The sequence below is a fragment of the Ornithorhynchus anatinus genome, chromosome 7 (assembly GCF_004115215.2).
Source record: "Ornithorhynchus anatinus isolate Pmale09 chromosome 7, mOrnAna1.pri.v4, whole genome shotgun sequence".
Lineage (NCBI taxonomy): Eukaryota > Metazoa > Chordata > Mammalia > Monotremata > Ornithorhynchidae > Ornithorhynchus > Ornithorhynchus anatinus.
In genome coordinates, this window is record NC_041734.1 from 52045171 (window position 1) to 52167066 (window position 121896).

Below are 121896 nucleotides of genomic sequence, written 5' to 3' on the forward strand. Positions count from 1 at the left end.
ATAGAAACAAGGGGATGTCCGCCTCATTAAGAAAATAAATAGGGTAATAAATAATTTATACAAATGAGGACAGTGCGGAGGGGGGGGAGCAGAGGGAAAGGGGGGCTCGGTGTGGGAAGGCCTCCCGGAGGAGGTGAGCTCTCAGTGGGGCTCGGAAGAGGGGACGAGAGTCAGTTTGGCGGAGGTGAGGAGGGAGGGCGTTCCGGGCCAGCGGGAGGACGCGGGCCCGGGTGACTTGCCCCAGGTCATACGGGAGCCAAATGGAGGAGCCAGGATTGGAACTCAAATCATCTGACACCCAGGCCTGTGCTCTTTACACTAGGCCCCAGTGCTTCCCGGGAGCAGGGGTCGTGTCTCCCGACCGGCCTGCACTCTCCCTAGTTCTTACAAGAGTGCTCTGTACAAAGTGACGTCTCCGTAGATACCACTGATTGATTGGGAGACGTCAAACTACATAGGGGAAGGAGCAGAGTTATAAGGCTGTGAACATCAGTGCTGTGGAGTTGGGGATGGGGTATCAAAGTGCCCGACTCCGCCTCTTGTCCGCTGTGTGACCTCAGGCAAGCCACTTGACTTCTCTGTGCCTCAGTTACCTCATCTGTAAAATGGGGATCAAGACTGTGAGCCCCACATGATGTCGGTATTTGTTAAGCGCTTACTACGTGCAGAACACTGTTCTAAGCGCTGGGGGAGATACAGGGTCATCAGGTCGTTCCACGTGAGGCTCACAGTTAATCCCCATTTTACAGATGAGGGAAGTGAGGCACAGAGAAGTTAAGTGACTCGCCCGCAGTCACACAGCTGACAAGTGGCAGACACGGGAGTCGATGAGACGACCCGATTACTTGTATCTACCCCGACGCTTAGAACAGTGCTTGGCACATAGTGTTTACCAAATACCATAATAATAGTTATTATTACAGTATAACAGAATTAGGAGAAACAATCCCTGTCCATAATGAGTTTACCAAGATTGAAGCCCCAATCCCTGCATCAGTGACTCGATCGCCGCACCCATGCCTCCGTTTCTGGGGCCCGGGAGCCCCCGGGGGGGCATCTGACGTTCAGGACGGCCTCTCCCTTCCCCCTGAGAACAGGAATCAAAGCTTCACCCCACCACAACAGTGGAGAGCAGACCGAGAGCCACCTGTTCAGTTTTAAGAGTTGGAAAATCTGTGGCACGTTAGCCAGAAAAATTGTGTCCTCAAGCAAACAGCACGTCTTAGGGAAAAGAGCCCGGTCCTGGGAGTCGGGAGGCCCGGGTTTTAATCCCAACTTGGCCTGCTCTGTGAATTTGGGCAAGTCACTTCACTTCTCTCTGCCTCAGTTTCCTCATCTGTAAAATGCAGACTGAATTCCTGTTCTCCCTACCCCTTAGATTGTGTGCCCTGTGTGTCAGAGACTGTGTCCAATCTGATTAATTTTTATTAACCCCAGTGCTCAGTAGAGTAATCATTACTAATTGGGGGAAGCAGCGGGGCTCAGTGGAAAGAGCCTGGGCTTCGGAGTCAGGGGTCGTGGGTTCGACTCCAGGCTCTGCCACTTGTCAGCTGTGTGACTGTGGGCAAGTCGCTTAACTTCTCTGTGCCTCAGTTACCTCATCTGTAAAATGAGGATTAACTGTGAGCCTCACGTGGGACCACCTGATTACCCTGGATCTACCCCAGCGCTTAGATCAGTGCTCTGCACATACTAAGCGCTTAACGAATACCAACATTATTATTATGGTACTTGTTAAGCACTTACGACGTGCCAAGCACTGTTCTAAGCATTTGAGGTAGGTTCAAGTGAGGTTGGACAAAGTCCCCATCCGGGACAGGTTCACACTCTTAATCCCCACTTTACAGATAAGGTAACTGAGAAGTGACGTGACTTGCCCAAGGTCACACAGCAGACGCGGCGGAGCTGGGATTAGAACCCATGACCTTCTGACTCCCAGGCCTGAGCTCTATCCTCAAAGTCACGCCGCTTCTCCTAAACACTTAATACCAATTATTATTGTTGTTGTTAAATTAGCAAGGCGGCACCCCCAAATTTGCCTCCTTGGATTGTTTAAACTTCCACGTTTTTATCGTTGCTACATTTCTATTGTTGAATTTCTAACTTTCCACCCTAGTTTGCATTATATTATTTTGTCTGCCTCCCCAATTTGAACCCTAGTGCTCATCTCATAATGCAAATGCTTAGTAAAAGTTAATAATCGCTAATCCCACGTTTGTTTAAATTCTGATCTGGAATCAGGGTTGAAATAAGGGAGCGGTCTCACATTGGCACTCACAAATCCTCTAACTGACTCTGCCGTCGATTCACTCACTCTAAGACCTTGGGCCAAATCCCACGGCTTCAAAATGCCACCTGTGTGCAGGTGACTCCCAAATTTATCTCAATCAATGCTATTTACTGAGCACTTGGTGTGTGCAAAGCATTGTACTAAACATTGGAGAAAGTAGAATAGAGTCGGCAGACACATTCCCGCCCAAAGCGAGTTTACACCTTAACCCTAATCTTAATCTTCGGCAATCGTGTATTTCCTGCTTTCAGAACATCTCTACGAGGGTGACCTGCCATGGCCTTCTAAATTATTTATTTATACTACTACTACTAATGATAATAATGATATTTAAGTGCTTACTATGTGCCAAGCGCTGTTCTAAGTTAATGTCTGTCTCCCTCTCTGGACTGTAAGCTCACTGTGGGGAGGGAGAGTGTCTACCAACTCTGCTGTATCGCACTCTCCCAAGTGCTTAGTACAGTGCTCTGCACTGAGTGCTCGATAACTACCGTTGATGTCGTCCTCAAATATAACACGTCCAAAATTTTCCCTTCCAAATCCACTCCTCCACCTAACTTTCCAGGGACAGTTGACCCCACCATCATCCCCCTCTCGAACCCATAACTTTGACATTATTCCTGGATTCAGTGAATGAATGAATGGTATTTACTGAACATCTACTTTGTACAGAGCGTTGTACTAAGCGCCTGGGAGAGCACGACAGAGTAGGTGGGCATGCTCCCTGTCCGTGAGTGGCGTATAATTTTAATTCTTTCCACCTGTCAGTCCGTGGCCGAAGCGGTTTCTTGCTGACTTCCCCGTCGCCATTCTCTCCTCTCTCCCGTCCAGACCTTTTCATCCCCTTGATTCTATTTATTGCCATTGTTCTTGTCTGTCCGTCTCCCCCCGATTAGATTGTACGCCCATCGAAGGGCAGGGACTGTCTCTGTTACCCATTTGTACATTCCAAGCGCTTAGTACACTGCTCTGCACATAGTAACCGCTCAATATAATACTAGTGAATGAATTGAATGAATACCGCTGCCCAGATCACTAAATGGGGATTAACTGTGAGCCTCAAGTGGGACAACCTGATGACCCTGTATCTACCCCAGCTCTTAGAACAGTGCTCTGCACATAGTCAGCGTTTAACGAATACCAACATTATTATCACTATTTTAAAAAGATCGTTCTGGGCCTATCTCCCTGCGCCTCAAAATCTTCCAGTGGCTAAATCCTCTCAACATAAAGTAATCATACTGTTGGTATTTGTTAAGCGCTATGTGCAGAGCACTGTTCTAAGCGCTGGGGTAGATACAGTCAGGGGTCATGGGTTCGAATCCCAGCTCTGCCACTTGTCAGCTGTGTGACTGTGGGCAAGTCACTTAACTTCTCTGTGCTTCAGTTACCTCATGTGTAAAATGGGGATTAAGTGTGAGCCTCACGTGGGACAACCTGATTACCTGTATCTCCCCCAGCGCTTAGAACAGTGCTCTGCACATAGTAAGCGCTTAACAAATACCAACAGGGGAATCAGGTTGACCTACGTGAGGCTCACAGTCTTCATCCCCATTGTACAGATGAGGTAACTGAGGCTCAGAGAAGTGACTCGACCACAGTCACACAGCTGACAAGCGGCGGAGCCGGAATTCGAACCCACGACCTCTCACTCCCAAGCCCGTGCTCTTTCCACTGAGCCACGCTGCTGCTCCAGTAGAAAGTCCTGGCCGTGGCCACTCTGATACTTACCCAAGCCCCACATCATTTATCTAAATATTCTTATATCCTGCTATTTCCTGCGAACGTATTTCATTTTAATGTCCGTCTCCCCCCGTAGACCGTAAGCTCCCGCTGCTGTATTAGACCATACCTTCCCAAATGCTTAGTACGAGTGCTCAATAAATACCATTATTCGACTGGTTTTAAGACACTCAAATGGCTCTCTCATATTTATCCTCCCTCCCTCCTCTTCCACTACACCCCAGCCCGCACACGTCATTCCTAACCAACCCACTCACCATGTTTTTGTTCGTTCCTTCTGCCAACCTCTTGCTCATACCTCTTCTCTTGCCTGGAACGTCCGCCCATTTCCTGTTAGACCACTATTTTCATCTTCAAAGCCCTTCTGTAATCGCATCCCCCTCAGAAGATTTTTCCTGAGTAGTCTCTCATCCCCACATCCCCTATCGCCCTTCTCCGCTGCAACTGTCTCTTCATCACCTGTCACCTAAACACTCGGAGACTCACCCTTGAAATCCTTAAACCCCATTTTTTCCCTCATCTGTAATTAATTCATTCATTCAATAGTATTCATTGAGCGCTTACTATGCGCAGAGCACTGGACTAAGCGCTTGGAATGTACCATTAGGCAACGGATAGAGACCATCCCTGCCCAATGACGGGCTCAAGGTCTAAACGGGGGAGACGGCAAAGCAAAACAGAACAAAACAAAAACAAGACATCATCAAGATAAATAGAATCAAGGGGATGTACACCTCATTAAGAAAATAAACAGGGTAATAAATAATATATACAAATGAGCACAGTGCTGAGGGGAGGGGAAGGAGGAGGAGCAGAGGGTGGGGAGGAGGGAGGGATTAGTGCCTGTCTCCTAGTTTGTAAACTACTTGAGGGTAGAAATCACACTTATGTGATTCCTGCTTCTACTGTACTCTTCTCAAACACTTATCTTAGTACTCTGCACAGAGAATAGTAATAATAATGTTGGTGTTAAGCGCTTACTATGTGCAGAGCACTGTTCTAAGCGCTGGGGTGGATACAAGGTAATCAGGTTATCCCATGTGAGGTTCACAGTCCTCATCCCCATTTTACAGATGGGGTAACTGAGGCCCAGAGAAGTGAAGTGACTTGCCCACAGTCACCCAGCTGACAAGCGGCAGAGCCGGGATTCGAACCCACGACCTCTGACTCCCAAGAGAGAAGGGAGGAGAGGTAGGAAGGGGCAAGGTGACGGACAGCCTCGAAGCCTAGAGTGAGAAGGTTTTGTTTTGCGCGGAGGTTGATGGGCAACCACTGGAGGTTTGGGTTCACCGCCTTAGTCCCCAGATTATAGTTAAGGTAACTGAGGCCCAGAGAAGTTGCGACTTGCCCAGAGTCACCAAGCAGACCGGTGGCAGAGCCGGGATTACAACCCAGGACCTTCTGACTCCCAGGCCCGTGCTCTATCCTTGGGCAAGACCTCAACCCTCTCCCTTTCATGCCCCGGCATTCAGAGGTAAGTATGTTAACACTGAAGCCTTTGAGGGGTGAAAGATCTTCAGGGAAGAGTTCTCCTTTCCACCTATCGCCCCTCAAAAGGAGCAGTACGGTGATCGGAATACCCTGTGCAACGCTTACAGATAGGGTAGGGTTGTGATTTTTCCAACCGGCCAGTACAGTATCCACCTATCACCCCTCAAAAGGAGCAGTACGGTGATCGGAATACCCTGTGCAGCGTTTACAGATAGGGTAGGGTTGTGATTTTTCCAACCGGCCGCTACAGTATCGTGGCATTTTGGCCATTGGAATTGTTCAGCTATGCTATCTTATAGATTTCCCCACTTAACACTTTGTTGAAGCTTCTGCATGCCTGCAGCTTCCCTGCTGCTTCTTTTTAATAATAATGTTGGTATTTGTAAGCGCTTACTATGTGCAGAGCACTGTTCTAAGCGCTGGGGTAGACATAGGGGAATCAGGTTGTCCCACATGGGGCTCGCAGTCTTAATCCCCATTTTCCAGATGAGGTAACTGAGGACCAGAGAAGTTAAGTGACTTGTCCACAGTCACACAGCTGACAAGTGGCAGAGCTGGGATTCGAACTCATGACCTCTGACTCTAAAGCCCGTGCTCTTTCCACTGAGCCAAGCTGCTTCTCTGCTTCTTTTTGGCATCTGAACCCCTCGTGGGCCAGAATAATACTAGTAATAATAATAATGATGGTATTCGTTAAGCGCTTACTATGCGCCAGGCACCGTACTAAGCGCTGGGGTGGATACAAGCAGATCAGTTGGACACAGCCCCCGTCCCACATGGGGCTCACAGTCTCAATCATCATTTTACAGCTGAGGGAACTGAGGCCCAGAGAAGCAAAGTGACTTGCCCAAGGTCACACAGCAGACAGGTGGTGGAGCTGGGAATAGAACTCATGACCTTCTGACTCCCAGGCCCGGGGTCTATTGATTCAAACACGGGATTGGCATTCTTCCCCGTGGGTTAGTTTGGTGCTCTGGTCATCGTAAGCACTTACTTACTGGTATTTAAGCGCTTATTATGGGCAAAGCACTGTTCTAAGCGCTGGGGTACATATAGGGTAATCGGGTTGTCCCACTTGGGGCTCACAGTCTTCATCCCCATTTTACAGATGAGGTAACTGAGGCACAGAGAAGTTAAGTGACTTGCCCACAGTTACACAGCTAAGTGGCAGAGCCGGGATTCGAACCCGTGACCTCTGACTCCCAAGCCCAAGCTCTTTCCACTGAGCCACGCTGCTTCTCTGACTAGTATCTTCAATTGTTCATTGTTAGGCACCTATGTATGGTACAAGTGACTTCATTAGGTCTAGTTCTTTACCTGGAGGTAGGCGACGGTATCTGTTAACGATGGTACCTGTTAAGTGCTTACTTTGTGCCAGGCCACTGTACTAAGCGCTGGGCTGGATACGAGCAGAGATTGACTCATAAGCAAGAACAAATGGACCAAACATCGGAAAGGTCCACCCCAGAAAACAGTTGAGGGCAGGGAACGTCTCTACCGACTCTGCTTAAATGAACTCTTCCAAGCGCTCAGTACAGTTTTCCTTCACGTTATAAGCTGTCAATAAATATAACTGATTGATAGTCGCTACCCCGGAGGGCAGGGGGTTTAGAATAGAAGAAATCTTTACAAGCTTTCCAGTTTTAGGAGATTTTGAAGCAAAGAGAATACAGATTATTTGATAGAAATAAATCACTTGAATACGCTGAGATACTTCAGGGGTCTAAACAATGAATCTGAGCTTCAGGACCCTTATCTTGGTTTTGTCACTAAATTTATTATAACAGTGCCGATCTTCGAATCCTCTCCCCCAACCTATCAGTCATAATGATAATACTGACATTTAATGGGGACAGCTTGAAACATCTAAATTGGTAATGTAAGAGCTAATTATCGTTCGAGGGAAGTGAAAATGTGGAGCTGGCAGGTATAAAACAATCCATTTTTTTATTGCAAAGGACAAATGAAGCAGGTGGCTATTTAAAGTGAAGCAACCTGTCTCAAATTAAGGTGACGAGAGTAAACAGCGTTGACAGCCAAAGAGAAGTTTGGTTCAGAAACCAGCTTTGACGACAGCCTACAAAATGGATACGAATAGCTCGGTGACCACAGAATTTACATATCTTAATTCCAAAAGATCCAAATCTGAATTGCTTGGTCAGGGAACATCTCAAAGGATCTGGTTCTTAAGCAAATTTGTCTCCCCCCGCCACCCACAAAAAAAAAAAATAAATAAAAGAAAATCAGATTTTCTAGGCTTGCGTAGCTTGGCATGAAGACCTTTTCCATTTGCAATGCAGCACTCCCAAGAGAAAATACTGGTTGGAGGAGAAAATCTGGATCTTTTGATGTACAGCTGAAAGCACAGCTGTACTTCAAGACAGGTTGGGAAATCAAATGCTCCTGAACTAGGGCACAGCTAGTATAACAGGCGTTATTCCGGTTTGGAAATGGAAGTGAACCGGACAATACGGAGATGGGTTATGCTGGTTTGGAAATGGAAGCGAACCGGACAATATGGAGAGGGCACAGAAGACGGGGAGGATGGGTAGGAATGGAAGTCAGACCGCAAAGAATGAAAATCTAAAAAGGATGGTGAAATAATGAGAAATGTAGTAACGGTGAAATTTAAATGAAAACATCTCGAAGGACAAAGAATCAATAAAACAAGGAACATTATAACTCGAAATCGTTTAAATTCGCCCGATACAAAAAGCCATCGAAAATGTACAGTAAGTGGATCGTCAATCTACGGTTTATTTAGCCATCATACTGAGACACGCTGCCTGGAGTTCTTACTGGTTTTACCACATGGCTACTATCCTGATTGCTCCCGGCCCAGATGTACCTGCCCGCCTCAGCCATCTCTGCTGACCATGACCAGAGCCATCAGGGACTTTATCACCGCATGGCTCCCTGCCATGTTCACTTCTCCCTGCACTCAGAACGAAAAATATGGGTGATAGTGCAGTCCCTCCTATGCACCAAAAGCCGCTGACACCACCCTGAAGATCAATTCCCAGACTTGCCCTTTTAAGATTTTTTTTTTTTTAACGTATATAAGTGCTTACTATGTGTCAGACACTGTACTAAGTTGTATTCAGCCCCTGGTCCAAACAGGACCCACAGTCTTAACCCCCATTTTACAGATGAGATAACTGAGGGGATGAGAAATTGACTTCTGCCCAAAGGTCACACAGCAGGCAAGTGGAGCAGCCTGGATTAGAACCCAGATCCTCCGACTCCCAGGCCTGGGCTCTTTCCACTAGGCCACGCTGCTTCTCGAGGCCCAGCCTGGGAAGACTGCTTCCCATGTTAGTGATAAAATAGCTCCACGTGAACAATTCAGGCCCTCTTGTTCCTGTGGTAGGAGGAAAAGACCAGCAAGACCATCCTGGTTGGGTCTGTTTCTTGAAAATTATTCAAGAATCAAGAATGACCAAGACAGTCCAGTCAGCAGGGAAGGTAAATATGAGATTCACTCTTCTGGTATTTATTTCTGCCGTACCAAGCTTGTCAATCATCCGGTCGGGAGTAATCCTCCTGGGCCTTCTGCTGCATACTCTTTACTAAAATCGCCAAACAGATGACTTGCCCAGGCTTGATTCGAACCAGTTTCAGGTCCCTTTCTTCATTACTAATCCCATCGTCGGGGTTCTCCGTGACACGCTTTTTAATGGCAGAAAGTCAAATTATACTAGCTTGCAGAGGAAAAACCAAGACGCTTTAGCGATATTCGCTATAGAGCTACTATAGCCCACAACCCTCAAGTTCAAAATAAACATGTATTTTGCCTTCCAGATTTCAAGTCACTTGGACCTTTGAAATTTGGGCCACAAACGTTAAGTTTTAACCATCAGAGCCACAAGAGATGCCTTGTTCCGCAAATGCAATATGACAGTGAAAATTCCAACCATCAAAAATCTGGGGTCTTTCACCCACAGAATACTAGATTGCATGGGTCGACTGGCATACCTCCTGCCTCAGTGCACCAGAGTTAGAGAAGGAGGCAGGGAAGCGGGAAGCAGGCCGTAAGTAGAGCACGGCATAACACCCTTCCCTGACCACATTGTGGAGGGGTGAAGTAGCCTTTCGTGCCTCTCGGGTCAAGTTCTGCCACAACAGGCAGATATGTGGCTCAGGTGTCCCAACATACCAGCTGCGCTCACAGTGGGTCTGCCAGAAACACAAGAGTTGAGTGGTAAAGACACAGCCTAGGCCTGAACTCACGCATGCGGCGTGTGTAAGACCTCGTACGTGTGAACACGCGTGTGAGTTGTGTGGAGACGTAGCCAAAAACAACCATCAGAAATCTAGAAAGCGATTCGTTCTCGTACTGGCCAGATCTCGAGCCTTCTAGATTTTGAGAGGCTATTGTCTCGGTAATTTAATTTTCCGGATAACAGCCTCAAATACCAATTACCTCAGTTTTAAAACACAAGCAGAACAGAAGTACTGAATGTAACATTTTAATAAGAAGGGATCCAGATTTATTTGAAGTCACTGAGAATCTAAAACTGAAATAAGGCCTTAGGCTTTGTCGAGCCATTAGAACTGTGGACTTACAACCCGGAGACCACATTAAATGTGCATAACATAGGCTAGATCATTTAACGAGTCAGTCTTACTCAAATTCAAAATCAACTGATATGTTCCCTGCAATCATAGAAGTCTCTATAATCTATTGCATATTCTGCATTTCACTATTGATATAATTAAGGAATTCAAAGAGACAAATCCCACTAGATACAAATAAACCGTAGGAGTAAAACACATTACAGAAATCAATTTCAAGAGCAGAAAGAAAGAAAAAAAAGAGTACAGTGTATCTACCTTTGGAAAACCCTGGATTCAATTGGTAACTCTTCACGTAGAAACATTAAACCCTCAAATTCTCAATAAACTAGTCCAATGCCAGTCTAGCTATTTGGATATTCTGGTTGAAAGAGTTACATTTATCGTGGCACTGAGAAGTAGGGTGTCATACAAAATTGAGGGTCTGGAAAATATTTTGTGGTATTTCATTAGACACTTTAGAGAAGAGCTGCATATTTTGTAGGGTCCATTTTATGTCATTGAACTCCACTCTTCTTTATAGTATATTCATTTTCACCTGTCACCTCTCAAAATAATCAATTTTTCAGGCCTCTTAAATAGATTTAAAATCTAGACACAAAACTCTTTGCTCTGCTCTTGGAAAGGTCTGGACAACTGAGTTTTCTGAGGTGATTGAAGCCCAAAGTTAATTAACTAGCATTTTTTTTTACCAATGTAATTAAGCTTTTGCTTCAGTGGAAGGCAGTCTAGTTTCCTAACACTTATCAAAATCTATCAATGATTCCCTGTTGGAGGAGACAGACGTAAAGCTCTCGTATTCTGCTAGAAGATTAAATGTGCTTTTTAAGTGTCTTTTGTCCTCCGGTGCCATCTGATTCATTCATTCACTCAATCGTATTTACTGAGCGCTTACTGTGTGCAGAGCACTTGCCACTTCTGGGTCCTCACCATCTTCCTAATTTGCCCCTTCTCTTCCCGAGGGGCACAAAGGGGGATTATGGGCATGGATGGAATACACAACAGCAGACTGGGAAATAAAGGAGCAGAAATGACAACTGCAGGAACTGCGTAGAACCCTGAAATGGGGTTAGATATGGAGCAGTATCTGAATCGACACGACAAGAAGGATAGTTGTGATGCCTCTAAAATTTTTTGGCCAGAATCCATGCAACTTGGAATTCTTTCTAAGATAACTTGCATGTTGTTATATGCCTCCAATACACATAACTTGCACCCAAAGTGTACTAACAGTGCTTCATATTTTGATGACATACAAACTTTAGAAAAACACTGGCAGATAGGATGGGAAAAAGGTGCCACCATTTCTGATTTGCTTTTCCCTTAACTGTGAACTCCAAGAAATGCAAGGATAGCTCATTTTACTGCCACGGTGAAAGATAACTGACTTATAAAGCCCTCCAGAACGGTAGTATCAAAATATTTTAAGTGTAGACTGATCTTGGGCATTTTCTTCTACAAATGAGTTTCCATCCCCATCTGATTATGGTTGGAGAACATGACTCTGGTGAAGTAAAACTCAGTCGCCTTTATACACACTATATTTAACTGAAACGAGAGTGCTAAACTGTAAATGGAAAAAAAACAAAACCCTGAAAAATTGAGGGATGTTAAATGCGTAACTTCTTACTGAAATTCAAATTACATAAAATGTCAACCTAAAAATTTTCAGCTCTCTCTAGAATACAAAAATCGACCGAAGGCATTTCAAATCTGGAGGTAGTTGGGGTAGACATCTCCCCAAACAGAGACGCGCATACTGTTTTTGTCCTCTGTAGTTGTATTTCAGCATGAAACGTGCAAAATGTAAGCATACAACGGGACTCGACAAAATGGTTTTAAGTATGTACTGTGCATGCAAACAAAAATACACCCAATAAAAGAAGGAAAATTATTAGCCAAGACGCACGGGAAAACTATTCGTGGAATTTTTAATCTCAATTAAAATTCAACCGCTAAACTTTACTATAAATAATAGGAACAGAACTTATCTTCTGAGACATACATTCTAATAAATGTATCATCTGTACTTAATACTCAATGAAATGTCAGTTACTTGAACTTGTTAGTTACAATCGAGTTTTCCACCCAGACATGAATCGATAGTGGTTTGTACCTATTACGTGTTTGAAACATCGCCCGATGAAGGGCAAAAAACAAAGACAAAAAAACAAACAGGAAAATGCTTCAAAGTTAAAGGAAAGATAACCTTTGTACTTAAAAGGGAAGCTGGGGGGAAAAAAAAGAACATCTGTGACTATTCCACGTAGAGGACATCTGAGGAAAACTTCAGCTTAAAGCACATCCTTGAAAAAAAAATGAAAATTTTCAAACTATATAGGTGGTATGTGTCCAGGAATCACTAATTCTGAAACACCATCACATTTATGTAAACAGATTGCTGGCTGTAAAAATGGAAGATTTCATTAAGATTAAAGTCATCTTATTTATTGCATTTTTAGATGGCATTGAAAAAGAGTAAATTAATAATGCACAATGGCTTGCTTCACTTTCTCCCTCTCAAATGATGTATTTAAGGTGGAAAAATTCTATGACTGCTAAAAAAAACCCCAAAGACATTCATGAACTAATTATAGACTGGTGTGCTTTTTAGAGAGGCAGAATTAAGTATAGGGAACTGCCAACCTTGTGCTCTGACACACTTGAATGAGTGGGTATGTGTACACTAAATCCATTTATTTTGAATTTGTCTACAGTAAATGAAATAAAAACAATGCCCTGTACAATTCACTACCAGCAGTGAGTACAACAGCAAAATTATTATACAATTTATACACACTAAAATCTTTTCCTTTTTCCTAGAAATCATCCAGAAGAAAGCTAATCAGTATCGCCCTTAATTTGGAGGAACTCAAATTACATCAGGAAAGAAACCAAATTGCTGAAGTATAATTGAGTTCCAAATCATATGCCTAGAATATCAGTGGCACCTGGAAGAGGGAAGCATGCGAAAATTGGCTTTTTGAAAGTTTGAACATTTATCTAATTGGAAAATTAAATATGGCTAAGAAGTTTCTGAAGCAGAGCAATATAATTGTGAATCCTGTCTTTTTAAGCCTTTTTTTTTTAAAAAAAAAAAAAGGAAAAAAGAAGTTATACAATGCGCAAAGTGCTAAGCAACACTACAGAAACACATTTACATCAACACTGAAGACCTGGGGAAATGAAATTCCAACAATTTTTATTTTTTAATGAGCTGTATTTTCTAAATTTGTTTTTATTTTTTCCTGTTTTCATACAGTATTGAAAACAAACGCGGCACATTCACATTTTCCCGAGGAACTGTAAAGATGACCTTTACAGGAGTAACGTTGAAAAGCCTGAAGCTCAATCAAGTGATGTTGAAAACTCTCAAGGGAGTAAAAGGCTTGATCTGAATGGTCTAGAACACGTACTGTAATTTAATAGAAGAGATGGTCGTCTTAATATTTAATGATTTAAAAGAACTTCCCAGTTCATGCGAAGATTATAGTCCAAGAATAAATCAATTTGCTGAACGCATTTTATGCTACGTAAGTGTATACTTTACGATCCTCAGGTGTTCGTGCCAAATATTCTCTCTCAATAAGTCCTTCAATACGTTTTTTAATAACAACTGGACTTGGTAAGAATCGGGCCTTCAGCTGTTGAGTTACCTAGAATGGTAAGAAAAGACATTTTACATTGCATTATGAGGGAATAAAAGTTTACCCCACCTTTCCTTCCCGGCTCACAAAGTTAACAGTAACACCTTAGATCGCCTCTCAACCCAAGGCAGTTCCAAGCTAAGATGGAGGTGGATAACAATAATAATAATAATAATGATGTTGGTATTCGTTAAGCACTTGCTAAGTGCAGAGCACTGTTCTGAGCTCTGGGGTAGATACAGGGCGATCAGGTTGTGCCACGTGGGGCTCACAGTTTTAATCTCCATTTTCCAGATGAGGTAACTGAGGCACAGAGAAGTGAAGTGACTTGCCCAACAGTCACACAGCTGACAAGTGGCGGAGCCGGGATTAAACCCATGACCTCTGTACTCCCAAGCCCGGGGTCTTTCCACTGAGCCATGCCGCTTCTCTCAATGCCCTTGCCAAAACTTCCCATGTCACAGTTTGGGAGGTCTTGGCAGTAGCCCAGCGCTTAGAACAGTGCTTCGCACATAGTAAGAACTTAACATATGCCATCATCATTATTATTAGTAGTAGTACATTCTTAGTTACAGGTTCCTCTCTTGGCAAGTCATCCATATTAAAAGTCTTCATTTGGTCACCTTCACGATCGGGGATGAAGCCCTCCCTCTCGGCAGATGTTCCGTTTTAGAGGAGAGTGGCGTGCGCTACTCTTTGGACATGTGTTTATTCAAGTTTAGACCTCCTGCATTCAGGAACCAAATGCTTTATCTTTTAAGTTAATTTTTTAAAATATCTCTTGAGCGCTTACTGTGTGTTGAACACTGTCCTAAGCGCTGGGGTAGATTCAAATTAATTCGCTTGGACACTGTCCCCATCCCACATGGGGCTCTCAATCTAAATAGGAGGGAGAACAGGAAAACTGAGGCACAGAGAATTTAACTGACTTGCCTAAGGTAACACAGCAAGCAAATGTCAGAGCCAGAATTAGAACCTAGGTTCTCTGACGCCCAACCCGCGCTCTTTCCACTACGCCATGCTCCTTCTCCAGGGCTTTTCTCTTACCTCTGCTACTAACACATTGTGCTGCATCTTCTTTCTAGATTTCATTATCCTCACTATTGCAGCCTCGATCTCATGTTTTCTGTCATCATCTACTTTCTGCCTTGTTTCTTTTCTTTCTGGGTCCGATTCCCCTTGTTTGGCAGCAACTGAAAGAAAAAAAATATTGTTCAATACCTACAGTTGGATCAGAAAAGGATTTATAAATTAAGCTTTAACCAGAGAATGTCCATTTTCATTTGCCTATTCTCAACAAATGGGAATTCTAGTTTACAGGTGAACAGTTCATACTTTAGACGGTTGCCACATGCAGCTTAATATATCACAGTTGCCTTTCCAATGGGTTTTCTGAAAAACTAAGGAAAATATCATTAAATTAAATACTGGGTCCTCAAACGATACAATTTTTCTCGAGCACTTAGTACAATGTTCTGCACACAGTAGGTGCTCAATAAAAACAACCGATTGATTGAGCTTCAACTGGAGCACCTACTGAAGGTTACACACTATAACATTTTGTTACTGAGAAACAAGACTCAGGTGCCTTGCCTTTAAAACTACAGTCTAATGGCAGACAATGTAAGGGGGGGGGGGGGGGGGAACAGGGGAAAAAGACAATATTATTTATAGATAGTGAAAGGTTGAGGAAGAACAAGAGTAAGCAGGAAGCACTAAAAATACATCGAGTCAAAGCAGCTGAAAAAAAGATCAATGTAAAAAAATAAATACAAATAAAAACATACATATGTATCCAAGTGCTGAGGATATGATTAAAGTACAGAAATGTCAATAGTGGGCACTGATCTGATGCAACTGGGGCACTGTCAAGTAAAACCAGGGAAGCCTTCCTAGGGTAAGTGGGATTTTCTGAACCCAATATTTACTCGTTCAAATACGTTTTCTCTAAAAGAGGAATAATCCTTACCTTTCCAACCCTTTTTTTGTTTAGAAGCATCTCCTCTACATTTTTAGTTCTATAATTCAAAAACTATGAAAAATTAAGAAACATTTCCTACTGATTCTGATCAAGAGGGAGTAATTTCATAGGATAAGGATGTCACTGTACTGCTACATGGGATCTGCGGTAAACCTTTAATCCAACAGTAATATACCAAATGCTCGTGGACACAAAATTTTGGTTTAGTTTATACTAGTCCTCAAACTGAGTTAGTATCAGCATGAACAATGACCCCTCTGTGTTTAAGAAATACGTTAGCCAAAATACATAAGCCCCACCATAATTATCTGAATAATTTTAGATCTGCTTTACGGGAAGGAGTGAAAATCAAACATGTGCACCCACTGAAATAGAGATTACTTAAAACTTGCTTTAACAATTTTGTCACTGAACTTAAATGTGATGATGGCGTCAAAGAAAAAATAATTTTATGAACAGAGAAAATGTAAGATAGTCATGTCGCAGTACATTGCCTAATTTTGAGGACCTCGTAGTTCAAATTATATCAAGCAGGCCATAGTAAATGCTGGCTTAGTTTTTCAGTCAAAACTACCTTCTCAGACAGAGCAGTTTACTTGATGTCTTTTCTCAATATCTTTCTGTCTCCCATTGCTTTATTTCCTAATTATATGTTAGATGAATAGGACAGCTCCTTTCACCACTCTATTCTTTTACTCATCAGAAGTACATTTTTTGAGTTTTGATAATAGCTACTGTTAACAAAGGAGTTTTCACCAATCTGCCTAATGGAGTAATTTGAAAACAGAAGTGACACTAAAATTGCATTTGGAAAGAAATGGGAAAAAAATAAACTAAGGGAAGAAGATAAGTGTTTAACTTTATTTCAGGATTTAAGTTGGCAACTTAACTATTATTTCTATCATTGATTACTTTGCATCTATTTGTCCTTAAGCCTGATGTATATATACAGCATTAGATCATTGTTTTTTTTACTAAAAATGCAACAGATGAGAAATTTTAAGAGGAAAAAAATGGGTAAATATAATTCCAGTTACCTGTTTGAATCTTGACTCTGTGCAGTTTGGATGTGAACTGATCATTAACCGTAAATATATGACCATTTTCTATTTCCTTGGACTTAGGCTCTTTAGTGAGAACCCGCTGTGTTGGTTTACCACACGCGAGAGACTGTAAGGCTCTAACAAGCTCTCTTTCAGGAATATCGGTCTCTTGTTGAATTTCCTGAAAAATCCATCATATTAATATTAGATTTTTTGGAAAAGTTTAAGTTAGAGGTTATAGTCGTAGAGAAAGAAAAAACTCTCATTTTCTAAATTTACTACGGAGGACCAGATGGAAAAGCTTGAATCTAACATTAAACAAGATTAAAAAAACAAAAAACAACGCACATCGACTATGGAGTGAAATACAAATACCTACTAACTGGATAATTATGAAATGCAGAACAGAAATGCTTGAGTGAATCAGTGGGTACCTAACACATCCACAGGGAAAACCGAGGAGAGGCATCTTTGAAAACTATCCCCATTCCTCAACTTTCTGCACTTTTACCTGAATTCGCTTGAAGCATTAAGAAGAGATTTCTTTCTTCCAACTAGTTTTCCGGCTCCTACTTGCGGCTGTACTTTGTAACTAATGTCCATTACAAAACCGGGTAGATGCTAAGGAGTTCAGCTTCTTGCTACTCTACACAAATCCTAAACTCTTACGCGCCCCCCCCCCCCAAAATCAGCCTCGGGCTGATCCTCTTTCATCCTTTCAGCATTATTCAACAAAAGTCAGGTTTATACAACTGACCAGCCTTGATGGTATCACTTTCTAAAAAGCTGAGAATTTGTGCTAAAACTTAGTTTGTCCTGGATTTGCGTGATACTTATTAGGAAAGCATTATTCTGAGCAGTAGCAGAAGGCCAGCTCTCCAGCGAACTGTGCATTTCTTTTTATCACTTCAAAACTTCTTCCTTCGGATAGTTAAAGTTGCGGGTAAATCAACCTAGCTAAAGAGGCAGTTTTGACAAATGGAGGATTTTGAACCAGAGCAAAAACAAAGGTATGAGTTTGGTACTGTTTTCCCAGCCATTTTCTAGGAGCGTTGATGAAGCAGCATAGCCTAGTGGATAGAGCACAGGCCGGGGAGTTGGCAGGACCTGGGTTCTAATCCTGGTTCTGCCACTTGCCTGTTGTGTGAGCTTGGGCAAATCACTTAAAATCATCTTTGCTTCGGTTACCTTATTTGTAAACCGGGGATTAAGACAGTGAGCCTCTGATTAGCTCTATCTGCTCCAGCACTTAGTTCAGTTTCTGACACATAGAAAGCACTTAAATACTGGGGGGGGGGGGGGGGGGGCAAAAAAAAAACAGCCAAAAAAAGTCAAAAAAAAAAAGGCATGTCATTTGGTTGCACCTTTTCTTAATTAAGAATCATAATGGCTTTTGCTAAGACACCTAAGCAAATAAGATCTTTAGAGAACTGAAAAATACAATTATCAATGAGATCACTTCAATTTATTTTGTTCACAGCGTTGTACGAACATTACTGGATGGCCTATGAGACCATGGTGGCTACACTTTCAACCAGTCCCTAATGAATCTATATGGAAGCTGCAACATTTCTCCACTGAACATTCTTTTTAAAAAGTTTACTTTTACTTCAACCCAATTTAAATTTTAAAATTAATTTCAGTTTGTGAATTCATTAAAATCAGGACACCATTCTCTGTTGACCATAATATATTACTAAGAATTTGTCAGAATGAATACCGAATTATGTCCCACACCCTTTTCTAAAGCTGAGACTTGAACTCGCAATATATAATAAATAGGCATAATGGATAATGCACCTGGAATCATTTTATGACTGGTCATCAGATTCTCAATATTTTCCTGTTTAGTTATTATTATTATTGATAACAATAATGCTATTTTTAAGCACTTACTATGCATCAGGTACCAGCAAATCAGGCTGGACACAGTCCCTGTCCCACATAGGGCTCACAGTCTTAATCACCATTTTACAGATGAGGTAACTGAGGCACAGAGAAGTGAAGTGACTTGCCCAAGGCCACACAGAAGACAAGTAAAGGAGCTGGGATTAGAACCCATGACCTTCTGGTTCCGAGGCCCATGCTCTATCCACTACACCATGCTGCTTCTCTATTCATTTCAGGCCAAAAAGAAGGAAGCAAAAAAACTATTAAGGAAATAGGCAGCAACATGTGATTGAAGGTAAAACCTGTGTATTTCAAATCACTAGTAAGGGATAAGCAATTAATCATATGTCTTATTTTTGTCAAAACAGAGAGTTAAAAATATAGAACCAGCTGGAACTCAAGTATGAATGCTAATTTTAACAAAATTACCACCGTGAGTCTTAGACAATGGAGCCCCATATGAGATAGGGACTGCGTTCAGACTTGAGTATCTTCTACCTAACCCAGTACTTAGAAAGGTGCCCTGGCACACAGTAAACACTTAAATACCACTGAAAAAGAGTAATCACAATTATTAAACAAGAAGGGGCAACATACCTCATATAACCAAAGGGCCGTTTTCTCAAGTTTAGGACACGTATGTATGGAAATACATATACGCACACTCAACCCCGTTTAGAAGCAGGTTTAAATACAACTGCAGGTGATATCCATCTTATTTTAAAATAAACCCTCCTTTGTAGATGTTTATATCTAAGTGATTTCCACGTAGACCGGAAGATACTGAACATTAACTGCCAGCATTCCCTTCATTAATAATGTAAGTGGTTGGAGTAACAGCCCCGCTATACAATGAACTAAAATTTTCCTCTAATTTACCAAGCCTAGCAATTAGAAGCTTGCACAATACAAACAAGACCAAGCCCTTCTGTTTTGACATTTCATCAACCAATCTGGAATGAGACCATAAGACTATTTACAGTAGACATAGAGATTAGGTGGCTTGAAGTGCCACAAAATGACTCTATCCCTGAATTTTTGGCATAAAATCGGCCGGCCCTTCTTAACGCATTTTGTAACTGGTATATTCTCATGTGCTCCAGACCCAATTTTGCACCAAGATTTTTAGGTTCAAGAATTTTTAGACTGGAAAGAAGAGTTAAATACTTCTAGGAAAGAGTCAAATGTAAACCAGAATGGAAAAGTTGCAGTCGGCTGCTCGTTATTTCAAGGCAACTAACTTGCGAATTGGAACAAATTAACTGCCCATCAGCACAGCTCTGTGAAGTAAAGCTGAATCGGTTCAAGCATTAGTACCGCTTTTAAAAGCTGTAGAAATTGGAGGAAAAATGAGTATCTAGACTGTACACTCATCTCTAGACTGTAAGCTCGTCGGGGCCAGGGGACGTGTCTACCAACGCTTACGTTGTACTCCGTACAGTGCTCTGCACGCAGTAAGCACTCCATAAAACGACCGATTGATTCACTGATATCTAAGTAATGACTCAGCAAGAGACACTCATTCCACTTTTTTGAATTTTTAGATACAGGCAATTTCCGATTTTTGGGGTCCAGTGGGCTCCTGAGAATCAGATGACACCTCTCACCATGAAGGTTTGAGGGTTTTCGACCCTGGCAGACCCCTGGTTCTGTCTGCTTGGGTGGCCCACCCGAGCCAAGAGATTTTCAAGGCTCTGATGCGTGCATGGTTTTTGCACTGGAGTCTGGAGGTGTATCGCCTTCGCCAAACCACCGGTCAGGTCTATTGAGGAGGGGCACCAGAGTCGAGGGGTCTGCCTTCAGTCCTCTTTGCGCAGCTCTTGCAGTTAATGCAGCAGTTTTGATCTCGGCATAATGTAGGACACTTAGCTAAATCTGTGGCTTTCCTAGTATTTTGGGTTGGGTGTAAAGAGAAAAACCTATCAAGTCTGTAACAAAGGAAAAAGATGGCATGCTTTCATTTAAACATGAATAATTGAAACCCATACCTCAAATGTATATTTTTCTCTGTTATTGAAGAGCATGAGTATAGTCATCTGGAAAGTGGAGACCTGCAGGATGTGTTTCCTTGTATTAGAACCGGTAACTTGGGCTCCCCCAACACCAACTTCTGATCCGTCTTCCTGTTAAAAAAGAAAAAAAAAAGTAACATTTGTATCCTACTGCATTTTTGAACATCTACAGTTTTTCTTTCAAACTTTTAAGATTCACAACTTACGGCCCTATCCTCAGTACTTTCTACATTGATTTAGGGAGGGTTCTTTAGTTTATTCTTCATTTTAAGACCGAGTCTGATCTTTAGTTTATCCTTTCGAGTCCTCTCAGCTATTGGTACGATTCATCATTTTGCCCTCGGTTTCTGAACAGCTGTAAACGCTTTATCAGCGGGATGAACCCTGAACCCAAGCTTCTGGGGCTCCAGGACTTGCCTAGAAATGCCAGTTGGCTAGACTCCGAAGACATATTTAACTTAGATTTTCTTCGATACAACCCTCACCGGCCTGTGGACGAAAAGCTCGCACGTGGCTTTTGATGTTCAGTGACAGAAGTTTTTGGTGCATTTATACCTTTAGGTCAACCCACACGATGGACAGGATGGTTGGAAGAAACATGCTGAGCAGAAGTCCTAGATGTTCTAAAGTTTCCTCTTGCGATACCTAAAGAGGCTTTGATTCCGCCTAAGGCAACCAGTTGCCTGAGAAGCACTCCTCTCCATCCCTCTGTAAGCCTCTCTCGTCTGAGAAGCAGCCAGGAGCTTTAGCTGAAGCATTTTTTCCTTCAAATAGACTGTTTAAATCTCAAACTTCTGCACTGAACAAATCGCAAACACCTCTTCGTCATGCCCAAGAATAACTGTGCCATTTAGTGAGTGTTTACTACGTGCCAGGCACTATACTAAGCGTGGGGTGGATACAAGCAACCCAGTAATGCCCACTTGCTGTTTCAAGCTGGAGATTGTGAATGGAGGTCCCTCTTACAACAGGGAGGCTGGAATGTTACCGCAAAGCTCTCTGCAGATGGCTTTGTCCTCCGGGAGCCTATCATGTAATTGTCTTGGTGGCTTAGCGGTCATTTTGCAAATAGAGTGGTTGGTTAGTGCGAGCTTGGAGCCCATCGGATGACGGTGATCCACCCACACTTATGCTCTAACATTTGTTTTACCTTCGAGGTCCTTTGGCAATACTATGCTAGCGTATATCAGATGCCACTCTTTTTAGATCGTGGGTAGCTGTTTCCCTTCTGTGTGTATGGCATAAGTTGATGTCCCCTCAGCACTGTGCTCATTTGTATATATCTTTATTACCCTATTTACCCTATTTATTTTGTTAATGAGGTGTACATCCCCTTGATTCTGTTTATCGTGATTATGTTGTCTTGTTTTTGTCTGTCTCCCCTGAATACACTGTAAGCCCGTCGATGGGCAGGAATTGTCTCTATCTGTGCCGAATTGTACATTCCAAGCATTTAGTACAGTGCTCTGCACATAGTAAGCGCTCAATAAATACTATTAAATACTATTTAATGTGGTCAATCACAAGGTGATTGGCACAGTCGCTGAGTAAAATTACCACTGTTCTGATCTGCTAATCCCGTGAAGTCCAACAGCTTCCTTTCAAACTTAAATGATAGAATGCAACCACTGAACAACAATTCAACCAAAATGTTGGCACACTGGGAAAATAAAATGGAAACATACTGCCTTAAGATAATTCGCTAATATTACTCTCACTGCTCAAGTACACCCAGTTTTTGGCAACCTTTCGAAATGTTCTTTTTCTTAATTTTGTGGTTAAGATTTTTATACTGCTCTCAGCTCAAGAAAAAGAACAATCCTGTTTTGAGCTCCTAAACCATAAAATAACCAATACAAAATTAATTTTAGCCTTGCAATCTAGGATAAAAAACTAATTATTTTGATAATAAAGACATCATATTCAAGTACTTCCAATTTTTCTAGGTGTTGTAATTTTAGTTAATTACATTATTCTGGACATGCCTAAAAAAATCCCAAGGAGGATTACTGGCAAAGAATATGAGATTTTAAAGAAGATGTTGGATAAGGGAATGGGAAGAGAGACAAACAGTTTATCCCTCTGTTAGCACAATACCTGTCAGAGAAATATTTAAAAAATGGAAATAATCTGCAAATTTTAAACATTTCTACAAAGATTAGCCTTAAAAATTCAGTGTCACAAATTTAACATACACTTTCTAGGTATACTATAATTTTAAGTTATCCATGACAGTATTTAGTATGAACAACTGTTTAACTTCCTCATATTTACCTTTTTTACTGGTCCATAAAAAGTGGCATTGAGATCTGCAGAACCCATGTGATGTTGGAGTGTCAGCTGTCGACCACTGTGTTTGGCTAAATAAAATCTAGAAAAAGATAAAAGTTGCTTATATATATGTAAATATATCCAGTATTCATGTTTTAATTAAATCTACCCTTCTAGTAAATCTCAAATGGTGGATTTGGCTACAGTTTGATAGTGGGTAAAAAACCATAGATTATCTCATCAAAATACTGTAGATTTTCTCATCTTCCCCTGCCCAAATATCCTTAGAGCATTATAGAATCTTTATTAAAAGGTAATGTATTAAATGTATCCAACGGACATTGCTCAGAGCTGAATGTAAGAGCTGTGAGTTACATTTGGGGAAGAGAAATAGAAAGTGAACTGGATAATTAAAAAAAAAAAGTAAAAACAGTGAAATCTTGGTAAACTTGTTTCTTTCAAGTAAATCCTGAATTCGGTTTACTGTTTACCTCCTAAATATCTCAAAAGCGTGTCTTGGTGCTGGTGGGATGTTGCACTTTGGTGTAGCTGACTGCGTGGGCCAATATCCTGTTGTGAGGACTCGCACTGTAAGATCTACACCACCTAATGACACCTGCAAAATGAAATCAGGAAGAAAAAGCCCAAAATTTTACACAGGATGTAGTCTATGTTCTATGGAGTGTAATTTTATTATATTTTCGAACGAGAATTAACTTAAATTTTTAATACAGTCCCCAGTTGTGTCCCTCCTTTTGATGGGAAAAGCAACTATCTTTGAATAATTGAAACAGGAAGTACATGAGATATATGAAATAGTCAGAACACGGCAAACTTAACATTCATTCCTGCTGGGGTGAGAAGGCCAAAACGTACCACCACAAGGATACTTCATTTTAGAAAAGGAATTATGACAGAGTGAAAATCATAATAAAAATTCAAAGGACAAGAAAAAAAAAAGCAAACACAAAAGTTGGAGGCACATCCAATATCAATACATCACAAAATATATATTCTACAGAGTAAAGAAACTGACATTGACTAATGGCCAAGTGACAAGGTAAAAGAGGTCAGTAAAGGACAAAATTGTCTTAAAAATGAACAAACAACAAAAAAAACCCTGCTTAAATAGCAAAGCCTAAATAAAGACAGCCAATTACCTTGCCAACCCAAAAGTAGTCGGGTCACAAAAGACCCCAGACGTAAAAAGATGTAAATCAAAGCCACTCTAAGAGAGGGTTAATGGAACACCTGTATTTAGTAGTAAATGTACTTATTATGTGCTTACTGTGTGCAGAGCACTGTACTAAGCACTGGGAGAGAAGACACAAGTAGGAATTAGACATGGTCCCTGTTCTTTGGGGGCGGGCCCTCACAATCTAAGCGAAGATAATCAATAGACTTAATATACATAGATTTTTCAAAGGCCACGACAACATTCTAACCCAGGGTCCTTTTTAAACAATAGGTAAGAATTACCAAAGGTGACAATGTTCTGTTGGGGTTATAATAGACACAAATCAGGAATCAAGAATTAGGAATAATTAGTCACTTTTCTGAATGAGTTCTCTAGGGATCAGTTCTAGAATTTTTAAAATTTAAAATTCTCATTACTGATCTGGAGGTAATGTAGTAAAATCCACAGATCCACTTTGTGCAGAGGTACACTTATAAGATTCTGGGGAATTGGTCTAAAGTTGTTTTGGCCTGATATCCAGCGGTACTGTAGGAAGACTGCAGAGATATGGAACAAGGGATGAAAACAAACTGGGGCTTTAGTTGGCTTTAAGAATAAAATAGCAGACTTTCCCTATAAAGCAGTAGCAAGGATGCTTTTTCCCCCCTACTTCTTCCCTCTTATCCATCTGCCCCCACCCAAGCTTTCAGTACTCTCAACCCACTTAACTCTTTCTTCCAGTCACTAGCTTCAATTGTTCTCACGACGCCCACATTTCGCCCTTCCCCCTTAAATCCCCAATTAAAAGAAAATGGATAAAGAAAAAAAAAATGAAAAAAACTGCCTGCTGTTAATTTTGGCTCATCCATTATTTCTGAAGGGAGAGACTCCCCCTATCTTTATCTATTTTCTCTCTCCTCACCTTCCTTACTCTGTGACTTTCACTTCATAACCCTGATCCTCCTATCTTCTCACTCTGCCTGACTGATTTCTCTTCTTCCTCAAAAGACCAATAGGGAACTATACTATGACAACCTCCAGATTTTGTGATGAAAAAACCTGTTCTTGCTCTTAGAGAAGACAACTCAGCTCAACTTTCCTCTTCATTTTTCCCATAAGAATGGTTCAATAAATACGACAGGTTACTTCTAAATTCCTACATACGGTCCCTTTGAAACTTACGGAAGATTAACCAAGACTAAAGACTGTGGGGATTCCTGCTTGTGCTGCTGGGGAACAAAACCTACTTGGGGCTACTAAAAAAAAAAAAAAAAGCTTAGTTTATCTGAAAGGCAGACATTATTACTTTGGTCCAAACTGTACAAGAACAGTTTCAGGGGATTTCTAGTCACTCAAATATGGCTTGGGGCTGCGGGAGAATCATCGGTAGTTCCTGCAGCCCCAGTAAAGTTCAGGAGAAAGCATCTTGCTTCCTTCCTAAGATCTGCAGTTTGGTGTTCTCCAAGCAAGCACCTGCACGGCCATGGGATAGCTAAACATGCTACTTCCTTTTCTGGGCAATATTTTGGAGAACAATGCTCTAAATACTGTAAAACTGAGGACTCTAAGAGAAAATCTGACAAGCACATTTAGATTTCGTTCCTTCAACGTTGAAAAGTAAGAGTCTGAAAACCCTAAAGCTGCAAGGTGCCCAAACTTCTTCCTACTTCTAGATGGAGAACATGGATTAAGCTTTTGAAAAACACAACACTATTCCTGCTTACCATGAGATAAGTAGGTGTTAGGAAACAACTGCTTTTCTCATCCAGGTATTTGTACTCCCCACTTTAACTGCCACTGAGATTGAGTAAGGATAAATCCATAAAACTCACAGTGAATAAAGCACCATCCCAAAATATGATGTCCTTCAGTCAAGATTAGGTAAGCGGAAAGGATAGAGAGATCTTTCAGTGAGCTAGAAATCACTGAGAAAACGGATGGGTCTCTATGCTTTAGATGGGGTGATCTTTCAAAATGGGCCACATAAATTTCTGAAAATACTTCTTCCTTTTCTATGCTGCTACTGAGGTTCTGAATCTTAAAATATGACAAAAACAGCATTCGTTAAGCACATATTTTGTGCCAAGCACTCTGCTGAGTGCTGTGGCAGATATAACACAATCGGTTCAGACCCAGTTCCTCCCAACAAGGGGCTTAGAAAAAGCAATCAAGGCCTGCAATGCCCCAAATCTGCAAGGTTCTCATCACAGTAACTGCCAAGAGATACAAAGGCTGGGAAATACCCCAGGCAAAATGATGAAGTCATAAAATATGGAAGTTTCAGTTGGCTCAGCCTCCACGCCTGCTTGCCTGCCTGCCTGCCACGGTATCGTAGCACTCAGGGTTATGAGTAATTCTATCAGCATTGGTTTCATCTGGAGAATAGCGTCGCCTAAAGATCATGGCTATTTCATAAAGACTAGAAACAAAGGAGCACAAGGGAAGGAAATGAAATTTATTACACCATTGTGTTTAGGGATCAACCACTTTAAATAACACTTCTGAGGAACAGGAGAGAAAAGGTAAGATTTTTGGAGGTCAGAAAACTTCTACAGAACTGCTGCCCTCTTAAAATGTAGCTCCTCTAAGCACCTTTTAGCGATAGGCATGGGGAACTTCTGGTGTCAGTGGTCAGAAGTTCCCGGCTCCAGGTGAGTCTCTCTCAGACAGTCAAAATGGGTGCTCAGGAGTGAGTCGAAATGGGAGTGTTCTCTCCTCTGCCACTCTTGAAATCAACCAATTAATGGTATTTATTGAGCGCTGTGCGCACAACTCTGTAGTAAGGTTGTTGCATTTTCCACAAAGAATTGAGATCATTAAGTTTGGCCTTAATGTTATTCTGCTTGAACACTGCTTTTGATTAAGGTGGCCCTTCAGAGCTAAAGGCACAACAGCAGCTTCCATGGGGGTCAGAGCCCTACCCACGCCAAAAGGCAAAATCCTAGGGCTTGGACCAACACATCAGGAGCAAGTGAAGGCTAATACTTGGCTCAGTGTCTTTCTTTAGGCAAAGTCAAATTCCTGGGGGAAGAGATGGGGAGTGTTTAAGAAAATTTACATATCTGATGCAATGCCCACACAACTCCACAGCAGCACAACTGGGGTTTTTGGAGTGGCCATGTACGCTCTGCATTTCTAAGATTTGATAGGTGACAACACAGTGGTCGAAGAGAAAGCAATTTCTGAGACAGCACCTGACAACAGCATTTTCCCTGGTGTTCTGGCAAAAAATTTTTCCCCCGAGGACCAATTGGCCCTAGACCCACATGGATCCCAAATCCCAAATTAAGAACGTGGAATTTGTTGCACAGGCCGGCCAGCCCCTCTGAAGGTAAGCCCCATGTTCCTGCAGAACCATGGGCTCGGGGTAGAGGGCAAGTTCCTTTCGAAAACACCCCACTTTGCAGCCCAGGCAGGACTGTGGGAAAGATGGACTTCTTCAAGTCACGGCCGCAAGGATCCAGGCAGGAAGTACCATCTGAAGTGCCGGAGCAACTGCCTGCTCCAGATCCTACTGGCGAATAGTTTGGTGGTGTTGAGATGCACTTCACCCAAATGCTGCTTTTGGGAGAAAGAGCCTATAGTCTTCTGAGGAAGACATGAGAAAGAGGGAAAAGAGGTGTGGGAAAACAATGATACTAGCCAATGCTCTCCTTCCTGAGCGTATTCCTGCTCCTAAAGAGCAGGAGTGCGTATTGTACCCTCCCTAGTGCTTAGTACTGTGCTTTGCACACAGTAAGTGCTCAAAGAATACAACTGACTGATTGAAGAGACTTTGCTACCTTGGTGAGGGACAGCTTGAGGTCCCTTGAGTTTAGGTTAATCTTGTCTGAGGAGCTGGTCTATTGAGGGCCAAAGCCTTTTTGGGCAGAGGAACTGTAACGTTTTAGGGAGGTTGCGGGGGGAATCACAACGGCAGGCAACAACTACAACAAACAGCCTGAGGGGAAGGTAGATGGAAAGAATTGGGAAAGGTGGGTGAATGAAACAAATGACAAAAACAAAAACGGGTCCAAGGAAGTGTAGCTGCGTGTGAATATAAAGTACTTGCAAGATCTGTTCCTCAACCATACTCCAGCTAGCTCAGCTAATGGGAATCTACAGTAAATTTTAATTCAGAATTACATCTCTAACTCATGCAGATTTGAAAATAATTTGCATTTTCTATTTCCTTTACAAGAAGAGTCCTGGTTAGAATTTTTTAGCAAGATCACACTGATCATTCAGCATTAGCTGTTTCCTTCAAGAAAATATGGCAATAGAAAGCCTTTCCATGGATGAACTAAGTAATGGACAAATCATTTTTTTTGGGGGTGGGGGCGGAGGGAGATACCTAGTAAAGGGATCTAAACACTAGATCGGGGGTGAGGGGAGGAGACAAAATACAGCACCCAAATTGAACCTGCCCTGTCAACTGATTCCCTCTTGCCTCCATGGTGTCCAGCAAAAATGAAGCCAGCCCTGGCACCTGTTTGTTCAGAGTAAGGAGGGTTATGGAATGAAGGAATTATGGACCACATCCAATGAGGAATGAAGTTGTTAGCAGGCTTGGATTAAATTAGGAGCTGCAACTAATGAAGGGCCAACTGTTCCCACCTCTCAAAACTGATCCTTTTCCTTCAGTTCTTGTGACAGCTGGGAGAAGCTTGATCAGCAATATAAAGGCTTCCTGCTTGGTGGCACTTATGCACGTACCCATAATTTATATAATTATATTAACGTTTGCCTCCCCCTCTAGCTCGTAAGCTAGTGTGGGCAGGGATCAAGTCCACTGACTCTGTATACTGCATTCTCCCAAATCTTTGGTACAGCGCTCTGAACATAGTAAGTGTTCAACAAATCTGATTGATAGTTCTCTGGCACCTCTCCTATTTAAAAATGAAGTATAAAATATTTTGTTTGGAGCCCCAGAAGCCAATCCAGCCCAGTCTGGCCAGATCCCACTCTGATCCAGATGTTTGGCTCCTGGAAGTCCAAGGAATAACTGTGAATCTACAAAACTGCCATTCACATGACATTCACGCTACAACATGGAAGCCTGAACCACTTCAGTTCAGCCCAGGCTCATTTCTGGTCCCCTGCAGAATGGGGAGACAATCGAGGCACTGGAAATACTTGCAAACCTAACCAAACTTAAGCAGCTTTTATCAGTCCAGTCCCATGGGTGGGTTCCTTCATGCTTACAGATGGGTAAAGTGGTTTGTTTTTGTGTGCGTGACCTAGTGAAATGAGCACAGACCTGGGAGTCATAGGACTTGGTCTCTGAGCCATTATTCTGCTGTGTGATTTTGGGCAAGTCACTTAGCGACTCGGTGTCTCACTTTCCTCATCGGTAAAACGGGGATTAAAAATACCTGTTCTCCCCTCCTTAATACCTTCGGAGACCCATGTGAGAAGGGGTTGTGACTGATATAATGACCTTCAAGTCTACCCCGAAGCTTAGTACAGTGTATGGCACATAGTAAGTGCTTTAACAGGCATCACGATTATTTTGATTATTATTCCTGTTGAAAAAGATTTTTTTTTAAAGCACACCAAAAATGGTTAACTTCCGTCATTTCCTTGTATAAATATATTTTCCAAGAAAGAGGTGTCATTTTAGATTATGAAGTGAATGCAAATAAATGTAGCTTACTCCTGTTGACTGTAGATGTTGCCTGAATTCATCCATAGTTGTGTTTGAGATGCTCATATCCCTGAACATTCCTTCCAGTTTCGATGTGAACTGACATCCACATTCAGTCTGGAGTAAAAAAACAACAACCACAAAACTATAAAACACAAAATAATCCAAATAACTCTTAAAACACTTTGAAGAACAGACTCATGAACCCAGGTAGACCATCTCAGTGTTGAGAAATTTTTTTAGGACTAACACAGAATGGGATACATTTTAGGTGTCTTTTCCTTCACATTTTTAGGTCACAGCAGAAAAAAACTCATCCGCATGAGTAGGGAGAGCAATTATTATCATGAAATGGTACAGGGCCAGGAGTCGGGAGACCTGAATTCTAGTACCAGCTCTTCCAATGGCCTGTTGGGTGAACTTGCGCAAATCGCTCAACTGGAAAATGGGGGAAAGGATAGCTTCTCCTCCTCCTCTTCCCAGCCACACATGCTAACCTCCACAATTTTGAATAGTTCCTGTTATAAAACTCAGTTCCTAATCTTCACTTCCAGGCCTTCAGATGACGAGTGTACAGTCAGTTCTCCAAAACATGGAGGTTTACTTTGAAGAATTCCAGGTTAAGGAACACACAATCTAGCACGCGTGTCTTAATCAATGCCACACATAAGCACACACTCTTTTTTCCAACAATACACTGTGTACTACTCAAATATATGCTTGTTTTTGGAAGAACATTCCCTAATTCCCCAATAGCGTTCGATCCAAACACATAATGAACTCACACATTACAGGAGAAGTGACTGTACTCTCTTGCATTATACAAGGTCCTTAACACTTCAAGCTGATAAATAATTTCCTCCCTTCAGTAGCGCCACATAACCCATCTTCACTATAACGCCGAAACAGAAATATTCTTTCAAAACCCAACCATATCCACAGAAAATATTTTCAGTGCCACAGAAAATCTCAGTTAGGAAGATGGTGCTGCTCCATAAACACTGATGAACATTTTTAGTGCATTAAGGCAACCTGAAAGGGGTTGTCTACATTTCAGAAGGGAATGAGATGGCCAGCTCCCTGCTGTGCAAAACCACACGTCAAGGCAGGCAGTGCATGGAAGAAAATACGCTCCGTCTTCTCTGCCTTGGAAGATGACCCCCAGCCTTTCTAGCTCCGGCAGAGACAGCAGCAGCAGCTGAGTCTTCTATTTTTATCTGCTCCCGTTCCTCTGCTTCTTCCTGGGCTTCCGCCCTGGGCTTTCGCCTCTGTTGGGAGCCCGGGTAAGAGCAGAGCCGGGGCGGCAGCAGCAGGACCGAATAAAACTCGTTGTCCCAGCCACTGCCTCGAAAACCATCACGGGCCCTAGGCTCCAAAGAGGGCAGCTGTTTCTATTTTGACGCACTTCTTCTCTCAGTGTGAGGGCATCACCATAATGGTCTCTGGCTGGCCCTACTCCACTGCTTCAATCTGATCCTCTTCTCTCTGTCCTGTCCCTCCCCTATTTCCATTTCCCTAACACACCCAATACTGCTGGTTTTTATTCTCACATTTTAAACTTTCAGAATCACTTTTAAACTTTTGTTTAATAACACAGAACATTTTGTGCAAAATGCAAACCACTTTTACATTTCAGATATTAGCCTGAACCCTGGAGGCTTTTGTCTTCACAAACAAAACGAAGGGATTTTCTTTTACTAGGAACAACCTAAAACCACTTTACTTTTGAACTAAAGGCTGCACTTTAAGAATAAGAAAGCATTTAACTACACCTCCTTCCCACTAAGGTATTTCAAGTTAGCAAAACGTAAAACTAAAATGCCATCTTTTACTACTTAATTTCATTTGAATGCCAGCCTAGTACCTTGGAATACTAATACAAACGGCAATAATTTTAATGTAACAAATAAAATCCCTTTAAGTTGTGAGATCTTAATTTTGTTGTCTACCTTACCTTTAATTTAGATATCATATTTTTCTCAGAGTCATCAGAAACACTTTTGTTGGTAAGAAGTCTTCTAGCCAGATGTTGTTTATAATAACGTTCAAATACATCTTTCTCTTGCATAAACCTAAATAGGACCATTGCTTTATCCAATATTGTCTCTACTTCTTGTTCTGTTAACTGCAAAATTAAGTGAAAGATAATTTAAAAAAATTAGATCGCTAAGAATAGCTCATTTATAAAATCAACATAACTAGGATCAGTAGTAACATTAATGTATAAATGCCTAGAAAATAGTTTGGTGATGCACACCTCCAGTTCTCCCACCGCACAGTCCCAGAAACAGAGGATAGTGTAGCAAAGTGGAAAAAGCCCAAGTCAGGAGGAGGAAGAGGAAGACCTGGGTTCTAGTCTAAAGCAAAGGCCAATCAGCCTTTCCATGCCTTAGTTTCCTCATCGGCAACAAGGAAAGTACTTACCTTTACCTCACAGGGATGTTGTAAGGACCAAAAAAAGGCTAATAATGTGAATGGACTCTGTGAATAAAATCCAGGTATTTTATAGGGGAAGAGAAAAGCCCCTTGAGACCAATCTAGATTGACACTGCTTTCCCACTTTTCATGAAATTCTCCATGAACACTCAGTAGAACTTAGACTGAAAGCGGCTTAGGGGGAAGAACGGGGAAGGTTTCCCGTTCTCATTCTTGAATTTTTTTTTGCCAGTCTTTAGTACAGTACTTTGAGTACTGCAGCTGCTTAATAAATACCATTACCAGAGAGAATCTATTATAGTCCATCTCCCAGACTGTACGCTCGTTGTGGGCAAGCAGAGTGTCTGTTTATTGTTGTACTGTACCGTCCCAGGGCCTTAGGTCTGCACTCAATAAATGCTCAATAAATACGATTGAATGAATGAATGAAATAAAAGCTCATTTCCTTTTCAATAAATCTCTTTTGTCTATTTGTGAATTTGTACTGGAGCAGGTGGCAGTCAAGAATACAACACACATTTTTTGAAATAAGTAACCAGGTTGATAGAAATCTAAAATATACTCATCAACGCATTCCTTCCCCCAATAAAACTGACATTTAGATATTTTCCTTCTCGCTACGGAAAATCTAGTTCTCTCTGTTTGGGTTCCTGGCAAATTTAAACTGCTACATTATGGGCCACAAATTATTCTGTGCATCTCCCCTGCATCCAAAGACTTTCTCTACCATCTTGGCATATTTCTGTTATTATGCTCTTAAAAGTATGACATCTCCTTTTTGTTCGGCAGAGTGTGACCAGTCATACTACACAACCACAAAGGACTAGAAAAAAGGGCTGAAAGCTGTGACTCTAGGAATGTAACTAAACAGGGAGAAAGAGAATCAACAGTTAAGCAATCAAGTGGTATCTACTTGGCACTTACTGTGTGCAGAGCACTGTACTAAGTGCTTGGAAAGTACATTTAGGCAACAGATAGAGACAATCTCGGTGGACACATTCTCTGCTCACAGTGAGCAGCCCAAGAGGGGCCAGCTGCACCCGTGTCACTGCAGCTCAGGTGACGGCAGGGGACAGCGATGATCCTCCGGCCCGACCCGAGAGCCTACCGGAGACGGCCGCAACCTCGACTCCCCGGCCTTTAAGCAGGTGAATGACTGACTATGTCACCCAAGTCGGCAGGTGATCTAGTTTTTCGTCACAGAGATCAGGGGATGGAGACTCAACCCTCCTTCACATTCTGCACCATACCGATTCATAAAATTGATTACAACATGTACTTACTATGGGTGCTTGACAGACAACAGAAAATTGGTTTCTCAACATCAACAATATTCTTTAAAGTGCTCGCTGTGAGCCGAGCACTGTACTAAATGCTCAGGGAACACGGGGGCAAGAAAAACAATCTTTGCCTAAAGGAGGCTGCAATCTACTCATGTTAGTTTGATTTTAACTTTGAGAGACTTAACTGGATGTCTCAAGTGCATTTATGTACTTACTCCTTTGACTCCCTTTTTCAGCTTATCGTCAATAAATAATGAGAGGTATTCTGGGGACCTGGAGTTGAGGTTGAGAAAATACTCAAAGTCACCCGCAATTGTCTGTTTGAAGAGCCGGTCATTGTTGAATGATTCCTGAAGAAAGCGATCAAATCTACTCTTCAGATCCAATAACCCCTAATCAATAAAAAAAGAAAATTTAATGATCACATAATTTAAATGTTTGCCCACATATCTACAACAGCTCTGAAAAACACTTCTTTTTATTCTTGTACGTTAATTTCTGAGAGAGACGTTCTAATGCCATTCAGGAGTTCCAGCTTTTAACTTTCAGGTGAAGAGGGCAAACTTGCAAGGGAGTGAGGGTAGGGGAAAAATGAGACCTTCGGGCTCAAGCAGATACATATACACACATACACACCCCTAGCCCCCCCAGACATGGACACGCACACACACATATACACGAGACCGGAAAGGTGAATGGAGTGGGGAGGCCGAAAGGGGGACGTAGACACACACACGTAAGGGAAGGGGGACACACATGGAAAGTGGTCAGCCCAGGCAGGGAGCCTGGTCCCCCATCCGATGTCAGGACCGGAAATGCTACTGATTTTTCAAAGTCAGAGCCAGTGGGGCCTCGAACATCTTTTACCCAATCAAGGCCGGGAGCCCACCGCTCAATCCCCAGACAAGACTGGGGTCGGGAAGAGAGTCAGGGCCAAGAGTCTATCCTTGCACATAGTAAGCGCTTAACCAGTACCATAATAATTATTATCATTATTATCCTGACTCCAGCTTCGGGCATCGATGACTTTCTAGTGAGCCGGGTGGGGCGACTACATCCAACTGTCGGGGTGAAGGCTTTGCCTTATCCCCATTCCATATGGGTGGAACCTTTAGTATTACTACTCCTTTCCACCACTCCAATTTTACAAAAATTCAAACAGAAAACCAAATCAGAAGCAGTAGCGAAGAAAGTATTTTCTTTTGTTTTCTTTTATATCATGTTAAATTGAGCAGGAACCCAACAGCTGCAAGTGATGTGAAGATGAAATACTTTAAAAATAAACCTCTAAAGATATATTTGCTTTCACAAGGCACTTAATGACCTATTTTTCCATAGCATAGAGCACATTAGAACATCAAAAATGTACGCGATTGGTTTACCCACACTCTCTAACGACTTCTTTACAATTAGACCACAATGAGAGGAGGCCAAGAAAGTGCTTTTTCCTCTCAAACTTGCTCCTTGGGTTACACACAAGTAAAAAGAAACACTCCGGTGAAGAATGTAAACGCTTACTTACCTGGATATAATCGACAGGATTTTTCCCCTCTCCTTCCTCAGAAACGAGGGCTTTACCTTGTTCCCTCAGGTAGGAGCTCATACACTCACACATTGTTTTCAAACCGTTTGGCACCCGGCTAAATAACTTGTACATGCAAGCAAGGTCTAAAATCAGAAAGCATAAAAAAAAAAATAACTACATCAAGTCTTATGATAAACAAAAGGTGTGCAATCAAACTTTACTAAATAGACATTCGTGACTGACCCTGTAGTGGTTCAATTATGTTCTCTTTTAAGCATTACTTTCGGGAACACGCTTGCAAAACTAGAAAAAAAAATTAAAAAGGCAGCGTGGCTCAGTGGAAAGAGCCTGGGCTTGGGAGGCAGAGGTCGTGGGTTCTAATCCCAACCCCGCTGCTTGCCAGCTGTGTGACTTTGGGCAAGTCACTGCACTTCTCCGTGCCTCAGTCACCTCACCTGTAAAATGGGGATTAAAACTGTAAGCCCCCCGTGGGGCAACCTGATCACTCTGTATCCCCCAGCGCTTAAAACAGTGCTTTGCACATAGTAAGTGCTTAACAAATACCACCATTTATTTATCTTTATTTTTACTGCCCCCTCCAAACCTCAGAACAATCACAATCTCTCTCTTCCTCAAAATTATACATTTTTAAAACATTACTGAGAGAAAAAGAAAGAAAAGCTTTAAGTATGCTTTACTTTATATGGTTCTTTAAAAAAATATCTAAGAACAAACAGCCTTTAAAAAAAAAAAAACCAGAAAGCCAAAACCCACAGTCTCAAATGTATCAAAATGGTGCCATGGAAAACTATGGAAAAGAAGTGTTCTTAGTTTTTAACTTAAACCAAACTCTGGACTACTGAACAATCTCACTTAAGGCAGGATGACAGGCCCCCACCCCATTTCTCCTTCTCCTTCCTCATCTCCATCCCTCTTACCAGCTGAAGCTCTAACAGCCCCCCACACTGAATACTCCCCCTACCAAAGTTCCATGGGTCTTTGCTGAAGGGGCAGGCTGGCTGGTACATATAGAACGGGGCAAGAGACAAAAGATGGTAGGGGCAAACCCACGGTGGACTGTCTCTCTAGAAGCTGTCACATCAATCAGGCCCACATGACGCCTCCGATTTAACCTATACTTGCCCTATTTATTTATATATTTTTTTAAAGAGGGTGGCCCCATGGGGCTGGACACTGGCAGGAGGGAGTGAAGACAAAAGGACGGGGATGGGAGACACTGCTAGGGGCAAAACTTGAACTGGGATAAGATGTGTTCACAAATAATTCCATATGCTAAGTCTGAGAGAGATCAACTACGCTTTTTCTTCGATTGAAATGATGTACAAAATCTCCCCTCTCTGCTAGGAAAATATTCTCGCTGTTTAAGCTCCGATATATCTTTAAAACAAAATAGCCTAGCTGTACTTCTGCAGCCTGCGTACACTTATATATTGCATTCTAACCTGTGAGCTCGCTACGGGCATAGAATGTGTCTGTCAACTCTATTTTACTGTACTCTCCCCAAGTGCTTAGTACAGTGTGCTGCACAAAGCTCGTTGTGGGCGGGTAATCTGTCTGCTTATTGTTTTATTGTACTCTCCCAAGTGACAAGTACACAGTAAGCACTTACTAAATACAACTGAATGAAAATGATTTACATACCCTCCCAACCCCCAGATACATGTGATAATCTGTGTACACCTCTACAGGTTTTTAAAAAATTATTATTTTTTAAAGGTATTTGTTAAGCCTTTACTATGTGCCAGGCATTGTACAAAGAGTTAGGGGTAGATGCAAGCTAATCAGGTTGGACACAGTCCCTGTCCCACATGCGGCTCACTGTCTTAATCGCCATTTTCCAGATGAGGTAAATGAGGCATAGACGAGTTAAGTGACTTGCCCAAGGCCACACAGCAGACTGACAGTCTGATTAGAATCCAGGTCCTTTTGACCCCCAGGCCGCGTTCTAGCCACTAGACCACACTGCTTCTACAGCACAGTAATAATAATAATGATAATGTTGGTATTAGGACAGTTGGCCCTCTTCTTCCTCTCTTTGGTTCCGTGCTGATGACAGGGCCTGGCTGGGCAAGGGAGATGGGTGAGTACGACTTTCTCGTCGTTCACGACACTAGAGAATCACTGCTCTCCCTCTATGAGCCTGAGAACCTGAGACCCTTCATGTATGAGCAAGTGAGCCAGACCGTTCTGGCTAGCTGTACCTAAAGTTTGGATGAATCACGCTTGGACCCAAGTCTACTATTCCAGACAGTTTTTCTACTTCTAAAATACCATATTGAAAAGAGACGACACAGTCTCCTCTTGATTATCTGACTATGAACGTGTCTACCAACTCTGTGGTATATACGGCTCTTTCCCAAGTGTTTAGTATCGTGCTCAATAAAGACCACAAACAGTGCTCAATAAATACCACTGAGTAACTGACTACGCAGCAATTTTTCTGATCAGATTACTATTAAATGACTATCTAATTACACTATTTTTTACTTTATAACAAGAACAAGAACATTATTAGTGAAGTGCTTATTATGTGCTAAGCATTAAGAGTCAGATGATGCACTCAGATTGGTCACAGGTGCTGTCCCCGACAGGGCTCACAGTTTAAGTGGGAGGGAGAGCAGGTATTTTATTCCCATTTTACAGGTGAGGAAAGTGATGCACACCAAACTTAAATGAGTTGCCCAAGGTCACACAGCAGGGAATTGTTGGGGACTCCTGACTCCCTGTTCCATGGGCTTTCCCTAGGCCACAATGATTAAATCAACAAACTTGCAGGAGAAACAGATAACAGCACTTTGAAACTAAAATGGTATACATAAACCAAATTTGACCCCATCCATGCTTTTCATTTATCTAAGTTTAGTTTTTCGTGAGGGATGGTCATCTGGACCAGCTAAATTGGATAACAGAGAGGTTTCTGTACATCAAAATCGTAACTTTGAAAATCGAGAGTACATACATGTTGCATCTATTTAGAAAATTGTTCACCTATTTTAAAATGGAAAATTGACCTGGCTGATAATTTTACAACATTAAAAATGTAAGCCCTAGACAATTTTATCTACAAAACTATTCACTGGGCAAATGATTAATTTGACCATATTTTTCCCTTGAGGCACTCAGCAACTAACTTTCCAAACTTAACAGGTACTTCATGTCCTACATCTATTTATATAGAGGAGTTAAATTAAATTTGTTATATTAAATTTTTCCAGCAAACCAGTAGCACATTAAATTTGCTCAGGTGTTCTCTGTTGTATTTTGTTTTTATTCCTCAAACCAAAGTATGAAAGAGCACATATCTTGAATACCACTTTTTAGAAAAATTAAAATGAGAACACTCTTAAATGGGCATTTTTAGTACCCAAAAGGGGCTGATTTTATATTAACAATCTAAGCAAGTTTACTTGAAACATTTTGGAAATTGAGACCATTTCGTTACACCTCAACACTGCTAGATGGGTAACTGATGATACAGCTGCAAGTGCTGAAGGAGGAAAAATCCAGTTGCTTTTGTACTCTTATGCTCTGAGTCCTGAACCTCTCTAATTGTGTCAGAGTCTTTTAGTTCTTGCAACAGTGCCTTAGTTTTTCAGACACCAATATGTACCTCTCTAGCCTCAGCTTCTCTCCTGCTATTCAGTGTCACTTCTACTTTTGCCTTGAGGCAGGACTGAGAATATGGATTTGGGAGGAGCAGGCTTCATAGAGCGAAAGGACTGGAAAGCCTATTTGCTCTATAGACTGGAAAGCCTCCATTTTGGGTCTTTTCAACCTTAACTGGAAATTTATAGGGCTTCTATGGACTTCTGTATACAGCCACCCGTATTTTATTTTACTCTCTGTCTCCCCGTCTAGACTGTACACCTACAAACTCTGTTGTATTCTTTCAAGTGCTTAATATAGTGATCTACACACTATTTAATGGCAGTGTTTGACGCTTACTATGTGGCATTCACTATACTAAGCACTGAGGTAGATTCATTCAACGCTTACTATGTGGCATTCACTGTACTAAGTGCTGGGGTAGATACAAGCTAATCAGCGTGGCTCAGTGGAAAGAGCACGGGCTTTGGAGTCAGGGCTCATGAGTTCGAATCCCAGCTCTGCCACTTGTCGGCTGTGTGACTGTGGACAAGTCACTTAACTTCTCTGTGCCTCAGTTCCCTCATCTGTAAAATGGGGATTAAGACTGTGAGCCCCACGTGGGACAACCTGATTCCCCTATGTCTACCCCAGCGCTTAGGACAGTGCTCGGCACATAGTAAGCGCTTAACAAATACCAACATTATTAGGTTGGACACAGTCCATGTCCCACGTGGGGTTCATGGTCTTAATCCCTGTTTTTCAGATGAGGTAACTGAGGTTACGCATTAGTATTTTCCCAATAATGTGGTAGAGTTGCTTTGTACTCTTTAGACAGTCAAAGCTCATGAATTGATTTGCTAAAGTCAATACTGCAAAACCTTTTTTTATAAAGAAATGAAAACTTGCTATCTCTCCCATTCCCTGGCTCAGGACATCCACAGTTGCAATTTACTAGTTGGGACAGTGCTGCCATTTAATCTCTTTAATCTTTTAATGCCTTCAGTGCCAAATAATCCTAAGGAAACAGAAGCCCTAAGGAAAGCTCTTTCCCCGCTATAGGATAAATTACTCCAGGAGAATTGGTCAAGATCACGCACACATCTAATTTATATCATTTCGTATACCACATCTGCAAAACTAAATTGACTAAATTTAAAATTAGTTTACCTCCTATAAATCTCTCTTTAGACAAACTTTTTTTTTTTTTTTTTTACAGTTGCTGAAACTGGTTACGGATGAAAGTTCACCATCTGCTTTAAAGAATTTAATCAGCTCTCTCCCTATCTACCCTCACTTAACTTCCACTACAATTCAGCCTGGGTACTTTACTCCTCTAACACCTGTGCCTCAATTTCATCTCTCTCGCGACTGTCCTCTTCTCACAACCTTTCTCCTGCCTGCAACTTCCTACCCCTTCATTTCTGGCAGATCACATCCTCTAAAATTAAATCTCTTCTAGGAAGCTTTTCCCGACTACTCTTCTCATCTCCCCACCCTATTCTCTCTCCCTTCTGCATCACTTCTGCACTTAAATTTCCCTGTTAAGACTCATCTCACTCCAAGGGCATTTATGTATGTATCCATATTACCAGCCCCTCCCTGCACCTGACTGCATAATCCTTCATGGCAGGAACTGTCTAGTTACTCTATTGTACTCCCTCAAATGCTTAATACAGTGCTCTGCATGCAGTAATGTTCAATAACTATCACTGATAGATTGATTTGTCCATAAAAAGGGACATGAGGGAAAATACGGCATCGAACCCCAAAATATCCAAGTTACACATGAAATTTATGTTCTCTCAATGTATCTACCCCAGCTCATGCTTACATTATAGCTTAAGTGATGATCCTCTCCGCACGGTCAAATATGGTACCAGCTTTTGTGGAAGACTAACACTACCTGAAAGCCCAGGGAGGAAAAGTTCCTGCCTCAGGAGGGATTACAAACTGCGCTGCAATTTCCTTTCCTAGCCTACATTTCCCGATTTCTTAACTATTAAATATGCTTCACATTTTCAAAACATCTTATCGTGGGGGCCGCTGTTCCCTTTTTGGAAACACTTATCTTTACAACAAGTTTTTTCACCAATATTACACAGTAAAAGTCATTTCAGAGTGAATGGTTTTAATTCTGTCCACAAAAACGTACCTTCTGTCTTTCCATTTTTCAACATATGTACTAGCCCAGAATTCTCCATTTCTACTATGGTCTTCATATGCTTGGAAATGAGCTCTCTCTCAACCACCTTCACAATTGGCTCTTCTGTTGATTTGTCAAGGCAGTGCATCACCCGTTCTATTTCTTCATTAATTCTAGCTTCTACTTTCTTTATATATACTGAAGCACTGTTTTCAGCTAAAAACTTCTGACTTTCCATCTGTAATTAAGAAATAAGCATTGTTTAATCTTTCTACCAAATAAGAGAAAAATCTGGCATTTTGCCGTGCTCTTAATTTTGATTTTTACGATAGGGATTTTAAAGGAACATATTCCTTAAGAATAGGTCATTAATTGATTAGCACAGGTTCAGAATAGAAGAATGGCAACAGAACATCCACTTCTATACTATCCCACTGTACCTGTTCCACTACTATCCTATATGACTTTGCCACCTGTTGAATCAGAAAAATTAAAAATAAAGCAAAAACCTAAAACACCGGGTAAGTATTACACAGAACTATATAAGTTCCTTCCTGACCTGCTATGCTGATAAGCTCAAAGCATTATTATCCCCCCAAAATTTAAAAAATTCCTAACCTTAGTTTTACAATTTTGATCCCAGTTTTACATTGTAAAATATAGCTCAATGTTGTTTGCAGTCACATTTATTGCCAACAGGCAGACTGTTCAATTGAAGCTGTCATTAGCTGAAAAGCACTCCAGTGTCCAGTGGCTATGTGTGTACCAAAATGTGTGGACCTTATTTCCAGACTGATGAACATGTCTAAACATAAATCCATTCCCTAGCAGAATTTACTTACAAAAAAATTGGTTTACCTGAAAGAATTCTGCAGACATTTCCAAAAAAGGAGCTTCAAAATCTTCTTCATAGACTGATCTTCCTTCAAGACCTAGAATCATTAACATCTGGCAAGCATTTCTTATTGCACCTCTGTCAAGAGAAGATCAATGACTTAAAATACTTTCATACTGTCTTTACAATAATTTCCGTCTCAGACAAATATACTACGATTTTAATAAAAGTAAATTATTTCTCGCAAGTAACCTACAGAATTGTCTTAGGGGTATATTAGTAAACTTCATTTTTACAAACACACAATTCTTTTGATAGTTTTAATTATTATTATTATTCTTGTGGTACTTGTTAAGCTCTATGTGCCGGGCACTATACTATTCGCTGGGGAGATACGAGCACATAGGGTAGGACACAGTCCCTTTCCCACTTGAGGCTCAGTCTTAAGCCCCATTTTACAAATGAGGGAACTGAGGCACAGAAGTGAAATGACTTGCCCGATGTCACACTGCAGACAAGTGGCAGAGCTGGAAGTAGAACCATGACCTGACTCCCAGGCCTGTAAGCTTTCCAAAACATCATGCTGCTTCTTGTTAAAATAAGCCACACAATTTGCAGAAAATTGGTCTTCAAAAAATAGGAGTTGCTTAATAGTAACCCCAAATAATCAATGATGACATAGCTCTGAATATCTGACCAGTGTGGAAATCTCTCCCTCTTCCCCAAACCCCTAAAACAATGCCCGCCCTTCTGGCGCTCCAAGGCCTGCCTAATGGGGACCCTAATCTGTAGAATCCGAGTCCATTTGATTGACTGATGATAGTATTTGAGTGCTCAATACTTGCTGAGCATCTCATTAAGGGCTAGGGCAGATACAAATAAATAGTTCAGACCCAGATCATGTCCAACAAGAGACGCGTGTGACCTTTTTTTTTTTTTTAACCGGTATTTGTTAAGCACTCATTACGTGTCAAGCACTGTTCTAAGAGCTGGGACAGATACAGGGTAATCAGGTCAGACCCAATCTCTGTCCCACATGGGACTCACAGTCTACGGGAAACCAGGTGTTGAATCCCTAATTTTGCAATTGAGGAAAGTGAGTCCCAGAGAAGTGAAGTGATTTGCCCAAAGCCACAAAGCGGGCAAACCATAACCTCTTTCTTGGACTGCAGGGGATGGGGCCATCAAAGTTTTGGATGGGTAGCAATTATTTCCCTTGTTGAAAATCTAATACAGCAGTTTTGAACTTCTTTGCTCTTAGCTCTCCAAAGGAACTCACAGCCATCATCCATGATCAAATGTGATTCCTAACTGACCTTTACACAAGAATATTTAGGTCCTCCAAAGGGAAAAAAAAAGATCAAATGATCATTTTCTCAGATAAAAGGGGAAAAAAAGTCTTTAGGGGCACAATGTATTGGAACTTTTTAAAAATCAAATGACATCTGGACAATCTACCAGAGAACTGCAGTTGAAGTAGCGTGAACTTTATACACCTGCACATAAAACAGCAGCTCTGAAATTTGAGAAATTAATCTTGTAAGCTTCAGGCCACTTGAAGTAGAGCATCGAGTGTGGAAACGAACTCAACGTGTTAGAAAAATAAGAAATGGACCTGATAAGAGAATGGAAACATCAAAAAATGTGGGTTGCTTTTAGAACCAGTTCAGGCTACCTCCACCAGCTGTCCTCCTAATGGATATTTTCCAAGAACAAGAATTAACGGATCAGAATAGATAACCTAAATACTCTCAGTTCTCCTAGAATAGGGGTTATACTAGGTTAGGTTTTCTGAGTTAAGGAAAACTCATGTTCCAGGACTTATTTGGTGTCCAAAATAATACGTTGGAACATAACTGTTCCTCCCGACACTGTGTCAGGTCGTACCCTAGGGACGCATTGTCAGAAGCAAGTTCCCTAATTCTACCCAAAACACATAGGGAAGACACCTTCTAGCAGAACTGAACCTACGAAAAATAATTCTAAAAAGGATATGAAGACGATTTTCAAACATCTGCAAATATAGTAAGAAAAATTAAATGGTGGTGGGGATGAACGAATACATAAATTATTTTGTTGATAAACAATTTTTGCTCTTTTCATGTTCTCAGAAATACTGAATATTTTACAAGCAGGCAAACATTTGGGACAACTGTACATGGGAAAAATACAATACAGAAAATTATTATTAGACCTGTTAAAATGTATCAAAATTACAATTTATATTTTTCAGGCAAAATGTTTATTGGAGTACTGACTCCGATTTCCTGTGAATCTCGGTCTTCCTCAAAGCCTTTTTTTTTTTTTTTAAAGGAAGCCATAACGTTAAAAACACAGATGGTCATACCTGTCTACGACTTCTCCTTTTCGCTCTCTCGCAATCATGTCCAACAGAGTTTGCCGTAGGTGATCTCGAATACACCCATAACGTACAACTTGATCTCGAAAAATTATTAATCCCAAATTGTAGACATTCTCCACGTTATTTTGTTGTACATATACTCGGTCCTACAATCGAAAAAGAAAATACACATAAATATGCATCCTTATATTTTCTATATGCATTTTATAAGATAATTCATTTCTCAAACCGTCACAGTATAAGCATATTTAAAAATGCAACACGTTGGGGCCAAACACCATTACGTATTTATTGGTGAAATTATGAAGTTGGGCAAATACTATATAAGCCTTTTTAAAAGCAACTTAATGAGATCAAAGACAAGTCAAAACATTTTAATAGGACTAATTCAAAAAGTTGTCACGGTCCTGCCCATGGATTAAAAAAAAATCAACAACTCCTCTCCACCTCAAAATACATACAAAACTCCACAAACTGAAGAAAAATCAAATTTATCCTGTTCATTCTGAGCACTTCGTTCGGCCAAACTGTGTTTTCACCACGCGCTTTGGCTAGAATAGCGTTAAGGAACTAGGGAGCATTTGTGAGTTACAACAAATGAGAGTTTTGGGGGTTTTAGAGTTTTACCATTCCAGGTCTGCAGCACAGATTTGGATTTTTATGACACCAAGCTTGAAAGATAGGTCAACTTGCCTCATTCCTTGCCCCACCCTCTCACCCCCAACTCAGCACTCCTCATCCTGAAGCTCTCTTGTCCTGTTTGCCCAGCCCCTCTCATGTCCCCCCAGGCCCTGCCTAGATGCCCCTACCCACCCAACACCCCTCCCTCTCTCTCCACGTCTCTTCCCTGATTAGTACCTGCTCTTTGCCTGGGAGCTGGGGTGGAAGGGAGGGGAGGGCAGGCAGAGGCAGCAGCAAAGTCAGGGCTGCCCCCTCAGACAGTCTCCCCCAGGCCACTCACTGTCATCCCATCTTGCCCCGGAAGATAGGGACCGGTGTGGGGGGCAGAGAAATAATAATGTTGGTATTTGTTAAGCGTTTACTATGTGCAGAGCACTGTTCTAAGTGCTGGGGTAGATACAGGGTCATCAGGTTGTCCCACGTGAGGCTCACAGTTAATCTCCATTTTACAGATGAGGGAACTGAGGCACAGAGAAGTGAAGTGACTTGCCCACAGTCACACAGTTGACAGGTGGCAGAGCCTAAATTCGAACCCATTGACCTCTGACTCCCAAGCCCAGGCTCTTTCCACTGAGCCACGCTGCTTAGGAAGGGAAGCAACTGTATGGTGATGGGGAATTAACGGGGCAGTTGCTGGGGCCAGGAGTCTGGGTGCAGGGCAATGGAAAAAAACACAAAACTCTGTGCTGACTGGTAACCAATCTGGAACCCTCCTGCCCTCTGTTTACTACACTAACTCTGCCGTGACACCATGTCGGTGAATAATCAATCCATCATTGGTATTATCTGAGTGCTGACTGTATGCAAAGCACTGTAGTAATGCTTGGGAAAATAATAATGTTGGTATTTGTTACGCGCTTACTATGTGCAGAGCACTGTTCTAAGCACTGGGGTAGACACAGGGTCATCAGGTTGTCCCACGTGAGGCTCACAGTTAATCCCTATTTTACAGATGAGGTAACTGAGGCACAGAGAAGTTAAGTGACTTGCTCGCAGTCACACAGCTGACCAGTGGCGGAGCTGGGATTCGAACTCATGACCTCTGACTCCAAAGCCCGTGCTCTTTCCACTGAGCCACGCTGCTTCTCACGTAACACAGTTGATCGACAGGGCCTTTGCCCGCAAGGAGCTTACCATCTTGTCAGGGAGACAGACGATAAAATGAATTACAGGCAGGGGAAGCAACAGAGGAAAAAGATATGTACATTATGTGTTCTGAGGGTGGTAGGGTGCAGAGCACTGTACTAAGCAGGAGAGAAAACTGGTGGGAATTAGGTTATCAAAGTGCTAGACAGAGAAGAGAGAATGGGGTCGGCAGGGGAGAGGAGAGAATGCCAAGCGCTTAGGACAGTGCTCTGCCCACAGTAAGCGCTCAATAAATATGACTGGATGAATGTCAGAGACGGCTTCCTGAAGATGTTGGAGTCATCACGTTACTCCCTAGTGGTGAGTACACAGGGTATAGAGAGCCCAGATCTTTATGTGTTGTAATTTAAATTTTCTAGGTTATTTTTATTTTAATGGGATTGCTATTTACAATATAAATTCATAGTCAGAGGTCATGGGTTCGAATTCCGGCTCTGCCACCTGTCAGCTGTGTGACTGTGGGCAAGTCACTTCACTTTTCTGTGCCTCATTGACCTCATCTGTAAAAGGGGGATTAACTGTGAGCCTCACAGGGGACAACCTGATTACCCTGTATCTACCCCAGAGCTTAGAACAGTGCTCTGCACATAGTAAGCGCTTAACAAACAGGGGTCTGTCCCTTACTCACCCCTTCCATTCAACCCAGATATTCAACCTGTTACCAAATCCTGTCGGTTCTACCTTCACATTACCAAAATCCACCCTTTCCTCCCGACCCGAACTGCTACAGTGCTGATCCAAACACTTTTCCTATCCCACCACGAGTACTGCATCTGTCTCCTTGCTGATCTCCCTTTCTCTGGTCTCTCCCTAATCCAATCCAACCATATTTCACATTGCTGCCTGGATCACATCTTTTTTTTAAAAAAAGTTCAGCTCTTCTCCCCACCTCTTCAAGAACCTCCAGTAGTTGCCCCCACACCTCTCCATCCAAAAGAAACTGCATCAGATTTAAAACACTCCTTGCCCACTCCTACCTTACCTCACTGATCTACTACTGTTCAGCCCATACACTTAGCTCCTCTGGTGCCAATTTGTTCACTTTGGGATAATCCCAATCTAATAATAATATTTATGGTACTTGTTAAGCACTTACTACGTACCGAGCACTGTTCCAAGCTCTGAGGTAGATAGAAGTTGGTTCATTCAATCAGTCGTATTTATTAAGCCCTTTCCCATGTCCTCCCTCTGACCTGGAACTCCCTTCCCCTCCATGTACGCCAGACTACCACTCTCCCCACCTGAAAGCCTTAAGGTCACCTCTCCTCCAAGAAGCCTTCCCCGATTCAGCCCTTTCCCCCCCAACCTCCCTCTCCCTGTGTCACCCTGACACTTGGATCTCTAACACCTTTGGACATTTGATATTTGCCTCACCCTGAGCCCCACAGCATTTGTCTACACATCTATACATTCCATATTATAAATTATTCATATTAATGTCTCTCTCCCCATCTGGATTGTAAATCTGGGGGCGGAGGGGAGAGGAGAGAGAGATTCAACGTGGCTTAGGAGATAGAGCATGACCTTGAGAGTCGGAGGGACTTGGGTTCTAATTCATCACGTGTCTGCTGTGTGACCTTGGGCAAATCACTTCACTAGACTGTAAGCCCGTCAAACGGCAGGGACTGTCTCTATCTGTTGCCGACTTGTTCATCCCAAGCGCTTAGTACAGTGCTCTGCACATAGTAAGCGCTCAATAAATACTATTGAATGAATTCTCTGGGCCTCAGTTACCTCAACTGTAAAATGGGGATTAAGGCTGTGAGCCCCTCGTGAGACAGGGCTGTGTCCAACCCCTCCCGTTCCCAGTCTGTGAAGTGGCAGAGACTGTCGCTCTTTATTCCTGTATTGTACTTTCCCAAGCGCTTACTACAGGGCTGTGCATACAGTAAGCGCTTAATAAATACGACTGAACGAATGAATGAACAAACTTCTATCTACCTTAGAGCTTGGAACAGTGCTTGGTACATAGTAAGTGCTTAACAAGTACCATAAATATTATTATTAGATTGAGATTATCCCAAAGGAGTTATTTCGCTACCAGCCACTGGGATTGACGAAAAGCCATATATACACAACAGCATCCCTACTGTGATCCACTTGGCCTGAAACCTTCCAACTGAGGGTGGAAGTTGCAGGTAACAGAACGGCTACATGAACCTTGTCCGATTTTTACTGAGTCTAGCTTGTGCTAGGCCAATTTAACTCAGTGGGCTAGCCCCAATTTGGGCAGGGCTGTGAGCAAAAATGCCATCACGGGGCATGGCATAATAAAGCAAAGTTAACAGAAAAAGAGATGCTAATAGACAAAACTGGGAACTGAAAGAAACACACACCCCCGGCTCTGAAAAGATTCAGAAAAAATGCCCCCCCCCCCATATGCACACATTATATGGTATGGTTCGCTTTATAAGTGTGAAAAAGTTAATGTAGATAGCAACAGATGTGTATGTTGAAATTAAGGTCTCAAGTAACAGAGAAAATAAAAGATTAATGATTCTGGTTGCTGTAGTGATTATGATGATGGCATTTGTTAAGCGCTTATTATGTGCAAAGCACTGTTCTAAGTGCTGGACAGGATACAAGGTGATCAGGTTGTCCCACATGGGGCTCAGAGTCTTAATCCCCATTTTTCAGATGAGGGATTTTTGGAAGGGTTGCAATAATCCTCTCTGTATCGAACTCGAGAAAACACAAAGAATCAATGAAGCTGTCAATCTGGCCTAGCCGATATATTTAAACAGTACAGTAACGACCTCAATATAAGTAGTGACGCAAAAGACCACGGATGTAGTCCCGAAACAGAGTCAAATTCAACAGCGTTAAATTAGTCACCAGGCAAAAGTGGAGAAATCTGCAGAAGGCGACTTTTTTTTTATTTGAAGACCACCCGCCGAAAGGGCCGAATTTTCTGTGAACCTACATTAATTCACTTTGAATCTCATTCCTGATTTTCTGCCTAATATACTTGCCACGGGTGGCTCAAAGGAGTATAGTAAGTTGAAATGACCCCTTCTCCAAACTTTTATAGAAAATAAAATCCTTAAAAGGCCTATTTTGGCTGCTGGGATTCAAGTTCAGGACTGAAACATATAATTACGGCCTCGTTAATGATTCCCGTAGCATGCCTTTTAGAGACAAATTGAATTTTCTAGTACTAGCTCCAGAGGAACTGGCTGACCTCACGAGAATGGTGGATTTAACTCCAGTAACTCAAAGATATAAGCAGTACCACTCTCTGGAGCAAGGAGCCACATAAACTGGGGGCAATCAAGTCTCGAATTGTGTTGCCCTAAACTACCAACTGATAGTGTGCTCACGGCAGAGTGTATAACATTTGGCTGTGAAATTCAATAAGGAACCCCAAACTGGCAGTTAACAAGATGAGAAGTGTTACCACTTGAAACTTGGCGAGCAAGTCTGTATTATCGCGCAAATCGTTGAGAAAATATTTTTCAATATAGTAAGAATCAAATGTAACCATTCTAAAGAATAAAAAGCTGGTTAAAAGAACTTGAAGAAAAAACAGAAACAATAATACTACAAGTTTCGAAAGACAAGCATTTCAGGCAAATGCTTAAGCAAATACATCTGTGTTTGGGCTCAAATTTAGCATTGGCTAACTTTTAAATATAAAAGATCATTTGATCAAGTAGTAGAGAGCCTAAAAAATGATCTGTGGCGAGTGTTGATGGAAAATAAAAAAGTAGTGATGTCAATCTGGACAATGCAGTAACCCAAATGAAAAGTCATTTTCCCTTCTTTGCAAAAAGAGTCGGTTGTTTAAGATACCTTTGTCTCACTAGAGAATTTAGGCTGTGATCTCATAGTAAATGAGAGAAGCAGCATGGATAGAGCACGGCCCTGGGAGTCAAAAGGACCTGGGTTCTAATTCCGCTTGGCCATTTGTCTGCTTTGTGACCATGGATAAGTCATTTTACTTCTCTGTGCTTCAGGTACCTCATCTGTAAAACAGGAATTAAGACTCTGAGGCCCATGTGAAACATGGACCGTGTCCAACCTGCTGAACTTCTATCTACCCCAGCGCTTAGTACAGCGTCTGGCACATAGTAAGAGTTGAACAATTACCTTAAAATAAAAAGTAAATTCTATAGGTACCACAACACAAGAGGAAGTCTGATTACTGAAAACGCGACGGTAGGCAACTTCTGATACGAATCTCCCGGAAAAAACGCACGTAGATGGTAACGACGATTGACAGGGACCGAGCAAGACAACTTGGCTGATCTACAGAGAGCCTCCCATAGGAGTAAGTTGATATTTCTCCTTGTAGAATCATTTCCATGAAAATGCCTCCCCACAACAGCCACACGCTTTGTTTTCATGGGCTAGAAAACCCAAGCATTTTTCTTTTCCTTACTCCTTCACCAACTGCTTACCCCCCTTTACATCGACAGGCCATGATAATGGGGGACAAAACCAGGAGAAAAAAGTGTAGCCCGGCTCCTAATAGTCTGAAGCCCAGCCCGAGCTTGCCTGGGTACAGCTCAACGCTGAATTGGACAACTGTGGTTATGCCCACGGTGTGGAATTGGACACGGTGATTAATTTTTCTGTGTCTCAGTTACCTCATCTGTAAAATGGGGGTAAAGAATATGAGCCCCCTGTGGGAACGGGACTGTGTCCAACCTGATTAGTTTGCATCCACCCCAATGGTTAGAACAGTACTTGATACATAATAAGCATATAACATACACTATCAACATTATTATTATTATTACTGCACAAAAGTTTCCCTTGATGCAGGGTTCCCTGAGAATATAACGCCCGTGTTTTTAGAAGCAGCGTGGCTCAGTGGAAACAGCACGGGCTTTGGAGTCAGGGCTCATGAGTTCGAATCCCAGCTCTGCCACTTGTCGGCTGTGTGACTGTGGGCAAGTCACTTAACTTCTCTGTGCCTCAGTTCCCTCATCTGTAAAATGGGGATTAAGACTGTGAGGCCCACGTGGGACAACCTGATTCCCCTATGTCTACCCCAGCCCTTAGAACAGTGCTCGGCACATAGTAAGCACTTAAATACCAACATTATCATTATTATTATTATTATTAGAACTGGCTCAATAGCCATGTGAAGCTATGGTGCTACGAAAATACAAGACCACTGAACGAGCGCCATGCCATCATACAGGTTTTGCCCTACTAGGACAATATTTCATGCCTTTTTTTTTTTTGCCCAGAGGCAAAAACAGGCAGACTTAGTCAAAGAAAGTTCGCATCTGTGTGCCAGTGGGCAGATATCCAGATTATGTACTGCCAATCTCAGCACAGCTGAGTTACTGTATGGACGAGGGTAATGAATGATTCAAAGTAATCTGTGCCTGATGCCCAACATGGGCAGTTGTGCCAACTATTTAAATGGGTAATTCGCCATAGAGAAGAAGTTGCAATTTGGAAAAAACGTGCACTTGGATATGCTATGTCTCAGCCTTCCAAAGTGTCCTCTGGACAATTGGACAAACCTGTGTAGCGCACAAATGGGCAAACATATGAACCATAGAGACATACTAATTATCAGGCATATTTAGTGAGCACTTACTGTGCGCATAGAACTGAAATAAACACTTGGGAGGCTACACTATAAACAGAGTTGGTAGACATGTTCTCTGCCCATAATGAGCTTACAGTTTAGAGGGGGAGACGGACATTAATCTGAATAAGTAAATTAAGGATATTAACGTAAAGTCTATGGGGCCGAAAGAGGGGTCAATAAAGGGAGCAATGAGAATGCACAGCCGTTTAAGGGCTTATGTTCAAGCTAAGGGTCAATGCTGCTATGTACTGGGTCCAAGTCTAACTCCTCACATGGCTGAAGTGACCTGTGACTGTAAATATATTAATCACGGCAGGGAATGTCTCTCTTTATTGCTGAACTGTACTTTCCAAGCGCTTAGTACAGTGCTCTGCACACAGTAAAGCGCTCAATAAATACGAGTGAATGAATGAACAATCAAATTGTACAGATTTAGCAATTACTACTGCGGTATTCGTTAAGCGCTTACCATGTGCCGAGTACTGTTCGAAGTACTGGGGTAGATATAATTAGGTCCGTCACGGTCCCTGTCCCACATGGGGGCTCACAGTCGAGGTAGGAGGGCGATCAGGCATCCCTAATTTACAGATGAGGAAACTGAGGCCCAGAGAAGTTAAGTGACTTGTCCGTGACCATACAGCGGGCAACAGGCAGCCTTGGCCTTCCAGGGCAGCATCTTTTCACTAGGCCACACCATAGTGTGTGGAATGTACCAGTAAGCACAAGCTGTGTTTCTGAGAGGGCTAGAGACTTAGAGAAATTTGTGATACCCGTGTGGATCCTAATGACTGCCAAATTGGTGCAAGCTGTTGATTTTTGAGCATGGAATATACAAGCACCTAGTTGCCTACTACCAGGCTTGTTTTTTAAAATCGTATCTATAAAGCACTTACTATACGTCAGGCACTGTACTAAGTGCTGAGGTAGATACAAGACAATCGGGTTGGACTTGTTGCCCAGTGCAATAATACAAGGCAGAGAAGTCCGGTCAGTTCTCCTACAAAGCAGGGGCTATGTTCTTGCCAAAACTCAAGTTGAGAAAGACCTACGCTATTGTACATCCTCAACCATGCAGCACACACATGCACAGTGCTCTCTTGTGATCTCGCGTTGGGCTCTATCCACGCTCACACGTTACCAGAAGAACAACCTCCACTTCCCCCGCTTCTAGCCAAAATCTAGAGTGCAAACACGCGGCTCGGAATTAAATGCGGGCGGAAACGTAGACGCACGGTAAAGAATCTTAAACTGCTCAGGTCCTACTGTCAACGTTTAGAATTGTACCTCCCCAAATTAAAAACCGAATGCTTAATTAGGGCAAGGGTAAAAGCCTTCGTATAATACAGGATATGGCAAACCTCAGGAATAAGCAACTGAAATGCACAGAGCTACGGGAGCTCTGAATGGTGCAATCTTTAAAGATAAACAGATAGATTCATAAAAGATACAAGGCCTTTACATTCTAATGGGGAAGACAGACATAAAAATATTTACGATAGTAGAATCAGAATAAACTGAATGTTCAATCAAAATATACACAAACCCACAAAGATTAAGGACAGGTATAAATACAAACAAGTGCAAGGGGTGGCTGTAAATTCAGTTGGGGTGCAGTATCATTTTTTTTAAATTAACAGTTTGGGGCTTATATCATTGTTATCAATGATATGTACTGAATGCTTACTATGCGCAGAGCACTGTACTAAGCACTCAGGAGAATACAATAGAGCTGGTAGACACGTTCCCTGCCCACAATGAGCATCCATTTTCCAACAACAGATTTAATTTAGGTTACGGTAACCTAATTTGAATTGGTTCAAAATAGTTATTTCTTTTCATTCATTCATTCAATAGTATTTATTGAGCGCTTACTATGTGCAGAGCACTGTACTAAGCGCTTGGAATGTACAATTCGGCAACAGACAGAGACAATCCTTGCCCACTGATGGGCTTCATTTGATTTTTATAAGTGAAGAGCTCGTAAAGTTTTGAGAATTGCACATTTCCACCACTTTTCCAAAAATCAAAGTCTAAAAGAAATACAACCCATGCAGATTCTTCATTTTGGAAGTATTCTTTAAATTGAGATAACTGGATATTGGAAACCTTGAAGGTATTTTCTCAGAGCTGTTTAAAAAGACACTATTCTCCTCTGCAGTGGCTGGAAATGACAACACGAAAGGTTATATTCCTCTTGAGCTTTCAGATATCACTGACCTTTATGCTATAAGTAAATATTATAGAGCCACCACTAAGCACTCATTTGCTCTTCTCCCACTTCCTTCTGCATCTCCCTTGAACTTGTATTTACATTCTTTATTCACCCCTCCCTCAACCCTATGGCACTTATGCACATTTCCACCATTTCTTTATTAATAGTTATGTGTGTCTCCCCCCAGACTGTAAGCTGTTATACTATACTTTCCCAAGCACTTAGTACAGTGCTCTGCACAGAGTAAGCGCTCAATAAATACGATTACTTGACTGACCTTTCCAGAATTGCTAGCAAGGCATTGCCAGGATGAAAAATTTCTAAAATTTGGCATCTACATTTTGTTCTCTAAATTCGAGTCTTTTGAACAGCACAATCGGTTTGAAATTGTTCCTGTTTGGCAACAACCAACATTCATTAGGGGGTCTGTTCTGCATTTCTGCACTGATCTTGTGGATGACTTTGGTGAAATGCGACCAAGTGAACGAAGAGCCGCATCCTCAGTCCTGCACTGATGAAGGACAAGGTAGGCTAACCACTGACTGAAGGCTCATCTTGCCCGGCCTGACTGCCATCTCCCACTTGTCAGCTGGGTGACTGTGGGCAAGTCACTTAACTTCTCTGTGCCTCAGTTACCACATCTGTCAAATGGGGATTAACTGTGAGCCTCACGTGGGACAACCTCAGCGCTTAGAACAGTGCTCTGCACATAGTAAGCGCTTAACAAATACCAACATTATTATTATCTTCCCCCGCCTAAAAAAAAAAAATCCCTCCCTTCCATGCTTGAACAGGTAAAAGGAAGCACCCCCGATCCTCATTACCAAACACCTGAACCAGGATATGCCTCTGCTCAAATAATCAGGATGGTCTAAACTACAGAGTCATCTACTTGGTGGTTCTCCATCATGTTTTATACTTTTTTTTTGTGATGGCGACACTCACAACTTGGTAGCATGAGGATAACGTCTGACAAAGCTTTCTTCTGTGCAATACCTAACTGGCTTTTCCTTCTTACAACTGGAAAACCATTGAAGCCTGATACTCTCTTTTTACTGCAAAAGTCTTCTGCCAAAGTTGACTCAAAAAAAATGAAACACACCGAATGGTACTCTACACACAAGCAGAACACTGTTCCTTTTGTACATGGGAATTTTGAATATATGTTGAGTAGACAGAACTCATGTGTGTTGAAAACTCCAGGATTTTTCCTCTCCTTTTTGTATGAGCTCTAAAGGTGAGCTGTCTATTTTTAGTCAATTAGATCTGGGGGTTGAAAAGATAATAATAATAATGTTGGTATTTGTTAAGCGCTTACTACGTGCAGAGCACTGTTCTAAGCGCTGGGGTACATACAGGTTAATCAGATTGTCCCACATGAGGCTCACAGTCTTAATCCCCATTTTACAGATGAGGTAACAGGCACAGAGAATTGAAGTGACTTGCCCACAGTCACACAGCTGACAAGTGGCAGAGCTGGGATTCGAACCCATGATGTCTGGCTTCTAAAACCGTGCTCTTTCCACTGAGCCACTCTGCTTCTCAGCAGAGATAACAGAGATAAAGTGGACTGAAAGAAAAAGAACCAAATAATAAGTCTCTTGGCACATGGACCTTCAAACTGTGCCCTGAAAGTCCAAGGTTAGAGACGTTTAGAGTCATTAACTGCTGATGATACATTCTGTAAGAGAACCCAAACAGACATTTCACAGAAATACTAGGCATTTTTAATTTGAGACACTTTACAACTAGGAAAAATTCAACAGAACGTTACAAGTATTCACAATAAATTTAGGCCCATACTGGCTTGTGGAATTTGCTGTGGTGGAAATTACTAAATAGCTTAAATTTAGTGTCTTCACTTTGAGATCTAATAGCAAGAAAAGATGATTAAAGAAAACACCAGTTCAATGTAGTAGCATAATCAAAAGCAAAATTTCAAAGATTTTAGAGCATCAACATTCCTTCCAATTTATGTACGTAAGGCGGTAAAGTCACGTAGAAGAACTGTAAACTTAAGTCCACATAATCCTATAAAATGAAACAAAATGGCATACTTACATTAATAACAAATAACTGACTACACGATTGTGTCTGTATGTAAAAATGATCCAGGAAAAAAAAAGACAAGTTTATGTACATGAGCTCGTCTATACTTAATAGTAACAATAGTGTTATTTATTAATCTATCGCTTTGTGCCGAGCACTTTACTAAGCACTGGAGTAGATACGATATGAGAGATACTGGAGTAGAGAAGCAGCGTGGTTCAGTGGAAAGAGCACGGGCTGGGGAGTCAGGTCATGGGTTCTAATCCCGGCTCTGCCGCTTGTCAGCTGTGTGACTTTGGGCAAGTCACTTAACTTCTCAGGGCCTCAGTTACCTCATCTCTAAAATGGGGGTGAAGACTGTGAGCCCCACATGGGACAACCTGATCACCTTGTATCCCCCCGGCGCTTAGAACAGTGCCTTGCATATAGTAAGCACTTAACATATACCATCAATTATTATTATTATATGATAATCAGATCAGCAACAGTCTGGTCCTATAAGGGACTCCCAATCTATGAAGAGAGAGAGAGCAGGTAATTAATTCCTACTTTACAGATGAGGAAAGAGGCACAAAAAAAGTTAAATGACTCGCCCAAAAGTCACCCAGCAGGGGGGATTCTGCTTCTTCGTGACTTTTCAAAAAACTGCGGTGTCTACAAAATGCTGCTAGAGTTTAAAAACTTCCAGATGCTAGAGTTCTCTACAGTTGTCAAAGAAGCATCGACTTGGCCCAATATTACTGAGCCTCAAAAGTCTAGGACAAATTATTTCCATCAATCAATGGCATTTATTAAGTGCATGCTGTATGCAGAGCACTGTGTTAAGTGCTTGGGAAAGGACAAAACAGGAGAGTTGGTAGACGAGATCTCTGCCAACAAGGTGCTCGCAGTCTGCAGACATCAAAATAAATTACAGATAGGGGAACCGGCAGAGTATATGGATATGTACATACGTGCTGGGAATGTTAAACGGCGGTAGTACCAAGCCACATCCACAGTCGACGTAGCTGGGAGGGCGATTAAGGGACACGACCAGGTAGGCACGGAAGGCCTCTTGGAGGAGATGGGATTTTAGGAAGGTTTGGTAGGTGGGGAGAGTGGTGGACTGTTGAATTCATTCATTCATTCATTTAATAGTATTTACTGAGCGCTTACTATGTGCAGAGCATTGTACTAAGCACTTGGAATGTACAAATCGGCAACAGACAGTCCCTGCCCACTGATGGGCTTATAGTCTAATCGGGGGAGACAGACAGACAAAAACAACAGCAATAAATAGAATCAAGGGGATGTACATCTCATTAAAACAATAGCAATAAATAGAATCTAGGGGATGTACATCTCATTAACAAAATAAATAGGGTAATAAAAATATATACAAATGAGCGGACGAGCACAGTGCTGAGGGGAGGGGGAGAGGGGGAGGAAGAAAGGGGGGGAAAGGCGAGGGAGTTCTAATCAATGCTATCTATTGAGCATTTACTTGGTTCCAGAGTGCTGTACTAAGCACTTGGGAGAATACAACCCAACAGAATTAGTAGACATGGTCCTTGCCCATGCTGAGTTTACAGGCACAGGGAGGATGTGGGCAAGGGTCAGCAGTGGGGTAGAGGAAACTGAAGTACAGAGGGTAGGTTGGCAGTGGAGGAGTGGAGTGCGCAAACTCGTTTGTAGTAGGAGAGAGCTGATTGCCTGCCTTCATAATAATAATAATAATGTTGGTATTTGTTAAGCGCTTACTATGTGCAGAGCACTCTTCTAAGCACTGGGGCAGATACAGGGTAATCAGGTTGTCCCACGTGAGACTCAGCAGTTAATCCCCATTTTACAGATGAGGTAACAGGCACAGAGAAGTGAAGTGACTTGTCCACAGTCACACCACTGACAAGTGGCTGAGCTGGGATTCGAACCTATGAGCTCTGACTCCCAAGCCCGGGCTCTTTCCACTGAGCCACACTGCTGTGAGCCCCACATGGGACACAGTCTGTTTCCCACATGATTACCTTGCATCAGCCACAGTGTTTAGAACAGTGTCTGCAAGGTAGTAAGCGCTTAATGAATACCATAAAAAAACTTAGAATTCTTAATAGAGTTTGGGGTCTCTGTATATTCACCCTAGCTGTACAAGTTTCATATTTAGATCTGAATTAGTTCCAAAGAAAATTATTCTATGGAAATTATTTTTAACAGAAAACATTTCAATTCAAATGTGAACTAAAACACACTGAAGCAAAGTAATTCAAGCCAACAACATCTCAGAACTAATGATAATGCTAAATTTTAACATAGTAAGAGTTCAGAGAAAATGAACATCCCAAGCATGGCAATTTACTTAAAACAAAATGCCTTTCCACAAGGTAATACCATCCTTAAAAAAAAAAAACACCCACACAGAAAATATACCACTCTACTATTAAAAAAATTTCAAAATTCTACTGCATGGTCTAAATTCTCATATTTATTCCATTCTAACAATGAACATATACTTGCTACAGCATATAAGATGACACTTAAATCCAATTAAAGATATTGGGGTCAGGAAAACAAACAAATCCTCAAACTAAATCCTCTCAACATCTAAAAATCAAGAAATTTAACACCAACACCCTTGTTCAAACGCTTGAACAGTATTCAAAGACGGTAAGAACTGTACACTAAATTAGATACAAAATTAAAACTTTGAGCAACTAGTCATATTTATTGGTGGGAGAGTGCTTCTACACAAATGTATCTGTTTCAACTGTAAAACATTTGATTAATATTTCAATGACCGTCAAGCATTAAACTACATAACCTCTTTATCAACTTTAGCATCTTTATTAAGAGCATCAGCTGTTTCAGGTGGGCCTTCCAATACTGGTTCATTCAGTTTTTTCTACTCAGACAACTCATAATAAAAGGGGTCATTAAAAAGACTTTACAAAGGCTGCTTGTTTAATATAAATGGAAAAATCTAATAATGGGTGGCAGACAATCTCATGCTGACCATTCACTCAGGCTTTTTACATGACTATGTGGCTCCTTAGTGTGAGTATTATTAAAATACAAAGAATATTCCTATAATTAAAACAATTATTGATCTGGGCTAACTGGCCAAGAGTTGTCAGAACACAAACTGTAATGAAAATTTTACATCGTAGAGCTAAAAATAACAAAACTAATCATCAATACACAGCTCTAATGCCAATTAATACATTTCACTTTCTTTTCAGAAACACATCAACAATACAACTGGACTTTCAGCCAACAGGTAACAGATCCATGAATAAACTTTACTTTCACACTGGGGCTTCCTGACTTTACATCTGATGGCCTCAGCTTTATGAGATGATAAATTCATTCATTCATTCATTCATTCATTCAATAGTATTTATTGAGTGCTTACTATGTGCAGAGCACTGTATTAAGTGCTTGGGATGAACAAGTCGGCAACAGATAGAGACGGTCCCTGCCGTTTGACGGGCTTACGGTCTAATCGGGGGAGATGGACGGACGAGAACGATGGCGATAAATAGAGTCGAGGGGAAGAACATCTCGTAAAAACGATGGCGACTAAATAGAATCGAGGCGATGTACAATTCATTAACAAAATAAATAGGGGAATGGAAATATATACAGTTGAGCGGACGAGTACAGTGCTGTGGGGAGGGGAAGGGAGAGGTGGAGGAGCAGAGGGAAAGGGGGAAAAGAGGGTTTAGCTGCGGAGAGGTGAAGGGGGGGTGGTAGAGGGAGTAGAGGGAGAAGGGAACTCAGTCTGGGAAGGCCTCTTGGAGGAGTTGAGTTTTAAGTAGGGTTTTGAAGAGGGGAAGAGAATCAGTTTGGCGGAGGTGAGGAGGGAGGGCGTTCCGGGACCGCGGGAGGACGTGGCCCGGGGGTCGACGGCGGGATGGGTGAGACCGAGGGACGGCGAGGAGGTGGGCGGCGGAGGAGCGGAGCGTGCGGGGTGGGCGGTAGAAAGAGAGAAGGGAGGAGAGGTAGGAAGGGGCGAGGTGATGGAGAGCCTCGAAGCCTAGAGTGAGGAGTTTTTGTTTGGAGCGGAGGTCGACAGGCAACCACTGGAGTTGTTTAAGAAGGGGAGTGACACGCCCAGATCGTTTCTGCGGGAAGATGAGCCGGGCAGCGGAGTGAAGAACAGACCGGAGCGGGGCGAGAGAGGAGGAAGGGAGGTCAGAGAGAAGGCCGACACGGTAGTCTAGCCGGGATATAACGAGAGCCCGTAACGGTAAGGTAGCCGTCTGGGTGGAGAGGAAAGGGCGGATCTTGGCGATATTGTAGAGGTGAAACCGGCAGGTCTCGGTAACGGCTAGGATGTGTGGGGTGAACGAGAGAGACGAGTGGGCTGGTATAACCAATCGAAGGAGTTCAGACAGGAAAACAAGAACAAGAGGGTAGAAAATTGTAGGCGGCATATTGACGATTTTGGGCTTCAGGACTGGGGAAACTGGTTACCTTCTTCATGGGGACGGGCTATTTCACTGGTCCCAGGTTTGAAGGGTGTTACTACTGAGGGAGCGCTTAGTACTGTCTTCCAAAACAGGGGAGCCTTAGCTAAGGGTTTAGTCATTTTCTTGTTCCAAGGGAATGGGGAAGGAGGGGAAATTATTCTCCCCCACTCCTCTGATCATTATGCCACGATGGGCAATACGCTGGTCCAAACATTCGTCATATCCCATCTTCATTACTGCACCCACCTCCTGAATGACCTCCTTGCCTCCAGCTCTCCCCTCTCCAGCTCAGACTTCACTTTGCCGATAGGATTATTTTTCTAAAATAATTATTCTGCCCAAGTCTCCCCACCCCTTAATAATCTTCCAATGGTTGCTCAACTATTGTTGCATCAAGCCAATACTGTTCACCATCAGTTTTAAGACATCAGATGTCTGCCTCCTACCTCTCTCCTCACTCCTGTCCCACCACAACCCAGTCTCCACACTTCACTCCTCTAACACCAGCCTACTTACAGCACGCCTCCATCTCATCTCTCTTGGTTTCTCTCCTGCCTGGAACTCCCCCCTAACTTCGTATCTGAAAGACTCCCACTCTGCAACTTTAAAGCCCTACCAAAATCATATTGGCTGCAGAAAACCTTTCCCGATTAATCTCTCATCTCCCGGCCCTCTTTTCCAATCGTTTATACATTTAAGTCTGAATCCCCCGCTAAGCACTTTGATACTCACCCCACCGCCACAGAACTTATACACATATCCTTTTCTCTGTTCCTTCCCCCGCTCTATTCCTCTCCCCCTGCTAGATTAGAGTGGTGGGCAGGGAACGTATCTACCAACACGGTTGTACTGTACACTCGCACGCGCTTAGTACAGAGTTCCGCAAACAGTAAGCACTCAAATACCACTGATGATGATAAAGTCCTTGAGGGTAGGAAGTGTGTCTAACTCTATTGATCTCTCCCAAGTGTTTAGTCCAGTAAGTGGTCAATAAATACCACTGAGTGATTACTAATAAGGGCTACTTGCCTTTATATTGTTTTCTGAAGGGGGTGGTCATGTCAGGTCATCACATAAGAGCCAGCCAATAAAATCACCGAGAGTTAGGCCTCTGAACAATGAACTGCTCCAGGATAATACCACCATGGAATGACGCTGGGTCTCCAATTTCCCAGGATCCAAATTAAACTTTTCTGAACTCATTATAATCTCAAGGCAGTGTGGAACCTGGAGTCTGGAACCACCCCAGATCCCCTAAAGGTTCCCAAACCTCACCTCAGCCCAGGCTCCTCATCCTCCCACAGGTCAGCCCAGCCTGAACGTCTAACGAAGAGCACGCAGTTGAATACACCTCAGACTGTGAATAAAATAAAGTTCACAACTAGTAAATGCTATAGGAAGTAGCTTCATACTCTGGCACAGCACGTTGGAACCTGCTTTCCCAGGCTCAACATCCAGACAAGTTGCCACCAACAAGTAATAGACTCAAGTGTTTTTAATAAGAGTTTACTTTTAATCATGAAATAAAAACATACTAATTAAATATTACGACGCAGTCATGGAATGGAAAGGAGAGGACCCATTTAGAGAAAATGCCAATTAAGATGCAAGTTAAACCCATCTCAATAGTCACTGGAATCAAGCATACAGAATTTTCCCCCTCATAAAGAACTGCCTCAACATGTTCTATAGTCCTTCATACAGTGGATGTGGAAAGCTTTGTTGCAATTATAGAAAGGGCATAATGAATGCCACAAGACCACACATTCGCAGACTACAAAGCACACTTGCTTCCCAAAGTTCACCAAAATACCCAGCTACCACGTAATTTATACTGACGGCCGATTATTTTAGGATCGCTCTCTGGAAGACCTTAGCAGTAACTTCCAAATCATGATTGGAAGTGGTTTTTCAAATGCCATAGGGCAGTAAATATTATTTATTAACCCTGGAAACTGAACACTTCAGTCTAACCAGCGAACTAGATTTGGCCCAAAATTCAAAGTTTTGCATTCAGTATTAAATGCTTGGATTTCCTTCACATTTTTCAACACAAATCAAATTTAATTTCAACTATGTTCCTATTATCTAGTGCCTCAGTTGCCATAGTCTAATATTGATGTCACTCCTGTGATTTTTTTTTAAATTAAGAAGCATTTAAGAAACGTTAAGTTTTCTGGCTTCTTTAAATCTTGGGGTATAAAGAAATAGTCATGTGAAATATCAGTATTCACACAAAATAAAATTGTGGCCTAGTGGAAAGAACACAGGCCTGGGAGTCCGTCAAATACTGGCTCTGCAACTTGCCTATGTAAACTTGGGTGAGTCACAAAATCTGCCTCAGCTGTAAAATGGGGATTTGACACTGGTTCCCCCCACTAGACTGTAAGACCCAATTTGGGACAGGTACTATGTCCCATATGTTTACCTTGTTTGTAGTAATAATAATAATAATGGTATGTTAAGCACTTACTATGTGCAAAGGGTAGTAATAGTATTTATTAAGCGTTTATTGCATGCAGAACACTGTATTAAGCACTGGAACAAAGTACCCAGGACAGAATTAGAAAGCGTCAAGTCAACAGAGCTTGTACCTTCTCCAGCATCTAGTACAGTGCTTGGCACAGAAGTACTGAACAAACACCACAATTATTATTATTAACTATGTTCAAGTGGGCAACCACTATACCTGGCAAAGATCCATGGGACTTTGCTTATTTCATTCCCAAAACATTTTTTTGAAAGCAAGCAAAGTTGAATGGTGTGAAATCCTACACCAAATATCACTGATATGACGCCACAGAAACGTAAGGAGAAAAGACAAATTTAATTTCCAAAAAGTCTCTGGGGCAGGCAGTGGAGGCAAACTAAGGGAATTCTGTTATGAGGAATATGTACAGGAAAGTTTTGACAGCTGCTGTTGCTGAAGCTCTTCCTAACCCCTCTTTAAGTGTCTGTCGGTGCTGAAAAAGAAAGAAGAGAGAGTCGGGAAGGTGGGAGGGAAGTGAAGGTGAGGTGGATCAAGATGAGGGAGTGAAGATATGAGATAAGGTGTGGGGAATGGATACTTCAGGTGTCATGTTGTGATACTTTCTAAAAATGTTAACAAGCCCTGACTTGAGGATGTCTTGATTTCCCTCTATTCCCCGACAGGCTGACAGCACATGAGCTGTTATTCTGTTCTAGGAAAATGGGAGGAAATTCTGGGAACCAAGAGGAATTAGGTAAAGTAGAAAATCCTTTTCTCAGCTCTTCCAGGCACCAATCAGCCTCCATAGGATTGGGGGAAGCAGAGGAGGTAGAAAGAATTTCCCAATTTTCCATGATTCCAGTCTCTTCCCTATTCTCCAGCACCTAACTGCCTGAGTATCTGTGCAGCCAGTCAACCAGGACGGGGCCACTCTGATACCTGGGAAGGATGAATTCATGAGGGCCCTGAGATCAATTTTCTCTTTACTCTCAGGTTCAAACCGAACAGACCCTTGAATATATTTGTAAATAATCAACCAGTAAAACAGATTATTTAGCCTTACACTGTTAGCCCTAGAGCAAAAGAAAATTAACCATGTTGAATGGAGGAAAAAAGAACTGTTACATGGAGAGCTGATTTGCTTATACCCTTTGCTTATAATGACGTATGAGAGGATGATCAAATTTGGGCAGGAGATTTTGATTTTAAAATTTCTTGAAGATATACTCCTTGACTGTTAGTACGGTTAAATAAACCCTCAACGAAGAGGAGAAAGCCAGAAATAGTTTCCAAGGCGGGCCCCTTTTTTGGAACCCTTAGATAAAGCAAATAAATCCTCCCTTCTGGCTACTGTGGAGAAAGAAAGGTCTAAGAAGAGAAAGCACCTGCTGGAAATTGAGCATACAGAAGGAAGCCCCTTCCCACAAAGGGTGTTCCAGAGTCCCTCTCGCGTGAAAGACCCTCCTCCTCTGAGGGTCAGGCCAGGCAGAAACGGGCGGTGGGAGTGAAAGATTTGATCACCCAGCCTGACAGAAGAACTGGCGATATTTTAAAGAACCCCAAGGCGGCACCCCGTTGCGAAGGGAGATCTCATGAGATGCTCAGATAGGTTGTCAGAAGAAGCTAAGGGAGCCAGGAGTCATATTACAGGTTGCTACTAAAGATAGGCAGTAAGGAGGTTTCGGAGGGCCCATTTAGACTGCTAACCCTAAGACGGAAAACCAGGACTTGTGTGGTGGCATTCTCTGAAATGTTGCCAGTTCTAGACACAATGCTCGAGAAGCAGGCAGAGGGCCAGACATTCAATGCATTCAGGAGGCAATGTTGCAAAGAGGCGGAGTTCAGATATAGCAGTAAATAGGGATTTGGGGGACAGGTGGAACTGGTACTGGAGGGATGAGCACTACCTGAATCTAAATGCAATCAGGTCACTGGAACTAAAAAGGGGAAAAGGCGGTAGACCAATTTGTAACGAAAATAAAGGGCAATAAAGGGAAGTGCCGCCAAGCACCAGACCTAGATTAATGACCAGGGCCCTCTTCTCACTGCAGATGGGAAGACGGGGCAAGAACACAGTGGGTGGGCTTTGAGGTCTATGAGGAAGGCAGATTGTTGATCAAAACCGAAAAATCGCCACGTGTGAAAACCGTCAAAAGTAGGCAAAGCCAAAATATCAACTGACACTAGTTTTAACAGTCTAAAAGAGGAAATTGGTGACCTGCAATACGTGGAAGCCAGTAGCATCCTGAGAGAAATTAGCATTCCCAAGACACGGTGTAGGGAAGAAAAATCATTTGGAAACGGCCTTGTCCGGATATAAAATTCAAAAGTAACGCCCCAGCCTCAAACATTGCGAAACTGAAGCTCAGCCTTAAACATGACAGAGGTGGGTTATTCAAAGTCTTCTGTGGCGGACAGACCAGCCTGACAGGAAAGGATTTACTCTTTTTGAAAAAAGGCTTCGCAAAGACAAGGTGACCAAATAGCAAGTTGGAACGTAGAAAGAGACCCTGGTTCGGAAAAACGCATTTGTGCAGCAAGGAACTAGCTACATTTGGACTGGAGTGGTGTGGTCATGCGACCATTTTGATTTTTTTCAGCCACACTAGCATGCATGGACAGGGCCTGATTGTCATCTCTGAAAATGAAGGACAGCTTTATATTATTAATGTCTGTGGTCCCTCTATATAAGTAAAATAGAGGGACCACAGACATTAATAATATAAAAATCTTACCAGATAAGGTAAGAACCTTACCAGATCAGATAAGGTGAGTACTAATGGAATCTCTGTGGGTAGAAACTCCACACTGGAACAAAAAAAACTGTAATAGGATTTTTCTTTTAACCAGGACCAGGAGGAGTAAAGTGAGAAGAAAATGTTAGATAAGATTGGGGAAGCTGCAAAATGAAGGTTGGTAATAATAGTGGGAGTTAACCACATATATTTTGGCTGATTAGAATCAGGAAGAGAAAGACTGGATGAATCTTAGTATTTCAAAGTATCTGGTGTTGGAAGCTTACATTCGAATATCATTCTGTAACAGTAATTAGTAATACAATTAAAATTTACATTCTTAAACGTTAGAGAGAGAAGACCCAAAGTAAAATTTAAAAAGACTCCATCTTAGCAAAAATGACTGAGGTGGTTGAAAGACTAGCTAGTCAAAAAGTAAAGTGGAAACGATGTAAAAAGCAGTCCCGGGTGGGAAGCAAGAGGCCCCGGCCATGCAGGTGGTAGAGTTCCAGGGAAAATGACTTGAATTTGAACCAAAAGAGAGACAGAAATCAAAAGGAATTGTGTTTAGGCAAGTGGCAAAGATCATTCTAAGAAAAGTCTCTTAATTTTGAAATAGAAAATTACTAATGACAAAAAGGATTCCAATGCTAATATTAAAATATGCTTCAAATTTAGCAAAAGCATGCCAGCCAGAAGGGCCACATGATAATTATGCAAAATGGGTACCAAAGGAAGAAAAGGTCATTCAATGAATTTTTTAGTCCAGCTTCCACTGAAAGATATTAAACAGATTCCCCTATCCAAACTGCTTTGTAGCAGAAATGTTGGACGAACTGGGTCAAACTGTAGTTGTACACAATTTCAATTCAAACCAAAAATTTAGAAAGAAATCCTCGAGGGCAGGAGTTGTTTCTTTTACTCTTTCAAGCTTAGTACAGTATCCAACACATAACTAGTGACTGATTAGATAAAAAACTCTCGGGATGAGTTGCCATTCACATAAGAGGTCAGAAAGAACCACCAAGAGAATGCTGTACTCATTCTGGCAATGATGGGTAACCGACTACTGTTTTATTGGTTGACTGCCAGTATAAGAGCAATTCATCAAAAGGCCTTCATCAAAAGGCCTCCAGAATTTACCTAGGGAATTTACCTGGAAAACTAAACACAGATAAACACAATTTTTAGAGTGAAGACAACGTGATTTTAGTAGGGGTAAGCCATCATCAGTGGAATATACTGAGCACCTGTTACGTAAAATTACTGTACTAAAGGCTTGGAAGAGTACCAAAAAAGAGATACACCTCTTATCTTTTGAAGTCTGGAATCTAATGGGGAACAAAGGTTAAGGGGAAAAGGCTACTTTTCAGGAAAAAGAAATGAAATAGGTAAGTCCTGAAAACAGGGTAAGCACATGGAAATCTTCAAATCTGTTGACATTAAGCTGTCCTGGGTGGAGAAATGCCATAAAGATGACCTAAACGCCAGAAAGACTTATAGCTGAGGAAGAACTGGACTTTAGCATGAACTTTAAGGTAGGCAAGCCAAAAGGGGCAGGCACCACCAAGAAAAATATAGGAAACGAAAGACAATTTTGTCATAACACTAACCTTTGTACACCCATACAGGGAATACTGCCTGTAACTCTGGTTACTCATACCACATTCTAGGAAGAATATAATAAGGCTGGAACAGGTACAAAGAAGATGACAACCAAGAAGATCCTGACAGAGACTCTGCAAAGAGTAGGACTCTTTAGAAAATCAAAAGCTGAGAGAGACACTGATTAAAGTCTGCAAATTAGAGGTAAGGAAAAGGTGAAGAAGGAATTGCTCTTAGCCAAATCCCTACGATACTATGTTTAGGGCACACCACTTGAAGCTTGAAGGTGACTAATTCAAAATGAACCCCCCCCCCCCCACACCTTTTTTTTTTTTTTAAACACAGTGGGTGGTAAGCATATGGAGTTTGTTATAGTGGAAAATTGTGGAGGCAGGAAGTAGACAATTTCTCCAAGCTTTGAGGGTAAGGAGCATGTCTTACTTCTACTATACTGTATTGTCAACCGACTAATCAACAGCATTTATTGAGTACTGCACTGTACTACATGCTGAAGAGAATGAAAAACAGTTGGAGACAGGATTTTGGTTCACAAGGAGCATCTCCAAAGGTCCTACTTGAGGGACTCATTAAGTGTTAATGAATGAAGGGTGTGGATAAAACCAGATTCAGACACTGGCTTCCATAGGGAAGTCTGGGGTGTTCAGAGGAAAAAAGTTAAGATGGCTTCATCAAGAAGTGTTTAGATAAATCGATTCGTGGATAGGTCCACAAAAGAATATAAGAAGGAGAGTTAGGGATGTTAGAAGGAATAGCCCTAACCATTCATAAGTTATACTGGAAAACCAAAAAAACAAAGGATTGCTCTTGTTTAGCTCTTAATTTGTGGTACTGCAGTCAAGTCTCCTCAAGTCAACTACCACAATCGCAAGAAAGTTATAATAAAAGCAAAGTGATTTTTTGATGATTTGATGTGAGGAAAAATCAGCTGGACATTGCAACTGTCCCAAAACTTGTGTTGATCACCTTGTGGTGTGATCAGATTAACACGTCCAAATGTATGTTATCTATTAACTAAGGAAAAGACATGGAAAACTCAATTGATCTAAAATCACCCAGTAAGTTAATGGCAGAAAAAAAAAATTACTCTCCTTTGGTCAAGATGCTGCACTACTGCACTGTTATACCTACTCTGGTTCTTAAATCAAAATCATTAATTAACTGAAGTAACTTGAGAGAGTACTGTGTCAAAGACTTGAAAAACCAATGCCCTTAAGTCAACTGTCAACAAATCAATAACTTAATGATCAACTGTCAATCCAACTGTCTAGAAAATTAAAATAATAGTGGGTCATCACCTAGACCTATTAGGGATATGAGATGATTATGATGTTTGGAAATTCTGATCATCCGAATTTGTTTATGGTTGGGCTTCAGGTGCTTGGTTTTAAGTATTTTCACTCTGACAAATTTGTAACATTCACCAATTGTGCTAGTTAAAGTTGATATCTATAGACACCCATACAATTCAATTGTTTATAGCTTCTAAGCACGCTTACTAGTTTAAGAATGCTCCCAGGCAGTAGTTGGCTTTGGGGGCTCAGTTTTTGATCTTAATCCCCAATGAAATGCTTACTTCACTCCTCTTGTGCAGCCCTGCCTCACCGAAGGGAGGGTCTATAAGGAAAAAATGACCTAGAGGGAGAGATTATTGCTGATTTTCCTCTTCCTCCCCCACTCACTGTGGTCAAAGCTTGTCTCTCTTAAAAGCAGGAAAACAGGCTAAAACTCAGGAAGATCACTACCCACCTTGACCTCTCCTGCAGAAGGGGGACCCTGAAGTGGCCAAGGTCAGACCTTTTAAACTGCTCCGCTTCAAGCCACGGAGGCAGGAATCTCCTAACATCCATTTCCCTTCCTCTGCTTTACCCACAATTGCCCAAAGCACAAATCCATCTGCTAACTGTATGTTAAGCCAAGATGTACGCAAAGATAACTCACGATTGATGATATTCACTATCAATCGATAGTATTTATCAAGTGCTTAACTGTGTGCGGAGCACTGTATAAGCACTTGGGAGAGTACAGCAGTGATGGGTAGACACAATCCCTTCCCAGAAAGACCTTACATTCTACAGGGGGAGAAAGGCATTAAAATAAATTACAGATAAGAGAGTTAGTAGAGTATAAGGATATGTACAAATGTGCCATGGGGCTGGGGTAGGTATCAAAACTGTTTAAGGGGCACAAAGCCAAGGACACAATACATCCTGGATTATAGTAATCATAATTAAGGTATTACACACTTAATATATGCCTAAGCACTGTGCTCAGTGCTGGGGTAGGTAAAAGAGAAACAAGACACAAAACCCAACCTTTTGAAACTTGCTTTAAACTAAGCAAGAACTAGAACATGGTTGAAGTTCTAAGCGGGATACTATGGAAAATCTATGCTTAGTAGTCAGCTGATTCGGCAAGGACCATAAATAATTTCTCCCAATAATGTGGTAAGCGAAGTCTGGCCTTGGATGGATATTGGAAGAATGTTCCTTGATTTCCTAATACCATTCCAGCCAAACTATGTTGGGGAAAATATGCACTGTGGCAGTACTGAGTGTAGGAGCTAATGCACTTGGATGGAATTAGAAAAAATAAAGATTTTGTCTAGATGGCTAGTCAAATCATGAGTCTATACTCCAGGGATGATGAAGGTTAAAGGAAAACAGAAGTTGGCTTAATTCACCATACAAAATGATCATTCCTCAGTCGTTTTCAGATAGCTTTTGTTGATGACCTCTTTACATACCCGCTGCTTATGTCTGCTAATTAAAAAAGGTTTAGGAGGTAGTGACAACCTTGATTTTTCACTCATTACTAATTGGTAGAATATTTACTGAACCCCATAAAAGGACATTAATATCCTCTCGATTGGACGGGAATGTTAGTGAGAAGATGAAAGCATCCTGAAAGAGGAAAAAAAATAAAAATAAAAAAAACAAAAACCACCACCCTCGAAGTACTCTCTGTACTTGCTAGAAAAATCAAGAGAGAAAAAAATGGAAAATTTAAGACCATGCCTAAGAAATGGAAAACAAAGACAGGGGAAAGAAAACACTCCTAATTTACGAGCATTGAACTTGTTTCTATTTATTTTATGTCTGTTATTGAGTCATTACCTCCAACTTTACCACTGCACTAGTCCTACGGTACCAGGACATGAGTTACCTCCAAAACTTTGGAGCCTGGGATAAGTAAGGGGCATTGGAACCCAAATCTCATACCCATATGAAATCCCCTGGGTAGCTGGACCCATATTGCCCTTCTACCCAGAGCTGGGGGATACATTTTGGGTTAGGAGGAAAGTTTCCTAATAATAAGAATGATGGAATTTATCAAGGACTGCCTACATGCCAATCACTGTAAGAATTACAGGATAAAATGAAGCAACGAGAAGCAGCGTGGCTCAGTGGAAAGAGCCGGGCTTGGGAGTCGGAGGTCATGAGTTCAAATCCCGGTTCCGCCACTTGTCAGCTGTGTGACCATGGGGAAGTCACTTCACTTCTCTGGGCCTCAGTTCCCTCATCTGTAAAATGGGGATGAAGACTGTGAGCCCTATGTGGGATAACCCGATGACCTTGTATCTACCCCAGCGCTTAGAACAGTGCTTGGCACATAGTAAGCGCTTAGCAAATGCCAACGTTTCCCCCAATTAGACTGTGAGCCCGTCATTGGGCAGGGATTGTCTACCTGTTGCCAAATTGTACATTCCAAGTGCTTAGTATAGTGCTCTGCACATAGTAAGCGCTCAATAAATACTATTGAATGAATGAATGAACCAACACAGCTCCGACTCTCTATATGCCAAGCACCGTGGGAAATATAGGATAAGTTGAACCAACATGGCTCCTACCCTCCATGGGGCTCACGGTCTAAGAGAGAGGGAGGGTTAGGAGGTATCCAATCCCCATCTTCCAGATGAAGCAACTGAGGTATAGAAAGTGACTTGCCCTAGGTCACACAGCAGGCAAGTGGTAGAGCCGGATTAGAAACCAGTCCTGATTGCCAGTCCTGTGCTTTTTCTACCAGGCCATACTGCCTTCTCCGCTCTCTCCATGTGGTTTCCTGTTCTCCACACCCTCAGGATTCAATACGGTTCTTCTATCCTGAAGTTGTGAGGAAGACAGTCTAGATAGATGTGCCATTGCCTTCGTAGAAGGTACAGGAAGAAGGTTCCTTTCCACAATCTTGGGGGAGCCACTCTCTTTCCAGAACTGCTGAACTCCGTCCCTGATGAGATGTAAGCTTACTGGAGGAAATCTCATCGCAAGCCATGATTCCGCTGGCCAGATTCATCCCAGAGGGGTTAGGAGTTGGGAGAGAAAATGATGATGAGATAGGATTAGGAAACCTCCACCCCACCACCACCCCGATCTGAGATTGGTGAATGCCAGAATTAGGGGAAGAACATGTCTGCGATAGTCAAGGATCACGAGCTCCACATCCACCTTCTTCTGCTCACAGTTCATTGATCTTTGGATTCCTTCTGTGCCTGGAGTCACATCCCATTCTTTCCCTTGATACCCAGCATTTTCAGACCACTTCTCTCCCTGGTAGCGCTGGGAATGACTCATCAGGTCCGATATCCACGCGCCGCCCGACTTTAAAAACAGCTATTATTATTACTGTATTTGGTAAGCACTTCCTACTATCAAACACTGTTCTAAGTGCCGGGGTAGATACAAGGTAATCAGGTTGGATATAGTCCTTGTCCCACATGGGGCTCACGGTCTAAGTAGGAGGGAGAACAGGCACTGAATCTCTATTTTACTGATAAGGACACTGAGGCACAGAGAAGTTAATAACTTGCCCAAGATCACAGAGCAGGCAGGGGGTAGGGCTCTGATTCCCAGGCTGGTGGCTCATTCCACTGGCCACAATACTCCTCATATAACATCTCCTGGACCCTGGCGCTTCTGGAATCTGATAGCATCAGGGGAACGGCACCGGGTATGAGGTCGGGAAAGGGAAAAAGGAAGGGAGCTTTCCTGGACTTCAGTGGGGCAGTAATGGCAGAGCTGTTGTGTTAAAATCTGCAAGTTTACTTGAAAATGAACAAACTGCCTACCCCCGCACCTTTTCCTCTAGATGAACCCTTTATTCAACTCTTCCTCAATCCCAAGCCACGACCACCGTTGCTTAGCTATTATGTTCACACTAGGGTTGCCAGAGTTTCCAGTCTGCCATCCAAAACGCAATTCTATGCTCCTTAATATAAGGTAGATGGTCACCTTGGTTTGAAGGGCAGTAACACAGAAGGGATGGGAGGGGAACAGAGATTTGCTGCACATATTCTTAGGCGTTAAGCTCCTAGTGTGAGCCCTGGGTGGCAGCATGGAAACCAGGTCTTTATAGGGAGTGATTAGGGCGACAAAAGGATGACGGAAGACAGGACCGGCTCTACGGTCTACGCAAATTCAAATTAGGGATGTCTTTTTTCTCTTTCCAACTTCCATTTCTTGCCTTGTGTTCTAGTCTCCCTCTGTGTCCCCTTCCTTTTGCCTCGGGTGCCAAAATATCTTGAGTCAGTTGTACAGAAAAGTCTCCAGGGAGACCATGAGGGGCAAAGGACGAGATGTCTGCCCTTGAAACACCTCTCCACTCCCTTTATCTTCGTCCTCTCTGCAGTTTTTGGAAGGCCACTAGCGCTGGGTGCCTCGCCTTTTCTCACTCTTTACCTCTAAAAAATTTCAAGCACCTTAAGCCGTGTCCCACAGTTACTCTCCTCGCCTGCTAAAGGAGAGAGAGGGAAGGGAACACAGACATGGAGCTGCTGGCGGTCCTACGCTTTTGAACGGAGTGAGGTGAGGGGCCCCAAAAAACTGGACAGAACTTCCTGGGTTTTAAGAACTCACTCAAGCACCTTTTGTAAAATTCTGAAGCCAGCTGTAGGGTGAGCCGGGAGAGAGAAACCTGACGAGCCAGAGGCAGGTGGAACTGGGTTAGGAGTGGCCTTGATAGCACAAGCATTTGCAGGGGAGGCCCGGGCAGGAAGATCATCTAATTAGAATTTCCCTGGTGTCCAATATAGCATGGGCAGATATATGCTGCTAGGTTCCCCCATTTGGAATACCCATTTGCCCACAAGATTCAGTCACATTTTCAAGGAATCTAACCTGGCTGTATTATTGGGCATGCCTACATTACACATTAAATAACTTTAGCAAGGTCTCCCCCCCAGCCCCAAACATGATATTTGTTAAACACTTACTATGTGCCAGGCATTATTCTAAGCAGTAGGGTAGAAGCAAGCTAATCAGTTTAGATGCAGTCCATGTGCCACATGGGACTCACAGTCTTAATCTCCCTTTTACAGATGAGGTAACCGAGGCACAGAGAAGTGACTTGCCCAAGGTCACGTAGCAGACAAGTGGTAGATGCAGGATTAGAACCCAGGCCCTTCTGACTCCCAGGCCCATGCTCTATCCACTACGCCACACTCCTCTCCAAACTTTTCTTCAAAAATACCCACCTTTATAAGAGTACCTGTCTGAGGTAGCAGAGACTGACATATCCTGTCAACAAACTGGCTCTTTTAGATAGGAGGATTAACCAGATAAAATCATTTACAGTGACCTTGACACCTCCACACTAACTGAAATGCCTGGCAGAATGGTCTGGCATATGTCACCTTAGTGAACGCCAGCCAACCACTACCTGGCACGCGCAGCAGTCTAGAATTTGCAGGCCTGTCTTGTCGACAAATTGAAGACGCCTTAAAAGGCACAAATCTACTGTCATAACATTCTCTGACGATCGATTGTGACTATAATCTTGATCCAAAAAAATGAACAGTACTATTACAGAACAGAATATAAATACAAATTCCCACTAGAAATGGAAGCTACCAAACTGTGTCTATAAACAGGAGATAGCCATATAGATTAACACAGTAACCCAAGTCACTCCTAGAGGAAAAACCTTCTTGGGAGAAGAGATGACAACAGCTCCCACCTGAAGACTCAGGTTCTTTCTATCTGTCCCTCGGCCTATCCCACTCACACAAACACATACATACCACAGAAAATGCATGAGATGAAGCACTGACCCTTACCTTTCTGCAAAGCTTTTCAAAGCATTTTCCATCTCTGAAGCACAAGTGATAGCAAGAAACAAAGAGGTGAACAAAACTTTCAGTCTTCCATTCCGATCACCGAGAAGTAAAATGGCAAAACATGACCAATTTACCATTTTCTTATTGACGCGGCCTCTCTATAAGCTTAGTGTTTGGAGAGGAAATACTTCTTCCTTTGTGTATTTGACCTTGATTATTTCAAAAGCAGATTACCCATATACAATCCAAAGAGGAGGGTTCACATTCTAATAACATATGACATAACCTTCGCCTCTTGCAGAAAGAAAAATGAAAAGCTGTAATTTTTACCTACCATATACATTAGAATGTCTCTAATCATCACCATGGCTGTCTGATGATCATTCCAAGCTTGATTTAGCGTTTGAAGAAAGTTGTTATTCAATGAATTTAGTACATCTTCTCGCACCTGCAATAAAATAGACTAATTTCAGTCTGTGCTCTATGTACATGAATTACAAGTTAACAGATTTATCCTACAGGATCTCACCTGTAACTTTTTGGAAAAAAAACATAACAAACTTGGACTGGGAGAGAAGAGGTGGAGGGAATGAGAGGGCTAGGTGGATGAAATTAAATCACTCTTTTCACAAACGAGTTGGACAAGTCACTTAACTTCTCTGTGTCTCAGTTTCCTCATCTGCAAAATGGGGATTCGATACATGTTCTCTCCCCTAAACTGTGAGCCTTATGAGAGAACTGATTATCTTCTATCAACCTCAGCGCTTAGTTTTGTGCTTGGCATATCGCAACTGCTTATCAAATACCACCATCATCAAACAATATTCAGCGATCTCTAATACTATGTTTGTCTTTGCACATTACAGTCAACTTCACCTCAGTCAATACTTTTGGAATGAAGTTTTAAAATAACCTAAAATTCCATTCTGTATAAGAGGGAGAATCACTAAAGAGCAAATCATTTTATATTTATAGCATACTATAAAATTTGAAATTCAAGGAAGCGCTGATTAAACAAGTGAATGCCTCTGCAAGCAGGTCCCTTACATATATTAATAAACAGGAATTACCAGCACAGAAAAAGTTATAAAATATCAGAGTACAGAAAATCAATCAATGGCATTTGAACGCTTACTGTGTTGCAGAGCTCTGTACTAGACACTTGAGAGAATACAATACAATTGGCAGGCAGGATCTCTGCTCACAAGGAGCTTACAGTCTAGAGGGGAAGGCAAATTAAAATAAATTACAGTCAGGGAAACTAGTAGAGCATTTATATGTTCATAAGTGGTAGAGGGCTGGGGTGAGAGTATCAAAGTGCTGAAGGTACTTAAGGAATACACAGTCAAGCGCAGAAAGGACACAGAAGGGAAAGGGAGTGGAGAAAATGAGGGCTCAGACAGGGAAGGCCTCTTGGAGAGGTGATTTTTAATAAGGTTTTGAAGGTGGGGAGAGTGATCGTCTGTCACCTATGAAGAGGAGGGCATTCCAGGGCGGCGGCACGGTGTGGGCAAAGGATCGGCCGTGAGTCAGACGAGATCGAGGTAGAGTGAGTAGGCTGGCGTTAGAAGAGTGAAGATTGCAGCTTGCATTGTAGTAGGAAATCAGCAAGGTAAAGCGGGAGGGGGAGTACTGACTGACTACCCTAAAGCCAATGGTAAGGTGTATCTGTCTGACGCACAGATAAAAAGACAATCATTGAGGTTTGAGAGGAATGGGGAAGACACGGACGAAACCTTTTTTTAGAAAAATGATCTGGGCAGCAGAATGAAGTATGAGTTGGAGTAGGGAGAGGTAGTAGGCAGGGAGGTCAGCAAGGAGGTTAATGCAACAGTTAAGGAGGGATGCCTGGAACATCACGGTAGCAGTTTGGATGGAGATGAAAGGGCGGATTTTAGCCATGTTGTGAAGGCTGAACCGACAAGATTTAGTGGCAGATTGAATATGTGGGTTGAAATGAGTGTTGAAGATAACGGGCTTGTGAGACAGGAAGGATGGTGGTATTGTCTACAGTGATGGGAAAGGGGGAAAACGGGGTCTGGGTGGGAAGATGAGGAGCTCTGTTTTAGACAAGTTAAGTTTGAGGCGTCAGTGGGACATTCTAGAGATGTTCTAAAGACAGGAGGAAATGTTGGCTGCGGAGAAAGAGAGAGGTCAGAGCTGGAGCTATAGATTTGGGAATTATCTGCATAGAGATGCAAGTTGGAGCCATAATATTAAGGATGGTATTTGTTAAGCACTTACTATGTGCCAAGCACTGTTCTATGTGCTGGGGTAGAAACAAGGTGATCAGGTTGTCCTCCGTGGGGCTCCCAGCCTTAATCCCCATTTTACAAGTGAAGTAACCGAAGCCCAGAGAAGCTAAGTGACTTGCCCAAAGTCACACAGCTGAAAGGTGGCGGAGCCGGGATTGGAACCCACGACCTCTGACTCCCAAGCCCGTGCTCTTTCCACTAAGATACGGCTGCTTCAACAAAAGCAAACTATGGGAGCAGAATGAGTTCTCCAAATGAATAGGTATAGATAGGGAATAGAAGAGACCTGAACTCTAGGGACTCCCACAATCAGGGGGTGGGAGGCAGAGGTGGAGTCAGTGAAAGAGACTGATGATGAGCAGCCAGAGAGATAGGAGGAGAACCAGGAGAGGACATTGTCAGTGAAGCCAAGGTTGGATAATGTTTCCAGGAGGAGGTGGTGATCCACAGTGTTGAAGGCAGCTGAGAGCTCAAGGAGGATCAGGATGAAGTAGAATGCCCTTTGGATTTGGCAAGGAGGAGGTCATTGGGGACCTCAAATAAGGTAGTTTCCATGGAGTAAAAGGGGCGAGAGCAAGGTTGTAGGGGGTTGAAGAGCATATTGAAAGAGAGGGCGTGAGGGTAACAGGTGTAGACGACTCGCTTGATGAGTTTGGAAAGGAAAGGAAGGGAGATAGGTCGATACCTGGAGGATGCTGTTGAGTCAAGGGAAGGTGTTTTTTTAGACTAGTGATTACGTGAACAAGTTTGAAACCAGTAGGGAAGGAACCAACTTAAAACGTATGGCTATAAATCGTGGTCAGGGAGGGTTGAAGAGAGGGAGCCAGTCTTCTGATCAAGCGTGTAGTACAGTGCTCTGCACAGAGTCAACATTCAATAAATGCGTTGACTGATTTAATTTTGATGAAGTTCAAAGGACTGGAGTCGAAAGCGCTGGTAGAGGGGGTAGACTTCGAGGAAGTGGGAGACCTCCTTTTGTTTTACTGATGGGAAGGATGGAAGGAAGAGTTAAAGAGGGGCAGAAGGAGGATGGGACTGGAGAGGGGCAAGTGATATTTTATGGAGATCAAGCTTGCTTCAGTTTTATCCGCGAAATATCCAGGTCATTCGGGTCATGGGACTGGGGAGTCGGAGGTATAGGGGGACTTGTAAAGGGAGTTAAATATCTGAAATAGCAGGCACATGCAGTGGTACTGGAGAAGAACTGTTGCCAGATGGAGAGGACAGAGCCCAAGCAAGTGAGGAAAGCTTGAGCTGGATGTGGTTAGCCTGGTGCCTGATACTGCCAGTTGGTGGTATGAGATCAACAGAGGGGTAGCGGAGTGAAGGAGTTGAGTGGAGAGGGCAACGGTGAAGGGGTGTATCTGTGCCTTCAGAAAAGGTAGGTTGGGTAAGGAAACCAAATGGAGCCCGACGACTTTGTAATATTGGAGGGGGCTGAAAGATCAGAGGTCTTTGTGGGGACATCAAACAGATTTGGAGGTGGGTGGGAAGATGGTAGGTAAGGAGGTTGTGGTTACAGTGGAATCTTAGAAGTTAGGAACAGTATGAAAGCTTGATAATAAAGCTGATAGAAAAGTTGGGGTACAACAGTAAGAATTACTGGTTTTACAAAGTGTGATTCTAAGACAGTAACTAATTTAGGGGATTCTAAGGGATTTGGGGGGTGGGGAATGTGAGGGCTTTGGAAAACAAAGAACAACCCTGCAAAAGATTAAAAAAAGCAACTTGGAATTCCACAGATATTTTAGAATGGGAAAAACAGATGACAGACCACCTTCCACATGTTATACTTCAGCATCTTTCTTGGATTAAAATGATCTATGGTATTTATTGAGCGCTTACTGTGTGCACAGTTTGTACTAAATGCTTGGGAGAGTTCAATATGTTGGTAAACACATCCCCTGCCCAAAAGTAGCTTGCAGTCTAGGGGAGAAATGTTTTATAAACTAGATACTTGCTGAAGAAAGGCAGCATATTTACAAAGAATTATTTTAGCAAAAGAAAATTCCATCCTTAGTATTCAAATGTCAACTCAACCACTTGAGAACAAGTTTAATCCCTAACAATACTCTGTTGAATGAAAAATATCAGTTTTGACCACTCATATCGACAGATTCCACACATATCCACCTAGAATTTTTTAAAAAACCCAAAACTGTGGATTTATATGAGTACATTCTCAATATGCAGCCCAGAGGAGGAGACACTGTGTTAGAGTACTCTAATCTTGACCGTCATTACACACGGGCACACAACTATGACGATGATGATAATGGCATTTGTTAAGCAGTTACTATGTGCCAAGCACTGTTTTAAGTCCTGGGGCAGATACAAGATAATATAGTTGTCCCACATGGGGCTCCCAGCCTTAATCTCCATTTTACAGATGAGGTAACTAAGGCACAGAAAAGTTAAGTGACTTGCCGAGGGTCACACAGCAGACAAGTGGTGGAGCCGGGATTAGAATCCACATCCTCTGACTCCCAAGCCCATGCTCTTGCCACTAGGCCATTCCACCCAGTTGCATCCTATCCAGACTCACCTTGTCGGAAGAACATTCCCTAATTCCTCAATGGCATTCCTTTCAAAACGTGTACTGAGCACATGCACTGTTCCCCAACACTGCTCAAAATTTAAGGTGAAACATACCAGATGGTCAGAGAACAAAAACCTGAGTATAACACAGAGCTACACATTACTTATGGAAAGAACACCAGAATTTATTCATTTATACTGATGTCCATCTCTTCCTCTAGATTGTAAACTCCTTCTAGGTAGGGAATGTGTCACACTCTCCCAAATCCCCAGGGCAATATTCTCCACACAGTAAGCACTCATCAAAATAATGTGGGGAGAAAGTCATATTTTACCCATGTAGTATTCTGAAGCCTAGGTGCCACTTTTCATTTTTAGAACAGGGATGGCGGTGGAGGGGCAGGTGGGTGTTAGGAGGTCCAGGGACAAGAAGAATATTCAAGTCCAAGATCATTTAGATCTTTACTGCAGTCTTGTCAGAGACCTGGGGTGAACAAGCCTGAGAGTCCAGGCTCCAAAACCAAATCTACCCTGCAGACTGGGTAGCTAAGCTCACTCTTAAATCCTTCCAAAGAAAAGTCTTCTTCCTTAAACTGGACTACAGCCTATACAAAGGTGGGAAATTGAAATGTTTTTTACACTCTTCAATTATCTGAAGCTTCAGAATGCCTTTGAACTAAAACCTTCACTACTAAATGTTAATTTGATAAGAATATTCAAATTATGGTTTCAAAAGATAATCACTAATTTGCCAAATTGTACGTTAACGCAACAAACCTTTACTGTAACATATGCTTTTTATTCTTAGCTTATTTCAATTTTCTAATCAAGGAGAGACAAAGGCAGGTACAAATTGGAATGGATTTTAATTGCAGCTAAATGTTAACTGCGGGTCGATAAATGAGCTTTTTTAAATAGAAAGCAACCAAAGCGGAATTGTGTTAAGTCCCATCTACTCAAATTCAAGCAGCAATTAAATGGGGATTATGACAAGGCAATAGTTCCTGCCACAAAAATACATCTATGTATTCCAAACTCCCAGAAACCATAAAAATGCCTTCTAACAGATTCTCGAGTAGTAGCTCCTCAACTGCAGAGATTTATTACATGACTTACATGAACTGTTATATCACAGTATGTTCCAATGCAACATCTGTCATTATTATTAAACCTCAATTTATGAACATAATTTCTGCATTGCTGGCATTAGAAATAGACATTTGTCAAATGCTACGATCATCTGCGCTCAAGGAATTAATTATGGTTAAATAAAATTACTGGTTCTAAATGTGCTGTTTAAGATAATCAGGTTGGACCCAGAACTTAACTATCTTGTATCTACCCCAGTGCTTAGTGGAGTGCTTGGTACAACATGTCCAAGACTGAGCTCCTTATCTTCCCTCCCAAACCCTGTTCTCTCCCCGACTTTCCCGTCACTGTGGACGGTGCTACCATCCTTCCCATCTCACAGGCCCGCAACCTCGGTGCCATCCTTGACCCTGCTCTCCCATTCACCCCACACACCTAATCCGTCACCAAAACCTGCCGGTCTCATCTTCACGACATCGCCAAGATCCGCCCTTTCCTCTCCATCCAAACTGCTACCTTGCTGGTACAATCTCTCATAATATCCTGACTGGATTATTGCATCAACCTCCTCTCTGATCTCCCATCCTCCTGTCACTCCCTGCTTCAGTCTGTACTTCGCTGCCCGGATTATCTTTCTACAGAATAGGTCTGGACACGTCACTCCCCTCCTCAAAAACCTCCAGTGGTTGCCTGTCAACCTTCGCAAGAAGCAAAAACTCTTTGCTCTTGGCTTCAAAGCTATCACCTTGTCCCCTCCTACCTCACCTCCCTTCTCTCCCACCTCTAACCTCCTCACAGTCCCTTTGTTCTCACCTGTCCTGCCGACGACCCCTGGCCCATGACCTATCTCTGATCTGGAATGCCTTCCCTTCTCACATCTGCCAAACTAACTCTTTTCCCCTCTTCAAAGCCCTACTGAGGCCTCATCTCCTCCAGGAGGCCTTCCCAGACTGAGTCCTCCCTTTCCCTCTGCTCCTCCTCCCCTCCCCATCGCCCCTACTCCCTCTCTTACTCTACCCCCTTCCCTCCCCACAGCACTCGTGCATATTTGCATATATTACATATTACTCTATTTTATTAATGATGTGTATATATCTATTATTCTATCTATTTTGATGGCATTGATGCCTATCTACTTGTTTTGCTTTGCTGTCTCCCTTTTACACAGTGAGCCCGTCGTTGGGCAGGGATTGTCTCTATCTGTTGCCGACCTGTACTTTTCAAGTGCTTAGTACAGTACTCTGCACACAGTAAGCGGATCGCTAAATACAACTGAATGAACGTACTGAGCAATCAACAATTGTCACAGTTATCATCACTGTCGTTATCTCTCCCCCAGTCTACCTCAGACCCCTGCCTCCACCCCTGTGAAGCAGGCTGGAGGTGCAGAAACCTGAAGGGAGCTGGACAGGATGAGTCACTCAGCAAGCCACATATGGCTTTTGGGCTCATAGTCATAAACATGCTGAATTAACCTTTCAATTGCCCTTCAATCTGATGCTAAAAAGATCACCAGGAAGAGGAAGGATCAAAAGCAATAAGATAATCACTACAAGGAAATGCTGACGTGAAAAAACCACCCAATGATACTAAAATTAAAATGCCTCAAATTCCATCGACAAATAGTTCTAATGGTCCAAAATCAAAATGATCAACAGCTGTCTTCTCAAAAAAATTTCACATCTTTTTTTAACTTCATCTCTGCCCACTAACTGATAATCCCAAGCCCGACATTTACCATTTTTTCTCTCCCTCCAGTACATAAACATGTATACATACACATGTATACATATACAAGTAACCCCCAAAGCCATCCCTCAATCTTAATTTCCTTTCCACTCATCACCTCACTTCCTTTTATATCTAAATTCATTACTGCTTATTCCCACTCTATTTACTAATTACTCTATGGACATTTTCAGCTTCACCTTTCCGCAGACACTGCCTTTGTCCTCGAGGCCAAATTAAAAAAGCCTCAGCTCAGCTCCATTCCCAGGCTTCTTTTTTTTAAGCAATCAATATCTTCGCGTACTACCTCCTCCTGGGTATCCATCTCCCCAGACTTTGTTCTTCAAGATACCAGCAAATCCTGGTGTCCCTTTCATCTTTCCCTGAGATTCCTCTTCCTCCCACCACATTTCAACGTGGCTGCCCCTAAACTCTACCTCTAGGCGATCCCCTTTCAATGGTTTCTTCAACCAATTCTATCCAGATAAACCTCCCTCCAATCAACTGATGTTATGATAATACAATTGAATGAATAATAATCAGTATTATCCTCATGAGCAATGGTATTTATTGAGAACTTATAATGTGTGCAGAGCACTTTACTAAGCACTTGGGAAAGTATAATACAAGAGTTGGCAGATGCAATCCCTGCCCATAAACAGCTTACAATCTACAGGACTCTCCAGCACTAGATCTCTCCCTGACTTTGGGCCATTTCTGAAGATCCCCATGTACTCTCTAACGTACTGGCTTCATTATTCACCCCTCTTCATTTTCGTTATTATCCCCTGACTTTTTCATTAAGAATATATATTTGCTGATCTTGTCTCCCTAGCTGAAATTTATTATAATGTCTTGATACATTGCTTTAATACAGGTTCTTGAGAAGATAAATTCACTGACTAAAATCAAAGTGGAAACCAAGTTTACTAATGAAAGCTTAAAGAAATACGGATAATCGAGTAAATGCCCTGCTCCTGAAAATAAGGAGGTCCTTTCGCCTTGAATAGCTAGCATTCATGAGCAATGGCTAAAAATAACATCTTAAAGGGGAAACAATTCTTGTCAAAAAATAAGTCTCAGAAAGAGAGGACGGGACTCTGGGCATTCCAAAGAGAAGAAAAACAGAATTTACATCGCTGTTCAAAATTACAAATAAAAAGACTCTGGGACAGGGGTCCAAAACTGGTGCCAGCAAAAACTTACATAACGCCTTCAGATTTCCAAAACAACTGAATCATGCAAATTCTGAAGGAAAGGTAACAGGAACTATTTGAAATATCAACTTTTTTCCAGAATTTAAGGCTCATGCCAAGGACAATGATAATGCCATTTCCCAAAGACTTCTAAAAGTAAGCTCAAAATAAGAGACTGCACATCAGAAAAAAATGTTAGAACAAAAAAAAATCCTAGCAAAATAACAGAAACAGCTTTCTGAAAAAATCTAAGATATACTGAGATCAATGAGCAGCATGGTCTAATGGAGAGACACGTCCCTGGGAGTTGAGGGATGTAGATTTTAATTCTGGCTCTGCCACATGCCTATGTGACCTTGGGCAGATCACTTAACTTCCCTGAACCTCAGTATCCTCATCTGTAAAATGGGGGCTCAATGCCTGTTCTCTCTCAAATAGGCTGAGTCCCAGGCGGGACACAGATTTGAATTTATTTATATTAACGTATCCCCCTCTAGACTGTTAGCTCACTGTGGGTAGGGAATGTGTCTATCGTTATACTGTACTATCCCAAGAGTTAATACAGTGCTTTGCCACAGTAAGCGCTCAATAAATAAAAGGCTGAATTGACCAGATGATCTTGAATCTATCCCAGCACTTAATAGAGTGCTAGGCACCCAGTAAGAGCTTAAATGCCATAATATTAATATACAGTTCTTTGTGTAATCAAGATTTTTAGATTCACAGAGGAGAAAATAAATTTATGTTCAATTTTTGATTAAGACTCTTTGGGACTCTTCTTCATTTTGCTGAAGTCATTTAATCATTTCTACATAAAAATTAAGGAAACTGCTGTATCATCAAATGAGAGTTTGCTATTGCTATTTCTGTAGTTAAATTTTAACCTGCTTTTCTTCTTCTCTGGATTATAGTCTAATTGTTCCACACATCTGCCAGCCCCCACTGCAAACCCCTTGTGGGCTAGAGAGTACATTTTTGTTAAAGTTATTCTAGCACTAAGTACAGTGTTTGGCACACTCTATGTGCTTAAAGCCGTAAGCTTGTTGTGGGCAGGGAACTTGTCTACCAACTCTGTCGTACTGTACTCTCCCAAGTGTTTAGTACGCTGCTCTACACCCAGTTAAGTGCTCAATAACATCGCGTGGTTAGTAATAATATTAAGCGCTCTCTTCCACTAGCCTTCAGTATACATATCACATACTCTTTACATTTAAGAATACCTCTCCAGGGTCACAGTCAAATATTCTGAATGGCTCAGAGATATCGCTTGGGTGGTGACTGGCTGACAGAGCTCAGTCAAAGCAAAAGCAGGTGGGACGGCAGGAGGAGGAAGAGCAGTAAGAAAGATAAGCTGGCTGCTGAGGCAGGAGGGACACAGCCGGGGAAGGGTAACATGGCACATGACGGACATCAGTCAAGCAATCAACGGTATTTACTGAAAGCTTACTATCAACAGAGCACTGTACTTTATTATTCGGTATGGTATTTAAGTGCTTACTATTTGCCAAGCACTGTTCTAAGCACCAGGGTGGATGCAAGTTAATCAGGATGAACACAGTCCCCGTCCCACATGGGGCTCACAGACACATACCATGAGCAGTCTCCTAAGCCTTTGGGAATGGACCTGGTAGACATGATCTCGGCCCTTCAAGGGGAGATTGAATGCTGTAGAAGGCAGACCACTGACGGGAAGTGTCGGAATTGGATATTTCTAGCGTGGAAAGAAAAACGGCTCAGCCCAACCCACACTCTAAACTGTCAGCTCCTTGGGGAGGGGATCACGTCCACCAACCCCATTGTACTGCATTCTCCCAAGTGCTTAAAACGGCCCTCTGACCACAATAAGCACTCAAAAAATATTACTGACTGATTGACTTGTGACACTCCTTCAAATATAAATAGATAAGCATACATCCCAAAATATGTAGATGTCATAATCCAAGTGTTACCTCTTGAAAAGGAGTAATTCTGGTACACTATTCTTATTATGGTATTTGTTAAGCACTTACTATGTGGCACTGTTCTAAGAACTGGGGTAGATAAAAGTTAATCAGGTCAGACTCATTCCCCGTCCCAAATAGGACTCACATCTAAGAAGGAGGTAGTACAGATATTTAATCCCCACTTTATGGTTGAGGAAAATGAGGCATAGGGCAGTTGAGTCACTTGCCCAAGGTCACAGAGCAAGTAAATGGCGGAGGTGGCATTCAAACCCAGGTGCTCTGACTCCCTGGCCCATAATCTTTCCACTACGCCATGCTGCTTCTCAGTATAACAAAACTATCCATAATGTTTTTATATCCTCAAGTGAAATTCTATTTGATTTCTTATATTCTTTGACCCCTCAGAGAATCAAAATATCTCTATATGTCAAACAATAGCGGCAGGATAAAGAATGCCCGTCTCCTCACCTCAACTCCTCATTGTGGGTAAGGAATGTGACTTTTTATTGTTATACTGTAGTCTCCCAAGAGCTTAGTTACAGTGCTCTGCACACAGTAAGTGCTTAATAAATACAACTGTATGAATGAACCCCTGCTAGCACAGAACAGGAAGATAAGAAAACAAGCAAGGGAAAGTGGACGTTAGGGCTATTATTAAAGAAAAATCCTCACATGTCCTTTTCTAAATATTCCAGCAGAAATGGAAATTAAAAACTGACTAATGGCCTTCAGAGCCAAAGAAGCTCAGGTACATATTAGGAAGCAGGTGCACTAACATAAAAACTGCACGGCCACGTAACCTTAGTTCTTTCATCCTCATAAATCACTAAGCAAAGGAAAAAACGAGAACCAGTGTTACATAGGATCTTAATTTTTTCCCACAGAAAACTAATTCGAGGCCATGACAGCACAGGGTCAAGAATTTTGAATAATAAGTTTTTTTATGGTGTTTGTTAAGGGCTTACTATCTGCCAAACACTGTTCTAAACGCTGGAGTAGAAACAAGTAAGTCAGGTTGGACTCACACGGTTCCTGTCCCACATAGGGCTAACAGTCTAAGTAGGAGGGAGGACAAGTTTTGAATCTCCATTTTATTGTTGAGGAAATTGAAGCACAGAGAAGTGAAGTGACTTGCCCAAGGTCACACAGCAGGCATCTGGCAGAGCTGGGATTAGAACCCCGGACCTCTGACAATCAGGACCGTGCTCTTTCCAATAGGCCACACAGCCTCCCGGGTTCAAAACCTGTTTTGGTACCTGCTAAGCACAGACCTAATATTAGTGGCACTGTGCTCGTCTACATGGCCCAGCGGAGGCTCATATTTAATTCCACTCAACAGGACTAGAATCCTAAAGTCAGCTCCTTACACTAGATTTACTGAGCATTTCAGACATTCACCTCTCTAGCTGTGTTCCTCAGCCTTTCTGCCATGCGCAACAATCGCCGGGCAACCCTCAGAGTACCAGGAGGTTGGCAGCTGGGTGAGGAAATGAGGGCCCTGTGCCCCTGGGGAAGGCACTTGTCAATCAGTAGAATTTCTGGGCCAATTAAAATGCAAGGACAAGAACACCTGCTCACAGGGGGAGATTCCATCATCTTATCCAAATACAAAGTGCAAAGGCGCCGGTCTCAACAGCTGTCCTAAAGAAGAATCGGGAACAATGCCCGATAAAGATGCAATTCTTAATTTCGAGTCGCATTCTTAGAGCATAAGGAAATAGGTCCACCCAGTAACCTTACAATGGAAGAATGTGAGTTAAGGAATCAACTAGAAACCTCCAAAACCTCCCTCTTTTTAACCATCTATACTCCGGTTACCTCCCCTCATCCGGTTACCCCCCCTCACGCCCGAGACCATTCTCTCCAAGGTCACTGATTACATCCTGCTACCCAAACCTAACATTCTCCGCTTATCCTAATTCGCCTGGCTCACTCCCTTGTCCCAGAAACACTATCTAACTTTGGTTTTACTAGCAAATTAACTCCAGGTTCTCTGTTTACTTCTCTTCCTATTCAGTGAAGTAAGAAAAAGTGATCTGGGTTGTCTTTAGATAGCACTGCGCCAGTGGGTAAGTCATCCTCCTTGAAGGCTGCAGTCAAGAATGCCCATCTATTCAACGGTTTGTTTTGTGTGTAGTATTCTCACGGTCTTGGTTTTTTATTCATTATTATTTTTTTTTTAACAACTCATGCTGTTGACACTAATATGTTAAGACAATGGCTTTGCAAGGTGTTTGGAAACTGGTTAACCACTGAGACCTTCCTTCTCGAGATTTGTCATCCCAGTGAAGGACCCCATTAACCGATCCCTGGGTTCAGGGTTGGACAGAAGGCATCTGCCATGGAACAATATAGTCTCTGCCCTCAACGCTTACTCTCCACCTAGAGTTTTCTAAATAATAATCATAATAATAATATTTGTTAAGACCTTATTATGTTCCACACACTGTATTTAGATTGAAGAAGATACAAGATAGGTTGGACACTGTGCTTGTCCTACATAGCTCCCAAGCCTACTTGGGAAGGAGAATAGGTATTGAATCCTGTTTACAGGTGAGGAACACAGAAAGGTTAGGTGACTTGCCCAAGGTCACACGGCAGACAAATGACAGGACCTCTCTCTTTCTACTAGGCCACACTGCTTCTCAAAGCATACTGCAATGAAACACTTGTGGTCTAACATTTCATGTATTATGGTCTCCTTCCTCTCTATGGGGAACTTCAAAAGTTCGGCTTAATTTAAAAATGAAGACATATTTTCTACACAGAATTCCCCAAACTTCCTTCATCCACAAGTCCACAGAAATTTAACTAGCACCACAGAAAAAGGGAAAAATAGTGGTAATAATCTGCCTTCTCGGTTAGCATAAAATCCTAACGAGTAGGGAATGTGCCACTGTATTTTGTAACTCCCAGGTACTTAGTGAAGGCTCAAATGTCATTACTGATAATACTGTTCTCGGAAGGAACATTCTCGGTCTCGATCGTCAGCTCTTCATCTGCTTTCGACCCATTAACTGTGGGTTTTCCTCAAGTTTTTATTTTGGGTCTTCATCTCACTTGACACTCACTCCCTCGGGGAGTTCAACTGCTCCGATTCCTGCAATTACCACCTTAATAAAAATGATTTCCAGTCAACTTTGTTGGCCCCATCCTCTCCTCTGCAATCTTGCATTTCCACCTGCCTCCACGACAGCTATGCGTTTATATACTGCTGAGCACACTAAGCTCAATAATGTCCCAAACTGACCTTTCCACTAACCTCCTCCTAAACACAGTTGACTACACCACCATCCTCCCCACCTGAGACCCATTCCCTTCACATTATCCTTGACTCCTAGGCTCTCTTTCCACCTCCACAGAGAGTTAATCAATCGATGGTATTTATTGACTGCTTACTGTGTGCAGAGCACTGCACTAAACAGTGGCAAGCTGTCACTAAATCCCGGCCATTTTTCCTCCCTGACAGTTGCAGGTTCTGTTCCTCGCTCTCCGTCCGAACGACCACTGTGCTAGCCGGGGTGCCTGTCACGCGCATGGGATATAGGACGGGCCAAGAGTCAGAAGGACCTGGGTTCTAATCCCGGTTCTGCCACTGGTCTGCTGTGACCTCGGGCAAGTCACTTAATTTCCCCTTGCCTCAGTTTCCTCATCTGTAAAATAGGGATCATGATCGTGAGCCCCATGTGGGACATATCCAACCTGTATCTACCCCAGCACTTGACAGTGCTTGACATAGTAAGCGCTTAACAAATACCATCATTAGTTTCTCTACTAGTCTCTTTCTCTGCCCCAGTCTCTCCATTCTCCAGTCCATACTTCATTCTCTTGCCCAGGTCTTTTTTCTAAAACCTCATTCTGCACAAAACTCCCCACTCCTCAAAAACTTACTATGGTTGCCAATTCCTCTCCGCATTAAGTGGTAACACTTGACCAGCGTCTTCAATCAGCTCTCCCCTACTTAATCCACTCTTCTCCCACTACACTCCAGTTCCCACTTCATTCCTTTCGAGATAACCTACTCACTGCACCTCGGCCTCATCTCTCCAGTTTCAGCCCTTCTCCCTGCCTGAAACTCAATCCCCCTTCATCTCTGACAAATTACACCTCTGCTTTCAAAATCCTTTTTAAGTCAGATTTCCTTGAAAAAGCCTTCTCAGATTACCTTCTAATCTACCCTGGTTTTATACCCCACAACCATCACTTCAGGAGCTCTGTTCCATCAAGACCCTTAAGAACCGAAACTTCCCATAGCACTTTTAGACACATCTTACACACCCTAATTACTAACTCATGCGCATGTTTCCTTTTCCTTTCTCTTAGCTCTAATTTATTTTCGTGTCTGTTTCCCTACAAACTCTTTGGGGGCAAAGATCTTGGCCACTAATTCTATTATATGGTCCCAAAAGTTTAGCGTAGTACTCTGCACACAGTAGACAGCCCATAAATACAGTTGTCTGACTGGAAAAACAAGAACTGATATTTGACTGCACTCAATCTGAGAAAGTAAGTAGGGACCTTCTCTTTGGGATTTAGTCAGTTCAACTATAGATAGAATTCACAGTAGCATCATGAGCAGTAATGGTGTTTACTGAGTGCAGTGAATTATGAACTTGGGAGGAAAAACAGAAGCATACGACGAGTTACCAGCACAAGGAGCTTACACTCTAATTGAGGAGACGGATGCAGCAATATCAACTATGCAAATATACACACGTGGGCTGAGTATGAACACAAATAAGGGCATGAAGGGGCTGAAAGGTTACTAAGAATTAGGGTATGGGTTGGTGGAAGTGAGGTTTCTAGATGGCTTTGACAGTGGGGAGGACTGAGGCCTGACAGATGTGGGATACGTGTGTTGGGGAGGGAGGGAGAGGAGGGGTGTTTCCAAGTAATAATAATAATGTTGGTATTTGTTAAGCGCTTACTATGTGCAGAGCACTGTTCTAAGTGCTGGGGGAGATACGGGGTAATCAGGTTGTCCCACGTGAACCTCACAGTCTGAATCCCCATTTTACAGATGAGGTAACAGACCCAGAGAAGTGAAGTGACTTGCCCACAGTAACACAGCTGACAAGTGGCAGAGCGGGGATTCAAACACATGACCTCTGACTCCCAAGCCCAAGCTCTTTCCACTGAGCCACGCTGAGCAAGGGGTCAGTGGAGGCTTGAGAAGAACAAAGAGTGTGGGAATGGCAGCATGGGTAGAGATAAATATTAAGGTAGACCATTTAATCATCTCAACTGGATTTTTCCTGTGGTACTTAAATTATGCATCCAGGAAAGCAGCATAGCCTAGTGTACAGGCCTGGAAGTTGGAAGGACCTGGGTTCTAATTGCAGCTTTACCAGATGTCTGCTGTGACTTTGGTCAAGTCACTTAACTCTTCTGTCCCTTAGTTACTTCATCTGTAAAATATGGGCTAAGACTGAGAGTCCCATGTGGGACATGGACTGTGTCCAACCTGATTAACTGGGATCTACCCCAGCACTCAGTCCAGTGCCTAGAACATAGTAAGCACTTAAATACCATTAAAATACTAGCATTATTTGGATTTGAGTTTTTTAAAGTAAAAAAAAATACAAAAAACTACAGGAGAAGCTTTCATGAGAAATATAATGCATGACAAATTTACAACAACCAAAAAGAGCTATCGGGAAAGTTAACCAAACACTCCAGTTTTCTGAAATTTCAATTATATGATATCATTTTGCTTTTTTGGAAATTTTTAAAATAAGATGGACCCCCATCCGCCTTGGATGATCTAAGTTACTCTCTTGCCTGGAAACAGGGATGCCGGACCAAAAATCTTCTAAATGTAGATGTGTGGGCCAAACAACATCACTGGCTGTGATGGTCAGCCATCTTGAGTACCGCTTAGACATCCCACTGCAAGGCACTCTATTAGTTATGGTAGGGATAATAAAGCACACACCAGACACTGACCCTGATCCTCAAAGAGCTTATAATCTAATGGGGTAAGACAAGAAACACAAGTAGAGGAGCAGCATGGCCCAATAGAAATAACACAGGCATGGGAGTCAAAGGACTTGGATTCTAATTCTGACTGCCACTCAATCAATAATATGACCTTGGGCTTAAATTCTCTGTGCCTCAGTCATCTCTCCTACTTAGACTGAAAATCACTTAAATTATCTGTGTCTCAGTCACCTCATTTGTAAAATGAAGAGTCAATACCTGTTCTCTCTCCTACTTAGATTGAAAACCCCATGTGGGACGGGCACTGTGTCCACTCTGATTATCTTGTATCAGATATTGATATTTATTTATATCTTTGTCTATCTCCCCCTCTAGACTGCAAGCTCCTGGTGGGCAGGGAACATGCCTACCAACTCTGTTACACTGTACTCTCCCAAGCTCTTAGAACAGTGCCTAAAACATAGTAAGCCCTTAACAAGTACCATTAAAAAACCAACAAAATTCAAAGGACCCAAACGACAAAGATATTCAATGATATAAAAAAATGCTTACATGCATTACCTATAATTATTTCAATATACAAATGCTGATTACTAGGGTCATAAGGACTACAATCATGCAATCTCACAGGACTCTGAAGGAAGGAATAACCAACGATTTCTCCTGACTTGCTTTTTGAGTAAGGAACGCCCAATCAATAGTATTTGAGTACTTACTGTGTGCAGAGCACTGTATTAAGCACTTGGGAGAGTTCAACTGAGTCAACACGTAGGATCCCCACCCTCAAAAGATCTTAAAGTCTTGTGGGAGAGGCAAGCCTCTTGTGAGATCAATAAAGACCCTTCTACACTTCCTAGTTCTGCTCTGTGTATTTTTCTTGTAACTTTAGTGGGAAAGATCAAGTCGGAAGAACTGTGTGCAGATAAAAAAAGTTTTCAGGAAATACTTTTTCCTTCAGCTGTCAGATTACTACCTCCGTGACTAGAACCTTTTCATCAGCGATCAGGAGAAATATCCTATGATGATAATTACATGAGGCCCAATGACACCCTTTCCCATACAAATCGACGTGCACCTCTATCTCCTACAGCATTCCCCATTTCCTGATTTTTCACAGTTGATCGGTAAGCTTTCCGGTGAGCGTGGGCACGCCATCATCAGAATGTCGTCTGAACTAGCAGTCTTTTCACTGAAGCTTCATTTTTTTTTTAGGCTTCGATACTTCAATCGTATTTATTGAGTGCTTGCTGTGTGCAGAGCACTGTATTAAGCGCTTGGGAAAGTACGATATAACAATATAAAAGAATGGGTAGATACGTTCCCTGCCCGCAGGCTTACAGTCTAGAGGACCAGCTTAAAGTCTAAAGGATGCAAGGTAGTTAACTGTAAGTGTACAATCTCCTACACTTCTAACTATATCAAAGACTATTAATAGCAACTGAAATGAATGGTTACTATGATAGCGCACGGAAAAAGGCAAAACTTAGTTCTGAGTGAAAATACGGACACTAAGTACACTCCTTTACTTTTTTTTTTAATAAAAACATTATTCTTTGGTTGTTGCCAGTAACATTGTAAGTTTGACAATAATCTCCCAGGGATAGAATCTCCTAGTAATGGTAAGTTATGAGCTATTCTAGCAAATCGTCAAGATACAAGGCAGGATAAATACCATAATTTGGTAGAGTCGGGGAGAATCATTAAGCACAAGGCAAACCTGAGAAACCTGTTAGCCATCATAAATTGAGATAATGAAGTTTCTATTAAGATCAAAGAAAGTTTCTCCCCTTAAAAAAGATAATTAAAGTATTAAAACAGTCTGACTCCAAACTTGTATTTTCAGAGTAAAAATAAACCTCAAACTGAGAAAACGATATGCATCCTAAAAGCTCTTCAAAAACAAATGATTTCCTGTCTATTATTTCACTTATCATCCCAACATCTTGATGAAAGAAGTTCTACGGAAGGCCTCAGGAAGAAGAGAGGTAATTAAAAGGTCTGCCCAGGGCCAAAGCCAATGGAGGAGCCAGGAGTTTTTTGTTTTGCTTTGCTTTCCGGTATTTAAGTGCTTACTATGTGTCAAACGCTGTTCTAGGTGCTGGGGTAGGTACAATTTAATTAGGTTGGGCAGAGTCCCTGTACCACATGGGGCTCGCAGTCTCAAGTAAGAGGGAGAGCAGGAGAACTGAGGCCCAGAGAAGTTACCTGGCTTGCCCAAGGTAACACAGCAAGCTACTGGCAGCACTGAATTAGAACCCAGGTCTCAGGCCCATGCTCTTTTCATTAGGCCATGCTGCTCTCTTAAAACTTTGCCCAAATTGTACCATAGAGGGTGGTCACCAGATTGGACTCTGGAATCATTGTGGGCAGGGAACCTGTCTGCCAACTCTGTTATGTGGTACTCTCCCAAGTATTTAGTACAGTGCTCTGCACACAGTAAGGACTCAAAAAATACCACTGATTGATATGGGACGAATTCCATTTGAGCTCTGGCCTCCAGATCACTTACGGCCTCTCTTTTGGTCTGGAGTAACAGACAGGATTCTCTCTTTTCAGGCAGGTGATGCCCTTCCCTTCCCTGCCCTTCTGAACCCCTTCCCAGGAGACCCAGCGTGGCTCAGTGGAAAGAGCTTGGGCTTGGGAGTCAGAGGTCATGGGTTCGAATCCCAGCTCTGCCATTTGTCAGCTGTGTGACTGTGGGCGAGTCACTTAACTTCTCTGTGCCTCAGTTACCTCATCTGTAAAATGGGGATTAAGACTGTGAGCCTCACTTGGGATAACCTGATTACCCTGTATCTACCCCAGCGCTTACAAGAGTGCTCTACACATAGTAAGCGCTTAACAAATACCAACATTATTATTATCTCCATTTCTCTCATTAGGATTCAGAATCAGAATTTCTCAAGAACCCAAAATGAGCTAAGTACAAAAAACACTGTGACTAGATTTATTTAAAGATAATAATAATAATTATAGTATTTCTTAAGCACTTACTATTTACTAAGCACCGTTCCAAGCACTGGGGCTGATACAAGGTAATCAGGTTGCCCCACATGAGGGCTTCTCAGTTTTAATCCCCACTTTACAGATGAGGTAACTGAGGCACAGAGAAGCTAAGCAGTTTGCCTAAGGTCACACAGCAGACGAGTGGTGGATCCAGGATTAGAACCCACGTCTTCTGACTCCCAAGCCCACGCTCTTTCCACTAAGCGACGCTGCTTCTCTGACTTGAAATCCTCGCTTCTGGAGAACAGGATTTTTCAGGTCTATTAGCCCCTTTATTTCAATGGGGAAAGGGTTTCATTTTTTTAAATCAGTTAAAAGCTGAACAGGATGAAAGAAACTCTGAAGTATTTTTATCCTTTCTGCTTGTGCTAAGTCACTGAGAGACACCACAATAATTACAGGAAGAGAGGAGAGTCAAAAACATAACACTGGCTCCACCACTAACTCACGGGGGAGCCTTGGGCAATTCATTTAAGCATCCTGGGTCTCAGTCTCTCTCAGCTGTCAAATGGGAACAGCACCACTTGTCTGACTTCCGAAGAGACAACAAATAAAAAGTACCATGAAAATTGAAACAACATTCGTGCCGACACAGAAAGACGACTTTCAGGGTCACAGACCAGGCCTAAAATACATCCACTCATCCTATCCCTCTTCTTACAGCCAATCCTCGTGTTGCTGGAAGTGAGGAGGAAGAAGCGATCCAACCTCCCACCTCCCCTAGTCAGGGTCAGGTTTCAGCAGTTGGCCTGTGTTCGCGTAGGACCCGGGAGACAGGGTAGCCCTTTAATGTTAGGGGACTTGTTGCCCCAGTGCTACAGAGGAAGCCTGGGGCTGATTTTCCAAGGTCCTCGGGGAACCTGGCCCTTCTCGCCAAATGTCTCCACACAACCCTCAGCCCATTAATTAGCCGTTTGCCAGAGGGGCTTCTTAAAATTATTCAAGCTTGAGTGTCACAGGCCAGGTCAAATTTTTTGCTGAGGCAGAGGCATCGGTGCCATTCAATCGTACACTTAGCTTGGGAGCAGTGCTCAGAGAGCCCTTCTTGGCATGTGAGCGTGCCAGCGATCTTGCTCAACGCTTACACTGCTGGTAGATACAATCCTCACCTTCAGCAGCACCGTCGTCACACCAGACAACGGTTTTACAGGCGCCACGTAACCGACAACGCTTTCTCCAAACTACGGCCGCAATTTTCTTTGTCAAATCGGGGCTGGGCATCCTGACTCAGTAAGACCCCTACTTAATAGTACGACTAACTATTCCGATGCCTTGATCGACCCTGGACTTGGAAAACGCTATAAATAAATATCTGTTCTGAGGGCTTAGTTATTCACCTGTCTGGAAGCAGGACACAGAATCCCGGGTAGTAGAATTAGAAAGGACGTTGTAAGATCACACGGGGTATTTTAAGCCTCTTGGAAGACCAAGAGACCATACTGGTAAGCGGGAGAGGGCAGTTGGAACAGAAGAGTGGAGGCTTGGTTGCGGCCAGACTCTGAGGTCTTGTCAGCAAGTTGTAAAGTTGTAAAGTTGTTACCATTTTAAATCGTCTGGAGATTTTTAGCTGCATAATACAGAACCCCGATTGAGGAAAAAGGGCTTTAGGATAGAACTTGTGTGGTCCTAAATTTGAGAGGACTACCCAGGCCAGCCCAAGGACGTGAAATTTAACTTGCCTTAAGCAGGCCCTACATATCAGACTCGGGGCTTAGAGGCTCCGGTCAGGACTTTATTGTGGGCCTAAATGTCTTCATTCTCTCTAGATCCCCCCCCCCCCCCCCCCCGGGCGCTGGGGTTAGAAGAGGGGAGAGGAAAGACCTCTCCAAGAAAATTAACTGCAATAGGGCAAGCTCCTAAATTCTCACTCAGGCCAGAGAATTCCAACTCCCTCTCTGGCACCGGGAGATCTTATGGGAGCAGTGGTGACACCCATCCAGCAGGAATTCTCATACCGCTTCAAGGAAACCCAGAGTTCTCCTATCTCTCCTCTCCATGTGGAGGATGTTGGTGCGGACCTGCCTGACTTGGGGTTCAAGATACGTAAGACGTAAGGAGCCCCTGGATCAACTCCACAGTGCCAAGAACAGCCACTGCGACAGTGTGCCGGGGCATATCATTTACTCAACCAGTGAGGATGACCGGACCCTAACTGATGGTGTTTTTGATGCCTGGGTGGTCTTTTTAGGGGATTGCATTAAGAAGATGAGATACCACAAGTACGGTTACATGAGGAGCCGGAAAATGAATGCAAAACATTAACAATTTATTATTTCCACAAGCTAGAAACCAAAATTATGAAGAATTTAAAAGAAACTTCACGGGGGTTAAATTTTTTTCTCAATTATGCAGAACGAAAAACGTTTAATTTCAAGTCAAATATCAAGCTATATACCTTATTTATGAGATGCTCCGTAACAACTTCTCTCAGTCCAGTGTAGAGCTTTTCTCCATGTTTATGTAAAACCATCGTATATGCATTTCTATACAGTTCCTCGAAGCTGAGACCACTGTTATTCTTACGCTGGATCTCTTGGATTGCATTTTTCAGAAGATCCCAAATGCTGTTTACATACTTTTCATCCATAGTCATCTGTGCAATATCAAAGAGAGAGAGAAAGAATTAGCTTTGTCCAAAACCAAGCGACAACCCTGTGAAAAAACAATGCTGCCGGCAGCAGTAAATTACTGGAAAAGCCTTCATTGTTTGCTAATATGCAGCGAAGAGCAGCATGACCTAGGAATGAGCAAGGACCTAGAAGTCACAGGACCTGGATTCTAATCCAGACTCCATCATATGTCTGCTGTGTGACCTTGAGTAAGTCACAACTTTCAGTGTCTTTTTCCTCATCTGTACAAGGGGGAGGCAATACCTATTCTCCCCTCTATTTAAATGGTGAACTCCAGGTGGGACCTCATGCACCTAGCCCAGCGCTTAGTACAGTGCTTGGTGTATAGTCAGCACTTAAATACCGCAGTTCTATGTGAGAAGAAATTGCTTGTCAATGTTAGGTCCCTCTGACGATACAGATCACCGGAATCTACTTGATAAAACGTTACGAAAAGTTTGAAACTAGGAAGAAGTTCAAATACAACAGATGAGTTAGAAACACAGCTTTTGCACTTCCTTCCCCAGATCCTAATTCCACAGAGTATGCCTAACTAGGTTTGCAATGGAATCCTTTTCAATACCTGAGAGCCAGTTCTACAGAAAATATAAATGAAGTGAGTGCCAGAGGGAAATGTATTCTGTAACGGTATTGTTTGTGAAACTGGCCATATACAGGCCAGTTTATTTATCCCTTTGCTCTTCCCCTTCTCCCAGCTCCAAAGCAGTTGTGTACATATCTACAAACATACTTACATATTTTTATTTATTTGTCTATCTCCCCAACTCTAGACAGTGAGCTCGCTATGGGGAGGGAATGTCACTTTGTCATATCATACTTTCCCAAGGGCTTAGTACAGTGCTCTGCACACAGTGAGCACTCAATAAATACAACAACGAAATACAGGCCGAACTACTGAAACTAGAGGTGTCTTTCTGATAACAAGAACAGTTCGAGTCTGCAATACTTTTATTTTAAAGGATGACACTCAGGTTCACAGAAGCTAAAGCTCAGGGACTCCATTTTAAAATAGTCACTGAAGACTCCAAGAGGTATCTCTATCAATAAACTTCAAGACTTTCAGTACTCCCACCATTAGCTACAATAAGACGGCCCGAAAGTGAAACTCACTGGGCCCACATGAGACTCACAGTCTAAGTAGGAGGAAGGACAGGCACTGAATCCCCATTTCTGCAGATGAAGAAACTGAGTCCCAGGGAAGTTAACTGACTCGCCCCAAATCACAAAGCAGGCAAGGGGCAGAGTTGGGATTAGAACACGGGTCCTTTGATTCCCGGGCCCATGCTCTTTCATGCTGCGTCAATACATTGGTGGTATTAATTGAGCACTGTTAGCATGAACAGCACTAAAATTAGAGAAGCAGCGTGGCTCAGTGGAAAGAGCCCAGGCTTGGGAGTCAGAGGTCATGGGTTCGAATCCCACCTCTGCCACTTCTCAGTGACTGTGGGCAAGTCACTTAACTTCTCTGTGCCTCACTTACCTCATCTGGAAAATGGGGATTAAGTCTGTGAGCCTCACGTGGGACAACCTGATTAGCCTGTATCTACCCCAGCACTTAGAACAGTGCTCTGTACATAGTAAGCGCTTAAATACCAACAATCCCCTTCACCACTCCGCAGCTAAACCCTCTTCTTCCCCTTTTCCCTCTGCTCCTCCCCATCTCCCGTCCCCTCAGCACTGTACTCGTCCGCTCAACTGTATTTATCTTCATCACTCTATTTATTTTAAGAAGATATTCTTCCCCTTGACTCTATTTATTGCCATTGTTCTTGTCTGTCTCGCCCGATTAGACTGTAAGCCCATCAAAGGGCAGGGACTGTCTCTATCTGTTGCCGATTTGTACATCAGTACAGTGCTCTGCACATAGTAAGCGCTCAATAAATACTATTGAATGAATGAATGAACTAAACGCTAGGGAGAGTACAACAAGAATTGGCAAGACATGTCTCCTGCCTGCAAGGAGTTTGCAGCTAGAAGAGGAACTTACGATCAAGAGGTTGATGGCAAAGTGGGTGCAAGCAACACTGGCTTTATCGGAGAACTGGGTCTTAGTGTGCACTCTAGATAGTTATATGTAGTTGAGTGCTAAGGGTGCCTGTAATGACAGGTCCGGGGAGGTGGAAATTAGTTGGGGAAGGCCTCTGCAGGGTTTTGAAGATGTGGAGTGAGGGGATCTCCACAAGCAGAGAAGTAACGATGTGAACACTGGGTTAGAGGCAAGAGAGGCAAGAGTGAGATACACTAAGAAACTGATTTGGGAAGGAACAAAGTGCGTGTTGGGGTCCAGGGAAATGAAGACAGTAGTTATATAAGAAAGAGACTGCTGGTGGACTGGTGGAGCACCTTCAAGCCAAGAATCAGCAGTTTCTATTTAAAGTGGAGGACAATAGGTAGTCTTTTGGAGTTTCTGAGATATGGATTGATGCGGTCAGAACAGTATTTCTGAAAAGAGTATCCAGGAAACAGAGCACTTTAAACTGAGGAGGAAGTGGTTATAAGTAGGGAGAAGAATGGGGAAGCTGATGCTGTAGTCTAGTTGGAAGATGACATGAGCTTGAACCAGGGTACTCGCTATTTATAAGAAAAAGGTAGGATGTATTGTGACCTATCTGTCCATTGTGAGGTCTGTGCTGTAACAAAGAAACAATTACTTTTATGTTTTGAATTTTTTTTTGCTTCTCATCTGTAAAATGGGGATGAAATACCTGTTCTCCCTCCCCCTTAGACTGTAAATCCAATGTGGAAAAGGGGCCGTGTCTGAACTGCCTATACCGCATTTACCCCAGTGCTTAGTACAGTGCTTGGCAAATGGTAGGTGCTTAAAAATACCACAGTTATAATTATTTTTATTATTCATAAGGGGAAGAGGTTGGGAGGCGTTTGGAGTTTCTTATGACATATAAGTCACAGGCCTTCCCTGCAAGCGTGGGGTCCTGTCGGATTATGTCAGGATGGTCCACCCTGGCAGGTTTAATTTAATAAAAGTAACCTGTCCTGAACCACGATCCTGTGTGTGGTCCCTGAGATGATGACTATCGAGTGAGGCAGCCTCCCATGACCTGAGGGGTCAGTGAGACAGGTTACATGGGTTGGGGGAGAAAGTGTAGAAGGAGAGAATATTGAAGAAAATCTAAACCGAAGGAAACATTCAGTTTCACAGGATGGCAGCAGCGCAGGGCTAATGAGCTCTACGGGAAAACGTGGTTATACTTGGAGGAGAGTCCATATGTGAATACTGCCAAACTCCACAACACAGCTGGGTTACAGGCTACTTTTATTCAAAAGAACTCACTATGTGCCAGACATCGTACTAAGCACTGGGGTGGATACAAGCAAATCGGATTGGACACAGTCCCTGGCCCATGTGGAGCTCACACTCTCAATTCCCATTTTACAGATGACGGAGAGGCACAGAGAAGTGAAGCGACTTCCCCGGGGTCACACAACAGACAAGTGGGGAAGCTGGGATTAGAACCCGGCTAATACGACTCCCAGGCCCGTGGTCCATCCGCTATGCCATGCTGCTGCTCCAACTTTTCCCAGACACGTACTTCTAATTCTTTCAATTCAATTCCAGAGCCAGTCCCGACACAACATCTGGGCCCTCTGCACCCCACTCAGCCAAATCCTCCGATCCCCCCACAAACACCCCTGCTTCACTGTTGTTTCTGAAGCACGGTTCATCGAAACAACCGATGCTGACAGTTCGACTACCTCCGCCCTGCTCCCTTTCCCTTCCCCACAACTCTGAGTATGCCCATAAGAAGCAGAGCACTGGGGAGGCGCAGTGCACACTCCCGAGGGTAGTAGTCAGGGTAACCCAGCTACAGCTATTCAAGAACAATTTACCAAACACAATGGTGAATAATCCTGCAAAACCCAAGTAATCAGGCCTTCCCAGTATAATCCCAGGAAACCTATTACCACAGAATAATGCCTTGTTAACTCCCACTGTGACTAGGAGACCCACTGAAAATGACTAAGTTTTCTATCTGGAATAAAGAAATGCAATTAAAAATATCCTCGAGGAGCCTGAATGTTGTACGAGATACGTTTGGCTGCCAAGTTAGAAGAACCATCTGCCACAGAAGCCAAGGCCTGTTTTACAACCTGATTAAATTCCAGTTTAGCAAAAATATACGTTAAGATTACTGCTCAATTAGGTGCAAATCAGTAACACGAGACCACATATTCTTCCGGATTGAAGTTACATGTCCATAAGTGAATCAAACAAGCTTTTTTTCAGTTTTAACTACTGCTAAAACAAGCAATTCATAATTTTAAGGAAACATAAGACAGTGAAAACTTATTTGGTTTCTAAAAAAAAAAATACTGCCCTTTGTAATTTACTTTTATGTGGGGGAAGAAAAGCAAATACTTCCAAGGTAACATCTCCAATTTAGATTTCACAATCAAATTTGCTAAAACCATATATTCAAAATATTTCAATTTTAGATGGTAATAAAATATTGACATGGAATAAAATGCTCTAATGATGAATTACAGAAGGCCAACTGGAATTTATTTTCACTGTCCACATCAAGCATAGTGACAATCAAATGACAGAGTAGAAATTACATTAAAAGGTCTGGCCACTTTGGTTACACTCCCCTGGAGTCTGGGCTTCCTTGTGGACAGAGAGAATTTCACTTTTTAATTGTGTACTTAAGCGCCTACTTCAATGTTCTACACCAAACAGGAGCTCAATCAAGAGACACAGTGCGGTCTAGTGGATAGAGCATGGGGAGTCAGACGGACCTGGGTTCTAAACCCAGTTCTGCCCCTTCTGCTGTGTGAACTTGGGCAAGTCACTTCACTTCTCTGTGCCTCAGTTCCCTCATCTGTAAAATGGGGATGAAGACTGTGAGCCCTACATGGGAAATAGACTGTGTGCAACCTGATTATCTTGTTCTCCCTCAGGGCTTAGTACAGTGCTTGGCTCAAAGTAAACACTCAAATATTACAGGGGTAAAAAATAATTCTACTTCCACTACTACTTTAGTGTTGGCTTTGTAACTTGCTTTTTTGCTTCCCACTTACTGCCACAGCTATTTAGAGTATTTGTTGAGCACCACCACACCAGCCCCAGCACTTAACACAATGTTTAATACCATCGCTTCAACGAGTAATTTTGCTTCCAAGAACTTTTGATTTGTTCCAAGGCCCAAATCAGCAGCACTGGTAATATTAATACTGAGCAGCCACAGGGTGCAAAGTTTAAGGAAAATAGTAGCATGGAACACATTCTCTGCTCACAGTAAGTTTACACTCTAATGTGGGGGGGGGGGGGAGGACCAGAGGGAAGAGAGTGACAAATATTTGCAGAGCGAAGAATCAGAATGACTACACAATTTACTGCTTGAATATATACGCACATGCAATGGGTAGAAATACAAAATATGGCTGAAAGTGACCAACTCATTTTGGGAGAATGGACACATGGCATAAATGGTACCACAATGTGTAATAAATGAAATTCCTTCAATTATAAATCTGCTTTGAACCTAAACTGAGTTATTACTTATCAATCAATCAGTGGTATTTATTGAGCACTAACTGTGGGCAGAACACTGTCCTAAGCGCTTGGGAGAGTTACTTTTCTTCAATCCTCGTTAGAGAACAGCACTGCTGAAAGCTAAACTACTGAATACTAAGGCCCTGATGCAGCAGAGCTATCTTCAGTTTAAAGATGCTACTGCTGAGATCCTGGAGAGGGCCAATGCACACACTTTGCGATGGCTCTTAGCCCAACAAAAACCCTGCAACGTTAAAGGGCATTCAGGTTGTCCCTCGACAACGTGGCTACAATCTTGATCAATTCCGCCTTTCGGGAGGTTCACGTTGCAGCACGCTGACCAACGACACAAGCACGTGCACAACCATCTCTTCTGACACTGCATCGTCCTAAAAGATGTGCCAGAACGTTCCCCAAACTGCGAGCGGTCTATCCCCTTAGAAAGACATTCAATAAGGATCTTTAGATGATCCGAGCCCAAGGCCATATTCTCAAAAAATCAGATTGGTAACAGCGTCAAATTAACTTCACAGGACATTACAGCTCAAAATCATGACTCTGCACAAACTAGGTGACTACTCCAGGCTAATGTAAAAGTTATTTTAAACAATGACAAATCAAATCTGAGTTCCCCTTTCTGGGGAAAAACAATGTTCTCTCTCCAAGGAAGCATGCAGTACTCTATGACTCTACTTACGCACTGTATTTATATAGTCTTTTCCCAGGAAGCTAAAATTTGTCAGAAAAATATAAATTCACTTCTCTGGAGCAAAAACATAAACTACATAAAATATCAGGACCACTTAGTCAAAAAGTTAACAGCCTATTCAAATTTTTAACATAATGTTTGAAACCATTAATAGATACACCAGAAATTAAGCCATAATTCTCAAATTACACATCTAAAATGCAATTCACTTAATTCTCTGAAGTCAGAATGAATTTTATTCTCAAAAGCATTCTAACAAAAAACAGGCCTATTATTTATCTTTTGGGAACCATCCCTCAATCATCACACACTATTAAAGCAGTTGGTATAAACTACATAACACAGCTAGTCTAAGAAACCCCGATTTCATATACTGCCACATACTTACATATTTTGAAGGCATTACCGTTACTAAGAGTTTGAGAGAAGGATGCATTGATATCTATATGCAAAGTATTGTGCTCTTCGCTTTTACAGTAAACAAAAGACAAGAGGCCTTTATTTCCATGAGTGATTTGTTACAGTAAGAAACTTAGAAGGGGGTGGATGAGGAAAGAGTGAAACTTTCAGATTCCAGGCAATTCAGAATGACATAGCAAGAAACTCCTGAAAGTGGATAAGGAAAATACAGCTTAATTCCAAACCCTCGGGTCCAATGCAGTTATTTCCGTAAATATGAAGAATGACAATATTTTGATTTGTCCCAACAGCAAATACGGCCACTAGATACCATAACAGGTATTTACTGCGTGGGTACCTTACAAGACATCCAATCGCTCCCCTCCAGTAATGCCCTGCTTGTTGGTTCCAAGGAAAGAGCGCTGCTCTGAGAATCAGGACACCTAGGTTCTACTCTTCCACTCTGCCAAAGAGCCAAACAAGGCATTCTGTGAGTTGCAAGGGCCCAGCAGGAATCCTAAAAAATAAGTGGCCACCTACCAAGGGAACATTCCGCTGGGCGAAATCACGATGGCACCACATTGGCACTCTGCTATGGTCACTTCAGCCATCAGTGGATCCTTCACTTAAAAAACCCCAAATGTGCACTTCACAATGTGCTATATTCCCTTTACCCGTCAGCTTGTTCAGTACACTTTGTGCCCTCGGCAGAAACACAGCGGGCGAGGATGAGGGTGGATATGTGTTGCTGTGGAAGCCCCTAGCATTATATCCAATTTCACTACTCCAATCTCAGAACAGGTATGATCCATTGTTCCCTGACAGAGTCCATAACCATCTAATGCGGTGGACAGAAAAAATTTATTTACAAAACTTGGGAGCGGCAAAGATAAAACAGGAAATGGGACACTTATCAGGATGTAGTAGAATATTTCTGTTCTTTTACGGTGTACTCTGTTCAGAAATGTACAGTGTCGCTCTAGATCACACTTTAAGATGCCTATCCTTATTGCCAATGCAGAAAGGTCAAAGGGTGAGAGGCAAAAAAAAGTATTATTTCTTCTGGATCTCCTTACTCAACTAGGAGGGTCACTTTGCTTTCTTGACAACGGATAAGGTGGTTTCATCTCACAAAATTTTTGAATTACCCAAGTATATGTACTGTGATCTGTTTAAACTCCTTGCTTTAATTTCCTGATCATTCATCCTTTAATTCACACTACAAAGAAAACAACTGAACCTTTCTTCTCTTAAAGAAACTTGATGGACTAACATTTTAAAACTAGCCTGGAATCCAATGTCATTTGCACAAACACACATACACAAACTGCAGGGGGCTTACATGATCCATGTGTCTGCCCATCTCTCCCACCCCCCCACCCAAAAATTAAATTTTCCAAAGTTGCAAAATGATTTGGGAGTTCTGGATTAAGAGTTTGAGGGACTCAGATTTAGTTAAATAGAAAAATGGTTCTCATTAGTTCTCAAATATACTTAATCATACAGCAGCATTAATATCATTCAAAGGTGGTCACACTTCTACCTAGCTTCTTTCTACGAGTTTTCAGAAATCGAAACTGATTCATATCACAGCAATAGAAATCTTAACTTGAATCAACTAATAAAACAATGGCAAGTTAAATGAACTCAGCTCCACTAGACACATCCATAAGATAAATGTTGTCTTTAGCAACACTGAAACAACATGAAAAGGAAGCTAGGGACCTGATGTGCCCCTAGCAATTCATATTAATCGATAGTGAATCTGCACTGAGTGCAGAGCAATGTCTTACATTCTTAGCAGAGTATACCAGAATTATGTTTCCTATAACCTCAAAGATCTTATCTACATGGGGAGACGGACTCTGTAATCTAATAGAGGATCAAACCGGAAGAAATAATGGAATAGTGTGATATCAATTAATGGCATTTATTGAGCCCTTACTGTGGGCATAGCACGGCACTAAGGTTTGGGAGAGTACGACACAACAAAGTTGGTCCCTGCTTGTAATGAAGTTAAAGTCTAGAGAAAGAAAATCAGGTCGGACACAATCCCTGTCCCACATGGGGCTCGGTCTAAGGGCGAAAGAGAACAGGCATTGAATCTCTATTTGACAGATGAAGAAACTGAGGCCCAGAGAAATTAAGTGACTTGCCCAAGGTCACATAGCAGGCAAATGGCAGAGCCAGGATTAGAAGCAGTCCTTTGACTCCCAGGCCCATTTTGTTTCACTAAGCCAAAGCCATGCTGCTTCTCTATGTACATAAATGCCATGGAGGGAGTGAAATGAGGGTGGTGGGCACTTAAGGGCTCATTAGTTGAGAGGATTTAAAACTAGGGAAATGAGAAATTAATCAAGGGAGATCTCCTGGAGATGGGGACCTTGGAAGACTGGTCTGCAAGAAGTGAAGGGGAGAGAGACCCAGGTGGGAGGGAGGGTGTGGGCAAAAGTTGGGCGGCCGGGGGGGGGGGGGGGGGGGGGGGGGGGAGGGGGGGGAACGGGCGGACGGGGGGACGAGAACGAAGCACAGTGCGCTCGCTAAGATTTAAGGGAATAAAGCAGAAAAGCTGGGGTACAGCAGGTGAATGCCTGAAAGGCAATGGTCAAGAGCTTCTTCTTGAAGTGGAGGGGAATGGGCAACCCACTGGAAGCAGATGACTGGGGAGTGATAAGTGCACCAAATGACATTTTAGAAAAGTGATCCAGGCAGCAGAATCAAGCAATGCAATTTATTTATATTAAACGCCGGTCTCCCCCCTCCCGTCTGCCCTCTCCGGTCTGTAAGCTCGTTGTGAGTAGGGAATGTGTCTGTTTATTGTTGTATCGTCCTCTACTAGTGTGCTAGCACAGAGTAAGCGCTCAATAAATACAACCATGAATGAAGCATAGACTAGAGAGTGGAGACTCCAGAAGTTGAGCAAGGAGGGTCATGTACTAATCAAGTGGAAGGATGCCTTAATATATAAAACCTTGAATTTGTATTGTGCTTTTATTTAAACTAAGAGCTGTATCTGAAAGCGCTCTGTGTATACATATCTATCTGGTTACAGAGAGATACATATATATTCATTTTCCTGATGAGGAAACAGGTACAGAAATGTTGACGTGACCAAGGAAAGACAGTATACTTGAGGTAGAGTGGGGAGTAGTATTACGGTGCCTCGAGCTCAGGAGTTCCAGAGCCCCGGATTAATGCTCTTTCTACCAGCCCACAGTTGCCCATCACCTATTTATAAGGTTACAACAATTTACTGGAGGTAAGGTATCCTTACCTGGAAGTGGAGATTGTGAGCCCCTTGTGGGAGAGGGACTGTGTCCAACCTGATAAACCTGAATCTACCCCTGCGCTCCCACCAGTGCCTGACACATAATCGGTGCTTAACAAACACCATTAAAAAGAAAATGTTCAGAGCTCACCAAAAACACTACGAAACAGCTCATAATTCAGGTGACTGAAAATACTTAGGGATTTCATTTTTAACAAGTACAATTTTCTGAGTATTAAATATTCCTGTGGATCTTAGATGATCTCTTTATCCCAATTTCATTTTATACTTTCTTAAAAAAAAATTTCAACACCTAGACAACTGTCAATTAAAAACCACCAAGTATCTACTTTTCCTCTATTTTCTGGATAGGCATACGCTTCCTTGAAAAAGCTATTAGTGAATTCATTTTGAATTATGAAACTGCTCTTTGTAATTTCATTTCTGGTCAACATTAGCACCAAGCAGAAAAATATTTAGGCAACAGCACATGCACTTTGGGGAGACAACAAAGTCTGGGTTTTAAGAATTGTTACTCAAAAAAATTACCTGAAATAATGTCAAAGTTACTCCAAGTCAGAAGTATAATCTGCCAATCATATCACATTAATAGTTTCTATTCAACTGTGATACTACCATATACTTATGCCTAAGACAATACAGTTGCCTCAGTTGATTTTCTCTACTGAAAAAGTAGTTACTCAAACTCTGCTGAAAAACAAATATGAAATGTGAAGGTTTTCCCTAGTCTGTGTTATTATCAAGTTTGCCTGCACTCTCTCGGGACAGAATTTCGATATACTATTAGAAGGGGAAAAAATCAGTATTTCAGCATCTAGTAAAAACCGAACAAGTGATGGAATTGCTTTAGAGCAGATTTCATTCTAATGAGCCAGGTTCAACCAATATAATTCCTCATCTGCTAGTAAAAGTTGGGGAAAAAGTCATTGTAGAAAGGTAACTGCTACATTAATCCCACGCACAGCCAGCAATAACAGCATTAAAACATAGGGGAACTAAGAAGTACCAAACAGACCGGGGGACAGGCAAGCCAAAGACGGCCCACCCCAGTCTCTACCAACTCCCATCTACACTTCGCTTTCCTGTCCGGATCATATTTCTAAAACATAATTCTGCACACCTCTCTGCAGCCCTTTAAAAACCTCCAACTGTTAGCTCTCCATCTTCGCATCAAACCCCTTAGCATTGGATTTTTAGGCACTCAATTCCCCTCCTACTTGCCTCGCTCATCTCCCACTACAACCAAGTCACCTAGCCCCAATTTACTTTCCTCAATCCCACTTCTCTCAGTCAACCCTTTGCTCATGCCCTCTTTGGGGCCTGGCCACTCCCCTCCCACTTCATATCCACTGGATCACCTCCCTCCCCATTTTCAAAGAACTTCTAAAACCACATCTCCTCCAAGAATTCTCTTGAGTAACCAGTCTTTCCTCACCCTATTTGCCCTTCTTATGCATCTTTTACGCACTTGGATCTGTCCCGCTTTAAGCACTTTGATACCTCATCCCATGCTCCTCAACATCTATGCACTTATCCTTTGCTTCCCTTTCCGTACTTTATTTTAAAATTTGCCCCCTCCACTAACCCTAATAATCTAGATTATATCCTTTGCTTCCCTTTCCGTACTTTATTTTAAAATTTGCCCCCTCCACTAACCCTAATAATCTAGATTATATGCTACCTGCGGGCAGGAATCGGGTCTATCAACTCTATTGTATTTTACTCACCCAAGTTCTTAGTACAGTGTTCTGCACCTTGAAAGCACTCAATAAATAATAATGTTGGTATTTGTTAAGCACTTACTAGGTGCAGAGCACTGTTCTAAGCGCTGGGGGAGATACAGGGTAATCAGGTTGTCCCACGTGAGGCTCACAGTTAATCCCCATTTTACAGATGAGGGCGACTAAGGAAAAAGACAGCTTCCTAACTGTGGCAATTACTTGATGGCTGAAATAATCAATGGTATTTACTGAGTCCTGACTATGTGCAGATCATTGTAAGCTAACAGTTTTTGAGCCCTTCTAATAAAAACTTGCAACATGAAAAACAGGGATGCTTTTCTAGGTTTTTCCAGTTCTGCACTCTTCTTTGAAATGTATAATATGCTGTCTCAAAATATCTTTTAGAGTTCATTCACTCATTCATTCAATAGTATTTATTGAGTGCTTACTATGTGCAGAGCACTGTACTAAGCAATTGGAATGTACAAGTCGGTAACAGATAGAGACAGTCCCTGCCCTTTGACAGGCTTACAGTCTAATCGGGGGAGATGGACAGACAAGAACAATAGCAATAAAGTTGACATGAGACAACATCTTTATTAGGGAAAACCAAACAAAAAACCCCACTAGTCCTTAGAAAACCAACCAAAAATCTTTAAAATCCTGTGGCTTATTTTCTAATAGCATTCTTCAAAAATGGTGCATTTTACCAAATGCATGCTTGGTACTTATGACTAATCAGGGTAAAGACACATTTTACGCTACTCTAAAAAGCCTTTTAAGATAAGTCAACCCAGTTCTCTAACCATTCATTTAGTGTATTACCTTCTCATGTGAAACCAGCAAGCTAAAGCAACACTGGGAAAAAAAATTCGACATTCAACTAAATTCCTCTATGACTTCAAGGAGGCAGAAGGCAATTTCCAAATTGGAATTTGGCCAGCAGACCAGATTTACCCCTTCCTATGAGAATTCCAAGTGACTGAATATCTCCAACAGCATAAAAGGTTTTGCTACCATCCTGTGGCATCAATTCACTGCTCCTACTGAGATACCACTTTACGACGATCGTGTTAAGAGAACTAGCACCTTCCTGGACTGCTTTTTTTGATATTAGAAATCAATTCTTAGATGAATTCATAGACATACCTTGAAAAGAATTCATTACACCTGTTCACATATACGTACAAAGGATATTAAGTGGTTTGCCAGATTCATGGGTTGTCTTCCCCCTGCTCCACATCCCTTCGCTACTTCTCCTCCCCTCACTTCCCCCACCAAACTATCTGCTGTCTTCGGGGGAGTCCACTCAAACAGTTGAACTCTGGTCTGCAAATTTTACACACTGGGGGCTGCCAGTTCACCCAAATCTTGTGCATGGGCATCTCCAAACACAGGCACGTACACTTCGTCTCAAATGCGATTGTCCATGTCAAAGATGATGCTGATGGTGAAGTTACCATCTGCGGGTCAATGGACTAAGGCAAGGTATTCCCTTCTGCACTAGGGGCACACAAATTATTCCATGCTGTCTGTAGCACTTACTTTTTACAGTCCCAACGGTTTCCAGTTCTGCCTCTTAGCTAGAAAATTCTCCCAAAGCCTCTGCTCTGTAAGCACAACTCCATTCTCATGGCTACAGGTCGGGCTGATCCCTGGGCCAGGTGCCAGTTTACTAGCACCACCCCACAGCCAAGTCCCCAAGTATGAAGTTGGGTTTAAAACAATTCTTCTGCCCTCTTCTCGTTCTGTGGTCTGACAGCAGGGACTTGATGTTGAGATGTATTTTCCCCTTCCATCACACAGAATGTTTCAATAATAATAACACTGTTTCAGCCATGATAGGGTGAGGGGAATGAGAGCACCTCATCCCGGGACTTTGTGGTTTCTGATCTTGCCTCACCATTTGATGTTAACAGTGGCAGGCAGGAGGTGGAAGGAACTGTTCAACAAATGTACATAGTGTGTGTGTATGTGTGTGTATGTTGGGGGGGTGGAGGTGGCAGGGGGAGTGCGAGCCACAACTGGGGGCTACTTCGCTGCCCCCAAAGAGTTGCTTAAAGCTCTGCACACTACTAGTGTCCATTTACCTCCTTGGAACTCCCCCTACAACTATCCTGGGGTTTTTAATCCCTAAAATTTGAGGAACTCAAATACAAAGCCACTTGAGCAAAGGGACAAGAAAATGTTATGGCAATTAATACTCAAAAACTACCACAGTAACTTTTATGGAAGCCATAATTAGCCCAATTCTCCCAGGACCTAAGATTACCTTTTGGCAGTGTTAGGCACTTTAAGAACAAACTGAAGACCAATAGAATACTGTTACATAGTGGGTATCTGTTATGTATATTCAGTGTACGCAGGGATGCTCTAACCCTAAACAACTGCCCATTAGCCCGAGTTAATGCTCCTCTCAAAGTTGACAACATTACCAGAAGTAAACACGGCTCTCAGGATTGGGTTTACTGAAACTGATTTAAGAAAAAAAAAATCACGTATAACCTCGGATAGTTGGGCCTTACTTCCCAAAGACTTTGGTGGCACAACATTCGGTCGGTATAATTCTACATTTTTCTCTTCCCACCAGCTATCCAATTCAACATAAAAACAGAGGGGTGACTTTTCAGGTATAGGTCCTTTTTTATTTACAGCTTTTCCAGAGCAGTACTAGCATTTACGGAGTGTCCCCTGGGTGCAATAAACTATGTTAACCACCTGGAAAATTCAAAACAAAGAAGTAGTGACACGTTCTCTGTCCACAAGAAAAACTTACACTCTTGGGATCTACTGAGATAACATTTTGTACGTAGCTGGTTCTCAATGAGCTTCTGCTTTTCAGGGGAATCGAAGGATAAAATCAGAGTAAGACAGAAATTACAAAGGTATTTATTACATTTTTACCCCTCACAGTTCACAACAGCAACCTTTCAGAATTTACAGATCTTTCAGGACAGGGGAGAATCAAGTTGTAGAGGATTAAGAACTGTGGTTCCATGTGAGGAAGCACAGCAGGTCCAATACAAATCTAAAAGGCTAAGTTTTACCATCTTTTAATCCCACAATTTTTCTCCATGCATTTCATATGCTTTCAAGTCTTCTAGTATTCATGAAGCCAAAATTACTTCTAAGTTGGTTTTTTTTTTGGACAGAATATTCAAGGGAGAGTTGCAGACAATTATTGTTTCTTTGGCACAAACATAAGCAAAAATGAGTCCTTAGTTGAACTAAGCACTGGGTTCCAAAAGGAAATGTGGTGATCCCCCAAACATTTCAAGAAAGAAATGTGAAATTTGAAAACCTACAAGGAATTTTCAAGCTCGAATGAAACAATTTGCAGGTAGTTTATTTGCATCTCAACAAATCCAGTTTTTTTTGCATGTAAAAGGTTTGCTCAAAATTCAAATCAGGCACCAAGTGTTAGCATTAGCTATTTTTATGCCATAACCACGAAAAGAAAATTTATGTGAGCTAAAAACGCCTGTTTAAAGTCTTATTAATACAGCATGGTAGTACTAACCTGGAAGACGTGAAAATTGTTATACACTCACATATGCTCAAGATATTACACAGGCTGCCACACATTTCCAAGAATCTACAAAGCAACTGGAAATTTTTCTATACGTATTGCTATTACATCTGAATTTTAGAAAACTAGAAAAGCTATCAGCTGAAACTCTGTGATTAAAACAAATTTTTCCATTTTCCAGATGAAACCCAAATTTTTACTGGTTTCCAATGGGTCAGTAGAAAAGTTCGAATGAAAGACTGCATCGAGTTGTAGAAACTGCTGATCAATTAACTAGAACTAGCAACCAATTTCAGATCATTAGACTGTAAACTCTTTGAAGTGAACATTATGCCCAACTGTGCTGTTTTCTCCCCAAGTGCTCAGTACAGTGCTTTTCACAAAGTAAATGCTCAGTAAATGCCACTGAGCGATTCTAGGTGCCCAAGTAGTCAAAGATGTGTTTCTTTATAATGAAGAACATCAAATTCAATGAGTCACTGCAAACTAGAACATGAGTGCACTAAAGGACAGTCTGGTGGAGGTATGTTACTTATATGTTGTCCAAGGCCTCAAAATAAAGCGTAAGTGAAATAAAGATTAAAAGGCCAAAGGGCACATTTTAAACCAGCATGTTTCTGAATTAATTACACTACAGACAACTTGAATACTGTTTAGAGAGTATCACTATGATAGATCCAACATTTAAGAAGGCCCCAGTTAACTCCATCACACATGATAAAAACTGATCACTGGTCATTTTAAAACTGCCATTATTTTTAAAAAAATTAAGGTGGCCAGACCCACTTGCCTAGAACTTAACAAAACTGTTCCGGCATTAAGCCAAAAATCGTGTTAACTTGTCGGAAAAGTTAGCTGGAAGCAGCGTGGCTCAGTGGAAAGAGCACGGGCTTGGGAGTCAGAGGACAGGGATTCTAATCCCGGCTCGGCTACTTGCCTGCTGTGTGATCTTGGGCACTTTAACTTCTCTACGCCTCAGTTACCTCATCTATAAAATGGAGATTAAAAGTGTGAGCCTCACGTGGGACAACCTGATTACCCTGTATCTCCCCCAGCACCTAGAACAGTGCTTGGGACATAGTAAGCGCTTAACAAATACTTTAGTTATTATTATTATTTCAGCTATTCCATTACCTGAAGACTGTGGGGTATAAAGGGTATCAAGGAAGTAGAGGAACTGTAGCCAAATTGGAAAGTAAGTAGCAATAACACAAACTATTACCTTTGACATGGCACATTTCAACAACAAACAACATGAATTCCTTTAATTCAAAAATTAGATGTCTAGGAAATATGAATTCTCTGGAGATGCTTTTTTTTTTTTTTACAAATTATATATTAAATGGCTAAAAATGAGTTCTTAAACAGAAAACTCAACTATGATAGCAACACCAATTTATCAGTTGCTTGATTTTAACAGGTGACGTTAATTTATCCAGTGCTCTACAACTGATACCGACTGGGCCTCTTCCTTAAAAATCTACCTAGTGTAAATCTCATCTTTGAGGGAGGTGTGACAGTACTCCTTCAGGGCTGTCGGACTTTTCTTCCCCTTCAAATGATTTTCCCAGATTCCCTGAAACACCCTGCCCTCAATTATATGCTAAACTTCAGGTAGAAGCGGCCAAATTTCTATCCACGAATCCTGTTCAACGATGCCTCTTATTTCTAAATTTGAGATGTTACTCTTACGATAAAACCCTGCTGCAAAATACAGTTTTCAGAGTTTTTCAGTTCTTTAACTGCTTTCACTCATTCGTACCATTTCCATTTCCTGTCAGTTTCAAAACATGCTAATTATTTATGCTGCGCCTAGGAACTCAGTACTGAAACAATTCTCTCATAGTACCCCAAGTTTTCTTCTCTTAAAAAAGGCATTAAATAGGACCGTGAACACAACTTGTCTCTGCCATTCACTATATAAGCAGCGTGGCTCAGTGGAAAGAGCACGGGCTTTGGAGTCAGAAGTCATGGGTTCGAATCCCCGCTCTGCCACTTGTCAGCTGTGTGACTTTGGGCAAGTCACTTAACTTCTCTGTGCCTTAGTTACCTCATCTGTAAAATGGGGATTAAGACTGTGAGCCCCACGTGGGACAACCTGATTCCCGTGTTCACCCCAGCGCTTAGAACAGTGCTCTGCACATAGTAAGCACTTAACAAATACCAACATTATTATATAACCGATTTTAAAACATTGTTTTCAAAAGGAAAATCTCTCCATTTTTAATTTTTTTAAATTTCCACTTCATTGGTATGGATGTGGGTTAATAAAAGTCCTCCATGTTGCTTGCAACTGTATTTGATGTGAGCAAGTCTGTCCAGTTTCTTTGTATTGCATTAACATTTTAATTGCTTGCCATTGGCTATCTGAATCAGGTATGACATCAAAAAGTTACATATACTAAACCCTTTAAGCCAGTGACTCAACTGCTCCCGAGAGGAAGAAGAAAAACAAAAAAAAATGAAATGTGTTAGAGAACAAGTTTCCACAAAAAAACTTTGGATATAACGAAGAACTGGGGGAAGTGCTTCTCCTTCAAAAACTTTGGACCTAAGGAAGAACTCATGGAAGTGTCTCTCTTGGTCCTGGAGGTCTTCAAGGTTGTGTCGCTGTAGAGCTGTCGCCCCGTTCCTCTCCTCCACCCCCAAATGGTCCTTTGGAGAGGCTACGAAACCGATCCTCCCACCAAATTCGTCCAGGACTTCGGAGATCCTTTGGGATGCAGGATGCTACTGATGTACGGTGCGCTCACTACAGTATCATCGAGCAGTAACTGGACCTGAGTGTCACGGCGTCTGGGGCAGGTTTATGGTCCCATAACTCTCGATGTTTCGAGGCGGGACCGTTCCCTTCGTCATCACGAGGGCCCGGCCACCTTTTCAACTGACTTGACTACGGTTTTAAACGGCGGGAAAAAAGGAATGAAAAGGCCACCCTTTGAAAGTTGCTCATCTCCTGGAAGGCGCCCCAAACCTGCGGGGCTTACGATCAACCTCGTGGCGACGCCGTCTCTTTGCAGTGCTTAGAACAGTGCTTGGCACATAGGAAGCGCTTAAATACCAGCATTATTATTATTATTAAAGACAAGTGGGGGGACAGAAGGGACTCGGAAGCGGGCCTTTAGGGGAGATTTACTGTGGGGGGTGAGGGCGGTTGCCTATCTCCTGGAAGCCGCTCCAAGCCTGGGAAGGTCTACCATCCATGTGGGACAAACCGATCATCTTGTATCCCCCCGGCGCTTAGAACAGTGCTTTGCACATAGTAAGCGCTTAACAAACGCCATCATTATTATTATCAACCTTGCAGCGTCACAAACAGTCCCTTTTAAGGGAGAGAGGGAGACAGAAGTAGACTGGGAGCCCGTCTGTTAGGCAGGGGCTGCCTCCATCTGTTGCCCAATTATACTGTCACTCATTCAATCGGGATTTATTGAGCGCTTACTGGGTGCAGAGCGCTCGACTAAGCGCTTGGAGAGTCCCATTCGGCAACACCTAGAGACAGCCCTACCCAACAATGGGCTCACAGTCTAGAAGGGGGGGAGACGGGCGACCAAACAAAGCAAACAGGACTCCACTTTCCCAGCGCTTAGGACAGTGCTCTGCACCCGGGAAGCGCTCAAAAAATACGACCGAATGATTAACTCGGAATGGGGCCTTCAAGGGAAATTAATTTGGGGGGGAGGGGGGGTTGCCTGTCTCCTGGAAGCTGCCCCCAAACCTGCGGGGCTGACCATCAACCTCACAGCGACTCCGGTCCTTTTAAAGAGAAGGGGGCAGAATAATGATAATAATAATGTCGGTATTTGTTAAGCGCTTCCTATGTGCCCGAGCCTATTTGTTGAGCGCTTCCTATGTGCCCGAGCCTATTCGTTGAGTGCTTCCTATGTGCCCGAGCCTATTCGTTGAGCGCTTCCTATGTGCCCGAGCCTATTCGTTAAGCGCTTCCTATGTGCCCGAGCCTATTCGTTGAGCGCTTCCTATGTGCCCGAGCCTATTCGTTAAGCGCTTCCTATGTGCCCGAGCCTATTCGTTAAGCGCTTCCTATGTGCCCGAGCCTATTCGTTAAGCGCTTCCTATGTGCCCGAGCCTATTCGTTAAGCACTTACTATGTGCCCGAGTCTATTCGTTAAGCGCTTCCTATGTGCCCGAGCCTATTCGTTAAGCGCTTCCTATGTGCCCGAGCCTATTAAGCGCTTACTTTGTGCTGAGCATATTTCAGCGCTTACTAAGCGCCGAGCACTGTTCTAAGCGCTGGGCTTTAGACATAAGGGAATCGGGTTGTCCCATGTGAGGCTGGCAGCCTTCACCCCCCCCCCCCCGCCCCACCCATTTTACAGACTAAACCCCTGGGGCCCAGAGAACTGAAGTGACTTGCCCAAGGTCACCCGGCTGACAAGTGGCGGTGCCAAGATGAGAACCTGCGACCTCCAACTCCCCCCCGCCCAGCTTCTTACCACTGGACCATGCTGCTGCTCAGAAGCGTTCGGCACAGCGCTCTGCGCGTCCTGGGCGCTCAATAAATAGCACCGAAAGAAGGCACTTGGACGTTAATGGGGGGGGGGGGAGAAACCAAATGTTTGAGATTCCAACACCCCCACCCCCTCGCCACTGGGCCAAGCTCAGAAGCGCTTGGCCCAGTGCTCTGCGCAACGCGGGCGCTCAATAAATAGCACCGAATGACAGAAGGCACTCAGAAGGTAATGAGGGGGTAGGCCGGTGTTGGAATCTCAAACAGTCGGTTTCTCTCCCCCGCCCGGCCTTCTTGCAAGTGGGCCACGCCGCTGCTCAGAAGCGCTTGGCCCAGCGCTCTGCGGGTCGTGGGCGCTCAATAAATAGCACCGAATGACAGAAGGCCCTCGGAAGTTAATAAAAGGGGGGGGGCGGTGGGGAAGAGAGAAATCAACTGTTTGAGATTCCCACCCACCCCACCCCCCCCCCCCGGCCTCATGCCACCGGGCCTCACTCTGCTGCTCCAAAGAAGCGCTTTGCTGGAGATGGGCGCTCAGTAAATAGCATCGAGTGACAGAGGCCTTTGGAAGTTAATGTGTGTGTGGGGAGAGAGAGAGAAACCAACTGTTTGAGATTCCCACACACCCTCCCCCCCTTCCCAGCCCGGCCTCTCTCCACTGGGCCTCACTCTGCTGCTCCAAAGCAGCGTTCTGTGGACCGGGGGCGCTCAGTAAATAGCACCGACTGACAGACGGCCTTCGGAAATTAATGTGTGTATGGGGGGGGGGGGGGGGGAAACCAACTGTTTGAGATTCCCACACTGCCCACCCTCCCCATCCTCTCGCCACTGGGCCTCACTCTGCTGCCCCAAAGCAGCGCTCCGCGGGCCGGGGGGCGCTCAGTAAATAGCCCCGACTGACAGAAGGCCCTCGGAAGTTAATGTGTGTGTGGGGGGGGGGGAGAGAGAGAAACCAAGTGCTTGAGATTCCCACACCGCGCCCCCCCCCGCATCCTCTCGCCACTGGGCCTCACTCTGCTGCTCCAAAGCAGCGCTCTGCGGGCCGGGGGCGGGGGGGGCGCTCAGTAAATAGCACCGAGTGACAGAAGGTCCTCGAAAGTTAGTGGGGGGGGGGGGGTCCCACACCGCCCCCCAGCCCGGCCTCTCGCCGCTGGGCCTCACTCTGCTGCTCCAAAGCATCGCCGTGCGGGCCGGGAGGGGGGCGCTCAGTAAATAGCCCCGACTGACAGAAGGCCCTCGGAAGTCAGTGGGGGGGGGGGGCCAGGAAAAACCAAGTGTTTGAGATTCCCCCCCCGCCCCCCTCCCCGCCACTGGGCCTCACTCTGCTGCTCCAAAGCATCGCTCTGCGGGCCGGGCGCTCAGTAAATAGCCCCGACTGACGGAAGGCCCTCGGAAGTTAATGTGGGGGGGGGGGGAGAGAGAAACCAACTGTTTGAGGGGGACGACCCCCCCCCCCAGCCAGCGAGGCGCGCGCATGCGCACCGCTCTCGCTGCTGCTCCCCCCCCCCTCCCCGAGAGGGAGAGAGGGAGGCGGTGGTTCCCTCCGAATGGCCATGGGGGTGGAAGGCGCGGGGGGAGCGGGCGGAGGAGGGCAGGCACTCACCGGGAAGGCCCGGATCCGCATCTTGGTGTCCTTCCGGCTGCCCGTCCCTTTACTCAGGTTGGACATGGTGCCGGGCGCGGGGGGCGGCCTGCCCTCTCCCTGCGGCGGCGGCGGCGGCGGCGGCGGGCGGGGGCGGCGTCACATGGGCCGGGGCCGGGAGGGGGAGGCGGCGTCGGGAGGCGCGGACGACGAGGGCTGAGGGCCCGGGGGGGGGCTTCCCCGGCCGACCGGCCGCCCCCTCCCCGCCTGGCTCCGGCGCGGCCCCGCTATGGCGCTCCTCCGCGATGGCGGCGCCGGCGGCGGCGGAACAACATCTCCCAGCGCAGCCTCCTCCTCCTCCTCCTCGGCCACGAGCCCCGGCGGGGCGGCCGCTGATGGCGACGGGGGGGGGAGGGAGGGAGGGGGGAAGAAGACGAGGGGAAGGAAGGACTGGCCGCCGGTGGGGGGGGGGGCGCGCGCGAGGAGCAGCTGCGCGCGCGCTCCTCTCGCGAGACCAACGGAAGCCTCGGGAAGGGGGGGGGAGGCCGCGCGCGCCCCGGGGGCCGCCGCTGATTGGCGGAGGCGGCCGCGCGCCCGTCACGTGGGGGGGGCGCCGAAGGGCGGGAAGAGGGAGGAGGAGGCGGGGGGGGGAGGGGCGCCAGGGCCGCCCCCACCCGCTGACGCCTCGGAAGCAGCCATAATAAATTGGGGGGGGGAGGGGTTTAGGCGCTTACTATGTGCCCAGCGCTGGTCGAAGCGCCGAGGGGGCGAGGCAAGGTCATCGGGTTGTCCCACCTGGGGGCCTCACCCTTTTAATCCCCATTTGACAGATGAGGGGACTGAGGCCCAGAGATGCAATAAAGTAATAATGATCATAATGTTGGTATCTATGTCCCAAGCACTGTTCTAAGCGCTGCGGGGGGAGGCAAGGTCATCGGGTTGTCCCCACACAACACAGTTGCCTCACACTTTTAATCCCCATTTGACAGATGAGGGGACTGAGGCCCAGAGATGTAATAAAGTAATAACGATCATAATGTTGGTATCTATGTCCCAATCACTGTTCTAAGCGCTGCGGGGGGAGGCAAGGTCATCGGGTTGTCCCCACACAACACAGTTGCCTCACACTTTTAATCCCCATTTGACAGATGAGGGGACTGAGGCCCAGAAATGTACTAAAGTAATAATAGGCACAGAGAAGTAATAATAATGTTGGTATTTGTTAAGCGCTTACTATGTGCCAAGCACTGTTCTAAGCGCTGAGGGGGAGGCAAGGTCATCAGGTTGTCCCACCTGGGGGCCTCACACTTTTAATCCCCATTTGACAGATGAGGGAATTGAGGCCCAGAGATGTAATAAAGTAATAATAATAAGGCATAGAGAAGTAATAATAATAAGGCATAGAGAAGTAATAATAATAATAATGTTGGTATCTATGTCCCAAGCACTGTTCTAAGCGCTGGGAGGCGAGGCAAGGTCGTCAGGTTGTCCCCACAACAACAAAAGTTGCCTCACACTTTTAATCCCCATTTGACAGATGAGGGAACTGAGGCCCAGAGATGTAATAAAGTAATAATAATAAGGCATAGAGAAGTAATAATAATAATAATGTTGGTATCTATGTCCCAAGCACTGTTCTAAGCACTGGGGGGATGTAAGGTCATCAGGTTGTCCCACGTGGGGCCTCCCAGTTTTAATCCTCATTTTAGAGATGAGGGAACTGAGGCACAGAGACGTAATAAATAATAATAAGGCACAGAGAAGTAATAATAATGTTGATATTGGTTAAGCGCTTACTATGTGCCAAGCACTGTTCTAAGTGCTGGGGGGGAGGCAAGGTCATCAGGTTGTCCTCACACAACACAGTTGCCTCACACTTTTAATCCCCATTTGACAGATGAGGGAACTGAGGCCCAGAGACGTAATAATAATAAGGCACAGAAAAGTAATAATAATAATAATGTTGGTATTTGTTAAGTGCTTACTATGTCCCAAGCACTGTTCTAAACGCTGGGGGGGAGGCAAGGTCATCAGGTTGTCCCACCTGGGGGCCTCACACTTTTAATCCCCATTTTACAGATGAGGGAACTGAGACACAGAGAAGTAATAATAATAATAATCATAATAATGATGGCATTTGTTAAGCGCTTACTATGTGCCAAGCACTTTTCTAAGTGCTGGGGGGTGGGGAATACAAGGTCATCAGGTTGTCGAGGACATATGCACCTCATTAACAAACTAAATAGGGTAATAAATATGTAAAATATTCTCGTCAGGCCTCAAGGATATCGAAATATCTGGCCTGACAACGGTCGTCGACAGGCCAAGAAGCTTCGAAGCTCTTCATCAGTAGAGGTGTCCCAGGAAATCTCGTCAGGCTTCAAGGATATCGAAATATCCGGCCTTCCAACCATCAGTATTTTTAGATTTTTAGAGAGGGGGGACCCCCCCCCCAAAAATGTATATTATGAGGAGAGCCCAGTTTCACATCTCTTTCACTTATTAAAAACCTTTTACAAATTCAATCCGAAAACGTTTACCGTGGTAGAAATCTGTATTCTGTGCCTCGGGTAACCTCTGAAAGGACTCGGGTGTTAATCTTACTATTCGAATTCGGTCGTCCGGTCGCACAAATCGCCTTGCTGTTATCCCCCGAGAGAATATTTACACCCCTAATCGAAACATTTCCGCCCTCACACGTTGAACAGAAACATACCACAAATCGTCACGGCTCTGTGGTGCCGTGGACGTCGACTCCGAACCTAAGCTTGGGAACAACGATCTCCCTTTTAAATCCAGTCAAATAAATGAGTCTTGATCCTACTTCTTAGTCTCAGTTCATTCAATAGTACTTATTGAGCGCTTACTGTGTGCAGAGCACTGTACTAAGCGTTTGGAATGTACAGATGGGTAACAGATAAAAACAGTCCCTGCCCTTTGACGGGCTCACAGTCTAATCGGGGGAGACGGACAGACAAGAGCAATGGCAATAAATAGAATCGAGGGGATGAGCATCTCATTAAAACAATAGCAAATAAATAGAATCAAGTTGGTTATGAAGTTGAAGATCTCCCTGTCAGTCCGATCCATGAGCAACAACTACCAGGCTGTTGTGCTTTCCGCCCAAAGCTGGTTGACTTGTCTGCCGTCGTATTGCAAAATTTTTATTTTCCTTGTTGTTGTCTTTCACTAATCACAAACATGCTTGAGAAATGAGGATGTCGCCTGTGGCAAGACCCGTGTAATAAATAGTGAGGCTAAATATGGGTCATCTGAGAACTGGGACAATGAGATATGGCAGGGAGGGGTGGAGGCTGGGTTAAACAACAGAGCATATAAATCAGGTATTGAGGTTTAGGTTTTAGGTATTGATTCACATTTCCAAAGTTTTTCGAATATAATCATGTTCTGAGAAGCAGCGTGGCACAGTGGAAAGAGCCCGGGCTTGGGAGTCAGAGTTCATGGGCTCGAATCCCGGCTCCGCCGCTTGCCAGCCGTGTGACTTTGGGCAAGTCACTTCACTTCTCTGTGCCTCAGTTACCTCATCTGTAAAATGGGGATGAAAACTGTGAGCCCCACGTGGGACAACCTGCTCACCTTGTATCCCCCAGAGCTTAGAACAGTGCTTTGCACATAGTAAACGTTTAACAAATAGCACCATTTATTTTTTATTTTATTTACCATGCAATTTCTGGAGCACTGGGCAACTCCCTTACAAGAGCTGCAGAATTTGAGCACTAAGTTTGGCAGGTATTTTCAAAGAACTAAATCAGCTTATCATAATGGACAGGTTGGCTCCTCGATGAATCGACCTCTATAAATAAAAACATAAAAGTACCGCATGGTTGTTTTTCTTCGATTTAAAGAGGCAGTATTATGGATGTATAATATGGAGAGAAGCAGCATGGCCTAGTGGAAAGAGTGATTATAATTCTGTCCTCTGCCACTTTTCTGCTGTGTGATCTTGGGCAAATCACTTTACTTCTGTAAAGCTCAGTTGCATCATCTGTAAAATGAGGATGAAGATCGTGAGCCCCGTCTGGGACATGGACTATGTTCAATCTGATTAGCTTGTATCTAACCCAGCCGATAGTACAGTGCCTGGCACATCATAGGTGATTAACAGATACCATTTAAAAAAAATTGAGAAATGATTAACATAATTATAGTAGTACAGTTTGGAGACACAAGGAGAATGTTTCAAATATTTGTTGCCTGTATTTGTGGCAAGAAAAGTTGTATCCAGACACATCACCTCCCTTGTGGAGAAGATTACATTTGGGGTGGAGATGAGGTTTAGTCCCAAAGAAACACAAAAGTAATTGGTATAAATTGTATGCTATTTTTAGGACTGGCATAAATTACACATATTGCATTTAGCGTATGTAAAATAGCCTGATCTTTTAACTTGTTGAATGTGACCCATCCATCATTCCCGTGCTATCAAACTAAGTACA

General features: G+C 42.9%; 1 protein-coding gene across 1 annotated transcript; it reads right to left on the reverse strand.

The window, feature by feature from the left end:
• Window positions 1–12531: 12531 nt before the first annotated feature.
• On the reverse strand, window positions 12532–117564 carry CUL3 (cullin 3). Its single transcript, XM_029068606.2, has 16 exons — window positions 117461–117564; window positions 95993–96190; window positions 74237–74350; window positions 43925–44085; window positions 41601–41715; window positions 40752–40980; window positions 34988–35133; window positions 33681–33857; window positions 31701–31871; window positions 29756–29863; window positions 23435–23559; window positions 22947–23043; window positions 20649–20783; window positions 16765–16951; window positions 14794–14939; window positions 12532–13755 (listed from the first exon to the last, which is right to left on the reverse strand). Exons 1-16 carry the CDS (start codon window positions 117524–117526, stop codon window positions 13624–13626), a joined length of 2307 nt encoding a protein of 768 aa, XP_028924439.1. The 5' UTR covers window positions 117527–117564; the 3' UTR covers window positions 12532–13623.
• Window positions 117565–121896: the final 4332 nt, after the last annotated feature.

Excerpts from the sequence above, each read along its gene's own strand:
- CUL3 (XM_029068606.2), bottom strand. The coding sequence starts at position 117,526 with ATGTCCAACCTGAGTAAAGGGACGGGCAGCCGGAAGGACACCAAGATG. Across the intron at positions 35,134-40,751 it reads GAAAAATGGAAAGACAGAAG|ACCTTGCTTGCATGTACAAG; the intron begins GTACGTTTTTGT and ends TTCTGATTTTAG. Across the intron at positions 31,872-33,680 it reads TGAAAAAGGGAGTCAAAGGA|TTAACAGAACAAGAAGTAGA; the intron begins GTAAGTACATAA and ends TTAATTTTGCAG.